Raw genomic sequence first — 144179 nt, 5'->3', positions numbered from 1 at the left:
GGCTCTGTGGGCATGGGAGCTGCCGAGCCAGGCATGGGAGAGAATCACCTTGTCTGCCGGTTGCTAAGACCTTGGGAAAAGCACAGTATTTGGGTGGGAGTGTCCTGTTTTTCCAGGTAGTCTGTCATGGCTTCCCTTGGCTAGGAAAGGGAAATCCCCTGATCCCTTGCGCTTCCCAGGTGAGGTGATGTCTTGCCCTCCTTTGGCTCACTCTCCATGGGCTGCACCCACTGTTCCACCAGTCCCAATGGGATGAACCACGTACCTCAGTTGGAAATGCAGAAATCACCCGTCTTCTGCGTTGATCACGTTGGGAGCTGCAGACCAGAGCTGTTCCTATTCGGCCATCTTGGAATGCCCCTCCCTTCCTCTTCTTCCTGTACTTTAAATATGTCATCTCATTCTCTCCTGGCATGCAAAGTTTCTGCTGAGAAATATACTCATGGTCTTAAAATCGTTCCCTTGTATGTGACTAGTCATTTGCTGCTTTCAAAATTCTCTCCTTGTCTTTGACATTTGAGAATTTGATTAAAATGTGTCTTGTGTGTCTTGGTAAAGATCTCTTTATTATTAATCTATTTCAGGTTCTTTGGGCTTCATGGATTTGGATGTTCATTTTTTTCTTCCAGATTTGGGATGGTTTTCATCATTATTTCTTTAAATAAACTTTATGCCCCTTTCTCTTTCTCTTTTATTTCTGTAATACATATATTGGTTCTTTTGATACTCCATAAGTGCCATAGACTATCTTCGCTCTTTGTAACTCCCTTTGCTTTTTGTTCCTCTGACTGGGTAATTTTAAATGGACCATCTTACAGCTTGCTGGTTCTTCTTTCTGCTTGATCAAGTGTGCTGTTGAAAGCTCTCTATGGAATTTTTCAGTTCATTCATTGTATTCTTCAGTTCCAGAATTTCTGTTTGTTTCTTTTTTGTGGTTTCTATTTCTTTTTTGATTTTTTTTATTTTGTTCATGCATTGTTTTCCTGACTTCATTTAATTTTCTATCTGGATTCTCTTGTAGCTCACTGAGCTTCATTAAGATGTTTGTTTTGAATTCCTTGTCAGGTAATTTGTAGATCTGTATTTCTTTAGGGTCATTTAGTGGTGCTTCATTTTGTGCCTTTGTGGTGTCATATTTCCCTGATGATTCATGATCTTTGTTGCCTTGCATTAGTATCTGCCCATTTGAAGAAGTAGGCACCTCTTCCAGTCTGCATTCCAGTTGCAGGGAATGCCCTGCAACAGTCAACTATTTACAGATTCTGGTTAGGCCATTTTGCAGGGCCCATAGGGAGGGCTTGCCTAGTGCCTGGGTCTGTGGGGGCTGACCTGGTACTGGGGGGAGTTCTACAGTTAAGGGCTCTCTGGCCGAGTGCCTGGGTCCACAGGGGCAGGCTAGGAGCCTGGGGCCATGAGAGCTGGTGTGGCAGTGGAATGGCCCTGGAATCTGGGTCCACAGGGGTTGACCTGGATGTTAGCTCTGTAGGAGTGGACCTGGAGCCTGGGGCTATAGGCATTGACCTGGTGCTAAGGTCTGTGGTGAAGTCATGTGCTCACGTTACTCTCCTTGCCCCATACAAAGGGTATTTCTCTTTACACTGTGCTATGCAGGGTAGGAATGAATGATACAGGTAATGTGAAACTGTCCTTCTTACCGTCTTCAGTGTGCCTTCTTATTTCCATGCTTCACTGAGGTGCTATACTTTCTCACCTGGATTCCTCAGGTCTTGTGAAAGTTTTTTTTTGTGCATGGATTGTTGTTCAAATTGATGTTTCTATGAGGGGACAAGGGCTGGAAACTCCTATTCTGCCATCTTACTGATGGCACTCTAGTGTGACTTTTGAATCCGCCAGCAGGAAACCTTTTATCATCCTAAGAAGCACAGATGTGTTTTAGCTATTTTATTTGAATTTGGAAGGATAGTCAGAAGGACCTGGTCCACAAAAGCCAGAAGAAGGGACTTGATTCTCAATATACTACTATTTAATAAAGTCAGAATTGGAAAGCCTACAGATTCCTGTTTCATATTATCACTACCTCCATATTACTTATACTATGCATCTCTCTTCTTTCCTTTTCTAGAAGCATTCTTTTTAAAGGCTTGCTTGCTTTTTGTTTTGTTCCTAATTTTCCTAGTTTTCTTCAAAAATTTTCTGCCATTTAGTAATGCATATTGCTTTTCTAGAATTACGCATCTCAGGAAAGATTACATGAGGATTCAGAAATACTTTCTAGCATGACTTGTATTTCTTTTATACCCCAAATCTTAGAAACCTAGTTAGGTCCGCCTTTGTAGTTCACTGTCTAAATCTATTTTCTTATATTTTGATTGTTCAGGTAAAGGTTTTATTCTAAAATAATGAACACTATACATTGACAGAAACAAATGGATGAATTTCACCAGAGTTACTACATTCAATTATGTTAGCTATCTAATTCACTATATATATAAAGCTTGTAGCTTTGTACTAATTAGGGTTGTAGATTTTTACCTTTGTTTTTTTTTTCCTTTTTGAAAAAGAGAAGCAAGCTTCTGTCTTGATTTTTAATTCTTTAATTTAGTGCAACTGTAACTGGTGGCATGAATTTGTTATTACTATTGGCAAATTTCTAAATCTTGTAACCCAAATTGCTCATTCTATTTTTTTCAGATCAAAGCCAGTGTTTACCATGCAATCCCATAAACAACTGCATAATAAACTTAATTCTATTTTTGTATTTGTTTTTAGTTGATGCTGTAACAAATCACCACACATTCAGTGACTTGAACAACACAAATTTCTTAAATTATGGTTCTGCACGTCAGAAGTCCAACATGGATCTCATGGGGCCAAAGTCAAGATGTCACAGGACTATATTCCTTTCTGGAGATATTAGGGGAAAACTCATTTCCCTGCTCAAGGTTTAGACAAGCTCTTTCTCATTTCTCTTTCATTCTCTCTTTTTTTTTTCATCTCTTTCAATATGATTGTAATCCCATGAAACATAGTTCAGCATTCAGGAAGAAACAAACTTAAACTATGTAATAGTCATTAATTTATGTAATAAACTTAATATAAAATTAAATTTAAATATTTAAGATTATAACTATAAGATAAAAACTGTGAGTTTTATCTAACTCACAGTATTCCAATTTTCTAATTATTTCTTTAATTGTGATACTCAGAAGACAGGAGAGAGAGACTTTACTGTTGATGGTGATGGTGATGGCTGTTATGATGTTGAACCTTTGAGGGTCTTAGTTTCCCTTTTATACACATGAAAGTCATCTGGTAGTCTTTTGATAGTTGTCTTAGTTATTAAGATATTTGAGAGTTTCCTATTTAATTCAGTTTGTTCAGCCTATTTTTTTTTTTCATTGAGACAGGGTCTCACTCTATAACTCAGGCTGCCACAGCCTCAATCTGCCAGGCTCAAGTGATCCTTGATCCACCTCAGTCTCCTAAGTAGCTGGGACTACAGGTATGCATCACCACACCTGGCTAATTTTTTTATTTTTCATAGAGGCGAGGTCTCACTATGTTGCCCAGGCTGGTGTTGAACTCCTAAGCTCAAGCAATCCTCTTGCCTCAGCCTTCCAAAGTGCTGGGCTTGAAAGTGTGAGCCACTGCACCAGACCTCAACCTACTTTTTTTTTTTTTTAAACAACTGGAGATCTTATTTTCTGACTAAATCTAATAATTTTTTATGGAAAATGTAAGTATATTTGTGAATTGACAGTAGGGTTAAAGGCATGATGCCCTTTGGAATTGCTTTGTTAACATCAGAAGCAATATCTAAGATCCCCCCTTTTTTTTTTGAGACAGGATCTCTCTCTGTTGCCCAGGTTGAAGTGCAGTGGCATGATCTTGGCTCACTGCAGCCTCAACCTCCTGGGCTAAAGCCATCCTCCCACCTCAGCCTCCTGAGTAGCTGGGACCACAGGCATGCACTACCATGCCCAACTAGTTTTTTGTGTATTTTGTAGAGATAGGGTTTTACCATATTACCACTTTCTGTTTTCGAACTTCTGAGCTCAAGAGATCCACCCACTTTGGCCTCCCAAAATACTGGGATTACACATGTGAGCCAATGTACCCATGCAGATCCTTTTCTTACCTTTTAAAAGATTACTGGAAAATTTGAACATGCCTCAACATTTTAACATATGTGAATGCCATTTTGATATGAATGCAAACTGGTGCTGATATTTACATATGGGATCTATCCGTAGTAACTGACTTTTGATGCTCTTTCTTTTTAGAGGTTGCTGTGGACTGAATGTTTGTGTCTCCCCACAATCCCTATGTTGAAACATAATCCCCAATATGATGATATCTGGGGATTGAGGCTTTGGGAGGTAATCAGGTAATGAGGGTAAAGCCCTCATGATGGGCTTAGTGCCATTATAAAGAGAGACCCAAGAGAGTTTGATTTCTCTCTCTGTCCTCTGGCTTGTGAGGGCACAGCAGGAAGACAGCAAACCAGCAAGAGTCATCACCAAATGTGACCATGCTGGTACTGATTTTAAAGTTTCCATCCCCCGTAATTGTGAAAAATAAGTTTCTGTTTAAGCAACCCAACCTGTGGTATTCTGTTATAGTAGCCCAGACTAAGACAGAGATGTTTAAATTTTATTGTGCTATTAAATAAAAGTACCGGAGCCTCAAAGCTCTGTTGTTTAGATCTAAAAGATCTAAAGGTATGAAATAAATATTGTTGAGGCAGGATGAGGTGGTTTGGTTTTGTTTATTTTTCTCCAACTATTATTGTGAAAAATTTCACACGTCGGAAGGGTTGCAATAATAGAACAATACAGTACAATAGTACCAGTGTGTCTTAATTATTATTTTGCTGCAAAAGCACACTTGCACTTTTTCTCTCTAATGTGATTGTATGTGTGTGTGTGTGTGTGTGTGTGTATGTGTTTATCTGTTTTCTTCCCTGACCCATTTGAGAGTGAGTTGCAGATATTTTACCTCCAAATATTTTAGCATGTATCCCATTTAGGAAGTTTAACATTGATACAATATTATGTATCATATTGTTCATATGCAAGTTTCTCCAGTTTTCAGATTTAGAAATAGCAAATGATTCTAAAAGGGCATAATTACTTTGAAAAATTGAAAATCACTTTGAAAAATCTGGAGTTTTAAAGATGATTTACCATATGGGAAACTGTGGCAAATTTTAAATGAATATCCTGAAGTATGATTCTAATCCAGATTGAATTCAAGCTGTGAATTTTTGTTTTATTTTCTAAATTTTTTTATTTCAGTAGATTTTGGGGGGAATAGGTGGTGTTTGATTACATGAATAAGTTCTTTAGTGGTGATTTCTGAGATTTTAGTGCACCCATCACCCAAGCAGTGTACACTGTACCCAGTGTGTAGTCATTTATCCCTTGCCACCCCTCACCCTTTACCTCCAGTCCCCAAAGTTCAATATATCATTCTTATGCCTTTGTATCCTCATAGCTTAGCTCCCACATATGAGTGAGAACATACGATGTTTCGTTTTCCATTCCTGGGTTACTTCACTTAGAATAATAGTCTCCAGTTCCATCCAGGTTGTTGCAAATACCATTGTTTCATTATTTTTTATGGCTGAGCAGTGTTCTATGAGATATATCTATCTATCTATCTATCTATCTATCTATCTACCTTTCTACCTTTCTGCCTTCCCTTCCCTCCCCTCCCCTCCCCTCCCTTCCCATCCCATCCCCTCCCCTCCCGTCCCCTCTCCTCCCCTCCCTTCCCTTCCCTTCCACAGAGCCTCGCTCTCTCACCAGGCTGGAGTGCACCAGCGTGATCTTGTCTCCCTGCAACCTCTGTGTCCCGGGTTCAAGCAATTCTTTGGCCTCAGCCTCCCAGGTAGCTGGGACTACAGGTGTGCGCCACCATGCCCAGCTAATTTTTTTTGGTTTTGTATTTTTAGTAGAGATGGGGTTTCACCATGTTGGCCAGGATGGTCTTGATCTCTTGACCTTGTGATCTGCCGGCTTTGGCCTGCCAAAGTGCTGGGATTACAGGTGTGAACCACCATGCCTAACCCATATATACCATATTTTCTTTATCCACTCATTGTGATGGGCATTTGGGCTGGTTCCATATTTCTGCAACTGCAAATCGTGCTGCTATAAACATGCATGTGCAAGTATCTTTTTCTTATAATGACTTCTTTTCCTCTGGATAGATACCTAGTAGTGGGATTGCTGGATCAAATGGTAGATCTACTTTTAGTTCTTTAAGGAATCTTCACACTCGTTTCCATAGTGATTGTTTGCATTCCCACCAACAATGTAAAAGTGCTCCTTTTTCACTGTATCCATGCCAACATCTATTATTTTTTGATTTTTTTGATTATGGCCATTCTTTCAGGAATGAAGTGATGTCACGTTGTGGTTTTGATTTGCATTTCCCTGATGCTTAGTGATGTTGAACATTTTTCCATATGCTTGTTGGCTGTTTGTATATCTTCTTTTGAGAGTTATCTATTCATGTCCTTAGCCCACTTTTTTTGATGGAATTGTTTGCTTGGTTTTTTTTCTTGCTAATTTGTTTATTTGTAGATTCTGTATATTAGTCCTTTACCAGATGTATAGACTGTGAAGACTTTCTCTCACTCTGTGGGTTGTCAATTAACTCTGCTGATTATTTCTTTTGCTTCTCAGAAGCTTTATAGTTTGATTAAGTTTCATCTACTTATCTTTGTTTTTGTTGCATTTGCTTTTGGGTTCTTAGTCATGAAGTCCTTGCTTAAGCCAATGTCTAGAAGGGTTTTTCCAATGTTATCTTCTAGAATCTTTATGATTTCAGGTTTTAGATTTAAGTGTTTGATCCATCTTGAGTTGATTTCTGTATAAGGTGAGAGATGAGTATTCAGTTTCATTTTTCTACATCTGACTTGCCAATTACCCCAGCACTGTTTGTTGAATAGGGTGTCTTTTCCCTACTGTGTGTTTTTGTTTGCTTTGTCAAAGATCAGTTGGCTTTAAATATTTGGCTTTATTTCTGGGTTCTCTATTCTGTTCCATTGGTCTTTGTGCCTGTTTTTATACCAGTACCATGCTGTTTTAATGACTATGGCCTTATAGTGTAGTTTGAAGTCAGGTAATGTGACGCCTTCAGATTTGTTCTTTTTGCTTAGTCTTGCTTTGGCTATGCGGGCTCTTTTTTGGTTCCATATGAATTTTAGGATTGTTTTTTATGGTTCTGTGAAGAATGATGGTGGTATTTTGATACTGCATTGATATTGAGAATTGCAATTCCAGTTTGATATTGGGAATTGCGTTGAATTTGTAGATTGCTTTTCTTTTGGCCGTATGGTCATTTTCACAATATTGATTCTACTCATCCATGAGCATGGGTTGTGCTTCCATTTGTTTTTGTCATCTGTGATTTCCTTCAGCAGTGTTTTGTAGTTTTCCTTGTAGAGGTCTTTTACCTCCTTGGTTAGGTATATTCCTAAGTTTGTTTGTTTGTTTGTTTTGCAGCTATTGTGAAAGGGGTTGAGTTCTTGATTTGATTCTCCGTCAAGCTGTGAACTTTCAATATATTTTTGGGCATAAAAACTATCTTTAAATGGTGTGAGGACTTACTATGTATATTTTGATGTTTTCTTATAGTTTATATACTTTCTTGTGAAGACAAAAATAGGGGGTCTTCAAAGTCTTTTTTTTTTTTTTTTTTTGAGAAAGGGCCTTGCGATTTCACCCAATCTAGAGTGCAATGGCATGATCATAGCTCACTATAAACCTGACCTCCTGGGCTTGAGTGATCCTCCCATCCCAGCCTCCTGAGTGGCTAGGACTACAGTCATGTGCCATCACATGGCTTCATTTTTTATTTTTTTGTGGAGACAGGATCTTGCTATGTTGTGCCACCACATGGCTAATTTTTAATTTTTTGTGTGTGGCAACAGGGTCTTGCTATGTTGCCCAGGCTGGTTGCAAACTCTTGGCCTCAGGCAATCCTCCTGCCTTGACTTTCCAAAGTGCTAGGATTACAGGCATCAGCCACTGCCCCCAGCCTACAAAGTCTTGAGGTACGAATTAGGGGAAGGTTTCTTGTCAAGTTTTCTTTTAACTCTAAAATTCTATGGCTTTCAATAATTTAACAGATATTTAAACTATTAAATATGTAACATTGTATTGGGTGCTCTAGGAAATGTAGATAATCCTTGATCACCAAGAATTCAAGGGAATTAAGAAATTATATACAAATACATGCATGAAAGTAAACTGTATATGAAGAGTTGTAAGAAATATTTTAACAAAGTGCAGTGAAAATTCAGAGACAGAAGAAACTTGGCTGGGTGGTAAGAATAGAACAGATAAGCTTCATTGGATTGTAAGTACTTGTTAACAGAAATTCAGGGTCTCTACTATAATTTTCCTGTGTATACAATAATTTTAACTGGAATTAATTGTATTAACCCATTTATGCCAGAGGTTGCAAATTTTTTTTTGTGAAAAATCAGATCTTGGTGATAACCTTGAGCAGTAGGATAAAAATAACTCCCACAAGCTTAGTGTTCCAGTAATGGAACACTAGGCATAAATGTATTAATAAGCATGAGGTATGCATAATTCAATTAGATTAACCAAAAATAGGGGAATACTTGTGTTTGTGATATATTGCAAGTAAAAATTATTGAAATTTTTATTGAAAATAATACATTATAACAAATTTAAGTGTAGTAAAGTAGAAATTAAAAAGAAAAATGTCATCTATAGCCACCTCATTCATAGATAATACCTATTGACATCTCTGTGTTTTTTTCATTTTTTCTATATTGTGTGCATGTTTATATTTGATGTTGCATTCTGCTTCAAATTAGTTGATAAAATAATTTTTTTTCACTTTAGTACCACACTTTTGCAAGCATTTTTATTGGCAGCATAATATTATATTGAGTAGTTGTGGCATGATTTACTAAAACATTTTTCTATTGTTTAACAAAATAATTCTTTGTAGGAACAAGCAACTGTAGAAATGGTAAAGTTATGATAGAGAACAAACTTGTTCCAAGATCTCTTGGAAGGATCTTCCTTAATTTTTTATCCTGACAATTTAATACACCAAATATTTTACATGATTTTTTTCTTGCTTATTTTTTTACTACTATTTTAACTTACCGTTATTAAATTATTTATGCTTTTCATTACATCTAGTTTAGAAAATTTAGTGTTTCATTGACTATTTGGAAAGATTATTCTGTATATGCTCAGAGAAGTGGTAGAAGCATCAAGCCAGCTGATGTGGAGCCCAAAGGGTTTGGTGCAGGAACATCTGTAGTGGTGCATGGCCAGGGACAGCCATCCCCATAGGCTCAACTTGCTCCTATAGGAGTCTTTAGTGCTAGGGGAACTGTCAGTCCTCAATTCTGCAGGATGGTCTTGCCCATCAGATGAGGCAGGTCCAACCTGAGCACCCCTTAGTCTGCTGACCCCTCCCAGGCCCCATTCCTGCTTGCAGGGCAGCCTCAGGTGCCCTGGGGGGCCTGCATTATAGCTTCTGTACTGGTAGACCATGGGTGATCAGCGGAGAGTTTCAGCAGGGTGGTTTCTATGGGCATGAACCAGCCTGCATACTCCCTCCCTATGTTGCAGTTTCCCCTAACCCATGGCAACTCACTCAGCTGGCGTGTATCTGTGTGGGCGAGTTTTGCTTTCCTTTGCCACACCAGTGTGAGGGAGTACAGTCCGACCCCCTCCACCCACCAACTGCCATTGCAGGCAGAGCCTTGGCAGACACAGCCAGCCTTCTCCAACCAGCAGCCTGCCCTTGCACTAACACTGCTGTGGGAGTCAAACTAGGCACAGAGAACAGCAGATCCTCCCCAGCCCTGAGTGACAACTCCTGCTTGCAGGGCACAGAGAAGGCACCCAGACCTACACCTGCCAGTACCCCGCCCCTGAGCCAACACCATTTCTAGCATGACTGTGCACACAGTCACCAGCAGGGGCCCCCTGCGCCCTGCTCCAGCTGCATTCCCTTCACTACTCTGGTGAACACCCACACGGAGACAGGCACCCTGGCACCTACTAGCACTCTGCCACAGCTGCTGCTACCACTGCTGCTGGCACGTGCAAATGAGGATGGATCCTGCTGTCATTGCACTATGAAATGCTTTCATTCACACCACCTATCAGAGTGTAGTGACCAGCAGTCTGGGAACACCTTAGGCCCCGCCCCCGACCCCAGCACAGTGGATTTCTAACCTCAAGGAGCCAGAGAACAAAGAGCCAATGCAAGTCCGCCAGAGTTAGAGCACACAGTCCTGGAGTTGAGAGCTGAGCAGTGGCCCTCTAACACCTTCCAGAAATGAAGCCAGTCTGCTGAATTCACCTATACCACAGTCAAACTCTTATGGTCATCAAATAGGATAAAAGGAAAAAACAAACACCCAAAGGTCAGCAACCTCAAAGATTGAAGGAGGATAAGCCCACAAAGATGAGAAAGAATCAGCACAAGAACCCTGACAACTCAAAAAGCCAGAGTACCTTCTTTCCTCCAAATGGTCACATCTCCGTTCCAGCAAGGATTCTGAACCAGGCTAAGATGGTTGAAATCACAGAAATAAGATTCAGAATGTGGATAGGAACAAAGCTCATTGAGATACATGAGTATGTTGAAACCCAATCCAAGGAAGCTAAAAATCAGGATAAAACAATGCAGAGCTGATAGACAAAATAGCTAGTATAGAAAAGAAGGTTACAACCCAACAGAGCTGAAAAACACACTACAAGAATTTCATAATGCAATTGCAGCCATTAGTAGCAGAATAGACCAAGCAGAGTAAGGAATCTCAGAGCTAGAAGACTGGCTTTCTGAAATAAGACAGATAAGAATAGAGGCAAAAGAATGAAAAGGAAGGAACAAAACCTCCAAGAAATATGGAATTATGTAAAGAGACCAAATTTATGACTCATTGGTGTTCCTGAAAGAGATGGGGAGAATGGAACCAACTTGGAAAACATATTTCAGGATATCATCCATGAGAACTTCCCCAACCTACCTAGAGAGGACAACATTCAAATTCAAGGATTGCAGAGAACCCAAGTAAAATACTTCACAAAGAAGATCATCCCCAAGATACATACTCATCAGATTCTCCAAGGTCAAAATGAATGAAAAAAATGTTAAAAGAAGCTAGAGAGAAAGGTCAGGTCACCTACAAAGGGAAGCCCACCAGACTAACAGACCCCTCAGCAGAAACCTTATAAGCCAGAAGAGATTGGATGCCAATGTTCAACATTCTTAAAAGAAATCCCAACCCAGAATTTCATATACAGCCAAACTAAGCTTCATAAGTGAAAGAGAAATAAGATCCTTTTCAGACAAGCAAATGCTGAGAGAATTCATTACTACCAGACCTGCCTTACAAGAGCCCCTGAAAGAATCACTAAATATGGAAAGGAAAGACTGTTACCAGCCACTACAAAACACACTGAAGTACACAGACCAGTGACATTGTAAGGCAACTACATAAGAAGTCTGAAAAATAACCAGGGTCTGTGACAGTGTCAGGTCCAAACATACTAATACTAACCTTGAATGTAATGAGCTAAATGCCCCAATTAAAAGGCAGAGAGTGGCAAGCTGGATAAAGAATCAGACCCATTGGTATGCTGTCTTCAAGAGACCAGTCTCACACGGAGTGACATACATAGGCTCAAAATAAAGGGATGGAGAAAAATCTATCAAGCAAATGGAAAACAGAAAAAAGCAGGGGTTGCAATCCTAGTTTCAGACACAACAGACTTTAAACCAACAAAGATCAGAAAGATCAGAAAAGACAAAGAAGGGCATTACATAATGATAAAGGGTTCAATTCAACAAGAAGTGCTATATCCTAAATATACGTATATACACCCAACACAGGAGCACTCAGATTCATAAAGCAAGTTCTTAGAGACCTTCAAAGACAGATTCCCACACAATAATAGTGGGAAAGTTTAATACCCCACTGACAATGTTAGATAATTGAGCCAGAAAATTAACAAAGATATTCAGGACCTGAACTCAGCACAGGATCAAATGGACCTGATCAACATCCACAGAACTCTCCACCCCCAAAAAACAGAATATACATTCTTATCATTGTCACATGGAACATACTCTAAAATTGATCACATAAGTGGAAGTAAAACCCTCCTCAGTAAATGCAAAAGAACTGAAATCATAACGAACAATATCTTGGACCACAGCACAATCAAATTAGAAATCAAGACTAAGAAATTCACTCAGAACCATACAATTACATGGCAATTGGATAACCTGCTCCTGAATAAACTCTTGGATAAATAATGAAATTAAGGCAGAAATAAAAGAAGTTCTTTGAAACTAATGAGAACAAAGAGACAACATACCAGAATCTGTGGGATACAGCCAAGGCAGTGTTAAGAGGGAGATTTATAGCACTAAATGCCCACATGAAAAAGTTAGAAAGGTCCCAGCTTGACAACCTAAATCACAACTAAGAGAACTAGTGAAATAAGAGCAAAGAAATCCCAAAGCTAGCAGGAAACAAGAAATTACCAAAATTAGAGCGAACTGAAGGATATGGAGACATGAAAAACCATTCAAAAGATCAGTGAATCCAGGAGCTGGTTTTTTGAAGAAATTAATAAAATAGACCATTAGCTAGGCTAATAAAGAAGGAAAGAGGAAATTGAAATAAATGATCAGAAATGACAAGGGTGATATTACCAGTGACCCCATGGAAATATAAATAACCATCAGAGAATATTATGAACACCTCTGTGAACATAAACTAGAAAATCTGGAAGAAAATGGATAATTTCCTGGACCCATATACCCTCTCAAAACTGAACCAGCAAGAAATTGAATCCCTGAACAGACAAATAACAAGCTCTGAAATTGATTCAGTAATAAATAGCCTACCAACCAAAAAGAGCCCAGGACTAGACAGATTCACAGCTGAATTCTACCAGATGTACAAAGAAGAGTTGATACCGTTCCTACTGAAACTATTCCAATGAAGTTAAGGAGGAGGAACTCCTCTCTAACTCATTCTATGAGGCCAGCATCATCCTGACCAAAACCTAGCAGAGACACAACAAAAAAAGAAAACTTTAGACCAATATCCTTGATGAACACTGAAGCAGAAATCCTCAAGGAAATACTGGCAAATCAAATCCAGCATAACATCAAAAAGCTTATCCACCATGATCAAGTAGGTTTTATCCCTGAGATGCAAGGTTGGTGTAACATATGCAAATCAATAAATGTGATTTATCACATAAACACAACTAAAGACAAAATCCACATGATTATCTGAACAGATGCACAAAAGGCTCTCAATAAAATTCAATACTACTTCATGTTAAAAACTCTCAATAAACCAGGTATCAAAGGAACATACCTCAAAATAGTGAGAGCCATCTATGACAAACCCGTAGTGAACATCCTACTGAATGGGCAAAAGCTGGAAGCATTCCCCTTGAAAACTTGCACAAGAAAAGGATGCCCTCTCTTGGCATCCTTTTTCCATTCTCTTGGAAAAGAATACCACTCGTTTTCAACATAGTTTTGAAAGTTCTGGTCAGGGCAATGAGGCAAGAGAAAGACAGAGCATCCATATAGGAGGAGAGGAAGTTAAATTATCTCTTTTTGCAGATGACATAATCATATACCTAGAAAACACCCCAGTCCCAGCCCAAAAGCTCCTCCAGCTGATACACAAATTCAGCAAGGTCTCAGGATACAAAATCAATGTGTAAATATCAAACTTTCTTATATACCAACAACAGTCCAGCTGAGAACCAGATCAGGAATGTAATCCCATTCACAATTGCCACAAAAAGAATAAATACCTAGAAATACAGCTAACCAGGGAGATGAAAGATCTCTATAAGGAGAACTACAAAATATTGGTTAAAGAAATCAGAGATGACACAAACAAATGGAAAAACATTTTATGCTCATGGATAGGAAGAATATTGCTAAAATGGCCATACTGCCCAAAGCATTGTATAGATTCAATGCTATTCCTGTTATACTACCATTTACATTTTTCACAGAACTAGAAAAAACTATTTTAAAATTCATATGGAACCAAAAAAGAGCCCAAATAGCCAAGGTGATCCTAATCAAAAAGAACAAAGCTGGAGGCATTATGCTACCTGACTTAAAACCGTACTACAGGACTACAGTAACCAAAACAGCATGATACTGCTACAAAAGCAGACAGATAGACCAATGGAATGGATTAGAGAACCCAGAAATAAGGCCATACACCTACAACTATCTGATCTTCAACAAACCTGACACAAACAAGCAATGGGGAAAAGATTCCCTAGTTAATAAATGGTGCTAGATAACTGACTAGAGATATGTGGAAAATTGAAACTGGACGCCTTCCTTACACCATGTAAAAAATTAAGCTGGATTAAAGACTTTAATGTAAAATCCCAAACTATAAAAACCTTGGAAGACAACATAGGCAATACCATTCTGGGCAAATTTTCATGACAAAGATGCCAAAAGCAGCTGCAATAAAGGTAAAAATTGACAAATGGGATCTAATTAAATGAAAGAGCTTCTGCATAGTGGAGGAAACTATCAACAGAGTGAACAGACAACCTATAGAGTGGTAGAAAATATTTGCAAATGATACATCTGTCAAAGGTCAAATATCTAGCATCTGTAACGAACTTCGATTTACAAGAAAAAGCAACCCCATTAAAAAGTGGGCAAAGAGCATGAACAGACAGTTTTCAAAAGCAGACATACATGCAATCAACAATCATGAAAAAAGACTCAACATCACTAATTATTAGAGAAGTGCAAATCAAAACCACAGTGAGATACTGTCCCACACCAGTCAGAATGCTATTATTAAAAAGTCAAAAAACAACAGATGCTGGTGAGGTTGGAGAGAAAAAGGAACACTTATACGCTGTTGATGGGAATGAGTGTAAATTAGTTCAACCATTGTGGGAGACGATGTGGCAATTCCTCAGAGACCTAAAAACAGAAATGCCATTTGACTCATCAATTTCATGACTGGGTATATATCCAAAGATTTATAAATCATTCTAGCACTTATATGTTCATTGCAGCACTATTCACAATAGTTCACAAAGACATGTAATCAACCCAGATTCCCAATGATAGAATGGATAAAGGAAATATACACCATGGCATTCTAAGCGGCCATCAAGAAGAACGATCATGTCCTTTGCAGGAACATGGATGGAGCTGGAGGCCATTATCCTTAGCAAACAAACACAGGAACAGAAAACCAAATACCACATGTTCTCACGTACAAGTGGGAGCTAAATGATGAGAACACGTGGACACAGGGGAACAACACACGCTGGGGACTATCGGAGGATGAAGGGTGGGAAGAGGGAGAGAATCAGGAGAAATAACTATGTGTACTAGGCTTAATACTTGGGTTACTAAATAATCTGTACAACAAACCCCTATGCTACAAGTGTACTATATAACAAACCTGCATGTGTACCCTTGAACTTAAATTTTTTAAAAGTTTATTAAGGTGAAAATGGTTATTGAAAAATCTTAATCTGAATTAGTAACAGTTCCCACATGCTAAATGATGTATCACAATATCTCTTTATTTAAAATATAAAACTAGGCAGAAACTGAAATTATTTTCTAGTAGGAGAGTCTTTTAAAAGGTAGGATTCATAAGTGTTGTTTACATATTATGCATGGGTCACTGACAATCAATGTGTCTGTAAACAACTCTGTTGTAGTTAGGGCCCTTTTCCCTTTTGAATTTTGATTGCTCAGCCAAGGGTTCTTTGTTGATAGCTGGTTTGAGTACTTTTATATACTATACTTAATTCAGACTAATGAGCTTTGTTAATACTGATTTGAACTAGCTAGATTTTATTTGTTTACTTGTTTTTGTTATTTTTAAGAACGACCAATTCCAGATCTATGCTAATTTAAATATGTCCTCAAAAAGGGGGCATATATTTAAAAAAACAAACCAAAACATACATTTATGTTGGAAAAATCTTCTTAGTTCATTGTTAGTACCCTAATTTTTGTAGGTTTTCATAGGAATTAATTCTTTCAGAGCACCTTTTAGACTATGTTGTCGGCAGCTAGATGCTCCATTTACTTCAAGAAATGCAACAAAATTGAAACCAGTTTAACTGCTAAGTGATTCGAAGTAATGCAAAGTACATGGACTGCTAAATCATAGAGGATCTAATTTTTTTTAAAAAACCCATTTGTTAGGCTCTCATATAAATATAACACTTAAAACAATAAGCACATATACTGTTATATAATTCAAGATTTTTAGCTTGTAGACTTCCAAAGAATGTGGCATTTTGTTTTAGTTTTTGAAGTACCTTTCTCTTTTTTTTTTTTTTAATTTCAGTAGGTTTTTGGGGAATGGGTGTTGTTTGGTTACATGAATAACTTTAGTGGTGATTTCTGAGAATTTGGTGCACCCATCACCTGAGCAGTGTACACTGTACTCAGTATGTAGTCTTTTATCCCTAACTCCTCTTCCACCCTTTCCCCCAAGTCCCCAAAGTCCATTGTACGAAGATACTGTACCTTTCTTTTAATGCCAGTTTATAATGCATGTTCGAACTTTTAACTTCACTAAGTCTATGAAGGTAAGATATACATAGTAAGAACTAAACCGGCTAAAGATCATCCTGTTTATGCAACATCATTAATTTAACAAATAAGCAGAGTAATGCATTTAGGACAAAAGTTTATGTTCGTTATTAGGGATATAAGTCTGTTATCCCCAGGATCTTAGAGACTAAGAGAGTAGTATAAACAAATATTTATAGTAAACTCTGTAATTACTATAGAAAATATCACAGAAGCACAACAGCTCAGCTAACTCTGCCATATTAAAGTAGAGCAGTATTATGACTGAATAAATCAAAACAGCTGACATCATTATACCTGCTATGATTGATAAGAGGTTTTTCTCTTTGACAAGTGGTTGTGATATATGTAAGAATTCCTAGTTTTTCTTTAATATGATAGATAAACCTGACTAATGATTTTGAAGCATTTAGTGGTTGAAATCTTTTTGTGAGCTTTTTGTTTATCTTTTATTTTTAGCCCGATAGTCTGGTAAAGGAACTGTGCTTTAATTTGCTTCTTTTTTGCTTGTTGCTATTGCTTTTTATGATTTCCAAATATTTCAACTTCATTGTTGAAAAATGAACATATTTTCAGGTAGATATTATATTTTAATGGATTACAACTTAGATTTTAAATTTGCTGAAATTTTTCTTTGCCAGGGGTAAGGTTTCTGGTCAATATAAATAGAATCATCATGTGTTTTTGTCTCCAAAATTTAGCTGCATATTTTCTGAATTTGAGGTTTGAATTAAGAATTGGGAATGCCAATTGATAGATGGATGGATAAATGCTTATGATAGCTCACTGTCTATGAAATCCTATATGTGTTTGTTAAATGTGACTGTCAGCACTAAGTAAATCAGTAAATAGATTACTGTCCCACCCTAAGGATCTACAGAGTGTCTTAGAATTTCGCAAAAGGAGCAAACCTCTGACTTGATGAAATAAATTTTGATAATCAGTTTCTTGTTTGTTTCTAGCATTTTGTTTATCTGTTTATTGATCTGTTTCTTAGTATAATTATGATTGCATTTTATATTGGACTCTTTTTTTACCTTTTTAAAAAAACCACATTCAGCCAATTTTCAATTGTTTAAACTTTCAGCATGTTTAAATATTTGTGTTTATAGTTTTCAGAATTTTTGCTCAGTTTTGGAATAGTACCGATTACCAAAGGTAAACCTGACCCTTAATGAGCAAGTAAATTTGTAGGCTGCATACATTTTTTTAAAGTAATTGTTATCTAGGCCAAATTAGCCTTCAAGATACATTGTCTATTGACTGAGGCTCCTTAGATCTCTTATAAAATGCATTATATTGCCTGACTTGCATATTATATTATCTAGGTAAAGCAATGTAATTAAAGCTTAACTGAGGTCATGGGTGGTGGCTCACACCTGTAGTCCCAGCACTTTGGGAGGCGAAGGCAGGCAGATCACTTGAGGTCAGGTGTTCAAGACCAACCTGGGCAACGTGGGGAGAGCCCGTTTCTACAAAAATACAAAAATTAGCTGGGCGTGATGGCGCATGCCTGTAAGTCCCAGCTACTTGGAGGCTGAGGTGCGTGGATCACTTGAGCCCAGGAGGTGGAGGTTGCAGTGAGCTAAGATCACACCACTGCACTCCAGCCTGGGTGTCAAAGCGAGACCCTGTCTCAGGGGAAAAAAAAAAAAAAAAAAAAGCTTAATTGATTGAACCAGATTCGAGAAAACAGTGCTAAATTATAATTTTCTCAATACTGTAAATATCTTTTTCAATCTTCAGCTTCATTAACTTCTATAATTTGAAATTATCCCAATTATTACCTGACATGTACTAAAATTCCCTAAAATGGATCTTGAGTAACATTTTCACAGTACGATAATTTTTCTCTCTGTATATATTTATATAGTCACATATATGCACATACATTATGCAAGCATTGCTTGTCTATAACTGTAAGGTCAGAATTTGAAGTTGTGTTTTCTTTATCTTTTTATTTCCAATACTTGGCATCAAGTTGATATTCATTGGAAGTAAAGGAGGAAGGAAATGAATAATCTTCAGATACTAAGAACATTACACTTAAATTATTATTAAATCTAATTTGCATTCTCATATATTGGCTTAGCTTGGTTATTTGTAACAAGAATATAAAAATATATGTGACTGGGAATGACATGAATAGAAACTTCTGGAAAATGGAATGGTAAGGTCTAGAGAAGTGGTAAATATTTCATCACTGGAAATGAGCAAGCAGAGGTTAGGTTATTCTTTGACATTGATATTGAAGCAGAGAGTCTCTATAATGGATAGAAAGTTCAAAGTGACCTTTAGGATCTTTTATCTTCAAATTTCTATGAAAAGTATATTTACTTTAATAATAAGGTTAAGATGTTGGAGTGCATACAGTAAAAAACTAGAAAAGAACCAGATGTTAGAAAGGAGATTTCTTAACAAAATACGGTTAAAGAGGATTTCTCATATTTTATATGGAAAGAAGGAACTTTTATATTTAAGTAGGAACCATCTTCTAGGGGACCCTGTTGATTAAACAGGAAATCTAGAAACTAGACAAAGAAAAAAAGAATTTGGCTATATGAAAGTTAAAACTTATATTGCAAAAGAGAACATAAAATTAATAGTCCAAATAAAATTCAGAAAATAAAATATTTGTAACAGAGATGCCAGATAACAAATTTGTATCTATAATATGAAACAACTCTTATAATTTGTTTAGAAGATAACCCAATGGATAATGGGCAAAGGATATGAATAGGCAATTTTGGAAGATCAAATTTAGATGGTCAGTAATGTTTCAAAAGATGCTCAGACTTATGAACTGTTAGTGATATGCAAATTAAAATAACACCAAACTATCATTTTACATGCATAAGGTTGTCAAAGATTAAAATAGTCAAAACACTTACTACTTTGGCATGGGGATGTGGGAAGTGATTTGAATACATTGCTGTTGGAAATGTAAGAGTTATTTTATCTCTTTTTTGGAAGGCAATCTGCCAATATTTATTAAAATGGAAAATACACATACTCTATGCTCCAGTAATTCCACTTCAGGAAATATATCCCTAAGAAATAAAAGTACTGGTATGTACAAGGATGTTTATTTCAGCACTGTTTATAATATCAAAAATTACAAATAAAATAATGCTTATTAATGGGATGGGTAAATAAATTATAGTATATTGCAGCACAGATCATTATATTACTATCACAAAAAGCACTATATGAATTAGAGGGACTTTCTGTGAGGTACTATTGAATGAGGAAAGAAAGATATACAGAAGTATGTATTAATATATCCAATTCTTTTGTAGAACAGTGACCAAAATCCTATGTGTGAGTTTATGTATGAGTGTGTGAACCTACACATTTATATGTTCATATGGCAGGGCAGTATGTAGCAAAAGAGAAGAATTCATACTCAGTGGTTAACATGTTTTTAGAGAGTTATAATAATACAACAGGAGTAGGAAGGAAAAGGGAGGTAGGCCCATACCAGGTAATTAGATGTGAGAATGGAACTCAAAGAGCAAGTCAAGACTCAAGATTTAAATTTGGGAGTGAACAATAGAGGCAATATTAGATGCTAACAAAACCAAATGTAATGGCTAACCCTTTAACATCTATCTGTATTTTTTGTCCTATATTTTAATCAGTTTCTGCTTCACCTTGGTCAGCAAAAGCTCAGCAATAGGTTTTGTAATATTTTCTGTTTTAACTAGCTTAAATAAACACATATTAATTGAAAACTTCTAACAGCTTTTATTTATTCAACAAATATTTCTTGATCACCTGCTTTCTGGCAGGCATTGTTATGGCCCCTACAATGACAAATAAGACATACAGGGTCCCTACATAATAAATAAATAAATAAATAAATATATAATGTCAGATCACATAAAAGCTATGAAGAAAAAGCATTTTTTCAATGGATAAAAAGGGACAGAGCAGGGAAGGGAAAAGGAGAGGAGGTTTAACTATTTTGGATAAGGTAGTGAGGAAAAGTTTTTCTTTCAGAAGGTGAATTTGACAAAAGATCCGAATGAAATGAAGAACCAGGCCAACTGTATATCTGGGAGAAGAACCTTTCAGTCAGATAGAACAAGTAAGAAGACCTTGAGGCCTTGACTTATTCTAGAAACTTGAAGACCAGAGTGACTAAAGCATAGGGACATAGAGTGTGAAAAGATGAGTTCCAAAAGCTAGGTAGGGCCTGATCTTGTAGGGCGTCGTCACCCTTGTAAGGAGATAGGATTTTATTCTGGTTGTGATGGGAAGCTGTGGAGGATTACAAGCACTGGAAGATTATGACATTGGAGGCTGTGCTAATTTGGATTTAAGAAAGCTCACTCTGATTACTCTGTAGGAAATTGATTATAGGGTATAAGAGGAGAAGCAAGAAAGATTATTGCTCTAGAGTAGGCAAGAGATGATGGTGACCCTATTAATTAGTAGAAGTAGTGAGAAAGGTGTCAGATTTCAGACACATTTTGAAGGTTAAGGGAGGGGTGCTTGAAGATCATGAGAGAAAGGACTGATATATTTTAGTCGAGTCCACTTTGGAATCACACAAAACTATTTTTAATTTCGAATATACTTTAGTGCCCCCAGCATTAATTATGCAGAACGTTTTAGGCTGTTTAAAAGCAAAGCAGATAAATTAAAAGGAGGTTAGTGGTTAAAACTTCTCTTTCCTATAAATCTCAAAGCAATCACAAGACCCCTCCAAACCTCATATCCCTTTTTTTTTTTGCTAATGGTTGTAGATCACACCAGTGTTCTACATTTCATATTCTCTCAGAACTTGCTTTGACCCTCAATGTCATTCTGTTGTAACGATAATGAAAGTTAAGGTAACAAAAACCACTTATTGTTTATCATGTGCAAAGTATTGGTTTAAGTGCTTTTGCTATATTAAATCCTTTTATCCTCAAACAACCCTGTTGTAACAAAAACCAAGTTCAGTAGCTTGCCACTCACAGAGTCCAATTAACAAGAGCAAGGTCTGGTATAAAGACAGCTACTTTTTATTCCAAAGGTAGCTTATAGGAAGAAGTATAGGCTTCCTGCCTTAAGGGTACCACTTCCCTTTTGGAGCAGAAAGAGGGTGCTTTTAAAGGGGTTGCCTGGCACACCAGCATGAATGGCATGCAGGGGAGAAAGCAAGCAGGTGGGGAGTCAATGTACTAGCTTTGGTGCTTTATCTACTGGGTAGTCGAGCTGGTGACTGCTGGCGCCTTCTTGGGCAGGCCTAGGTTGTAAAAAGCATCCCAAAACTCTCCAGATGGGAGAGAGATTCATAGTAGGCATGCTTTGGGTTGTAGATGGACTGTTGTCTCTTGAGGCAACCTCCTGATGGGTGAGAGTTCTGCTCTGGAGCTTCTAAGTACATAGTTAGATGAACTTGCCCTGTAGGAAATGTCTGGTAAAGAGGAAGTAAAATAGAGCTAAGTAAAAAGTTGGGGAAAGGAGGAAAGAGAAAAGAAGAGAGAGAGAGAAAAAATAATTAAACTGTCTCTTGGAAAATTGGGATACACTATGAGGTAGCTGCTGTAGCTGTTTTACATGTGAGGAAACTACTAGTATATATGTACTGTAAGTGGCATTAGATAAACTCAGCACCTAAGCCTACTCAGCATGGCATATTATATTTTATAGTATCCTCTCCACTACTTGTAAGGGGATAGCGTTTATGTTATTTCACTAATCTTTTATATTTTTCTGTTTTACATGGTATTGAAAAACTGTAAGCAGAAGGTTTGAGGGAATAGATAATGCTTTAAAATTTTGGCATCTGTAAATCTAACCTTTTCTCTTATACTTCCAAGTTTGAATATCCTGTTGATTTTTTTCTTAGACCACCCAAATATCTTGAAAATTACCTTGCTTTTGAACCTAAACAGTGTCTCTCAGATAACATTTCACCTCTAGAAGTTACACAAAAATCTTTCAATAGATAATGTCTTGATTTTTGATTGACAGAATATGGTCATTGTATTACCTTATCTTTGTATCCTCAGTGCCCACATAGCACTTGGCACACAGAAAATGCTTAGTGAATGTTTACTGAATGACTGACGGAAGAGAACAGTTTCTCTGTATAATGTGATCTCATTTTTACCTACTAAAGAAAGACAGGTTTGCTTTCTAAGATGGGGAAATATGATCACTGACTGCCCCAGATTAGACACTCCAGTGGAAAGAGAGAGGTTCTATCTTCCAGTATTCATGTCAACCTTATTGAAGAACTCTGGCCCTTTTGGGGGTCATGTGCCTGCTCTTTGGACCAATCATTACTGCCAAAAAAAAAATGAGCTATTACAACTGGCTAAGCCTAGGTCAAGTTTTCCTTTTAATGGCCATGGAGGTATATTGCATTACTGAAAGGAAAACTATGTGGAGCTTGAGCAAACAAAGAATGGCAGCTGTAATTATCCACAACAAAAATTATATAGAATTAAAATTTCCAAACAAGTCTCAACTGTTGTTTGCAATTTTATGAAAATTATAAATTTATGAAAAAGCGCAAGTTAAAAAGAAAAGAAACATGGCATGTAAACATGGGAAATGTACATTTTAGTATTTTTGTTAAGGGGGAAGAGAAGCAGAGGTGAACTCTGTGAAGTGATTGAAAATAGAAATCTTAAGGGTAGACACCTCTCTTTTCAAGTTTCCATACAGAGATTTTAATTCCTTTGGTCAAAAGGCTGCAATTCAAGTTGTTTTTGCAGGCCTGGCTCATTTTTCCACTGTTTTCCTCATGGGCTCAAAGGTCCATTGAAGTGGTAAATAAACGTGCTTTGAAGCTATCACAACTCACCTTGTGTAGTTGAACTTGCTTAGGGGCCGTTATCACAGTTCCTAGTAAGCCAAGCTTGTTTCTGACAGCTATGGAGGATGTGAGAAAGAACAGAATTGGATAGAGAACCATTTGGGAAATGGGAGAGATGTGAGTGCTGATATGCTTTCCCCTTCATCACTAATAATAAACTTCTAGTGCTATTCCTTGTTCTTTTACATGTACCTATAGCACATTTTGCTCTATGCAGGAAGTATTCCCTAATGAAAGAATGGGGTCAGAGCAAAAGGAAACATCTAAGCTTTATTGATCTGTGCTTATCTTACATTGCTGCTCTCTGCTGAGAAATTGATTGATTTTTTTTAAAAAAAAAACTTCAGGAGCCTTTGTTGGATGTTGCCATTGCTGTTACAAAATAGGAAAACAGTTATGCATAAATTATCTGGAGAAAATATTTTCCTTGATTTTTTTTTCTTTCTAAAAATGTGTGGGAAGAAATTATACAAAGTGAATAAATGGTGATATTATTTAGAAACCATTCTATTTTCACTTAGGCAACCCTAACATTAAGCAAGAGGATCTTTGTGGGGAATTTACTGTTAATATTGTTTGCATATTTACCCAAACAGCTTGATACAAGGGTTTTTTTTTGTTGTTGTTCTTAAATTACCATTTTGAGATCTAGAAATTTTTCCCAGCCCAAATAACAACAAAATCGTTTACTCATTTTAAAACTTGATTATTTAAAAAAACTTCACTAACAACCCTAAAATGAATGACTCCGTAGTTATTTTACCTTCTTTTTATGAATTCCCTCAGCTGAAATTAGGATAATGTTTTGTTTTTTTCATCACTATTGAATACTATTCAATTATCTTTTCATAGAAATGATGTCATTGTTATACACATGCAGTTTCTGTGGCATTGGAATGAGCGTGACACCATAAAAATAATTCTTAAAGATTGTCAATGTAGTGTTTTCTATATCATTGTTTACGAGAGTTATGGTTTCTGTTGTTTTTAGTGCATAAAAAATGCAATTTTAAAGTATTTTTAAAAATCAAACATTTGTAAACCATAATCTCCTGCATATTGTTGGTACTGTAAGTGCTACTTAGGTAACAGAAATGTAATAAGTATTTGATAAGATGCTTCTAAACATTATACATAAGAACAGTAGGCATTTAAGATAAACAGAAGTGTAAAATACATTTAATCCTAGGCCTTGACTTTTTTTTTTTTTTACATTCTGGATAATATTATCTACTCCCATGACATTTCAAGTGGATTTACTTGTGTAAATGTGCACATGATTCAAAGCACCAGATATCTGTTTGGTCTTTTCAATAATTCTTCTTGGGTAGCTATCCCTTCTGCTAATAACTTCATCTTTCATCAAGACTAAAAATAAACTTTTGAGATATCGCCCTTAAGTTTTTCTCTACTTAGGCTGTTTCTCTTTCACGCTGTTGCCAGATTATCTTTCTAAAGGCAAACTCTCGGTCATATGACATTCCTGCTGAAATATCTCCAACATCTTATGTTGTATGGAGGAGAAATTCTAAACTCTAGCATGAACTTAGAGGCCATCAGCAATCTGTCCTTAGCCTAATTTTACTAGTTTCGTAGTTTGCCCAGTGATCCTCCTCTAACCACCATATTATTAAGCCACATTTAACTGCATGCTGTTTCCACACCTGCCTTTATGAATCCATCTTCACACGCACTGTTTGCCCTGAGTATCCTTATTTTGCTGCTCAAATGTCCCTTGATTTCTCTAGGATTCTGCATCCTTATAACACTGTGCCTAGATCACTATAACATTAATACATTACATTATAGTTAATTGTTGAAGTCTTTCTCACTAGACTAGGGACCCTTTAAAAGCATGAACTAGCCAATATTTTTGTAAATCCCTTATCCTGTGCCCATTGTGGGGACTTGACATGTGGTAGGTGACATGCCTTTATATATTGTATTGGGTGCAGTTGCAGGGTTTAAACGTTTTTTCCCTCTGAAAGAACTTGTTTGAACTGTAAAAGTGTCTAAGGAATGTAGTACCTTTTTCCCCTATCACATTCTTCCAAAGTAGGACCTGTTAAGGATATTCTGGTAATTTAGTTGTGGGTAGGGGGAGGTAACCTTAAAGTATGAAATATAAAATCTTGTTATAATTCACTTGACAGTAAATATTTAAAACTAAGTTAAATAGCCCAAGAGAGTTATCTATACTAACACAAGTTAGGAAAGAATGAAAAGATGGTTGTTAGAAACAAATGCTTCATGCTGCAAAGAAGAATCAGCACTCTGGCAAAAAGCTTTCGCAGCAAGGCCATTCACTTCTGCAGAAGGGTGCCACTCATACCTGGTGTGGTCACAAGAGCACACCGAGCAGGGTATGGCAGGGGTTTTTAACCCTAACAAAGTTCCTAGCACTTCTGTGTCCTTTCCCCATTGGCTGGGTTTGGACCTCACAATCTAAGCTAACTTGATTGGCTAAGGTTTAAAATTGAATACAGTTAATTTCCATGTATTAACTTTCTAGACAACCTTGAACAGGTCCTTGTACAATTAAAAGATTGGGTCAGATCATCTGGCAGATTTCTTATTGGGTAGTTACAAATGACTAGATAAATAGTAGTTCCATAAAATTTAATTTCTAAGATAGGACATTTAATGAATTTACTGAAGCTGATATTGGGCTATAACTTAAATGGTTTTGACTCAGTGAAAGTTGAGTTAATGAAGGAAAAAGTCACCTTTCAGGAGCATTTGCTCCCAGGGGTGGCAAATTAAACAGCATTATTGTGATTATGATCTTTACCTCTTCCCCCAAACTCCCTTACATAAAGAAGACTTCCTCTTAAGTCTTCTTTATTTCTCTTTAAATGTAGAGGTCATTTAGTTCTTTAAGGGGGAAAAGACAGTAATTTGAAAACGTTCAAATGCCAACATTTTTTTCACATTTAAAATCAGTAAAATAATTATTCTTAGGGCAAGACAAAATGGGTAAAAATGACTCATATATATTTGCAGGACTACGGGAGTCATAATAAAGCAAAACATTTTTTTCTGTATGTCCAGTGTTAGATTTATAAAATCAAAGTCATACAAAGACAGATGTTTAAGCACATTAATCTTCTATTATAATGTTTAGACCTCTCTTAGCTTGGCTTTAATTGTAAAATCGCAGGCCTTGAAGAGAGAATAATTAACTCTATTACTGCAGCAACCACTTAAAGATCTAAATATTTTGGAGTGTTCTATTTGAAAATTAGAGGGAGAACTAGTCACTACAAAACCATCTGCAGATCTTTGTGTTCTTTTTATTCTTTCTCCTCAACATGTAGTTTGTTGCATTTGTAAGGGAGAGAAATAAAAATATGTTTTTGGGCATAAATTTTAAGATTTTTAAAGCCTGTTCTTTTCATTCTGTCTTCTTCAGAGTGGTCTGCTGACTGATGAGGCAAAACATTTGTACCCTTGGACATATCTCAAAATAATAAGAGCTGTCTATGACAAACCCACAGCCAATATCATACTGAATGGGCAAAAACTGGAAGCATTCCCTTTGAAAACTGGCACAAGACAGGGATGCCCTCTCTCACCACTCCTATTCAACATAGTGTTGGAAGTTCTGGCCAGGGCAATTAGGCAGGAGAAGGAAATAAAGGGTATTCAATTAGGAAAAGAGGAAGTCAAATTGTCCCTGTTTGCAGATGACATGATTGTATATCTAGAAAACCCCATTGTCTCAGCCCAAAATCTCCTTAAGCTGATAAGCAACTTCAGCAAAGTCTCAGGATACAAAATGAATGTACAAAAATCACAAGCATTCTTATACACCAATAACAGACAAACAGAGAGCCAAATCATGAGTGAACTCCCATTCACAATTACTTCAAAGAGAATAAAATACCTAGGAATCCACCTTACAAGGGACGTGAAGGACCTCTTCAAGGAGAACTACAAACCACTGCTCAATGAAATAAAGGAGGATACAAAGAAATGGAAGAACATTCCATGCTCATGGGTAGGAAGAATCAATATCATGAAAATGGCCATACTGTCCAAGGTAATTTATAGATTCAATGCCATCCCCATCAAGCTACCAATGACTTTCTTCACAGAATTGGAAAAAACTACTTTAAAGTTCATATGGAATCAAAAAAAAGACCGCGTCGCCAAGTCAATCCTAAGCGAAAAGAACAAAGCTGGAGGCATCACGCTACCTGACTTCAAACTATACTACAAGGCTACAGTAACCAAAACAGCATGGTACTGGTACCAAAACAAAGATATAGATCAATGGAACAGAACAGAGCCCTCAGAAATAACGCCACCTATCTACAACTATCTGATCTTTGACAAACCTGAGAAAAACAAGCAATGGGGAAAGGATTCTCTATTTAATAAATGGTGCTGGGAAAACTGGCTAGCCATATGTAGAAAGCTGAAACTGGATCCCTTCCTTACACCTTATACAAAAATCAATTCAAGATGGATTAAAGACTTAAATGTTAGACCTAAAACCATAAAAACCCTAGAAGAAAACCTAGGCAGTACCATTCAGGACATAGGCATGGGCAAGGACTTCATGTCTAAAACACCAAAAGCAATGGCAACAAAAGCCAAAATTGACAAATGGGATCTAATTAAAGAGCTTCTGCACAGCAAAAGAAACTACCATCAGAGTGAACAGGCAACCTACAAAATGGGAGAAAATTTTCACAACCTACTCATCTGACAAAGGGCTAATATCCAGAATCTACAATGAACTCAAACAAATTTACAAGAAAAAAACAACCCCATCAAAAAGTGGGTGAAGGACATGAACAGACACTTCTCAAAAGAAGACATTTATGCAGCCAAAAAACACATGAAAAAATGCTCACCATCACTGGCCATCAGAGAAATGCAAATCAAAACCACAATGAGATACCATCTCACACCAGTTAGAATGGCAATCATTAAAAAGTCAGGAAACAACAGGTGCTGGAGAGGATGTGGAGAAATAGGACCACTTTTACACCGTTGGTGGGACTGTAAACTAGTTCAACCCTTGTGGAAGTCAGTGTGGCGATTCCTCAGGGATCTAGAACTAGAAATACCATTTGACCCAGCCATCCCATTACTGGGTATATACCCAAAGGACTATAAATCATGCTGCTATAAAGACACATGCACACATATATTTATTGCAGCACTATTCACAATAGCAAAGACTTGGAACCAACCCAAATGTCCAACAATGATAGACTGGATTAAGAAAATGTGGCACATATACACCACGGAATACTATGCAGCCATAAAAAATGATGAGTTCATGTCCTTTGTAGGGACATGGATGAAATTGGAAATCATCATTCTCAGTAAACTATCGCAAGAACAAAAAACCAAACACCGCATATTCTCACTCATAGGTGGGAATTGAACAATGAGAACACATGGACACAGGAAGGGGAACATCACACTCTGGGGACTGTTGTGGGGTGGGGGGAGGGGGAGGGATAGCTTTAGGAGATACACCTAATGCTAAATGATGAGTTAATGGGTGCAGCACACCAGCATGGCACATGTATACATATGTAACTAACCTGCACATTGTGCACATGTACCCTAAAACTTAAAGTATAATAATAAAAAAGAAAAACAACATTTGTACCCTTGTAGTTTTCTTAAACCACAAATCCAAATTCCAAACCTAGAATGTAACTCCAGGATATGAAAGATGGCAAAGAATAATATTACAGTGTAAAATTTGAAGAACAACTAAGAGAGGAATTTTCATACTTCACTAAATTCTCTCATCTAGTAGTTCTGGGTCAGTGCCTTTATTGCCCTTACCTGACATTTAAGGCATATATTGTGCATCTTTGTAAGTAAATCTGTGTGGATACAATATAGTTTTTTGAATAGATGTTGATTTTGGTTTCTGAATAAAAGTTTCTCTCCTGATGAACCTCACAGTGGCAAACTGAAGATATGAGAAGGAGAAAACCATTTCTTGAGTGAAAATGGTAAAAAAAAAAATTTTTTTTTGATCTCACGGCAGCAAACTTCCAAAGGCCTTTGATGTTTGCCATTTTGTTGTGATAGTTGACTAATCTATAATGTTTGGGACTATTGAGTTTTTGTGATTTGACATTTGTTGGAATCTGATCTGTAAACTAGTAGCATGGCTTGATGTAGAGCTTTGACTAAAGAGAATGAGAGAATGAAGACTAGGAAATAAATTTTTACTATCTCTTCTCAAATGTTTGTCTAAAATTAGTCAAGAACTTCATTTCATTAAAAAAGTTAAAGTTTTTTTATTTATGTGTGACCTCCAAAAATGATCGAATATTTTTTGAATACAAATTCTGTGCCAGTCAGCACACCAGCTTTTTACATGATTATCTCATTTAATCCTTAAAACAACCTTATGGAATAGATGTTATCTTCATTTACAGATAAGGAACATTGGGTTCAGAGAGAGAAGTATTTTGTTCAAGACCATTTTTTCAGCTGTTAAATATATGACAGAGGTAGGACTCAAAATTCAGGTTTTGTCTGATTCCAAAGCCTGTGTGCTTAGTCACTATTACAAAAACAAACTCATAGTTCTTGAGTGAGGGAATTATTTAAGGCTTAAGTTACATTTACCTTTTAGTTTAAAAGACAGTATATGTAGTGACTGTGTATCATGATGATCCGTGGTACTGATCATTGAAATCATTCCATAGAGGTAGGCATGTGCAGGTTGTTGAATTGTACTATTATAGATCAATTGTGCCTGGCACTGTTAACATTTTGAACTGGGTAATTAATTTGTTGTGGAGGACTGTCCTGTGTACCATAGGATGTTTAGCAGCATCTCTGGCTACACTCACTAGATGCGTATACCACTCCCTTGTGACAATCAAAAATTGTCACGACTTTCAGAAAAATCATCATCCTTCTGTCTCCAACAGAAGAATGAACTCATGTTTAACTTCATGTAGGTACAGATGGGATATTTATCAATATGTATATAGTACATAGATTAATAGACACACATATTTCCTTGTTCTGTCAGCTGACAAGGTCTAGAAGCAGTGACTGCTCAGTAGCAGTAAGCAGACCTTACATTCAAATCTTGGTTTCTAATATTCTCCAACACAAGGAACCAGGACTCCTTTTAGAAATGGCAGATTCTAGGACTGGGTTGGAAAAAACTACAAGATGAGCCTGGAGCATTTTGTAGTGCCAGAAACTAAGGAAGTTCTCACAAAAAAAAAAAAAAAAAAGACAAAAATCCCCCACAATTATAAGAGTATGCCAAAGGGACACAGAAACTAACAGGAGAGCTCTCAACTGCCAAATCTGGAATAATTTATGCAAAAAAAATAAATAGAATAGTATTGGATTATAACCCAAAGTATAAAACAAATATCCATGAGCCCATATTGATATAAATAAATGATCTCATAAATTAATAAATTGAAGTGAAGTAGACAAATCTCCTGTGAGGAATTCCAAATAATTTATGTAACTACCTGCCCCCAAGGTGTGGGACATAACTCCCCACTCCTTAGGTATGAGCTACCCATAGTGACTTCCTTCCAAAGAGCACAATCAGTATAGGAGAGGGAAAAATAATGCTCCAGTGGAGAAATCTGATGAATACTACCTTAGCCAGGTATTTAAAGTTAACTTCAGCAGTGATAAATCATATTGATAGTGTATGTATCCTTAACATGAAGTAATAAGAATGGCACTTTACCTTACTCGTCTTCCTCTCAAAAACACATAACCCCAGTCTCATCGTGAGAAAAACATGAGACAAACTACAATTGAAGGATATTCTACAGAATACCTGTTTGCTACTCCTCAAAATTTTCAAGGTCATCAAAAACAAGGGAAGTCTAAGAAACTGTCACAGATAAGGGAAGCCTAAGGAAATATGACAAGTAAATGTAATGTGGTGTTCTGGATGCGATCCTGGAAAAGGGGAAAAAAAACTTTAGGTAAAAAATTAGGAAATTTGCATAAAATATAAACTTTAGTCAATAATGTATCAATATTGGTTCATTAATTGTGACAAATATACCATAGTAATATAATATATTGATAATAGGGGGAATTGGTGTAGTATATGGGAACTCTATACTATCTTTACGATTTTTCTGTAAATCTAAAACTGTTCTAAAATAAAAGTTTTATTTATTTATTTTTTAAAAAGGCCTCAAAACATTGCCATATGTCTCTAGGGAGCAAAATTTCACCTAGTTGAGAAAATCACCATTATAGTTAATACCATAGAGAAAAAAAGTATATTTCATTTTTGTTTCTGTTGAGTCCCTAGTGGAGAACTAACATTAATGGAAATGCCTAGGATACCTAGTAGGCACAAAGGTGCAAAGTACATATTTACTTACCTTTTCTAATCTCTCTCCCCTTCCCCCTTAAAATTTTAGTGTCCTTGAGGGTTTTATATTTTTGCTTTTCTTCTCATTCTGGTAGCTGTCTTGGATTACCTCATTTGTGCCTGTAGCTTCACATATCATCCATATGTTGATACTACCAATTCAAAATCTTTAGGCTGATCTTAGCTTCTAAGTCTAGCTTCAGAGTAAGCATCTATCTATACTTTTATGTCCCATAACATGTCAAATTCACTAGATTTGAGTCACAAAACCTGATATCTCCTGCATTCTCTGTCTTGTTCCACCAACTGAATATGTGGGAATCATCCTAGATTCCCTCTACCTTAAGGCCTGAATTATTGTACCCTCTTTCTCTCACTATGTCTTCCACATCTATGGGTTTAAAACAGAAATTTGATCCTCCTAATACCCTTTCTCTTAATCTTATAATGGTTCCTCATTGCATGTAAGAAACTTTTTTCTCCACTGTCATGTACTTCAGTATCTCTAAAATTGACCCCTTCCTGTTTTGAGCCCCTGAATCTATTTTACTGGTTTCTGTGGTAATACAAATAACACACCACTGACATTGCTGACCTGTCTCCCCTTCTACTCCACCTAAGCTCCTAGAGTGCAAAGAGTCTATCTTTCTGTTCCCATAGTGGTTCATTTATGATGACTGAATGAGTGAATGTGGTTTCAGATTTATGGTTATAAATTTTATTCAGTATGTTCAACTTGACTGGTTTCCTGTGTTTTGATATTTCTCTGAGCATGGCTTATAAATTCAATAGTAGTAATGAGATGTTTTTTATTTATATTAGCAGTGGCTTTCCATTGAATATTATGATTTACCTCATACTTAGTTCCTTATATACATTTTAGGAGTTGGGAAAAGCAAGGTAGTTAAAATCATATCAGAAAGGAACCTTACTGTTTTTTTGTGTCTACATATAGTACAATAAAAGCATAATTTTAGTATCTTTAATGTAGATGTTTGATTAGATATTGAAACCTTTCAACTATAATTAGATTAACAGATCTCCTGCTCCATCCTCATTCCCATTTATTAGTTGCTTCCTTTCAGACTGTGATTTAAAGTTTGAGTGATGCGCCTATTCTTTCTATACCTAACAGAATTGTTCCAAAGTGCAGTGCAGCTGCTACTGAAGCTCCTTAGGTCAACACATTTTTCTGTAATAGAAAAACATGTGTATTGTGTTTTGTCTCCATAGGGATCTTAAATCTAATCCATTTAATTTAAAATAATTTTATTTATCTAGAATGTTACTTAATATTTTGTATAAAATATGCTTATTCTAAGAAAATGTTTAAGAGTTCTTGTCAGTGATTATTTTAAAATGGAAACAGGTAATGCAAGAGGCAGCTGGACAATTTTTGGATATATATTGTCTCCAAGTTATATTTCTTCAGAGGAATGAATAACAAGTTTGTTTCCCCCGTTACTACGAACTACACATTATTTTTGGAGGGAAATAAAAGGGGGCACTGATGCTTTCTGACATCACCCTAATTCTCTCTATGAAAACAGAAACCAAAGCCTCAAGAATTTGGGCTATTAAAATGTAATATTTGAGCTCCAGAAACCTGTTCTTAGAAGTATGCCGATTGGGATTTATGTGAACTTGGGGGTGGGGGAAGGGGGTGGAAATGAGATTTCTTAAGAATAATTCCATTACTTTTGAGGCTGAGACCTAGTTCATAGCTTCAAAGTATGATTGGGTTTCTCATAATTAATTATCTTTTTGCTTTCTTGCCCCATGAGGGAAGTCTATAGTAACTACTGGATAGAAGTAATTGTTGTAAAACATAGTTCAAAGTCAAAATCTTAATGACTCCTATTAAATTTCTTTTTGATATGACTTTTTATGGAAATCTGTTAAATGTTTGATAATTTTCATTATCCCAAAATAATGAGACTATTATCTGATATGGCATACTGTGTCAGAGGTCTCCAAGACCACTTCCAAGTGTGGTGATTTGTTAGGATAACTCAGAGGGCTCAGTGCATAGTCCTACTAATAGCTTTGATTTATAGCAACAAAAGGAAAAGGCAAATGGTGCAAAGACCAAGGAATCCAGGCTCAAGCTCCCAGTGGAGTCACACAGGATGCCCTTAACTCCTCCAGTATTGAGTTGTGACAACACATATGAAATGTCATATGCCAGGGAAGCTCATTAGTGACTCAGTGGCCAGGATTTTTATGGAGGCTTGTCACATGGGCAGCCTTAGCCTAGCACATACCAGATTTCCAGACTCCCAGAAGAAAAGTAAACCACATTGTTTGCACAATTTAGGCAAAATGAGATATTCTTATCAGGGAATAGTAGGAACTCTCCCAAAATCCAGAATCCCAGGGGCTAGCCAAGGGCTAATCTTGCAAGGAAGCTTTTCTAAGGATAGCATCTCAGCCCTGTTTTATTGTCTTTTCACTGCATGTGCAATGTAACTTGAATGCTTATAGGTAAAGTTTGTCTATCATAATTACTGCAGTTTTGGAAGGTGGTCATACATCCATGCCTGTGATGGCTAATATCCATAGTTTGAAATAAATATAAACATGGTCAGTTCAGACTTCAACACATCAAGCATGTTAACTTTTGGAACAGATGCTATTTTTTTAAATGGAAATAAAAAACTGCATGTTACAAAATGATCACAATAGGAATGAATATATTGAGACTTTTTTTTTTTTTAGTTCTTCCTGTGTAAGTTCCATAAATGTGTTTAAATTCAGCAAACATTTGAGTGCCACTGTATGCCTATTTCTGTTCTAGATACTAGGGACATAGAAATGAATCAGGCATGATTCCTGCCATGAAGAAGCCCATATTCTAAGAAAGATGACAGGAATGTAGATAAATATATGTTTATAGGTTAGTATAAGGAACATTATTTTGTCAAATTGTATTTTTTAAGAGATTTTAAAATAAGCTTACTTATACTGCTATTTATGTGTCGGTGTATATTCCACGGACACTGCTATGTAATCTTAGGGCTTTTAAAAAAAAAATTTTAGTCTCCTGTTTTCTTACTTTCTTTCTTCTTCTTTTTTTTTATGAGATGGAGTCTCACTCTGTCGCCTAGGCTGGAGTACAATGGTGCAATCAGCTCACCACAACTTCGGTCTCCTCGGTTCAAGTGATTCTCCTGACTCAGCCTCCCAAGTAGCTGGGATTACAGGCGTAAGCCACCACACGTGGCTAATTTTTATCTTTTTAATAGAGATGGGGTTTCACCATGTTGGCCAGCTGGTCTCGAACTCCTGACCTCAGGTGATCCACCCGCCACAGCCTCCCAAAGTGCTGAGATTACAGACGTGAGCCATCGCACCTGGCATAGTGTCCTGTTTTCTTCAACTCTCTTGATTTTTGTGCTAGAGAAAGTGAGAGAGGGCATGCTTAATTATAAAGTGGTTTATCACAGTAAGTCACTGTGCTGGAACCTATTTAGGCTCTCCCTACATCAGCCATCACAAACATTTTAGTAACTGCCTTTAATAAAAATTTTGCCATAGTGCTATTCTTTTTTTTTTTTTTTTGAGACAAAGTCTCGCTCTATCACCCAGGCTGGAGTGCAGTGGCTCAATCTCGGCTCACTGCAACCTCCGCCTCCTGGGTTCAAGCGATTCTCCTGCCTCAGCCTCTGAGTAGCTGGGATTACAGGTGCCCACCACCACACTCAGCTAATTTTTATATTTTTAGTAGAGACGGGGTTTCACCATGTTGGCCAGGCTGGTCTTGAACTTCTGACCTCAAGTGATCCACCTGGCTAGGCTTCCCAGGGAGCTGGGATTACAGGTGTGAGCCACCACGCCTGGCTAGTTAGTGCTGTTTTTTTGTTTTGTTTTGTTTTTTTTAAGATGGGGACTTGCTCTGTCGCCCAGGCTGGAGTGCAGTGGCGCGATCTCAGCTCACTCAGCTCTGCCTTCCGGGTTCATGCTATTCTCCTGCCTCAGCCTCCTGAGTAACTGGGACTACAGGTGCCCGCCACCACACCCAGCTAATTTTTTTGTGTTTTTAGTAGAGACGGGGTTTCACCATGTTAGCCAGGATGGTCTCGATCTCCTGACCTCGTGATCCACCTGCCTCGGCCTCCCAAAGTGCTGGGATTATAGGTGTGAGCCACTGCACCCAGCCACAGTTAGTGCTATTCTTAATGTCCAGTACTTGTAGTAGTCATATTTTGAATTTTATATAAAGCTTTATACAAAAAGAAATCAATTATCATAATTTCCTGTTTCCTCCATGCAATCTGCCTTTTTATTCCTGCCTCTTCTTCTGAAATAACTGAATTATTACTCAGTTTTGCTTTCTTTCATTTCTCCTTTTGATATGACTTCCTTAATATAATGAGCTTGGAATTTGCTTTAGGTGGTTGTTCAGTTTATCTTCTAATCATGTATCAGAGCCTTCTATCATGCCCACAGCTCCACAAAATAACTCAAGAACCTGAGCTCTGGGTGTGGAGCTTTACTAACTCTTCTTCCCCTTTGCTTTAAATTTTTACACTAACACGTGTATTTTTTGGTCTGTCGTATATTTATTTATTTCTTTTTTGAGACAAGGTCTCACTCTGTCACCCAGGCAAGTGCAGTGGCACGATCTCTATTCACTGCAACCTCTGACTCCCAGTTTCAAGTGAGTCTTATGCCTCAGGCTCCCAAGTAGCTGGGATTACAGGCCTGCGCCACATGCCCAGCTAATTTTTGTATTTTCAGTGGAGATGGGATTTCACCATGTTGGCCAGGCTGGCCTTGAACTCCTGGCCTCAAGTGACCTGCCTGCCTCAATCTCCCAAAGTGCTATGATTACAGGCATGAGCCATTGCGCCTGGCCTGTCATATACTTTTGTATAATTATTCATGTGCTTATCTTTGCCTTCTGTCCTCTCAGACGCTGTGCTTTTTTACCACAATTTATACAACCAGCTGTGTGACTTTGGGTAAGTTACTTAACCTCTTAATACCTCTGGCTACTCACCTATAAAACAGAGATAATACTACTTAACCTCACAGGGACCTTGTAAGGATTGCATTAATATATGTAAATATCTTAGAATGATGTCTCCAGCCCACTTGATAAATGTTATCTTCCCCAACTTTTTATAAAAATTCAAACCTTCAAAAATGGTAAGAGTGAATAAGTATCCACATACCCTTTGCTTGAACTAATTTTTTACTTTATGCCAAATTTTCCTTATTTCTGTAAGTGTGTGTGTAATTTTTTTAAACGAAACTACTTGAAGGTAAACTGCATATATTATGATACTTCAGCACATATCTACTAAGAGTAAGGACATTTTCCTATACAAGCACACCCAGGAAATGTAAGAAAGAGACAATAAAAGTATTTACTATGCAGTCTGATATGGTTTGGCTGTGTCCCCAACAAAATCTCATCTTGAAATGTAACTACTACAATTCCCATGTGTTGTGGGAGGAAATTGAATCATGGGAGTGGTTCTTTCCCATGTTCTTCTCATGATAGTGAATAAGTCTCACGAGATCTGATGGTTTTATAAAGGGAAGTTTCCCTGCACAAGCTCTCTTTTCTTTTCTGCCACCATGTGAGACGTGCCTTTCACCTTCCGCCATGACTGTGAGGCCTCCCCAGCCACGTGGAACTGTAAGTTCATTAAATCTCTTTCTTTTGTAAATTGCCCAGTCTCTGGTATGTCTTTATCAGGAGCATCAAAATGGACTAATACAGTAAATTGATACTGGTAGATTGGGGCACTGCTGCAAAGATAACCAAAAATGTGGAAGCGATGTTGGAACTTGGTAGAGGCTGGAACAGTTTGGAGAGCTCAGAAGAAGACAGGAAAATCTGGGAAAGTTTGGAACTCCCTAGAGACTTGTTGAATGGCTTTGACCAAAATGCTGGTAATGATATGGACACTGAAATATAGGCTGAGGTGGTCTCAGATGGAAATGAGGAACTTGTTGGGAACTGGAGCAAAGGTGACTCTTGTTATGTTTTAGCAAAGAGACTGGCAGCATTTTGCCCCTGCCCTAGAGATTTGTGGTACTTTGAACTTAAGAGAGATGATTTAGTGTATCTGGTGGAAGAAATCTCTAAGTAGTAAAGCATTCAAGGGGTGACTTGGGTGCTATTAAAGGCAATCAGTTTTAAAAGGGAAACAGAACATAAAAGTTTGGAAAATTTGCAGCCTGACAATGTGATAGAAAAGAAAATCCCATTTTCTGAGGAGAAATTCAAGCCAGCAGCAGAAATTTGCATAAGTAACGAGGAGCCAAATGTTAATCCCCAAGTCAGTGGGGAAAATGTCTCTAGGGCATGTCAGAGACCATTGCGGCAGCCCCTTCCATCACAGGCCTGGAGACCTAAGAGGAAAAAATTGTTCAGTGGGCTGGGCCTGGGATCCCTCTGCTGTGTGCAGTCTAGGGACTTGGTGCCCTGTGTCCCAGCCACTCCAGCTGTGACTAAAAGGGGCCAAGGTACAGCTCAGGCCATGGCTTCAGAGGTTGCAGGCCCTAAGCTCTGGCAGTTTCCATGTGGTGTTGAGCCTGCAGGTGCATAGAAGTCAAGAATTGAGATTTGGAAACCTCTGCCTAGATTTCAGAGGATTTATGGAAATGCTTGGATGTCCAGGCAGAAGTTTGCTGCGGGGATGGGGCACTCACGGAGAACCTTTGCTAAGGCAGTGCCAAAGCAAAATGTGGGGTGGGTATGCCCACACAGAGTCCCCACTCGGGTGCTGCCTCGTGGAGATGTGAGAAGAGGGCCACCATCCTCCAGACCCCAGAATGGTAGATCCACAGACAGCTTGCACCAGAAAAGCCGCAGACACTCAACACCAGCCCATGAAAACAGCCAGGAAGGAGGCTGTACCCTGCAAAGCCACAGGGACAGAGCTGCCCAAGACCATGGGAACCCACCTCTGGCATCAGCATGACCTGGATGTGAGACATGGAGTCTAAGGGGATAATTTTGGAGCTTTAAGATTTGACTGCCCTACTAGATTTCGGACTTGCATGGGGTCTTTAGCCCCTTTGTTTAGCCAATTTCTCCCATTTGGAATGGGTGTATTTATCCAATGCCTGTATCCCCATTGTGTCTAGGAAGTTACTAACTTGCTTTTGATTTTGCAGGCTCATAGGCAGAAGGGACTTGCCTTGTCTCAGTTGAGACATCTGACTGAACTTTTGAGTTAATGCTGAAATGAGTTAAGACTTTGGGGGACTGTTGGAAGACATGATTGGTTTTGAAATGTGAAGAGATGAGATTTGGGAGGGACCAGGGGCAGAATGATATGGTTTGGCTGTGTTCCCACCCAAATCTCATCTTGAATTGTAACTGCCACAATTCCCACATGTTGTGGGAGAGACCCCGTGGGAGGAAATTGAATCATGGGGGTGGGTCTTTCCCATGCTATTTTCATGATAGTGAGTAAGTCTTATGAGATCCGATGGTTTTATAAAGGGGAGTTTTCTTGCACAAGCTCTCTTCTCTTGTCTGCCACTGTGTGAGACATGCCTTTCACCTTCCACCATGATTGTGAGGCCTTCCCAGCCATGTGGAACTGTGAGTCCATTAAACCTCTTTCTTTTGTTAAATTGTCCAGTCTCAGGTTATGTCTTTATCAGCAACATGAAAACGGACTAATACACAGGCTATGTTCACAATTTCCCAATTGTTCCTAAAATTTCCTTTATAGCTTTTTCCTTTTTTTTTTTTTTTCTTTCTCTCTCTGTTTAAAAACGTCTAGGAACTAAGCAAGAATCACATTTGCTTTAGTTGTCCTGACCCTTCGGTCTGTTAATTTAGACCAGTCTTCCTTCCTTTTTTCCTGTCTTCTTGTGACTTTGACATTTTAGAAGACTATAGGGCAGTAGCTTGCTTTGTAACATGTTCTTTTGAAAACTGCACATACTGATTGAAAGATAACAGACTTTGTTAAATTATATTTCCTCTCTGTGGTCTTCATTGAACTAAATAATTAAATGATAGTAAAAGTAGCCTTCATTTAATAGTTAAATTATTTAATTATTATATGAAATAATTTAACTATTAAATAAAGGCTACATTTTATTATTTAATTATTTAATAACTAATGTGGTTTAATTAATTAAACTTTAAAGTTTTGAGAAGATAAATAAATAATGGAGATAATTTGGGTTATGTGAAAGATCATTAAAAATAAAATACATATTGGCCAGGTGTGTAATCCCAGAACTTCGGGAGGCTGAGGCAGGCAGATCACGAGGTCAGGAAATTGAGACCATCCTGGCCAACATGGTGAAACCCCGTCTCTAGTAAAAGTACAAAAATTAGCTGGATGTGGTGGCGCATGCCTGTAATCCAAGTTACTCAGGAGGCTGAGGCAGGAGAATCGCTTGAACTTGGGAGGCGGAGATTGCAGTGAGCCAAGATTGCACCACTGCACTCTAGCCTGGTGACAGAGTGAGACTCCATCTCAAAAAAACAAAACAAAACAAAACAAACATATTTTGAGTAGAATATTCCAAAAGATTAGGTTTATAAAGAAAAAAATTAGACCAAAAAAGTTGTTTTATTTGAAAAAGGCTTTAAAAATATTTCAGTCTCATTTTATTAATTCTTTAATATTTATTGAGCTCTTGCTAAGTTGTTCCTGTTCTCCTAATGTTTGAAATCCAGGGAGTGAGGCAAGCTGTTAGGAAAGTGTAGTACAGTGTGATAAGGCATGTGGGTATATGTGATGAGGAGCTTACAGAGTCCTAGGGGAGCAAATAAGAAGGGCAGCTAACTTAGAACTGGGAGATTAGAGAGACCTCTCCAAAGATATAGTATCTGTGTATAGACATATTAATGTAGGTATAAAGGTATTATGAGACAACCAGACAAGGGGTTAGGGGAAGAGTGTTCCAGAGAAAAGGAACATCACATCCCAAGCTCTACGTATGAGAGAGAGAGAACCTAATATTTGAGGAATGTCAGAATGACGGTGGGTATGCAGTATGGAGAAGGAACTACAGGGTGGCAGGAGAAGAGGCTGAAAGGGAATGCTGGAGGTCTTATAAACCACATTAAGGGATTTGAAGGCTATTCTTAGCTCAATTGGAAGGTTACGTACAAAAGTAGAAGTATGATATAAGCAGATTTGTACTTTAGGAAAATTGGAAAACAAAGCTGGTGGCAGGGAATCCAGTTAGGAAGCTGTTGGCTCAATCAGGCTAAAGATGTTGGTGACCTGGATTAAGGTAGTAGTCATTGAAATGGAGAGAACTGAATGCATTTGAGAAATATTTGGGAGATGGTATCAACAGTATTTGGTGATTGAAGAAGAGGTATAACATATTAATTAAGAAAAAGATTGTAGAGCCCAGACATCTGGGTTCAAGTCCTAAGTCTGTCACTTAGTAGCTTTGTAAATTTGGGGCAGTTATTAAACCTCCCTATGCCTCATTCTCCCCATCTGTAAAATGGGAAGAAAAACAGTACTCATTTTATAGGATTGTTGTGAGAACTAAAAGAATTAATATATGTACAGAATTTAGAACAGGTGCCAGGTACATAGTAAGTATCATATAAGTGTTCTATAATAGTTATTGTTGCAATTGTTAATATTATTATTACTGATTTGATATGTCAGCGAGGGGGAGAAAAAGAGCCAAGGCTAAGTCCTAGATTTTTTAAATGGCAGTTGAGGTGAATTGTGGCAGATTTTATGTGTGTGGGTGGGGGGGGGGCGGGCAGGGAGGAGGTATGATGAATTCACATTTGGATTTGCTGAGTTTGAGAGGCTTTTCCAGTTGGCATTGCTCAATAGGCACATGAATTTGGAAGTAGGGAGAAAGAGTTGAGGATATCAGTTTGAAAATTACTAGAATATAGGTGATAATTAAGCTGTGGAAATAGAATGAATTCACCCAAATGAAGAACTAGTTAAATAGGGAGAAAGGCATATAAAAGATTGTGTTATCTTTAAGAATTTATTATTTAGACCAGAAGCCAAAGTATAAAACTTGGTGCCAAATGGAAAGCTTAGAAAACTTTCAGCATTCAATACAACTTCATTTAAATTAGGTTGGTCTTCAGAGGATATTGAGCTGAGTAAAATGGGCAGCTAGATGAAAGAAAATCATTCATCTATTGAGGAAACTGCAGAGAAGTCACTTTGCTAACACAGGGAAGATGTTGCTGATTATTTTCTGTTTTGGATCTGACTTAAGGAAAAAAGATAAAAGATTCATTCTTAATTGGCAGAATAGCAAAGAATGAGTTAAGTCTTTCTATAAATTATTTGTCTTAAGTACCATTGCTAGAATTAGTTAATATTGTATTTACTAAGGAATTCTATATTTTTTCAACTATTATGAAAATTTTCGAGCATACGGAAAATTAGAAAGAACAGGACAATGAATACCCATGTAACCACCACTTAGATTCCATACCCACCTATCTATAAGTATGTGTGTGTATGTGTACATGTCTGTGTTTAGTGAAACCATTTCAAAGTAAATTGCAAATTTTATGACACTTTAATCCTAAAATATTTAGCATGTATTCCATATTATACCTCACAACAGCACTATCACATCTAAGAAAATTGACAGTAATATCTTAATATTAGCTACTATCCAGTTTATAGTCAAATTTTCCCAGTTATCACAAAAATGTTTTTTATGGCTTTTTTTTCCCTTCCTAAACAGGATCCAACTGAAGTTCACATATTGCCTTTAGGTGTTATACCTCTTTAGTCTCTTTTGTTTGAAAATCTTCACCTCCCCCAACCTTTTTTTTTTTTTTTTTTGAAAGGAGGAGAGACTTTTTAAGAGAGCAGAATGTTCTAAATTCTAAATTTGTCTGATTGCTTCTTCATGGTATCATTTGTCTTGTTCATCTATCCTTTGTAATTCCTATAAACTGGAATGTAAACCAAGTTGATTCTATTCAGATTAAATGTTTTGGCAAAAATACTTCATAGATGACACTGTAAACTTCATATTGTATTGCATCAAATGGCTATCAGATTAGCAATAATAAGTTTGATCTTTTCTGTGTTATAAAATACTTTTCTCCTTTGAGATTAGCAGGAAATCGGTGGGAATAATTTCATACTAAATGGCTTAGCATTTATTGATGACTGAATCAGTTATTTCATCGGGAGTTGCTAATTCTATCGTTCCTTGTACATTGTTAGCTGGCATTCTTAGGTAAATAAGAATTTTGCACCTGGAAATGAACAACATGATTACTTATTTGCTTTATCCTACAGTACACAAAAATAGGTTTAAAATGACAAAACCCAGTGTTAATACTATAAGCATAATGTGAGGTTCAATATTTTTAATAGTTTTTATTGTCCTTAGAATATATGCCAATAAGAATGTAAGTCAGAATACTATGTTCAAAAGTGACTTGAAATATTTTTTGTTCTCATGTGGTTATGTTACTGATTTGACAAGCAATTCAGTTCATTTGTTTCTACTTGTTTTCAGTCAAAGTTTGCTTATTTAGATCTTATATTTAGTTTTATTCTCTTGAATTTATAAAACTTTTGTTGGTTCAGAAGTCACACTATATTATAAAGTATAGTTGGAGAAGTTTGGCTTTTATTTTGTACATCTACCCTCTACCTCTGTCCTTTTACCACCCTGTCATAGGTAAACATTTTTATTCATTTCTAGTTTAGCCTCCTAGTGTGTTTCTATGTGTTGTGATATAACTGTGTAACTGTCCTTGTTAATTAGCGTTGCTATAATGAAAATTCCATAAACTGAGTGGTTCAAACAACAAACATTTATTTCTCACAGTTCTGGAGGCTGGGAAGTACTAGGTTGAAGGTGCCAGCAGATTTGATGCCTGATGAGGGCTCAATTCCTAGTTCAAAGATGTCCATCTTTTTGCTGTGTCCTTATGAGGCAGAAGGTTAAGGAGCTCTCTGGGTTCTCTTTTATTGGACGCTGTTCCCATTGATGCAGGCTCTGTCCTCATGATCTAATCACCTATCAAAGGCCCCACCTCCTCATATCATTACACTGAGGATTAGGTGTCAGCATATGATTTTGGGGGAACATAAATATTTAGTCTGTGGCAGTACTACAACTCTAACTATCCTTATTTTTTCTTCTATACGGGATGTATCATCTTGTACTCCATAGTGGCATGCCTAGTATATTTGATGTCTAAAGCAGATAACTTTTTAATATATACCTCTCCTATATGACAAAATTATTTTCAAAAATAACCATGAAATCAAACAAAATATAATAATGGGTAGAAATGAGATATAAACATTATATTTTATTTTATTGAATGTTGAATATATAATCATGCCAATAAAAATAAATTTAAAATAAAATAAATATTACAGTACAGAAAATGTTTATTAAAATATTTTCACCAGAAAATTCATCTTAAGTTTTTCTATTTGTTTTTTTTAAAAACTTCTGAAAGTTTTTCTTTTTCTGGAAAATGCAGAGAAAATGACTGTGTGATAGTGGGCATTGATGCTATTTGACCCACTAGTTTATAAGTGTGCATTCAAATAAACAGTGCCATTTGGTTTCTTCTAGTAATGTAAAAGCAGCATCTTTTGTTGTTTCCCTTAGCATTCTTCACATTTTTGTTCTTTTCTCAATATACATGTCCATTTCCTCACATTTTATTTTTGCGTAATGACCATAGCCAGTTTCCATGTACTGTTCTTTAAATAACAGTTTTAAAGCTTTATGTTTTATTGTCCATTGTTGAAAGTTGATTCCGGCTGTCTGCAAACATTTTTGTGTCTGATTAGCTCATCTAAAACTTCCTACCAGACAGGAAAAAAAAAAAAAAAAAGACAACTTAACGCAGGAACAGAAAACCGAATGTTGTATGTTCTCCTAAGTGGGAGCTAAACAAGAATACATGGACACAAACGGGAACAACAGACACCAGGGCCTATTTGAGGGTAGAGGGTGGGAGGAGGGAGAGGATTAAAAAAAATACCTGTTGGGCACTATGCTTATTACCTGGGTGACCAAATAATTTGTACACCAAGCCCCCATGACACGCACTTATATAACAATACTGCACATGTACCCAGAAACCTAAAATAAAAGTTAAAAAAAAAAAAGACAACTTAGAAAAGAGAAACAAGGCCAGGTGCAGCGGCCTTATGCCTGTAATCCCAGCACTTTCGGAGGCTGAGGCAGGAGGATTGCTTGAGCCCAGGAGTTCAAGACCAGCCTGGGCAACATAGTGAAACCCTATCTCTAAAAAAATACAAAAATAAGCCCTGGTGGTGTGCACCTATAGTCCCAGCTACTCGCGAAGCTGAGGTGGGAGGATTGCTTGAGCCTAGGGGGTCGAGGCTGCCGTAAGCTGTGATTGTACTACTGCACTCCAGCCTGGGCAGCAGAGCAAGCCCCTGTCTCAAAAAAAGAAAAGGAAAGAAAAGAGAAAAAGAGAAACAGCATACGCTGATCATTATTTATTTGGAATATATTATTTCAATGCAGAAATATATGGTGTCATAGGGGCTAGAGACAAACTGTACTCAAAGGAAACTTGAATAATTTTGAAACATTACAAAATTAACTTCTGAAATAAATGTAACTGAGTCCATGTGCATCAGAGGCTAAACTGTGAGTTCTCCACTTTCTTTTTTTTTTAAGTTAATTTTCATATATAAATCAGTGTTTATTGAGAAATAAGTAATAAAAATCTGCTAATTTAAAGCTTACATACAGGTTATTAAAACTTAACAGTCACTGGAACAATTATTTAGAATTTAGAACACAAATTCTTTTTCAGGGAGTATTTTTATCACTGACATTGTTTAGAATTGCTGGCACTTGATGATAAAAAGCAGAATAATTTTTAGTTAGGTTTAATTTTTAAGTTCTCTATGTAGAATGCACCCCCTTGTTGTGGGCCTCAAGGGTGATCTGCTTCTACCACCCTACCTTTGGTATGCCACTGTATCCACTAGCAAAGTATGAGACTATCTGTTTCTTCCCAACCTCACCAACAGAGTGTTGTTGAATGTTTCATCAGTCTGATGGTGAGAAATCATATTGTTTTAATTAGCATTCATCTTATGAGTGAAGGCTTTTATAAGTTTAAAGGTCGTGCATTTCTTTTTCTATAAAATGCCTAGTCATTTATTTTGCCATTTGTTTTGGTGGTAGTTTTTCCCCGACTCTATGTTTGAACATAAGTGGTATTGCGGGGGGTGAGGGGCAGGGGTGGGGGGCTGGGGCGGGGACAGGGTACCTTTCTCGAAACCTTAGTACTCAACATGATACACAACAGAAATCACCATGTCTCCCTTTAAGGTGGCTTATGCATACTGCAGCCACACTAAGGAACTAAAACAACTTCATATGTATGAGCCTAGGAAACTGTTGAAGTAGAGCTTTTCAAATTGGACTCACAGTTTCATCTGTTTTTATACATTGGAATTTCTTACACAGTTTCCTTTAAGATATAATTCAGTTCTTAAGTCTCTGAATCACTGCTATAAAGTGAGAACAAACATCAGTGGTTCTTTTAAATTTTATAATATACCATAATACAATAAGAGCTGCATAATTAGAAATTAGTAATTTAACCAATAAAATCAGTTAAATTGGTTTCTTCACTGAATTGAGTTAGGCAATTTAATTAAAATAATTATCACATAAATATAGCCCTACTGCTTAAAGACTATACTTTGCTAAGAAAGAAAAATTGTATATTCATTTTATAGAGTCAAATATGAATGTTTGTATTGCAGTTATTAAACTTTTATATTATATATAAACAGCTTCCCAGAAACAGAATTGAACATGAAATTTTATCTCCATGTCTGCAAATTCCCTTTGTCAGTATTTATATATATATTATCTTTGTCTTTATAGTATTACCTGCATGTTTGTATTGGACCTTTTCTACTTTTTTTTTAAGTTGTAAAAATGGTAACAACATTTAAGACAAAAGTGTAAAGACAGAGCATAGCCACTCATAATCTTATCACTAACAGCTTTTTAATTGTCAGTTGTCTTATGTTTTAAGGTCTCTTCTAAATTGTCACATCTGTTTCTTTAAAAATCCTGATCTCTAAGAATAATTTCTCCTCAGTGGCACTTTTTGCCTACTGGTCCCTCTTTTAAATACAATAGTATTCTTCAATAGCAACAAAAGTGTACTTCGTTTTAATTTTGAATTTAAAATTTAACAAAGTATCTCGTGTTTACTGAGGTTAAGGTACTTGTGAATTATTTATTAGAGAGTTTGGAAATGTTAATTTTAAGTGTGTGTATTGTAAATCTGTCTCATCATGTCAAAAACAAGGTAATAGAATCATGTAATATATGAAGATGCATGTTATTGAAGAGCTACAAAGAATTGATGTTAGTGCTTACTTGAACTTACAACAGACTTTTTCCAACTGAATTGAGATTAATTTACATCTCTCTAGAAAGCAGTAACTTCTGACATCCATTCATTTTGACCATGAAAAATAAGGTGGTGTGTGGATTGTACCTCTCCCCTGTATCTATTGGTCTCGTTACCTGTGTGCCTTGTTTTTTCTCATGTGACACCTGTTTATTTTTTCATCACAGTAGCTAAATAACGTAGTATTAATATTTGCCTACAGCAGCTCTAAGTTATATGGTTTTCTTTTAGCTTTAGTCATAGACCTCCGGATTACTTGTTTCATGTCTCTCTGAAGAAAAAAATAAAAGAAAATGTGGTACATATACACCATGGACTACTATGCAGCCATAAAATGAACAAAATCATGTCCTTTGCAGCAACTTCAGTGCAGCTGTAGGCCATTACATTAAATCAATTAACACAACAACAGATAACCAAATCCACATGTTTTCATTTATAAATGGTAGCTAAACATTGAGTACACATGGATAGAAAGAGGAGAGCAGTAGACCCTGGGGTCTCCTTCAGGGTGGAGGGTGGGAGGAGAGTGAGAGTCAAAAAACTACTTATTGGGTAGTATGCTCACTGTCTGGGTGACAAGATCATTTGTATACCATACTCCAGCATCACTCAATTTACCCATGTAACAAACCTGCACGTGTATCCCCCGAACCTAAAGTAAAAGTTGAAAAATAAAGATAAAAAGATAGATGAAATTTAGCTATATATCTATTAATTTAAAACCACCATTACCACCACAACTCAGAAAGACCTTGTTGCCAAGCGAACGGAATACAGATAACACACCGTGTCTTTCATCACAGAGTTTTCATCTTAATCTCCCTTGATTTGGACTGTTTAAATATCTTTTCTTTTTTTTTTTTTTTTTTGGAATCAGATTCCCCGTCCCCATAGCTAAAGAATTTAAATTTGTCTTTATGATGCTGTTGTTTTTTCCTTTTTCTTGGGACACGGTGAATATTAATATTCTCATTTCAATGTAATTTCTTTTTAATTTTTGAGTTTTCTTCAACTGTGCTTCTTGTTTATTAAACATTAGTTCATTCTCTTTTCTCCTGCAGGGACACCTATAATTTGAAGTTTGAATCACAGCACTTCCCCTGCACATCTCTGAGCATTCATTCACTTCACGTCTCAGCTAATTTCTTATGTTTAGTATGTTTCTTGACTCTGCCTCCTATTTCACCAATACAATTTTCTGCTGCGTTGATTCTTCTAATGCTGCTTCTACTGCCAGTATTAATTGGTTTGTGGCTAAATTTATCCCGTGCTGCTGTTAGTGCCCTCCAACTGTTCTGCTTTTCCCATAGTCCACATTGTTGCCAGAATGATCCATCTAAAACACAAGTCTGGCTGTGTCATGAATCCTGGTAAAATATTTAGTGACTTCACCACAGAGTAATGCTCTAATCCTTTAAGGTCATGAGTTAGATCCTTCTTTCATCTGAGCCTCCCGCCTATCACTCTAGTCATATAATCCCTTGCGGCCTTGCCTTTCCTTCCATGCCATTCAGCATGCCCTTTCTCCTGCCTGGAATGCCCACTGTGCTCCCTCTATCTATCCTCTCCATTCATTCTTCCAGTCTATGTTGCCTGGCTTCCCCTACCAGTCACAATTATTTTCTCTTGGGTACATACTCCTATGTACCTTGTACATGCTTCTTAACTGGCTTTTGTAGTTATTTGTTTAGACTGGTTTATGATATACTATAACACTGGGGTGACCATTATGACACCAAAGACAGGTATTACTTTGTGATTTTTATATCCCCCATGCCTAGCATAGTGCTTGGTATTTTGTTTTATTACCCTTCTGTCCTCTTCATTTTATTTATTTTAAGGGAGAAAGTAATGATCACCTCTATCATGTGTTTTTTTTTCTTTTTTATGGGAAGTATTTTTATTGGAATCAGACTGTTTAATTGTTTTTCTCCTGTCCATGTTTTCTTGTACATAATTTACTAATCCCTAAGATGTGGTCTTAACAGTAAATTGCCTTAAATCACCATATGGTATTCAGTCACTGGGTCAGGGTAGAGGAACCAGTTCTGTAAGTGGCCTGCAAAAGGCCCGGTTAGTATTCATTTCAGTAACCAAATTACAGGCTTAAGTCAACCAGGACTGACTTCTCTAGCTTAATTGTTTGGTCTGAAGCCTGGGATGGTGCTCAGCTTTGACATGTGTTCCTAGTTATGCAGCTCTGAAATTTGAAAGCAAGCTGTACTCGGCCAGGGTGGTCTTATTCTCTTGTTTTTATTGTTTGCCTCAAAGATTATATTTGCTCTAATTCTTAAGCACTTAAAAGAATAGGGGAGAAAACAGAAGCTTTATAGATTTCTAAAAAATGGTATACTTTTGTTGTTCACTTAAAAAAAAAAACCTCTCAATAGAAAGTTATGAAGAGGAGGATAAAAATTCTTCATTGTCTTGCCACTGAGAAATAAGCACATTTTAGAATATGTTTTGCATACCCATATAAGAAACGTGTACCAATTTTGTAAATACTGTATACTAAATGCTATTCTGCACCTTCCTCTTTTTTTTAACTCAATATATTTAAACATTATAAATCAGTAGTTGAAGACACGTTTCATTATTAATGATGTACTCATCAGTTCCCTATAGTTGGACACATTTTTTTACATTTGTATTTGAATATTACCTTAGTAGATCTTTTTCTAAGAGGATATGCAAGTATATGTTAATAGATATTGCCATAATGCCTTTCAGAAACGTTGTGCAACTGTATGCCCTCATTAATAGTGCATGAAAATACTTATTACCGCACATCTCTTTCAAAGCTAGATTATTGTCAGTTAGTCTCTGTGAGGTAAAGTCTTCCAATTTCCAGCCCTAAATTCAGAGCTCTTCTCTGAATTCCACATAGTTATATCCAACAACCTACTTGATATTTCTACAAGGTGTCCGTCTCACCAACATATCAAAACAACATGCCCCAAACCAACCTGATTTCCTGCCTCAATTCTGAAACCTGTTCTTCTCCTATTTTTCTTTAAATAGAACTTAAATTTACCTGGTTTCTCAAATGAGAAACCTGGAGTCATTATTATTTTTGTCTCTCCCTCTCTCCCTGAATCTTCCTGTCAAATGTACCACCAAGTATTATGGCTTCTACCCACAATCCCATGTATAGCCAAATACAAGAAGAGCCTGTTCTTAAGCTGTCCACAATTACTAGAAGACTTAAACATTAGGGTGGCCATAATAGACAGAGAAGAAGGAGAAATCAGCAATCCAGACTAAGACTTCACTGGGTTTTGAGTTAGACAGAGGGAGTCATAGAAGCCAAGGTAAAATGATTAAAACGGTGCATGGAGTGGTTAGCAATTCTCCCTATAGGAGAGAGAATTTCCTTATGAAGTTTCAGATGAGACCACTGAACTTGACTAGAGGAAAGTCATTGTTTTTAGAAAACAGTTTCTAAGCAATAATTAGAATTAAAGTTTTGTTACAGAGGGATAAGTAAGAAGTAGATGGAAAAGAAAGAGAAATATCTGAAATTAGGCTACAGTCATAGAAGGTTAGCTGTGAAACAATAATTTGGAAAGGGAAATGGGACCTCATGAAAATGTGGGTTAAAAGAGACTTGTATATCTTCTAAGGTAAAAGTAAAGAACTAAGCTGATGTCCAGCCCTCTAAAACATTTTAAATAGAAATCAAACTTTATTAATACAGTAGGTCTAGTTTCACATAAAGCAAATATGTGGTTCTGTACACGGGCTTTAGGAGAGTAAGTCTGTTGTACCTCATATGTAAGTATTGTCCCATTTAGAGGAAAACCCTAAGTCTTTCTTTACAGTGGCTTAAAGGCCCCAATTGATCCACATCCCAGTTACAGCTCTCATCTATTTTCTGCTGCTCCAGATATTCTTGCTGTTTCTCAAACACGCTAGGGCTGCTCTCTGTGTTATGGCCTTTGCATCTGCTGTTCCCTTTCTCATGAATGTGTTTCCCTAAGATACCTGCATGATTACTCTCACCTTATTTAGGTCTCAACTCAAGTATTGTCAGTGAAGGTCTTCTCTGATTTTCCTATTCTAAACTGAGATACTTCTCTTTGCTCACCCCACACCCTCATCCCCAGCTCCATTCCTTCCTGTTTAATTTTTTTTCACAGCACTTAACTCCATCTATTGTGCATCTTTTACTTAGTAATTTTGTTTTCGTCTTCCGCTGTTAGAATGTAAACTCCAAGAGTGTAAGAATTTTTCTAGCACTGGAAAAATGCCTGGCACATAATAGGCATTTACTAATTGTTGTGTGAATGAATGATTATAAGTTTAATATTCTTTGTGGAAACTAATAAGGTTGATTTCCTATCAGAAACCGATCATTATTAATAAGCATATTGGATGGTATTTATAGAATTAGCCTCATATGTTCTCTACTCAGAAGTTGGCAAACTTTTTCTGTAAAGTGCCAGAGAGTAATTATTTTTGCAGGCTTTGTGGTCTCATTACAGCTACTTGACTCTGTTGTTGTAGTGGAAAATCAGCCATAGACAATCTATAAATGAATGAGCATGGCTGTGTTCCAGTAAGACTATTTATGGACACTGAAATTTGAATTGTATATAATTTTGAAATGTCAGAAAATATCCTTCTTTTGTTCTTTTTTTCTAATCATTTAAAAATGTAAAAAACTATTCACAGGCCAAACAAAAACAGGCAGTGGTCCAAATTAGACTTGCAAACTGTACTTTGTCAATCTCTGGTTTTACTGATTTCTTAAATATATCTTAGGTTAAAACTTATTTTTCCATACTTGATAGGGAGCAACAATGTGAATTAAACTGTAGAAACAAATAATTCAGAAATACATCTGTTTAGCTTTAGAAACTTCCATTTTGCTTCATTTTTGTTTTCCTGGGAATCTTATGTTTCCATTATATGTTTATGATGCTACCATTTAAATGACTTTGCATTCTCTTAGCATATGCCACATGATAGTGTTAGGGTGGTGTAATAGTTCAGGAGCAAAGCTGAGCAAAGCCCACCCACGTTTAAAAATTTGCCATTATTTAGAAGGTGCATAATTCCCATATGGGAGAATGAAGAGTCATCTAATAATGCCCAGAGGGCTGCACTGTGAGTGAGAATTGTGTTGCAGTTTTTAACATTCATAAAACATTTCTTGAATAAGCTGCAAATGCTTTTAATAATATATCTCAGAGTTAATTTTAGCTATGCTACATTGGCACTTTTTGCTCCTCCACTTCAAAAAACCAACACAAGAAACTATTCTCAAATCAAGCTGTGATTTGGATGGGGCATTGTATTTTCCTCAATAAGCACAAAGAAGAGAGAAAAGATGTTTTCACTTGGCAAAACTTTTTTTTTTTTGAGATGGAATCTCACTCTGTTGCCCAGGCTGGAGTGTAGTGGCACAATCTCGTCGGCTCACTGCAACCTCCGCCTCCCGGGTTCAAGCAATTCTCATGCCTCAGCCTCCCGAGTAGCTGGGATTACAAGCGTGCACCACCACCCTGGCTAATTTTTGTATTCTTAGTAGAGCCAGGGTTTCACCACGTTGGCCGGGCTATTCTCAAACTCCTGACCTCAGATGGTCCTCACACCTCAGCCTCCCAAAGTGCTGGAATTACAGGTGTGAGCCACTGTGCCCAGCCCACTTGCAAAACTTTTTAACATTTATAAGATTTTTTACATACTTGATTTTGTTCAGTTGTTAGAATAATCTCATGATGTAGGTGACCTTATTAACTATTTACAATGTGAGAAAATGGATAGTCAGTGAAGATAAGTAACTTGTCCAAGGTCACAGCACCAGAACTCCAAACCAGACCTTCTGACCTTCTTGATACAGACTCCTCACAGTCACCTGCATGCCATCTTTGGTTTCAGTGCTATGAACTTTCTTCACTGCCTGTTGGTCTGTAGCTACACCTACTCATGAAGATGCCCAGAGCCTTAGCCGCTCCTTGCTCCGCCATGCTCATCTTATGCAGCTCTGGGAGGGGTGAAGAGGCTGTGGCCAGTTACCTCACTACCACTATAGCTATTCACCACCCTGTTTTCTCCTTTAGCCATTTTAGCTACTACACAATTCTTCCGGGCATTTTCTGTCTTAGTTCCCTAGTATCTGGCCTTCCTTCTTTTCTCAGTAACTGTGACCCCTGCTAGCTAGCCTTGCCAACCAATGGTTAATGAAAGGTCTTGGATATGACTGTCAAAGACAAAAGCACTCATGACCCCAATGTTTCAGGTCACAATGATTAGGAAAATCAGGACAACAAGGCTTGGGCACAGAAGAGCTGGTTTTTGAGAGGGGGATTTAGAGTTTGGTTTAAATGTGTAATCTTTGAGGTAATGGTGGAACAGCCTACTAGATTCAGTTTTCTAGTCCCTGAAAACTAAAACGAGGAATAAGTTGAATCATATATTTGGGGCACCAGCCAAATATATAGCAGCATTTGTAGTTAGAATCAAAGTGTTTGTGTTTCTTAATTTAAATGCTTCTCAGAGATTCCATTTAAACAACTTAATTATGAAAATGGAGACTTACCATGCCTTTTTGATATTGTTCAGAGAAAACTGTCATAAATAATACACACAGTTTGAAATGGTTGTACATCTTATGAATCAAGGGGTGGCGTGTAAAAAGGTTCCTCGGTGCCTCAATGTGGAAAATATCATAGAATGTTATTCTTCAATTGATTCCTTCCTTCACTTTGGTGTTTATATGGTATCTTAGATATTTTATGTTATTTTAATTATATTTTGTGCCTTTTTATTTGGTTAAAAATGCCTACTACTTAAATATTAACAGATTTTTAAATATCCCTTTGAACTCTTCCCCATTCCTGTACCTCCTTTCCCTTTTTCCGTTGTAATGTCAGCCACCTGAACATAACCCAGAAAACTAGGTATCAGCCAATTGATGTTTCAGTGGAAATAAGAGAAAGAAGCACTTACTATTTCTCAATGCTTAATTGAGGAAAAGCACATGATATCTTACATATTTTAAATTGGAGGGGATAATAGGGTCAAGTTCATGCATTATATTGTGGACATCTTAATCCTATCAAATGGCTTAGTCAAAATGAGAAAGTTAATGAATTTAAGCAGACAAGTATGAACAGTGCTCTAAAAAAGGTGCTGTTACACCATCCCAACCTGTACACACATGAAAAAAAGCTGGGGTGCATTTTGCGTTTGAATAAGGGTCATGTTGACTGGCCATGGCAGACCCTGCTAGACCATACACCTGATACTCTGTCACCTGCCAGGACTCAAAAGGACATGGGAGTATGTGGTTAAGTTCTCTAAGGACTCTTCCTTCTAAAGGGAAGCAGTTTTATAGGTGGTACTTGTAGGTCTGTTGATTCACAATCTCGTGCTTTCTTGATTGGACTGTATTGTTTTACTGTAATTTTTTGGACTTACAAGAAGTCAGGTGTTTTCATGGACTCTTCTCTTTTCCATACAGATGTCCAGAAGGCTTCTTGGGGGAATATTGTCAACATCGAGACCCCTGTGAGAAGAACCGCTGCCAGAATGGTGGGACTTGTGTGGCCCAGGCCATGCTGGGGAAAGCCACGTGCCGATGTGCCTCAGGGTTTACAGGAGAGGACTGCCAGTACTCGACATCTCATCCATGCTTTGTGTCTCGACCCTGCCTGAATGGCGGCACATGCCATATGCTCAGCCGGGATACCTATGAGTGCACCTGTCAAGTCGGGTTTACAGGTAACTAATGAGACCAAAGCCAGTGCTTTCCTACCTTCAGCAGATACCTTTATTTAGCATCTTTTAGATCATGGTGTCTGGCTCTTAAATGTCCCCCAGCTCTGGTGCACATTTAACATTATGATAAGGAACTGGGATGTTCCAGACGACTATCCCTAACTTCCTTTTAAGAGTTTCAGGGGGCAGAGAAAGAGAAAGAAAAAGGACCAAATACTTTGACTGCTTAAAGTATATATGTCAGGGCCAGGTGCGGTGGTGCACGCTTGCAATCCCAGCACTTTGGCAGGCCAAGGCAGGAGGATCACTTGAGGCTAGAGGTTTGAGACCAGCCTGGGAAACATAGCAAGACCCCATCTCTACAAAAAAACAAGAATAAAAATAAAACAAAATTAGTCATGTGTGGTGGTGTGCACCTGTAGTCCTAACTACTTGGGAGGCTGAAGTGGAAGAATTGCTTGAGCCCAGGAGTTTGAGGCTGCAGTGAGCTATGATCGCACCACTGCACTCTAGCCTGGGTGACAGAGTGAGACCCTGTCTCAAAAAAAAAAATATGTACACCAGGATGGGGAATCAGAGTTTACTTCACTAAAAGAAATAAGTACACTGTCACCAGAGGAAAAGTTGCTGATGTTATTGACTATTTGCTTTTAGAAATCTCCCTCCCTAGACATTCAGGACACTGGCTTTTCTGGTTTTCTGAACCCTGTTCCTTTTGCTTCTTCATTACCTTGTTCTTATCCATTAAATGTCTGTGCTCCCTGGAGCACTGTTTTGCTCCCTCTTTTGAGCCACATCACAGCTCTCCCTAGGGAATTTCACTGTGTGTATTCACCTCCACTGCCACTGTCTTCATTAGCTTGCTGATGAATCTCACCATCATTCCCTTAGCTCCACCCAACCCTGACATTCAGGCTCATGTTTCTAGCTATCCTTTGTATGTTCTCCTTGGAGATATTCTACAGGTACTTTCAGCTCACCTTGTTGACAGAAATACGTAGCAACCATGTACATCCCAAATACCCACGCTAGAAACTCCCTGTCCCTTGTTCTGACCTCATTTCAACTCAGTCACCCAAGCCAACCTCTGAGTTGCCTTTCACCTGTCTATTCCTCCCATTTCCTCTGCTACCCTGTAGTTGAGGGCCATGTTATCTCTCACCTGGACTTCTAAAGTAGTTTCTGAATACGTTTTCTTGCCTTTCTTCTCTCCCCATCTCATTCACCCATGATATTACTACATCTTTGATTATAAATGCAAATATTCTAACAATCTCACCTGCTTACAATGTCTAATATTTTTTCATCATCCGCAGAATAAACTGCAAACTCTTTTACATGACTTCCATAGCTCTCTACAGCCTAGACTTTACATCTTTTTGTAGCCTGGCCTCCCCACAAGCATCTAGGCCTAGTCACACCAAATTCTCCTTATTTCCTGACAATGTTGTACTTATTATTGCTTCCATACACTTACACACCCTTTTGCCTGGAATGCCCTTTTCTACAACTGGTGATTGTCCAATGTTATTTAAAACTGTGTCTTAGTGACCCTTTCATGATTCCTTTAGGCAAATGGTCTCTAAGTTTTATTATTTTTATGTATCACATTTTATTGTAATTTTGTTTTACACATATCTCACCTGAATAGATTATGGGTTTTTCTAGGTGGGTCTGAGCTTTATTCAGAAGTGTTTATTAAATTAGATGAGAAAAGGAGGAACATTCTTCATTTTTTCTCCTGCTTTAAGCACTAAACCAAGAGTTCTATAAATGCAATAAGCAAAAAAGTGAAAAAATGTACTCAGAAAACTATACTGGATCAGTTAGTGTAGAATACTGTTATATTAATTTTTCATTGTATTAGGGTTCTCTAGAGGGATGGAACTAATGGAATATATATGTATGTATATATATTCCAACCCAAAGTGTCTTGGTGGCAATCTTAATATATATATATTGGCAATCTTTATATATATATAAAGGAGAGTTTGTTAAGTATTAATTCACATGATCACAAGGTCCCACAATAGGCTGTCTGCAGGCTGAGGAGCAAGGAGAGCCAGTCTGAGTTCCAAAACCGAAGAACTTGGGGTTCGATATTTGAGGGCAGGAAACATCCAGCACGGGAAAAAGATGTAGGCTGGGAGGCTAGGCCAGTCTCCCTTTTTCATGTTTTTCTGCCTGCTTTATATTTGCTGACAGATGATCAAATGGTGTCCATCCAGATTAAGGGTGGGTCTGCCTTCCCCAGCCCACTGACTCAAATGTTAATCTCCTTTGGCAACACCTTCACAGACACACCCAAGATCAATACTTTGTATCCTTCAATTCAATCAAGTTGACACACTCAGTTTTAACCACCACAAATCTACCCCTTGTCAACTTGAACCCATACACATCTCCTGAGATCACACATAATCTTCAAATAAAGACAATAATTAGGTCATAATCACACCTAATGTAGTACAACTATTCTTCGTACATCCGGAAACACACCAGTCCCCAACTGAAACACTCTTACATAAAGTTAACGATACTTAAATGCTGATGTGAAGTCAGTAAATCTTATGTCACATGATAAAGGAGAAAGGAAATAAAATGAAGATATTTTCTTAGTACAAGTGTGTGCAAGCACAGACATGTTTTTAATAAAAGAAGGAGGAAATACTGAGGACAATTACAGTCCTCATTTCTGCAGCTGGTCACATGGTAGTAGCTGGTATTGATGACTACCTTCTTCTACCCATTTTGTATTCCTTTTGCCTTCAGCAAACACCTCAGCAGGTTGTGTTTTTTATTTTTCCTGATGGAGAGGCCCAAACCTTCATTCATCCAGGCGGGACCATTTGTAGTCCCGCCTGGATTGGGCTGTTGTAGTTGCCCATTGACCTTAATCACAGGGCATGGTAATACTAAGAGACGCCCTAATGGATCTCCTGTATTCCATGAATACTCTTTCTTACCTCCATTCTGGAGTAGTAGACTGATTTCATCTTGATAGCCTGGGTCTTGATAGCCTTGATGTCCCAGCCAACACTGTAACGCCTTTCTTAGCCTGTTTACTTAAAGGTCGGAACCCAAAGTGTCCTGGTGGCAATCTTAACTACCAGTTGAATGGAATTGTTGTTGTGTCTTCTGGTGGCAGCGTTCCTCCCTCTGGAACTAAGACCTCTAGGCCAGCAGAACTTAATGTTGCGGGAACAGGAAGCAAACATTTTGCTAGTGGATCACTAGGGGTGATGGTGAGTGGTACCACTTCCATTTCCACCCCTTGATTCCTGGACCTGTGAATCCTGGCTATGGGAGAAACAGTACCACATATTGGACGCTGATTCAGAGCATACACAGCCTTCTTGAGAACTTTGCCCCAACCCTGCAAAGTATTCTCACCTAGTTGGCATTGTAATTGTGACTGCAAAAGGCCATTCCACCGTTCTGCTTCAGGATGTTGGGGAACATGGTAAGACCAGTGAATTCCATGAGCATGAGCCCACTGCTGCACTTCTTTAGCCATAAAGTGAATGCCTTGGTCAGAGGCAATGCTGTGTGGAATACCATGACAGTGGATAAGGCATTCCATGAGTCCGCGGATGGTAGTCTTGGCAGAACCATTGCATGCAGGATAGGCAAACCCATATCCAGAGTAAGTGTCTATTCCAGTAAGGACAAACATCTGCCCTTTTCACAATGGAAGAAGTCCAACATAATCAACCTGCCACCAAGTAGCTGGCTGATCACCCTGAGGAATAGTGCCATATCAAAGGCGCAGTGTTGGTTTCTGCTGCTGGCAAATTGGGCACTCTGCAGTGGCAGTAGCCAGGTCAGCTTTCCACCGGCCCATGTTGTTTTCTGCACTGGGAAGGTGGGGCATGAGCACAAATGTTAGGACCTGAAAGGTGGTGAACTCTGCCTGGGCAGGGCTAAGCCAGAGGAAACTCTGGTGGAGGTCCGTAGCAGTCCTGATGTGCAAATCGGTCATCCAACCTGGGTGTAGGGCAAAAGACTAATTGAACCATCTAGTAGCTGGTTCCCTCCAAAGTTTCCCTTGGGATAGCTGGCACTCTCACAAAAACCCCACTCTTGGTACCAATTTACTGTATTAGTCCATTTTCACGCTGCTGATAAAGATATCCCCGAGACCAGGAAGAAAAGAGGTTTAATTGGACTTACAGTTCCATATGGCTGGGGAGGCCTCAGAATTATGGTGGGAGGCAAAAGGCACTTCTTTCGTGGTGGTGGCAAGAGAAAATTAGGAAGAAGCAAAAGCAGAACCCCTGAGAAACCCATCAGATCTCATGAGACTTATTCACTATCATGAGAATAGCACAGGAAAGACTGGCCCCCATGATACAGTTACCCCACTGGGTCCCTCCCACAACACATGGGAATTCTGGGAGATACAATTCAAGTTGAGATTTGGGTGGGGACACTACCAAACCATATCATTCATCAAAAGGTGTTGGTGGGGTAGAGGGTAGTTAGGATGATCCATTATCTCCATCATGATGATGATGCTATTGATGATGTAAGTCACTGAAAATATTTGGTGTTATAAGAATAATTTCTTCCTGATTGTCAGTTTTGAGTTGTTTTGCTATTAGGAGGCAAAGTAGGGGGGCATATACCCACTTAAAATATTTTAATTCTGGCTAGTGGAAATGACAGTAATGCCTTCTTCATAATTAAAATGTCACTCTGAAATGGTCCCAAATTAAAACTTCTTCCTTTGTTGTTAAGAAGGCTCTCTTCTTGGTGTGTTCTGCAAGATTCTGATCACCTTTTTTTTTTTTTTTCTTTTTGAGATGGAGCATTGCTTTGTCGTCCAGGCTGGAGTGCAGGGCGCAATCTCGGTTCACTGCAAGCTCCACCTCCCGGGTTCACGCCATTCTTCTGCCTCAGCCTCCTGAGTAGCTGGGACTACAGGCACCTACCGCCATGCCTGGCTAATTTTTGTATTTTTAGTAGAGATGGGCTTTCACCTTGTTAGCCAGAATGGTCTGGATCGCCTGACCTCATGATCCACCTGCCTCGGCCTCCCAAAGTGCTGGGATTACAGGTGTGAGCCACCACACCCGGCCGATTCTGATCATCTTTTATACATATGCTATTTTTGTCTATCACTTTAGGAATCATCACAGATCAAGGTCATCCTTTTGGTTTTTGTGATAGCGCTATACCTCAGTCAGCTTACTAGCTCATCTCCACTCAGAGATGAAGAAGCAGAGGCAGCAAGTTAGTGCCTATACATAATATATATGGAAACCAAATTCAGGGTTGAGTCTTTCTTTCTCCCTTCCTTCCTTCCTTCCTTCCTTCCTTCCTTCCTTCCTTCCTTCCTTTCTTTCTTTCTTTCTTTCTTTCTTTCTCTCTCTTTCTCTCTTTCTCTCTCTTTCCCTCTCTCTTTCTGTCTTTCTTTCTTCTCACTCTGTTGCTTAGTACAGTGGCGCAGTCTCGGCTCACTGCAACCTCCACCTCTTGGGTTCGAGTGATTCTTGTGCCTCAGCCTCCCAGGTAGCTGGGATTACAGGCATGCACCATGAAGCCCGGCTAATTTTTGTATTTTTAGAAAAGATGGCGTTTCACCATGTTGGCCAGGCTGGTCTCACTCCTAACCACAAGTGATCTGCCCACCTCAGCCTCCCAAAGTGCTGGGATTACAGGCATCAGCCACCACTTCCGGCCCAGGAATCTTTCTGTTTCAGTTGTGGGCATCACTCTGAAAATCACACTTGCTAGAAGTGAGCATTTATATCTCTTCTCCACTGTAAATAAGTGCCTCTTAGTGACATGAGTGGAAAGACAAGAAGAATTGCAGTTCCTTCATTTTTGTCTTAGATCCCTGAGATGTATATGCTTTGCCTAAATTTGTGTTATAGTTTTCTCCTTTGATTTGACATTCCTTCATAGGCAGAGAGCACTTTTCTGTGCTCATAGGTCACATCTCGCATCTTTTTCCCTTACAGAAAAACTCTTGTGTCTCCCATGTACCTTTCTATGAGGTCAGAGATTTAGATACTTTCCTAGACAATCAACTGGAGTATTAACAAATTCAAGGAGTTCTCGCCATCCCATTACTGGGTATATACCCAAAGAATTATAAATTGTGCTGCTATAAAGACACATGCACACGTATGTTTATTGTGGCACTATTCACAATAGCAAAGACTTGGAACCAACCCAAATGTCCATCAGTGATAGACTGGATTAAGAAAATGTGGCACATATACACCATGGAATACTATTCAGCCATAAAAAAGGATGAGTTCATGTCCTTTGTAGGGACATGGATGAAGCTGGAAACCATCATTCTCAGCAAACTATTGCAAGGACAAAAAACCAAACACCGCATGTTCTCACTCATAGGTGGGAATTGAACAATGAGAACACTTGGACACAGGAAGGGGAACATCACAAACCGGGGCCTGTCGTGGGGTGGTGGGACAGGGGAGGGATAGCATTAGGAGATGTACCTAATGTAAATGACGAGTTAATGGGTGCAGCACACCAACATGGCACATATATACATATGTAACAAACCTGCATGTTGTGCACGTATACCCTAGAACTTAAAGTATAATAATAATAATAATAATAATAATAATAATTCAAGGAGTTCTCATCTCTGTAGTTTAAATAATAAGCGACTTAGACTAATGACAACAAAAAGCCAGCCATGTGAATACCAAATTTACTAGTTCTGTGAGGATATTTTTTTCTCTTTCTCTTTCTGCCTCAAAGAATCTGCTTTGCTTCCCCTGGCATCATGATTTAGTTTTCAACCCGTCAGAGTCTTCCTGCTAGTGCTGGTACTTTCCTACTTGAGAAAGTCCACGGAATACCTTCTAGACCTCTGTCCTCCTGATGGCTTCTATTTCATTTGTTATATAGGGACCCAGAGGTCCTTCATCATTTTCAAACACATCAACAGATATTTATAGCAAGGCCACAATTAATAAAATGTTTCCCAGAATATATGTGTGTGTTACATTTAGAGGAAACAGAAGTAGTATTGACTTGTTTCTATCACCAGAGGTCTATTTAGTAACTATATTTTGTGGAAAATATCGATATATTTTATCCATTCAACAGACATGATTTGAGAGCATACCATGGAGACCCAACCCTGCCAGTGTGGCAGGTGGTATAATAGAAGAAAATAGCAAACTTGGTGTATCTGTGTTTGCGCACATGTATGTATGTGAGGGGCACTAAGGATGACTTTACAGAGGTTGGAACTTTTGAGTAGAGTTGCCAAGATAGGTGAGAGTTCACTAGGAAAACAGAAGGGAAGTTGATTTTTTTTTTTTTGAAATGGAGTCTTGCTGTGACGCCCAGGCTGGAGTGCAGTGGTACAATCTCGGCTCACTGCAACCTCCGCCTCCTGGGTTCAAGTGATTCTTCTGCCTCAGCCTTCCAAGTAGCTGGGATTACAGGTGCGTGCCACCATGCCCAGCTAATTTTTGTATTTTTAGTAGAGACAGGGTTTCACCATATTGGCCGGGCTGGTCTTGAACTCCTTACCTCATGATCTGCCTGCCTCGGCCTCCCAAAGTGCTGGAATTACAGGTGTGAGCCACTGCTCCTGGCCCGGAAGTTGATATTCAAACAGGAGCACCATATGCAAAGACAGTGAGCTCTGAGAGAGTAGATGGATCCAGACTCCTATTGCTGATAGCGTCCTGCAGGATTGGGCTTCAATGTGACTAACCTACAATTGCCTCCAGGTGCTCCACCCCACTGAGTCCTTGTGTCTCTGCTGAGGTCCTTGGAGAGTTACTGGAGAGGGCTCTGTGTCAGATGACCTTGAGGAGGCTCTGATTTAGCCTTTTGTAAAATGCAAAGAGTTGAGGTCTTCTCCACGCAAGAGCTCGCTGATGTCAATGAGGTATTGAGGATGGGGCCATCTCCTATTTCTGTGGCCAGTACTGAGTTTTGTTATCCTTCCTTTAGGTAAGGAGTGCCAATGGACCGATGCCTGCCTGTCTCATCCCTGTGCAAATGGAAGTACCTGTACCACTGTGGCCAACCAGTTCTCCTGCAAATGCCTCACAGGCTTCACAGGGCAGAAGTGTGAGACTGATGTCAATTAGTGTGACATTCCAGGACACTGCCAGCATGGTGGCAACTGCCTCAACCTGCCTGGTTCCTACCAGTGCCAGTGCCCTCAGGGCTTCACAGGCCAGTAATGTGACAGCCTGTATGTGCCCTGTGCACCCTCGCCTTGTGTCAATGGAGGCACCTGTCGGCAGACTGATGACTTCACTTTTGAGTGCAACTGCCTTCCAGGTAAGGAGCTCCCTAGTGTCCCAGGATTAGGGGACAAACCCCTAGCACAGGAGGTAGTGGGTGTGGCTCAATTGCTTTTTTTAGGAAGCGCAAGGAAAAAGGGAAGTGAGAATTTTGTGTGGGGTGGGTTGCTAGTGAGGGAGGAGTTTTATGGGCCCACTGTGGTCCATAAACTGAGCAGGGGATAATTTAGCATGTCAGGTTTTGTGATGATGAGTGGCTAGAAAATTGTTTATTGTCCCTTTTGTAGAAACAGTGAGAAATAAGAGGAACAGAGCTCTGGGAAAGAGACAGGCAAGTCTGGAATGGAAAAGAACACGAGAATTAGACACTGGAAAATATGTATGTGTGGTTAATAAAGTGCTTTAAACTGAATTGACATTAACAGTAGGCGATCAACTTTCCTATGTGCTTGTGCTTTTGCTTTTGATGGAGTAATTCATTGTTTTCTTATCCACCTAAATGCACCCAGCTGCCCTTGATTTTCTCTGGGCTACTGGCCTTCACAACCCTCTCCCATGTACCCTCTCTGACTTTGGGGTAACCCTCCCCTAACTTAAAGCTAGAGAATTCTGAAACTGAGGAGGATCCTCTGTTAATCAGTGAGCACTTTTTGATGAGCTGATAGATGATATATGAGAGACTATGCGTGGCACAATACTTTGTTACACTCTTCACTGATACAAGTGTTCTAGAGTGCACACACAACCCAAAGATAGAAACAAAAAGAGGAGCAGTGTCGGGGAGCTTGGAGCCTGGTGTTCCATGGAGAGGGAGAAAGGAACAAGCCTGGCCAATTCATTCAACTCCTTATAAAAATGATGAGGAGGCTGAAAACCAAGAATTTTGATTGGGAACAGAATACAAGCAGCTGGAGCAGATGAATTACTAAGCAACAAAGATCCTGTTTTTATACAAATATCCTTAGTACAAAAACAAAAGAAGGAAAACTGTAGGGGGGAGTAATGTGCTAAGTAAGCAGAATTGCCTCAAAAAGAAGTTGTTCTAGTTACTCTTTCAGAGTGGGAATCTTAGATTCTGGTATTGTGGATATGGTTCACATATAATGGGATTGTGTGTTTTATTTTGGAGGGATTAAAGGTCATAGGTTGGTCCTCAGTATAAAATCAACTGGTAATTTATTCATTTCATTTGGTAAAAATGTATTGACTGCCTGCTATGTTCTAGGCACCATGCTATGTATTTGGAATACAGCTATACAAAGCATTGTCACATAATTGAAATGAAAACTTTATATTATTTAAGTCACAAGAACAAGCTATTTAATTATATTACTTTTAGTTTCTGTTTTAATAAAGAATAGATAATGCTATCATTCTAGATACTAAATAAGTGTTTTCTTAACATAATATTACTATCCACTTTATCTTGTAGAAGAAATAACTAAAATACATCTGTCTTCACTCCTGTATTTGTTTGCATTTTAAGGGTTAAAGACAGAAATAGAAATGTAAACAACTTTATTTTGAAAATATTTCAACATTGCAAGTATCTCTGGGTCTGATATTCTAGTAATGTAATTGGCTAGTAATTGATGTTAGTGTGATTTATTGTTGAAGGCCAAATGTGTTTTTCAGTTTCAAGAAAATTGCTTTTAATAATTGCCTAGAACAAGAGGTTGATTTGGCAGCAAGATGTTGACAGGAAGTTAGAGAAGTCAATAAAGGAAGTTTTTAGCTGAGAGAGAGTGATTATTCACTCCCATAGCCTCTGCATTGTTATCCATTAGCCACGATAAGAACCTTAGGGAATTCTGAGAGTGTGTCCAGGAAAGGATCTGTCAAACTAGAATCGTATCTCCTCCTTGAGAAAGGAAATAACCAAGGATTCCGCAGCTGAGAGGCTGCCAGGGCTAGTGAAATAGAGTAAGGAAATCTTGGCTGTCTCTTATTCTCTGGTTGTAGTTTAACACAAGACACTTATTTACTCACTGATGGTGTGTGTGTGTGTGGGAGGGGAGATTAGCATGAGGGGTGGGAATGGGGAGATTTGATGAAGAGAAAACTAACATTTTTTTGGTGACTCAGGAACTGTGCCAGGTACTTCCATGCTTATTAGCTCAATTACACAAAAATCTTGGGACCAGGTATTATTTTTCAAGTCTTCCCACATGAAGTAACTGAAGTTTGGAGATGTTAAGTGATTCACCCAAAGTTGTACAGCTAATATGTGGTTAGGCTGGGTCCTGAAACCGAGGCAGTTTATTTTCAAAGCCTTTGCTTTGCGCATCTTACTGCACCACATTGCACTGCACATCTGCTTCCTGAAAGCACTTTGTAGGTGTGTAAAACTTTTCATTAACAGCTTTAAGCTGTTTGGGTTAAAAATATATGTTCATGTTATAAGAAAACCAAGACACTCCTAATTATAGTCAAATAGTACTTGTTACATATCAATATGTGTGTGTGTGTGTGTGTGTGTATATATATATATATATATATATAGCGTTGTGCAGATGTTTAAAAGTAGTTACATAGACTAGTTCTTGCTTTTCAGGGTCCCATAATCTAAACCAGATGACTTCAGCTTTGGATAAATATATAGAAGGAAATTTAAAGAGAATTCAAAACAATAGATGATGCAGTGACACTGTGAATAAATGTTATTTATACAGTTTGTAAGATTTCATGCTCATTGTTCGTATGTCCCAGGTGGAGTTCAGAAAATATTCACTTCATTTCCACAAAGGGAAATAGTGCCTAGAGATGGTTTTCTTTTAAAAAGTCCTTTTCATAATGCAGTGCCCTTCCTTCCATTGCCCTTCATTCCATTGCTTCCCATGCTTGTCAAGAGACTAAAATGTTACTTATAGTAATAGTCACTATCTCAATGTAAATAGCACCCTTATTTGATGAGAATTATTATTTCAGTTCTAAAAATGGGGAAACAAAGTCAGCAGGAGGCAAAGTAGCTTGTTAAAGTATTCTGCAACTTTCAAATGGTTGCTTCCACTGCATTTCACGTCTTGGCACTTCTAATTGAGGGTTACTCTAACCACCCTATTTAAAATTGTAACTGTCCCCCACCCCCTTAATTACTAACCCTGGTCTACTTTTTGTTTTCTTTTTCTGTAACTCTTATCTTCTTACTATATAATTTATACTATATAATTTACTTCATTATGTCTATTGTTTATTGTCTGTCTTTTCCAAATTCTACTGCCTCTTACCCTCTCCAGAATGAAAACTAGTATCTTTGTTTTTGTTTACTGATGTAACCCAAACACCTACAAACAGTGCCCAGTATATACTAGGCCCGCAAATATATATTGGCTGACTGACTGTATGGTTTAGTATCATGTCATAGTATTGAGACTGTAACTTTGGTCTTCTCATTTTCTTCTTTGTATTGTGCGTCCTAGACTTAGTTTGGCCTCTCCTTTTGTCCTTGTATACTCTTAATACTGGATAAGAATTTTGGAGTCTTTTTCAACTCTGAGTCAGTGAATGCCACATAACTTAGTGACTATATTTAAATGGTTAATTTACAATTCTTTCCCTGCAAAGGATACTGTAGTCACTGTGAGTATTTTAGTATTATTGTAGGACTCAAGAGGGAATTAAAACTACAAAAATGACTCGTCTTGTATGACACAGAAAGAAATGTTTCTTCACAGAGGGAGGAGAAAAATATCTTCAAGAGAGAACTAATAGAATCAAATCAATGAACCATGTCTCATCTTTTTGGATAAGTAACTGTTAGTAATCCAGACACTTCATGAGCTTTCATTATGTAAAGTCTTTAGCAGAAGCTAAAGGAGGGGCACCAACCACAGTAATTTTAATTTAAGAACAAAATGGAACATGAAAATAAATTATTAAATCATTTACTCCCACTATTTTTTGGGTTAGGGCCAATAATGGGGAGAGAAAGAGGTAGACTAGTTTTGTGTTTGTGGCTATTTTAATAGAGTAGCACAAGTAATCAAAAAACAGTAGGCTGTTTTGAATTTACTGGCTGTCCCTTATGAGTTCACAGTTAGATTGGACTGTCCTCAATGTACTCTTTTTTTTCTTTCTTTCCCACGTCTCTTTATTTCTCTGATTTTGTTTAAACTTCATAAAGAGCTCTCTGATCTTTCCTTTCCAAACAATGAAGGTTTATCCTTTGTAAACTACCTCTGTACTCCACAGGCTGATGATATGTGATATCCCTATATCATTAAAGTAAAGCCTAAGCACATTCTGTGGCTTTTGTGTCTACTCTGTTGTTGCTGAGCTTATGAACTATTAGAAATAATTCCCTCTTGCATTTTCACACATGGGGAATGTGATGTTCTCTTGGGTATTATGCTAATCATATTTTGGCAGGTTTCTCCGGAGCAGATGCAGAAATGATCATACCACTTTCCAGGGTGTATTATTTTAGCTCCTTTGACTTGGGCCCTAAGTCTGTTTTACCTGATGTTCCTGAAAGATGTTCCTGATGTCCCTCACTGTTCTTTCATGCTGGATGTTCTTGCCTATGCTGCCTCCTCAGCTATCACCCTCTCTTCCCCTTTTTAATGTAGAACTCATTCTTAATGATTTGTCAAAGGCACCCTATTTCACTGAAATGCTTTCTATATTCCCTACCCTCCAAGTGGATTGTAGACCTTCTAAGGTCTTTTGACATCTGCATATCTCTAGCACAGCACTTATCACGGTGATTATTTATCTGTTCATCTTTCCAAGTAGACACTCTCATTTTAACTCCCTACCCTAGTCGCCAGCATCCCCAGCATAGTGCCTGTCATAAAATGGTGCCACAATGAAAATTTGAAAAATGAACGAATTGAACGTGATAAACATAGATGAGAATCCTATATTCTACAATTTTTTTAATGTACTGAAATTATTCTTTTTGAATCCCCTTATTTATTTCTGTGACTTCTTTGGTGACAAAGTTAGAAAAAAGTGGAGGTCAGTAGGGAGATATGAAGGGACGCCGGTGGGAGCAGTGAGCCTGGGCGGGTGATGGAGTGGGAGATACGTGGCACAGGGGTCAGTGAGTTAATCTGGGCTCATTCAGAGAATGGAAGGTGTGTGCCAAGAAAACTGGTTGGATAGGGATAGGTCAGGGATTCCCTCTTGCATTCTCACACTTGGGGGCATGCGTGATTTTTTCTTTTCTTTTCTTTTTTCTTTTTTTTTTTTTTTTTGAGACGGAGCATCGCTCTTTCTCCCAGGCTGGAGTGCAATGGTGCTATCTCGGCTCACTGCAACCTCCACCTCCCGGGTTCAAGCTATTCTCATGTCTCAGCCTTCCAAGTAGCTGGGACTACAGGTGCCTGCCACCATGCTCAGCTAATTTTTGTATTTTTAGTAGAGATGGGGTTTCACCATGTTGGTCAGGTTGTCCTCGAACTCCTGATCTCAGGTGATCCACCTGCCTCGGCTTCTCAAAGTGCTGGGATTCCAGGCATGAGCCACCATGCCTGGCCGCATGTGTCATTTTCTTGGGTGTTATACTGATCGTATATTTGCAGGTTTGCTTTTGTGACAGACTTCTTCTGGGGGAAAAAAAGTATCCTTCTATCTTTTTACTTTTGTCCAGTTCCAGGTATCCCTGTTTTTTTTCTTCACTCTTCTTTCCTTGTTCATGGGAGTTTTTCTTGAGGACTTCAAGCCCAGGTTCGGAGAATCCTGGTTGTGTCATCTCATCTCCTTTCTGCTCTCTTCTCTACCTAGCCTTTCCACCCTCACACCTCCCGGGGTCTGAAAATGGAAAGATAAGGGTGTTTCCCTGAAAGTTGCTCTTCTGTGTGGGGATGACAGGTTCTAAAGACTCTTTTCTGGTCCCTGCCCTCATTGCCATGATTAATCAGTTAAGTAGCCCGAGGTTTTGTAACAGCACAGTCTTAAAATGCTTCTCCCAAGTTTAATTTCTCTCCATTTGACCTTTTAAGGATGTGAATTGGCTTTAAGCAGTAGACTCCCTTTAGTACAGCACTGTGAGCCTCTCAGTGAATCTGCTGCATCCATTCCACCCACGGGTCTGGAAACTTGTCTGTTTACATTTCCCTAAAAACCTAAGATATATTTTTAAGAAGTGCCTTGTAACTTTTCATATAGCCTTTCCCCTACTTTGGGTAGACTGTTTCTTACAGGAATTTGGTAGATCTTTCCAAAGAGAATTCTGTATCTCTATTTTTAAAGCATAAATCCTGTCAACTTTGGAGGAGAACTGATTTGGCTTGAGTTTTCTCAGACATGGGAACTTTTGACCTAAGCTTGTATTTTACATTGTTGAAAGGGAACTCCGGGATCCCAGAAAACAGATGGACTGCAATTGGGTAAAGTTTCTGTTTCAGTACTTATTCCTACTTACTAGCCGTTTAATCTTGGTCAAGTCAGCCATGTGGCTCTCAACTTCCTCATCTGTAACATAAAAGGATTAGAGTAGACAATCTCTAACAAATGCTATAATACCACTGACAAATAATAATATTAGCTAATATGTGTAAGGCACTGTGTTTAGTGCTTTTTCCCTTAATACAATAGCTTTGAGATATAATTTATATACCATACAATTTACTTCTTAAAAAAGTACACAATTCAGTAATTTTAGTAGATAGGAGTAACCATCACCACAGTCAATTCTAGAATATTTTTATACATCAGAAGAAACCCTTTACCCATTATCAATTACTCTCCATTCGTCCTAACTCCCTCCCAGCCCTAGTCAACTACTAGTCTACTTTCTGTCTTTATTTGCCTCTTCTGGACATTTCATACAAATGGAAACATGCAGCATGTAGTAATTTATGACAGCTTCTTTCACTTAGCATGAGGTTTTCAAAGTTCATTGATGTGGTAGCATTTATCAGTACTCTGTGCCTTTTTATGGCTGAATAATATTTTATCATATGGATTTACCACATTTTATCATTTTATTTATCAATCATCAGTTGATTGACATTTGAGTTGCTTCTACTTTTTGAGTATTATCAATAATTCTGTTATGAACATTCTTGTACAATTTTTTGGTAGACATTTATCTTCATATTTCTTGGATATATACCTAGGAGCAGAATTGCTGCGTCAGATGGTAATGCTGTTTAACCTTTTCAGGAACTGTCAGACTGTTCTGAAGTGAGTACATTATTTTACATTCCAACCAGCAGTGTATGAGAATTCCAGTTTCTCCACATCCTCATCAACAGTTGTTATTGTCTGTCTTTTTTATTATATTCATCTGTAATGTGAAGTGTTTATCTCATTGTGGTTTTGATTTACATTTCCCTGATGGTTGATGATTTTCAACGTCTTTTCGTATACTTATTAGTCATTATGTATCTTCCTTGGAGAATGTCTGTTCAGATCCTTTACCTACTTTATAATTGGTTTATCTTTTTAATATTGAACTGTAATAGTTTTTTAAAAATATATCCTAAATACAAGTCTCTTATCAGATAATATGATTTGCAGATATTTTCTGTCATTCTATGTACTGTCTTTTCACATTCTTGATGATATACTTTTCAGCCCAAATGTTTTTAACTTGATGGAATACAATTTATTTTTTCTTTTGTTGCTTGTGCTTTCAGTCATATTTGTGAAAACTTTGCTTATCCCACATTACAAAGATTTACTATTTCTAAGTGATTTATAATTTTACCACCTACCTTTAGGTCTCTGATCCATTTTGAGTTAATTTTTATGTGCGAGGAGGGAGTCTAACTTGATTCTTTTACATGTGGATATTTAGTTGTCCCAGGACCATTTGTTGAATTAAGTGCCCAGAACAAGTACATCTATATATAGAGAAAGTAGATTAGTGGTTGTCAGAGACTGCAAGAAGGGGGGAATTGGAGAGTGACTGCCCATAGGTACAGGCAAGCTTTTTGGCATTATGAAAATATTCTGGAATTAGGTAGTGGTGATGGTTGCAGAACTTTTGGAATATGGTAAAAGATACTGAAATATATGCTTAAAATGGTGATTTTTGTGATATATGAATTATACTATAGAAATAATAATAACAGTAATAAAGAAAGGTGTCTTTCCACATCTCCATGCCTTGTATTTTCATTAAAAAAAAAAAAAAAAAAAATTTCAGGGCCAGGCTCAGTGGTTTACTCCTGTAATCCCAGCACTTTTGGAGGCCTAGGTGGGAGGATCGCTTGAGGCCAGAAGTTCAAAACCAGCCTGAGCAACATAGCAAGACGTTGTCTCCATAAAAAATAAAAAATTAGCCAGAAATGGTGATGTGTGCCTAGAGTTCCAACTACTTGGAAAGCTGAGGCAGGAGGATCGCTTGAGCCTAGGATTTCAAGGTTGCAGTGATCTATCATCACCACTGCACTCCAGCCTGGGTGACAGAACAAGACCCTGTCTCAAAAAAAAAAAAAAAAAAAAAGGCATCTCACTTTAATAGTAAGAGGCCAGCATATGATGCTGGCAGCATGTTGTGAGGAAATGTATTAGATGAAAGAAGTTAAATTCCAGTTCTCCTTTTTTCAGAAATGAGGTATAGGGGAGAGAAACACGTACTTGGAAAGAATTGACCCAGCTGAATTGGAAAATGTGGGAAGGGGATGGGGAAGAGGCTGCTCCACCTGAGATCTGGCTCCAGGACTTACAGCAAGGGGAACTTGGGCAAGTTACAGACTGTCTATGCCTCAGTTTCTTTATCAGCAAAACAGAATCATCCCATAAACTATAAGGTCGATGGTATCAGCGGGTTCCCAAACTGACTGCACATCTGAGTCATGTTAACAAACACATTCCAGGCCCCACCTGAGCCCTCTGAATCAGAATCCCTGTAAGGAGGACGATGAACTTGAATTTGCACTGACTTTCCCAGCTGTTTCTTACTCTGATCAACTTGGGGGTAGGACCCATTGAGCTGCAGCACATCATTCCAAAGCCAAAACACAATAGCAGGACAAGAATATTTTCAAGGCAGTCTCTAAAGCAGAGGAGAAACTGTTGAGGGAACCTAGAAGTAAAGGAGATCTGGCTTGCTGGGCTCCATTAGAACTTTGAGTACAACAGAGACATGAGCCCTTCGGGACACATGCCTGAGGTAGTGACAGTCCAACTTTGGAAGAGTGGAAGCCCTAGTTTCAAATTCAAGCATGCTTTGAGTAGAAATTAAGTTTACCTCTTTTTGCACAGCAACATGGCCAATCTTTCCTAAGCTGCTCAGCTTACAAGAAAAGGAATCATACTGCTAAGAATTCAAACTTCAGCAGTCATAGGTAAGTAAGGAAGTCTTATAAACCCATTCTAGCCACCTAACCAGAAACTCGAAATTTAGCAGGTTCTTTCACTTTCAGGACAGTTGTGTTCACTAGATCAGAGGCATTGAGACATGAAGAACAGACCCTTAAAAAGGGAAAGTGTTCCCTTCAGTTTGAGGACATCACTGGAACATTAGGGAAGTGGGAACACAGCTGCTCACTCTACAGTGTGGGTTGCCTTTGTGTCTGGAATGTGTCTGACGTCCTGATCCCTGTGCACATTTCAGGGAGCCTTGGGAGGACCCCGAATCACTGATGGAATTGGGCAGTGCATGGAGATGGCTCAGCAGGACGAGGGTAAATACAGGGGCAAGTCCAGGTCATACTGAGAGACAATGAGTGGCGCTGATGAGGACAAAGATAAAATCAAAAGTTTGTGCTTCATCTTCAAAAACTCAAGCTGATAACAAACTTGGCCTGATGAGAAATAATAAGTATTTTTCTATTTACATGAGAATTTAATCTCAAAACAGAAATCAGAAAAATATGAAGTCCAGGGCATAAAACCTAAAACTATTGCTCATATTTATTGTTTCTAAATAGAGCAAAGTGTAAAATCTTCTCCATAAGACATACATTGTGGTTATAAAAAGGCAAAAGTCTTAGTGAGAATCATTGGTATTCCATAGAAGAGTGAATTAAACACAGCCAAGGGAAGACCCACGTCTCATACTTCTCTTGTATATTCCAAAGTTCCAGGGAAATTCCAGGTGATAGAGGTTATTTCCCATACTGTTTAAAGCAAGGTTTCAGACACTTCTGAATTTTGGTCCCAGTACTCTAGAAGGGCACACCTCTGTCCTGGAAAATAATACAGGACTCATTCTGGTCATTCTTCCAGCATCACAAAAACCAAAAACTGGAAATATGGCCAAATACGTGATTAGCTGTCCCTCATCTTCAGGTTTCTTATCTGTTACTTATAGATAATAGCATTACCTTAAGGATTATGATGAAGATACAATGTCCAAATATAAACACAGTTTTGAGCAAAATGCCTTGTACGAATTGGTCAATGAATAATTACTAAATATGTGAATATTTACTGGATGGTATGGATCTTATGAATAATTACTGAATAATTATTGTGATTGCTTTTATTGGCAGTGCTGAAAACTCATCCCTTTGTGACCTCAAGTAACCCATGACACTTTGTGAAGCTGCAGTTTTTTCATTTAGAAACTTGACAGATTTTCATTCTGACACAGAATGTCAGGTCTCCCAGACCCTAGAAAATACATTGACTTAAAGCCTTTGATACATCTCAAAGCAGTATCCTTACAGTGTCACTGGAAGATGGTGCGGGCTGCAGAGAGGGATGCTTTCAAATGGGATTAACCAGTCCTCCTTCCTTCACTTCCACATGAATGCTGGGCAGCCCAGGGTCAACCCACTGCACCCTCAACTCAGGCAAGTCCAGCAGCCAATCTTAGGAGACCTGGGCTACAGAACAGTCTCTCAAGTTCCAGGCTCACAAAACCTAGGTGGGGATGAAAGCTGAGAAAGCGAAGAGGTGGTTCAGGGGATCACTCTTTCCTACTTGTTCCTCTCACCTCAAACTCACCTTCTACTGCACTGCAACACTGAGGATCGCCAACCAACCCTGACCATAACCTTGATCTTGCCATGTTCTGTTAGTGGAATGCAACCCAAAATCAATGGTGTTAGGTCATCTCAACAAAATATATATCAAACCATATTCCGTAAGAACTGCTCGTGGCCCTGTTCTTTTCAGTATATGGGAAAACAAAATGGAAACAACAAAATAGCATCAGGTTTACAAAACTTCCCAAGATAGATGGTCACACATGTTTTCAGGAGACCTCTATATAAATGACTTTGATCACTTGATACCTTGAAAAGAGGTCTTGTGGCTCTAGAATGACATCTATAAGTGACAAGTATAAAATGTAGTGCTCAGTGACATTAAAAAACAAATCAACCCACATAGAGGAAGAGCTTTGGACGTAGGGATGTCAAACTGGTCTAGAATGTAATGAAAACCCAAGAAGGTTCCCCAGTAAGAAAGAAGAAATCAGTCTAACAATGGGATGCAGCAGCAAGAATACTGAGACAGGAAAGAAAACATTTTAAAAAAATGAATTATTCATTGACTTTCTACTGGATACAGAAAAAACTGCAGAAGACCCGGAGGATATCAGGGCAGGCTAAAAGTTTGATATCTTACACCTGTGGAAAAGCCTTAAGCTCTATTTTAACTGAGAGCAGGTGGGGTGACTTCATGACTACCATTAAGAAAATATAACCTGTTGGGAAACTGTTTCTGCCTTGATGATGTTGTACAGACAAGAGATAAACAGTGAGGAATATGCTTAGATGTATTGGGAAAGACACGGGTCTGTGGCATTGTCACAAGGGTACACGAATACTGAGAGTGAATGCTGAAGGAATGATCCCCATTGGTGGTGACCCTCAGGTGAGACTAGGATGCCTGTGTTTCAGCAAAGCCTGGGCAATTGGAATGCAGGGCACCTAAGATTCCATGACACCCCCACCTTCTAATTCTGTTATGGCAACTGCAGACGGTTACCTGGCACACTGGCCACGTTCTACCTCACTCTTATCAGAGTCTGAGCTACTGGCAGTGCTTTCAGCTGTGTGTTCAGGCACCTCGAACCTTGTTTTTGCGGTGAAGGATCCTAAAGTGCTGTGGGGAGTGATCACATTTTTCACAAGAGTAAGTTAGGAATTTCAGTTACTGACATCCCTCAGTCCTGATTAAACCTATTTGATTTCACCAGTTTTTAACCCATCATGTGTTTGCCTTTCTTCTCCCCAGTCCCCGGCCCCACCTCTTCTGCCACAAACGTCTGCATGGTGGTATCAGCCGGCCCTTTGTCCAGCGAGAAGGCAGAGATGAACATTCTAGAAATCAACGAGAAATTGCGCCCCCACCTGGCAGAGAAGAAACAGCAGTTCAGAAGCCTCCAAGAGAAATGTTTTGTAATTCACCTGGCTGGCTTCCTGGCCAACGGACAGAAGAAATACGGTAAGATCTATAGGCTCACCATCACGAAAGTGATGAATGATGTCCTGTCTTCTCTCTGAGACACTAAATGCTCTCTCCATCAAAAATAATTTCATCCTTCCTGTACTTCTAGGAAAACAGAAATGGGTATTTTAACATTTTGTTAAAGTTGGAAGACAGAGGTACCAAAGTATTTAGCAACTTCCCATGTTTGCAATCAGGTGGGGGTGGGACTAGAGTTAAACTGCCATTTATTGATTTCTGACGCAGGCACAGAATGACCTGTTTTCTCCAAGAGGCTCAATCGTGTTTTCAAGAATCCTCTCTGTACCATATAAGATCCTGCAGACAAATAACATCTAGTCTGTTGTTCTAAATGTCTGAGACTAGTGAACTTTTATTCAGTTCAAGTTTCTGTTGAGGCCCAACAGGCAAAGCTCTGTTCTAGTGACTCTGAGGGAAATTTGGTGATAGTAGCCAGTACCTGCTCTGAGGGGCTTCAAGAGGAGTCTACTCCTAATAGAACCTGTGCTGTCTATAAGTGACAGCATCAAGAGCAGGGAGTAGGGGCCGTGCATGGTGGCTCACTCCTGTAATCCCAGCACTTTGGGAGGCTGAGGCGGGCAGATCATGAGGTCAGGAGTTTGAGACCAGCCTGGGCAACATGGAGAAACCCCATCTCCACTAAAAATGCAAAAAGTAGATGGGCGTGGTGGCAGGTGACTGTAATCACCCCTGCTCAGGAGGCTGAGGCAGGAGAATCCTTTGAACCCAGGAGGCTGAGGTTGCAGTGAGCCAAGATTTTGCCATTGCACTCCAGCCTGGGCGACAGGGCAAGACTGGTAAAAAAATAATAATAATAATGATAAATAGAAATAAGAATAAAAAGCAGAGCGTAGCTTGGTGAGAGTGAAGTCCTGCTTCCTGGGACACAGAGTCTTGTTGCTAAAGAGGAAGAAAGATCGCACCCGAGAATGTGTGGAGATAGCAGTGCAGTGTACAGAGCAGGGACCGTGGGCCTGTCTCCTGGGCTCCATCCAAGTTGCTTGTCTTGTCTGTCCCTCAGTTTCCTCACCTGTTCAGAGGGTACCACAATAATACCTACCTCTGTAAATTGCTGCAGTGAATTACATGAGCTATTTCTTGTCAATCTCCCAGAACATTTATTGGCACACAGTAAACACTATCTATTAGTTCTTCATTCTGCTGTTTCTAAATTAACACAAATTTTATTAGCATTTGGGCATATTTCCTTCATGGCCTTATGGTGTTATGTGTCACTCTTTATGCTTCAGATATGATTCTTAAAATCACAACTGAAGATATGATTTAAAAATCAAAGATTTTAAAAATCTTTCGCATACTTGTCCTTGAAATTCCCAGTAAAAGGGAAACCATCAGTCCCATAGTCCTAGGGGCCTTCCCGACTGTACAAGAAATCACTACTTCATGCCCCAGTGCAGTGTTTTAGAGGAGAGGCTGCAAGGCTTGGGAAAGTGGCCCCGCATTCAGAGTCAGACCTCAGGGACTGTGAATTCTGACTCCACTTTGTTGTGGTTGAATCATCTTGTCAACTTCCTTGATGTGCCCTTGAGGTTCTCTTTCTTCATCTCTAAATTTTGGAGGATCAGATGCCAGGAAGTCAGGAGACTGAAGAGTAAAGATGTGGAAATCCCTGTCTAGACCCTGGTACTGGGGAGAGTTTTGTCCTTGGGATGGACCTGGCTCCTGCCCTGTAGGCAATGACCACAGCAGCATGTCCAGCCTTCCACTGAGGCAGGCCTGTCTGTCTTTTCTCAGAATATGAAGAGTGCGAAGACCTCATAAAATCTATGCTGAGGAATGAGCGACGACAGTTCAAGGAGGAGAAGCTTGCGGAGCAGCTCAAGCAAGCTGAGGAGCTCAGGTGAGGGGACCCCATGGGGGCAGGCAGGGGGGCAGGTGTGTAAATCTCTGAAGTACAACAGCTCGGTGGGGAGAAGTAAGAACGAAGCTGGGCCAGGGGAAGGGCAGGAATTGCCATGGCAGGCTCGCAACACACAAGTATTTATCAAGCAGAGAAGAAGTATAATAAAAATGTATGGGTTGCAGTTGTTTCTCAGAGCCTTGTTTTCTCTTTTTCAAACAAGTAATTGTTGATGTGAAATTTACATAACACAAAATTCACCAAAGGAGTGTGAACCACACAGCAGCATTCAGTATACTCAAAATGGTGTGCCGTCACCACCCCACTTACCCTTAGTGAGAATCACCTCCTGACTGACTGTGGCTTCTCATTCTTTCACTCAATCAATGTTGCCTTCTCGACCCTGTCATTCTTTTCTTCTTTCGTCTTTTCGATTCGCCCCATCTGCATCTGGCCTCATTTCTGTACATGGCTTTGTATCTAGTGGCCGCAAGATGCACTGTGTGTATTTTCACATGGAAATGTCCATGGCCAGAGTGAGGAACTGAAAGGATGTCTTTTTGAAACGGAATTAGGAAGACATCTACTTTTGTTTACAGAAGGGAAAGATGAATGGAACATCATCGAGGATCTTGCAGGAGCCCTCTCTGATACAGAGGAAGCCTGTAAACCATTTTCTATTCTTTCTCTTGGCCACAGACATTCCTTTCAACATGTGCTGACCTTCTGCTTGAAGGTCTCCTTGAGGACATTGTCTCAGAAGTCTCTGTTGCAATATTTGAACGGATCACTCAACCCTTTCTACTCTTAAATGTTCTCTACCGTCTCACCTTAGGCAATATAAAGTCCTGGTTCACTCTCAGGAACGAGAGCTGACCCAGTTAAAGGAGAAGTTACGGGAAGGGAGAGATGCCGCCCGCTCATTGAATGAGCATCTCCAGGCCCTCCTCACTCCGGATGAGCCGGACAAGTCCCAGGGGCAGGACCTCCAAGAACAGCTGGCTGAGGGGTGTAGACTGGCACAGCAACTTGTCCAAAAGCTCAGCCCAGGTAAGGTGGCCATAGGCCCTGATGACCCAAAACCCCAGGCTTATGAGAGGCTCCAGACCTCCATACTTTCACAATGACAGTTGTATCAATGGTGTTTTTTTCCACTAAGCTTATGTGGCCATGACATGACCATGACTTCTTGGGTAAGAACGGAGATGGGAAACCCATGGGGTTGGAGGTCACAGTATTGCAAGTGTCCCTCCTCCCTTGATGGAAGGTGGTCTTTGGAGTAAGAGGCAGCATCTGTCTAGTTTTAAAGGACAGGAAGGAGGCTGCGATGGGAGCAGGCTTGTTAGAGTGAAAAGAGCTCTGGACTAAGAATGAAGGTTCCCAGGCTGTCTTTTCGGCAATGTTCTTAGTAACTGTCAGAGAGTGAATGACTTGTCCTTCCTGAGTTTCTCTCTCTCCATGGCAGACAAATTGTCTCTTGCAAGGGTCTGAAGCATTCAAATGTGGGAACACTTACAACTGCTTTCCAAAATGAGATGAAGCCCCTCGCCGTGTGATGTTGGAGAAGGCACTTGATGTGGGGGCGTTTTGTGGTAGGAAGTGCTTCAGACTGGAGCACTCCCCATGGATAGAATGTCCCTGAATAACACAGCAGAAGCCACTTGGAGGCTTGAAATCTTCTGATGCATAGAGGACTGTGGGACAAGTTTGTCTGCTTCTAAGAGAAAGAATTAGGTTTGAAATGCGAACTCTGACAGGACACCAAGCCCGTGCCTGGGAATCAGATCTGGCAGGATTGGGGAGACAGCTGCCAACGTCCAGAGAGAGGCTGCACAAGCCTCCAGTGATATGGGAAGCAAAAGGTCTTTTCAATATTTGACCACATCTTGATGGTGGCCCTCCACATCAGAAATGCATTGCCTGATGGATCAGGAAACCATGCCAGGGCATTCTGTTAAAGATGAAACATGAGAGTTTTCAGTTGAACGGTGACCCATGCCTAGATGTTCATGTCTCTGTTGCACATTGGGCTGACTGTGCTTGCAGACTGTGAAGTGGGAAGTATCTGAATGAACACTTCTGTATTTACAGAAAATGACAACGATGACGATGAAGATGTTCAAGTTGAGGTGGCTGAGAAAGTGCAGAAATCGTCTGCCCCCAGGTGACACTGAATACTCAGGAACAATTAATGGATGGTAACATATGAGGAATATTTAGGAGGCACACCCTCTCTGGCATCTATGATGCGCCAAAAACCCGCATTCGCTTGGCCACAGTATGTGAAATATAACCCAGCTTAGACACAGGGTGCGGCAGCTGTCATGTTTCTCTATGTGTGCCGAGTGTCATGTCTGCACCGTACAGGGATAGCTGAGTCCTCATCCTCCTCAGCTCCTATCTGTCCAGTGCAATGAACAGCAGCTGCTCTCTTCCTCTCTGTTTCCCATGGCAGCCATGCTGTGTTGCAGAGAGAACAGGATTGCATGTTCCCTCTTTAAGGGAACCTCCATTTTGCTTTCTGGGACCACTCTCTTAATGCCGCCTGTCAAAACCAGCTAGGACTCCCTGGGGTCCAATCCCTCTGTGTTTAATCTTCTGTCATCTCTGTCCCACCTGGCTCATCAGGGAGATGCAGAAGGCTGAAGAAAAGGAAGTCCCTGAGGACTCACTGGAGGAATGTGCCATGACTTGTTCAAATAGCCATGGCCCTTATGACTCCAACCAGCCACATAGGAAAACCAAATTCACATTTGAGGAAGACAAAGTCGACTCAACTCTCATTGGCTCATCCTCTCATGTTGAATGGGAGGATGCTGTACACATTATTCCAGGTAGCCTCTGTTTTCCTTGTGTCTCATACCTCTCTCTAGGCTGAGGAAGATAAACTCTGAAGACAGGCTCTATAAACACAAATTCATTTGAATAAAAAACTATGATGGGTTTCTAAACAGATATCAGGGAGTTTTTTTGTCCTTCTCAGCTAATATCATGCCTTTGTCTGCCGGTCCCCAGTATCAAGTTACTCAACCCCAGGCAAGTGTGACAATCTCATAGTCACCTGAGTGCAGGAGGTGCACAGGCAGTATCTGTCAGGCCTCCTAGCTTCGATTCAGTATCTCTTGTCATCTGTGATTAAGTCATCTGTCCCTGAACAATGTCCATGGAGTTTCTATGCCTGTTTAAGGAAGCTGGCAGCCTTGCCTTTGTATTTGGAAATATTGTTCCCCAGGCTTCACTGCTCTCAGCTTTCATCTGGATCTCCTTTAAGTCAGCTTGCTTAGCTGCACAGTCACCCTGAAATCAGGACGGAAACTTCTTCTTTACTTTGCTGATATATTTCCATAAAGCAAGGCTGGACCCTGGTTTTCCACCCTGTCAATGCAATGGCTGATCCAATGTTTCTTTGTAGCATTGTGGATTTTTGTTTTTGTTTTTTTTTTTTTGCGATGGAGTCTTGCTCTGTCACCCAGGCTGGAGTGCAGTGGCACCATCTTGGCTTGGTGCAACCTCTGCCTCCCAGATTCAAGTGATTCTCCTGCCTCAGCCTCCTGAGTTGCTGGGACCACAGGTGCACAACATCACATCTGGCTAATTTTTGTATTTTTAGTAGAGACAGGGTTTCCCCATATTGGCCAGGGTAGTCCTGAACTCATGACCTCAAATGATTCACCTGTCTTGGCCTCCCAAATCACAGATTCTTTTTAAAGCAAGAGTTGTTCAAATTTATCTATCAGTCGTGTTTCATGTATAGATGCCTCTAAACATTTAATGTCCATGTTACCTGGTGATATAAGTCCGTATTGCAGCAACACTCTTAGAAAATTGTTTGACCAATTTTTGGAGATTTTTTTGGGGAAAAATTTTTGTTTAACTTTGACTCAGGCAGAGAATATGGCATTATGGTCTACACGTAGAGGGAGATTTTGGCCTGTGGGTCTGGAAAGCAGGGTCATCTAATTCTCACCAAAGTTAATCTAGGACACCCTAGAATATTCCTGTCAGAATCCTTATTCTTGCACTGAGAATAGTTATGTCCTTGTGCTATGACTGGACAGTGATTTGTTCATATGTGAAGTATGAATTGCTTAATGTGACCTGCTTCTCTGAATTTATTTACAGAAAATGAAAGTGATGATGAGGAAGAGGAAGAAAAAGGGCCAGTGTCTCCCAGGTAATGTTGTGGAATTGTTGGCTGTTAATTCAGTAGTGACATCTGGAGATTGTAGATTTAGGGAAAATGAGGAAGTGATGAATAGAACTATTGCTTCCATTCACCCAGCTACAAATTGTGCTGATTTACAATGTTGTATGTTATTTGTGGCACTTGTATTGGTTTTAATTTCATAGTCCTCTCAAGATAGGAACTTGCCATCAGATGAGCCAGGTGAACTAGCCAAACAGGGTTTTCTTGTTGATCTTTTCAAAAAACCAGCCCTGGATTCATTGATTTTTTGAAGGGTTTTTTGTGTCTCTATCTCCTTTAGTTCTGCTCTGATCTTAGTTACTTCTTGTCTTCTGCTAGCTTTTGAATTTGTTTGCTTTGCTTCTCTAGTTATTTTAATTGTGATGTTAGGGTGTCAATTTTAGATCTTTTCTGCTTTCTCTTGTGGGCATTTAGTGCTATAATTTTCCCTCTACACATTGCTTTAAATGTGTCCCAGAGATTCTGGTATGTTGTGTCTTTGTTCTCATTGGTTTCAAAGAACATCTTTATCTCTGCCTTCATTTTGTTATTTTCCCAGTAGTCATTCAGGAGCAGGTTGTTCAGTTTCCATGTAGTTGTGCGGTTTTGAGTGAGTTTCTTAATCCTGAGTTCTAATTTGATTGCACTGTGGTCTGACAGTTTGTTGTGATTTCCATTCTTTTACATTTGCTGACGAGTGCTTTACCTCCAACTATGTGGTCAATTTTGGAATAAGTGTGATGTGGTGCTGAGAAGAATGTATATTCTGTTGATTTGGAGTGGAGAGTTCTGTAGACGTCTTTTAGGTCTGCTTGGTGGAGAGCTGAGTTCAAGTCCTGGATATCCTTGTTAAGCTTCTGTCTCATTGATCTGTCTAATATTGACAGTGGGGTGTTAAAGTCTCCCATGATGATTGTGTGGAGTCTAAATCTCTTTGTAGGTCTCTCAGGACTTGCTTTATGAATCTGGGTGCTCCTGTATAGGGTGCATATATATTTAGGATAGTTAGCTTTTCTTGTTGAATTGATCCCTTTACCATTATGTAGTGGCCTTCTTTGTCTCTTTTGATCTTTGTTGGTTTAAAGTCTGTTTTATCAGAGACTAGGATTGCAACCCCTGCCTCTTTTTGTTTTCCATTTGCTTGGTAGATCTTCTCCATCCCTTTATTTTGAGCCTATGTGTGTCTCTGCATGTGAGATGGGTTTCCTGAGTACAGCACACTGATGGGTCTTGACTCTTTATCCAATTTGCCATTCTGTGTTTTTTTAACTGGGGCATTTAGCCCATTTACATTTAAGGTTAATATTATTATGTGTGAATTTGATCCTGTCGTTATGATGTTAGCTGGTTATTTCGCCCGTTAGTTGCAGTTTCTTCCTAGCGTCAATGGTCTTTACAGTTTGGCATGTTTTTGCAGTGGCTGGTACCGGTTGTTCCTTTCCATGTTTAGTGCTTCCTTTAGGAGCTCTTTTAAGGCAGGCCTGGTGGTGACAAAATCTCTCAGCATTTGCTTCTCTGTAAAGGATTTATTTCTCCTTCACTTATGAAGCTTTGTTTGGCTGGATATGAAATTCTGGGTTGAAAATTCTTTTCTTTAAGAATGTCGAAGATGCTGGAGAGGATGTGGAGAAATAGGAACACTTTTACACTGTTGGTGGGACTGTAAACTAGTTCAACGATTGTGGAAGGCAGTGTGGCAATTCCTCAGGGATCTAGAACTAGAAATACCATTTGACCCAGCCATCCCATTACTGGGTGTATACCCAAAGGATTATAAATCATGCTGCTGTAAAGACACATGCACACATATGTTTATTGTGGCACTATTCACAATAGCAAAGACTTGGAACCAAGCCAAATATCCAGCAATGAGAGACTGGATTAAGAAAATGTGGCATATATACACCATGGAATACTATGCAGCTATAAAAAATGATGAGTTCATGTCCTTTGTAGGGGCATGGATGAAGCTGGAAACCATCATTCTCAGCAAACTATTGCAAGGACAAAAAACCAAATACCGCATGTTCTTACTCACAGGTGGGAATTGAACAATGAGAACACATGGACACAGAAAGGGGAACATCACACACTGGGGCCTGTTGTAGGGTGGGGGGAGGGAGGAGGGGTAGCATTAGGAGATATACCTAATGTTAAATGATGAGTTAATGGGTGAAGCACACCAATGTGGACATGTATACATATGTAACTAACCTGCACGTTGTGCACATGTACCCTAAGACTTAAAGTATTAAAAAATATATATATATATACATACACACAAAAAATAATAAAGGAAAACTATACATGTGGGAAAAAAAAGAATGTTGAATATTGCTCCCACTCTCTTCTGGCTTGTAGGCTTTGTGCCAAGAGATCTGCTGCTAGTCTGATGGGCTTCCCTTTGTGGGTAATCCGACCTTTCTCTCTGGCTGCCCTTAGCATTTTTTCCTTCATTTCAACCTTGGTCAATCTGACAATTACGTGTTTTGGGGTTGCTCTTCTCGAGGAGTATCTTTATGGTGTTCTCTGTGTTTCCTGAATTTGAATGTTGGCCTTCCTTGCTAGGTTGGGGAAGTCCTTCTGGATAATATCCTGAAGAATGTTTCCCAGCTTGGTTCCATTCTCCCCGTCACTTTCAGTACACCAATCAAACGTAGATTTGGTCTTTCCACATAGTCCCATATTTATTGGAGGCTTGTTCATTTCTTTTTACTCTTTTTTCTCTAAACTTCTCTTCTCGCTTCATTTCACTAATTTGATCTTGAATCACTGATACCGTTTCTTGCACTTGATCGAATTGGCTACTGAAGCTTGTGCATGCATCACGTAGTTCTCGCGCCATGGTTTTCCGCTCCATCAGGTCATTTAAGGTCTTCTCTACACTGTTCATTCTGGTTAGCCATTCGTCTAATCTTTTTTCAAGGTTTTTAGCTTCCTTGAGATGAGTTCGCACATCCTCCTTTAGCTCAGAGAAGTTTGTTATTACCGACTTTCTGAAGCCTACTTCTGTCAGCTCATCAAAGTCATTCTCCATCCTGCTTTGTTCCATTGCTGGCGAGGAGCTGCGATCCTTTGGAGGAGAAGGGATGTCAGGTTTTTGGAATTTTCAGCTTTTGTGCTCTGGTTTCTCCCCACCTTTGTGGTTTTATCTACCCTTGGTCTTTGATGATGGCGACCTACAGATGGGGTTTTGGGGTGGATGTCTTTTTTGTTGATGTTGATGCTATTCCTTTCTGTGTGTTAGTTTTCCTTCTAACAGTCAGGTCCCTCAGCTTCAGGTCTGTTGGAGTTTGCTGGAAGTCCACTCCAGACCCTCAAACAGGGATTTCTTGGTGTTGCCTATTCTCTCCCATGTGTTTAAATCCAGGGAGAGGTGTATATATGCTTTCTTCCTATTTGTTGGTAGTATGTTGGCTAGTATTTTTGCAAGAAAAGAAATTGAAAAAGTAAATATATTATATCAAAATACTGGGAAAATGGGGCCCTTAATACACAAGATCTGTGTCTGCACTGTGTCAAGAACTCTCTTCACTTGAATGCTGCATGTAAAATTCAACCCAATTTATGCAAAGTAGTTGAAGCCCTGTGTCAGTTCTCTGTGCTGCAAGTCATGATGGTAGTTTACAGGGAGAGTCTGGGTGCCCTGAGTTGGCTCATCTGTGGCAAATGTACTGAGCACATGCTGCCCATTTTTGCTCTGTCCCCAGAGCAGTCACCCTCCACCCTGTATTTAGAAGGATAGTTTTATTTCTCTTGAAGGAAAAATGCCTTTGGTTTCTGTGACCACTCCATTCTGTCTCCCATCAGATCATCTGGGAGGTTTTGTTGTCTAATGTCTGTTGGTTAAATCTTCTATCATCCCTGTCCTGCCTGGCTCATCAGGAATCTGCAGGAGTCTGAAGAGGAGGAAGTCCCCCAAGAGTCCTGGGATGAAGGTTATTCGACTCTCTCAATTCCTCCCGAAATGTTGGCCTCGTACCAGTCTTACAGCAGCACATTTCACTCATTAGAGGAACAGCAAGTCTGCATGGCTGTTGACATAGGCAGTGAGTACTCCATTGTGAAGGTGATAAAGCTCCAGTTCATGGCCCAGGTAGACCCCATAATCTTTGGGCCTTGTGCCCCTTGTTGGGCTGAGATTTGCCATCACCGTGGGCTGAACCTATATATCAATGTAGATTTCAATCACTCTGGAGTCGAGTCTGAAGCACAGGCATGGGGTGGGTCAGTGAGCTTTGCTCTCTTCCTAGTCTCAGGCCATGCCCGTGCCAACCTGGACTGACTGTCACGACATTGAACTCAAGGCAGGTGTGGCAAACTCACACCAAACTATGCAGCACATGCCCAGGAGTTGTCTGTCAGATCAGCTCATCTGAATTAAATGTCTCTTGCCAGCTACAAAATTCCTTATGAGTTTTGTTCCCAAAGCATGTCTGTGTGGTTCTTTACCTGCCCAAGGCCAGTGTCACCCTTGTCTACCTCTCAGTGAAAGATGTGACCCAGGTTTCACTGAATTTATTCCCATTTTCTGTGTCTTCTAAGTTCGCTTGTTTTAGCTCATCTGTCCGTCATGTTCCTGGTATGTTTTCTAGATAAATGGCTGACTTTTCACCCACAAAAGCCATAATAGCTGATGCTTCTGTGTAGAACCAAGTTTCATTTTGACTCAAGAGCTGGTACATTGCACCCCTTCATCAAATCTCTGTGTCCACAATCTCATAAACTATCACATTCTGGGTATTTAATGAGAGAAAGCTTAATATTGAAGTATCTCTCCTATGAGGTGTTAGAACTACTTGCCTACAATTTATTGGGGAAAAAATTGCTCATTTGTGTACATAAACCTAGGACAGAGCACATTGGGAAGATAACATTCCAAAACAGGGGAACTTTGCCCAAGGCTCATGAAAGAACCCAAGCCAGTTTTCTCAAGACTTGACCTCAGGACTACTGGAATATTTTTCTCAAAGTCTCCTGTTCTCACACTGACAAGACTGATGTCCCTGTGTTAGGATTGGACAGAGGAATGTTTCTGTGTGCAAGGAAGAACTGCTTAATGTAAGAGGGCCCATCTGAATTTATTTGCAGGACATCGGTGGGATCAAGTGAAAAAGGAGGACCAAGAGGCAACAGGTCCCAGGTGAGTCTGAGAAATTGTGGACAGTTAATTTGATGTTGACACCTGGAGATGCCAAGTCCAGGGAAAACAGTACATGCTGAAAATAATGATTTTGTCTCGTCAGACAAGTCTGAATTATGCCTACTACATTGCTTTTTGGTTCTCATTAGAGTAAATGTTTAGGTTTCCATTTCTTCCTACTCTTATCATTTACTAACCTAGTGAAGGTTGACCATACCTCAAAAGCTGTATTCTCATGGTAACTGCAGGGAAACTTGAGCACATTTTATGCAAAATTATTGAGGGCATGCTTTTCATGATCACTGTTCACTGTGTGTCCTGAGAGCACAAATACAGAGTGTCCTTTGACTCCCTCATCAGTGTGTCACCTGACGAATTCACTGAGCTCACTCTGTGTGTGTGTGTGTGTGTGTGTGTGTGTGTGTCTTTCTTTCTTTCTTTCTCTTTCATCCTTTTCTACCTGGCCCTAGTCTATCCCAACATAAAGGCAATAATTTGTTACCTCATTAATGGATCTGTCCTTTTTCTTTTCAAACTCTTCCTTACGTTAGCCATGAAATCTAGCTGGGGCTGTGTGGTTTCTGATTCCCCCTGGCTTATTCTTTACTTTTTCCCACTTTTCCAGGCTCAGCAGGGAGCTGCTGGATGACAAAGGGCCTGAAGTCTTGCAGGACTCACTGGATAGATGTTATTCGACTCCTTCAGGTTATCTTGAACTGCCTGACTTAGGCCAGCCCTACAGCAGTGCTGTTTACTCATTGGAGGAACAGTACCTTGGCTTGGCTCTTGACGTGGACAGTGAGTACCTTACTATGAAGGTGATAAGCCTCCACCTGGTCTTCCAGATAGGGGTGATATTCCTGTTCCAAGTGGCCCTTACTGACCCGAGAGATGTCATTGCCGCAGGCAGGACCTATGGGCGCATACAGGTTGTAATGAAACTGTAGTCTCAGTTGGAAGCCTAGACATGAAATGGGTCAGTGAGCAAGGCTCTATTCCTAGTCTCCAGCCATGCCTGTGGCAACCTGAGCCCGCTCTCAGCACATTGGACCCAGGCAGATGTAAAAAATTCACAGAACTATGATTTGGACTCAAGGGTTTGTAGATTTCCTCCTTCATTCTAATTTCAGTGTCTAAAATTCTTGCATCCATGAACGAGCTGGGCATTTGATGAGACAGGGCTGAATACTGCAGTTTTCCTCCTAGAAATCATCTGGGGCATTTTCTTTGAACTGATGGGAACAATAAGGCATAACTGTTTGCACAAACTTGGGATAAATGATTTTGGGATAACGATCTACCAGAATGGGGATATTTCACCCTTGGTTCTGAGATGCAAACCAAAGAATATGACCAGCTTTCAGGCCTCCTGAAGTATATCTCTCACATTGTCCTGTTCTCATGCTGAGGAGCCTGAGATCCCTGTGTGGGGATTAGACAGTGGACTGTTATGGGTGTAGGTGAATTGGCTTATTTAGTCTGTCCCTGTCTGAATGTATTGCAGGAATTAAAAAGGACCAAGAAGAGGAAGAAGACCAAGGCCCACCATGCCCCAGGTAACTGAGCAATTGTGAACAGCTACTTCTGTGTTGACATCTGGAGACTCCTGGTTCAGGGAAAACAGAGCGGGCTGACATTATCGATTACATCTTTTCAACCAAGCCTGAATTATTCCTAGTAACATTGCTGTTGGTTTTCATTGCAGTAGATATTTAGGTTTCCATTTCTTCCTCCCCTTATCATTTACTAACCTACTGTAGGTGGACCAGACTTCAAAAACTGTATTCTCATGGCGACTGCATGGAAACTTGAGCACATTTTATGGAAAATTATTGAGCGCAGTCTTTTCATGATCACTGTATGCTGTGTGTCCTGAGGGCACTAACTCAGAGTGTCCTGTTACTCCCTCATCAGTGTGTCACCTGGACAATTCACTGAGCTCGTTCTCTCTCTCTGTGTGTGTGTGTGTCTTTGTGTGTGTGTGTGTCTATCTGTCTTTCTCTTTCATTCTATTCCATTTGGCCCTGTTCTGTCCCAACATGAAGGCAATAATTTGTTACCTCATTAATGGATCTATCCTTTTACTTTTTTAACCACTTCCTTATGCTACCCATGAAACCTAGTTGGGGCTCTGTTGTGTCTGATTCCCCCTGGCTTATTCTTTACTTTTTCCTCCTTTTCCAGGCTCAGCAGGGAGCTGCTGGAGGTAGTAGAGCCTGAAGTCTTGCAGGACTCACTGGATAGATGTTATTCAACTCCTTCCAGTTGTCTTGAACAGCCTGACTCCTGCCAGGCCTATGGAAGTTCATTTTATGCATTGGAGGAAAAGCATGTTGGCTTTTCTCTTGACGTGGGAGGTGAGTACCTTTCTATGAAGGTGATAAGGATCCACTGAGTCTTCCATATAAAGATCATATTCCTGCTCCAAGTGGCCATTACTGAGCTGAGAGATGTCATTGCTGCAGTGAGGACCTATAGGCACATGTAGGTTGAATGAAACTCTAGTTCTACCTGGAAGCCCAGACAAGGGATGGGTCAGTGAGCAAGACTCTCTTCCTAGTCTCAGGCCATACCTGTGGCACTCTGATTCTACTCTCATGACATTGGACCTGGGCAGATGTGACAAATTCAGAGAACTATGATTTTGACTCAAGGGTTTGTAGATTTCCTTTTTCACTCTAATTTCAGTGTCTAAAGTCCTCACAACCATGAACAATCTGAGTATTTGATGAGACAGGGCTAAATATTGCAGTTTTTCTCCTAGAAATCATTTGAGGGTATTTGCTTTAAAATGATTGGAAAAATATGGCATAACTGTTTGCACAAACTTGGGACAAATGATATTGGGATAACGATCTACTAGAATAGGGACATTTTACCCACAGTTTCTGGGAGAAAAACCGAGGAATTTCTATCATGACCAGCCTTCAGGCCTCCTGAAATATATCTCTCACAGTGTCCTATTCTTATGCTGAGGAGCCTGAGGTCCCTGTGTGAGGATTAGACAGTGGATTGTTATGTGTGTAGGGGAATCAGCTTAATGTGCCTGTCCATGTCTGAATTTATTGCAGAAATTGAAAAGAAGGGGAAGGGGAAGAAAAGAAGGGGAAGAAGATCCAAGAAGAAAAGAAGAAGGGGAAGAAAAGAAGGGGAAGAAGATCAAAACCCACCATGCCCCAGGTAACTTTCAGCAATTGTGGATGCTTAATTCTGTGTTAACACCTGGAGGCAACAGATTCAGGGAAACCAGAGTGTGTTTGATGTCACGTTTTCAACGAAGGCTGAATTACTCCTACTGTCATTGCTGTTGGTTTTCATTGCAGTAGATGTTCAGGTTTCCATTTCTTCCTCCCCTTATCATTTACTAACGTACCATAGGTTGACCATACTTCAAAAGCTGTACTCTCATGGCCACTGCATCGAATTTTGAGCATATTTTATGGAAAACTATTGAGCTCACTCTTTTCATGATCACAGTTTGCTGTGTGTCATGAGGGCACTAACTCAGAGTGTCCTTTTACTCCCTTACCAGTATGTCACCTGGCCAATTCACTAGCTCACTTTCTCTCTGTCTCTGTCTCTGTCTCTGTCTCTCTGTCTTTCTCTTTCATTGTTTTCTACCTGGCCCTGTTCTATCCCAACATAAAGGCAATAATTTTTTTTTTTTTACCTCATTAATGGATCTATCCTTTTTCTTTTCTAACCACTTCCTTATGTTACTTCTGAAATCTAGTGAGGCTCTGTGGTGTTTGATTTTCCCTGGCTGCTTCTTTAGTTTTGTCTCCTTTTCCAGGCTCAATGGCGTGCTGATGGAAGTGGAAGAGCCTGAAGTCTTACAGGACTCACTGGATAGATGTTATTTGACTCCGTCAATGTACTTTGAACTACCTGACTCATTCCAGCACTACAGAAGTGTGTTTTACTCATTTGACGAAGAGCACATCAGCTTCGCCCTTTACGTGGACAATAGGTTTTTTACTTTGACGGTGACAAGTCTCCACCTGGTGTTCCAGATGGAAGTCATATTCCCACAATAAGCAGCCCTTACTAAGCCCAGAGATGTCATTCCTGCAGGCAGGACCTATAGGCACGTGAAGATTTGAATGAAAGTACAGTTCCATTTGGAAGCCCAGACATAGGATGGGTCAGTGGGCATGGCTCTATTCCTATTCTCAGAGCATGCCAGTGGCAACCTGTGCTCAGTCTGAAGACAGTGGACCCACGTTAGGTGTGACACGTTCACATAACTCTGCAGCACATGCCGGGAGTGATCAGTCAGACATTTTAATTTGAACCACGTATCTCTGGGTAGCTACAAAATTTCTCAGGGATTTCATTTTGCAGGCATGTCTCTGAGCTTCTATACCTGCTCAATGTCAGTGTCATCTTTGTGTTTAGCTCATCCAAAGGTGTTACCCTGGTTTCAATGAACCTAACCTCATTCTTTGTGTCTTCAGTGTTGGCTTGTTTTAGCTGATCCATCTGTAACACAGGAGGGATCCTTGGCTGAGGATTGTATTTCAGAACCACCAACTGCTCTTGACAATTGTTAACCCGCTAGGCTCCTTTGGTTAGAGAAGCCACAGTCCTTCAGCCTCCAATTGGTGTCAGTACTTAGGAAGACCACAGCTAGATGGACAAACAGCATTGGGAGGCCTTAGCCCTGCTCCTCTCAATTCCATCCTGTAGAGAACAGGAGTCAGGAGCCGCTGGCAGGAGACAGCATGTCACCCAGGACTCTGCCGGTGCAGAATATGAACAATGCCATGTTCTTGCAGAAAACGCTTAGCCTGAGTTTCATAGGAGGTAATCACCAGACCACTGCAGAATGTAGAACACTCAGCAGGACAACTGACCTGTCTCCTTCACATAGTCCATATCACCACAAATCACACAACAAAAAGGAGAAGAGATATTTTGAGTTCAAAAAAAGTAAAAAGATAATGTAGCTGCATTTCTTTAGTTATTTTGAACCCCAAATATTTCCTCATCTTTTTGTTGTTGTCATGGATGGTGGTGACATGGACTTGTTTATAGAGGACAGGTCAGCTGTCTGGCTCAATGATCTACATTCTGAAGTTGTCTGAAAATGTCTTCATGATTAAATTCAGCCTAAACGTTTTGCCGGGAACACTGCAGAGACAATGCTGTGAGTTCCCAACCTCAGCCCATCTGCGGGCAGAGAAGGTCTAGTTTGTCCATCACCATTATGATATCAGGACTGGTTACTTGGTTAAGGAGGGGTCTAGGAGATCTGTCCCTTTTAGAGACACCTTACTTATAATGAAGTACTTGGGAAAGCGGTTTTCAAGAGTATAAATATCCTGTATTCTAATGATCATCCTCTAAACATTTTATCATTTATTAATCCTCCCTGTGTCTATTATGATATTCATATCTCTACACTGCAAATTTTGGGTCTCAATTTTTACTGTGCCTTTGTTTTTACTAGTGTCTGCTGTTGCAAAAAGAAGAAAACATTCTCTGAGTTTTAATTTTTGTCCAAAGCTAATTTTAATCTATACAATTAAAACCTTTTGCCTATCACTCTGGACTTTTGGATTGTTTTTTACATTCAGTGTTATAATATTTGATTATGCTGATTGGTTTTGGTGGGTACTGATGCGAATTAATAAAAACATTTCATTTCCATGTTTATTTTCTAATCTCTTCCACATTGTAGGCTATGTTTACCACACGTAGCAGAATGTATTTACATTTCTTGGTTCTAGTCATTTGTATTCTTCGTGAGTGTGAGTGTGTGTGTGTGTGTGTGTCTGTGTGTGTGTCTGTGTGTGCCTTTGGCATTTAGGAAGGGTTGTATAGCTCATGTTAAATATTGCACTAAAAATGTTTTCGATGGTTTTCCTCCCTTTGAACTAGACACACTTCTAATATTTGGTTTATAGTTTTAAATTATAACTTTCAGCATCAAATATTTCCATACAACAGTCAATTACATGATGTGTTTTCTTTTTCCTACCTCCTTTACCTGCCACTTCTCATAATAGTATTTGAACCTAAACATATACCGGTGACATTCTGTGATTATCATCTTGCCCCTACCTTGGTTTTTGGTTTAGATCCACAATGAAATATATTAACGCTCATGAGCTATTCAAAAGTGAATGTCACAGTCATCACTTGCTGAGTGGTACTCATTCTTAACAGAGTCCTCATGAGGGAATCAGGTCTCGCTGAGTTTAGCAGGTTTAATAATCTTTTCTCACGGTCTCGTTACATGGATCGCATTACTAGATATAAGGTGCTTGCCCAAAATGATTTTTCTGGAGTTTTTAGGAGATATTGTCTTCCTTGGGGGACATACATGGTGTATGTTCTCATTGTGGGATTCTATTTTGTTCTACCAGGACCTCTAATTTCTGCCAGTTACTTCATTCATTTGTTCTCTTCACCATGAGTCTCCAGAGGATACTTCCATGGTCCGTGCCTCCCCACCTCCCAGCAATTCTGCATTTCCAAGATTGGCACCTCTGGTCCTCTGCATGGTGAAGCCCCTTCCTTTCAATTCCCCAGTAGCCAGTGCTCTAATCCACCAGGTCTCAGGCATGATCTATGTTTCTCCACACTCGCTTTCTGAAGATAGTTTTACCTGGGTTCTATCATGAACAGGCCCTCCCTGCTGTCCTGGCCTCTATTTGCATAGTGTTTCCTGCTCCCTCTGCCGTCGTGTGGCTCCCAGACCTGGCTAAAGAAAATCAACTGAGGGCCACAGTGTTCCCTAGCCCTGGTGTTTAGGGGCAGGATTATGGGTGAGATTTTTGAGTCTCTAAGTTGACCCCTACGGCTCTGAAGTGTATGTTGAGAAATTCAGCTGTTATCATCCTAGGTGGACTTGCTCCCTCCTATCCTCCTACTTCAAATGCAGAACTTCAATCGTTTACAAAAGAAGACTGAATCGTATAATAGAACACACCCTTATTCATTGGCTGGCTTCACCAATCTCATGGCTGAACTTGTAAAAATACAATCTTAGCCACATACCTATGAAATGTATATGTGTGTGTATATATATACATGAATTTGCTTCTGAGATTATGGAGGCTGAAATTCCCAAGATGGAAGGAAAGCTGGATACCCAGGAAAGCATTTGTTTCCCATTAGGCCTCTTAATTCTCTCCTGGCCCTTGATTGATTGCATGAGGCCCACCCCTATTAAGGAGGGCAATCTGCTTCACTTAGTCTGCCCATCCCAATGTTAATCGTATCTGAAAGACTCTCTGGAACACAACCAGAATCATGTTTGGCCAAATGTCCTGGCACCCTGGTGCTCAGTCACAGTGACAAGTACAAGTAACTATCACACATGCCCTTTGTCATATTGGTGATTTCCACTGTTTTTCTCCCAAACTGCAGCTTATATTTGTTTTCTTAATACTGTTGAGCAAAAATTTTTAATTTTTATAAAGTCGAATTTATCAATGTTTTCTTTAATGGTTTGTGTTTATTGATAATAAAGAACACTTTGCCTAACTCTGTGTCATGAAGATTTTGTCTTATATTTTCTGCTATACTTTTTCTAGTTTTATAGTTTATATTTAGTTGCATAATCCATTTTGAGTTAGTTTTTGAGTTAGTATTGAGGTTCCGGTGAATTTTTTTCCTTTGGGGATAAAAAAAAACAAATTGTGTAAAAAAAAGTTGTTTCTAAACAATTTGTTGACAAGAGAATGCCTTCTCCACTGAATCATATTTGCACCTTTGTCAATCCATTGGGTGGTTGAGACTGGTGAGAGGACTGTCCTGGTGTTTGGACAGAGACAGGGCATGAAGTAGGGTGGTTCTTATGGGAAAAATTAAGGAAGACACATTTTTCCATGAGGAATAGGAAATCCCCAAGCACAATTGGGGGTACCCTCTACCAGCATGTTGTAGCACACTCATCTCTGCTCTACCTGTCCTGCTGCAAAAGCTTGGGTGTGCATAGACACTGAGGTTGAGTGGTGTCTTTGGGCATTTTGAGCATTGACACCAAAGTTCCAGCATCAAATCTTAGAATATCAAGCAGCCAGATGGATCACCTGAGGTCAGGAGTTCACAACCAGCCTGACTAACATGGTGAAACCCCATCTCTACTAAATACAAAAAAATTAGCCAGGCATGATGGTGCATGCCTGTAATCTGAGCTACTTGGGAGGCTGAGACAGGAGAATCGCTTGTGTACCTGGGAGGTGGAGGTTGCAGTGAGCTGAGATCACACCATTGCACTCCAGCCTGGGCAACGAGAGCAAAACTCTATCCCCCCGCAAAAAATAAAATAAAAATAAGAGAATATCAAGCAGCCAAAGAAGCAGGAAAACATGACACATAATGAAGAATCTAATAATCTAGTTGAAATTGACAGACATGTTGGAAATGGAAGAAAAGGACATTAGAGCAGTTAGTATAATTGTATTTTAATTAAATGGGGAGGTTGAAAATTTTTTAAATATCAAATTCTGTAGATAAAAAGTATGATTTACAGTCTGAAATGGAAGAAGGCAGTGGATTAAACATTGCAGAAGAGAAGATTATTGAACTAGAAGGAATAGAAGTTGAAACTAACATAAATGAAACACACAGTAACAAATGACTTGAAAACATAAAAAGACCATCGGCATCAAAACTTTAAACCCCCCAGTATAGGGCTAAATGGAATCCCTGAAGGGCAGGTAGTGGAGAAGAGAGACAAAGATATTTAAAACATACTGGATGAAAGATTTAGAAGCTCCATGGAAACCATAAACTTCAAATATTACAGAAATATGATTATTCTAAGAACAAGAAACATGAAGAAAACTTCACCAAGGAACATCTTAATCAAATCCATCAAAACCAGTGATAAAAAGGAAATCCTAAAAGGAATAAAAAGGGAAAGAACATGTTACATACAGAGCACTAAATATAAGGATGGCATAAGATTTCTCATACAAACAAGAAGTTTGCAATAAAGAACTTAAAAAAAGAAAAACTGTCACCTACAATTCTACACCTGGCCAAATTATCTTTTAAAAATAAACATGAGAAAAAGTATTTTTGAACAGAAAACAAAATGATCTCAATTTGCAGATGGTGTGATCCTATGCATAGAAAATCCCAAATAATACCTACAGATGCAAATACACATACATGCACACAGAGGCCAGACACACACACACACACACTCACATACACACACTACTACAGTTAATAAGTGAATTCAGCAAACTTTCAGCAAACAATCAGTTGTGTTAGCAATGAACAATCTGAGAAGAAAATTGACACAATGATTTCATTTATAATAGCACTTGTAAGAATAATATGCCTGGGAATAAATTTGTTCAAGAAGGTGCAGTACTTGTACACAGACAACTACAGAACATTGCTCGAGGAGATTCAGGAAGACCTAAATCAATGGACAGACATCTTGTGTCCATGGGTTGGAAGTTGTAACATGGTTAAGATAAAAATACAACTCAAAGCAACCCACAGATTCAATACAATCCTATCAAAAAGTGGCCTTTTTTACAGGAATGCCTGAGAAGAACTTCATATTCCTAAAAAATAGTGTGTCCCCCCAAAACAAAAGCAATCTTGAAATGCAAGAAGAAACATTTTCTATTCCAAAGGTCTTTAACTGCTCTAAGCAGTACTTGGTAGTCTTCAATATATAGGCTTTCATATCTCTTTTTTTCTTCTTTTGTTTCTGCACAGGATCTCACTCTTTCACCCAGGCTGGAGTACAGTGGCACAATCACAGCTCACTGCAGCATGGAATTCTCAGGCCTATGACATCCTAGGGCCTCATCCACTGATTCCTGGGACTACAGGCTCACACCATCAAACCCGGATAATTTTTCTGATTTTCAGTAGAGATGAGGGCTCACTAGGTTGCCTAGGCTAGTTTCAAGCTTCTGAGATCAAGCAACCCTCCTGCCACAGCCTTCCAAAGTGCTGGGATTTGAAGCCAAGCCTGGCTGGCTTTCATGTCTTTTCTATGTAGTTTATATTTCTGGATGCCATTGAGAGCCTGGCTGGCTTTCACATATTTGCTAGGTCGTTTATATTTCTTGATGTTATTGTAAATGTTTATTAAAGGAATCTTTCAAAAACTTTGTTTTGGCCAGGCGCGGTGGTCCACGCCTGTAATCCTAGCACTTTGAGAGGCCGAGGTGGGTGGATCATGAGGTCAGAAGATCAAGACCATCCTGGCTAACATGGTGAAACCCCATCTCTACTAAAAATACAAAAAAAAAAAAATTAGCCTGGCGTGGTGGCGGGCGCCTGTAGTCCCAGGTACTTGGGATGCTGAGGCAGGAGAATGGCATGAACCTGGGAGGTGGAGCTTGCAGTGAGCCAAGATGGTGCCACTGCACTCCAGTCTGGGAGACAGAGTGAGACTCTGTCTCAAAAAAAAAATTGTATTAAAATTATATATTTAAGGAATTACATATATATTTATATATATATATAATACATATCCTTAAACTATATATATTTAAGGAATACAACCTGAGGACTACATATACATATACATAATGAACTAATGCCTACTAGGTGAGGGGCTGCCTTGTGAGCAAACCCAAGGTCCCTGGCTTATGAAGCCTTTGTCTAGAAGGAGGGAGGGATCAGCAAGGTGGGCACGCAGCAGGTTCTGTCTTTGGTGTGGGCATCTGCCCACTCGGGTCTCTGGCAATACTAACCAGGCTTCACGATGGGTGAGGTGAGCTAGGAATGGGAAAGTGGATGACTTCAGATCCAGAGACTGCAGTTGTCACCTGGGGACCTGGCGTAGGCGTGGAGGAGTCTCCCACTGACTTGGCCCTGGGTCAATGCCCAAACTTGCACAAGGACGGGACTCTCGGCCTCAATGCTTTAGGAGCCCCCAGTCTTCTAAAGAGGGTTTGTGGTGGGGAAGAATGTTCAACAAAACAGAAGAGTTATGGGTACTCTAGCTTGGCAACGGAGAATACTTCCTTGTGCTACTAAATGGCAATATTTGACAATTATGGATGACACAATTGAGCAACAGCTTTCACTGTTTAACAAGCAGTGTCTCTGGAACACTGGGTTAGTGCTGTCGGATGTTGACTGAAAAGTCAGTGGTTTGAGCCCATCCAGTCATATTAATGTTTCTAGCTGATGTGACCTTCCATCTGAAGAGTCTCCTCCTTGGACCAAATATCTCTTAAAGCTTCTCTTCCTCTTGTCTCTTGTCTATTTTCTAAGGTGCCTCTTTGTTGCTTGGGGCAAAAAAAGTCCATTTTTAATCCACACCCAACAAACATCTACCCTTACGTATCCTGGTTTTTAGGGTTTTGAGTTTGTTGTTTGTTTTCTCAGCTTCTCATATTTGGAATACTGGAAATTCCTAAAGTGGAGAATGACAGAACGTGAATCACACCTATGGTGAAGCCACAGGCTCTGGATGAAAAACCTAATCTGCCAGGGTTTGAAGTTAAACACATTAATCTTCTGTGCCTCCATTTCTATCTGTCCAATGGGCTAAATCAGAACACTTAGGTTGTCCAGTGTTTAAATGAGCAGTGCAGGAAAAGCGTGGAGACAATGCCTGTCATGTAGTAATTGGTCAACACGCATGAGTTCCTATCAGCGCCATGGTCTCCAGCATTTCCATCAGGTTTTGATCTTTGAAATGTCCTTCTTGATATGAATGGATCATTCCTCAAACATTCTCTAACCGATGGCCATGAAATTGCTCCAATGTGTATTATTACAAATACAACTGCAGGGACCAGACTGACACATGTATCTGTCGTGCATCGCTTGTCTATTTCTCTGTAGACACCTGGAGATGGAATTGTCAGACCAAAGTATTTATACATGTTTGATTTTGCTAATTTCTGTCTAAATTACTGTGAAAAGAAAATATAACATGTCATACCTTTAACATTTTTTGAGAATTCTTTTTTTCTCCATCTTCTGGTCAAAACTGGGAAGTACTTGCCTACCATTTCCTCTGAACTTACTTTTGCCAACATTTGTGTAGTCATACAGTGGGATCACATTATATGCATGACATCAAACTCAAATCCTTAAATGAAAGCGATTAACATGACTGTGTAAAAATTTATCTTCAAAATACAGTGAATACATATATACACATACTTATATGGGAAAGGAATTATTTTATTTGGATACTTTATCAAAGTTATATATACTTGAAAATTTGTTTAGTAAAATAGCAGTCCCCTTGTGTACTCCCAGAGTTTCATCACATAGAAGCAATTATTTCGTTATTTATCTCCTTATGTCTAAATAGATATTATTACTCTTTGATTTTCAAGTTTAGGCACTACCTCTCCTTCACATACTTGCTCATCACCACCACCCCCAAACATGCCTCTCACCACCTTACCCTCCAACACGTTTGTGTCCTCGTTTGCTGGGTCAATTGCTACATTGTTATAACTTATATATTTTATTCAGAGTTCAGTCACATTGGATATACATAGCAGGAATGAGAGGCCAGTATCTTCAGGGACTCTCTCTCAAGTAGATAAGCTTCAGAGATTTTTGTAATCTTTGGTCACCCTCCCCATCTTTTTCCTATTCCAGGTAAGTACTGGATCTGATGGGCCCAGCTCAGGTCAGGCACTCTCTCCTTGAGCAGTGGAGAGTGGGACATCTTCATGTGTAGTACCAGGAAGACACTGTCCAAAGAGGGACAGGTAGTTCTGAGACAGAAAAGTCTGTCTGGGGTACAGGTAGGCAAAACAAGGACACACACACAAAAATTAGTCTGTTCTGTGAGGGGAGCATGCAGTAGAGGGTGGATTCAGAGTGGGAGGTGAGAGTTTTGAGAGATATGGGCCATGGATATCACTCTGTGGGCCGGAGCCACACAAGACGGTTGGGGTCTCTCAGGGGCAGGGAGCTGAGGAGGATCTGCCCTCCCCAACCTGGGAGACTGGTGAGGGGACTGTCCTGGTCACCAGACAGAAATGGGGTCTGGGCCAGGGCAGTTCTGGTGGGAAAGAAAGAACCGGACATCTCCTTAAGGAAAGGTCCTGAGTCAGGTCTTGGCAGGGAGGGAGGTTACCTTGCCCATTGGCAGCTGAAGATCGTTGGCCAGATGAGGGCACTGAAATCCATGTCCTTTAAACTTGTAGTTCAGTAAAAGAATGACAGCAGTAAAGGGTCTTTAGGAAGAGGAGGTGGAAGACCTGATTTGGGTTGGGGGCTCCAAGAAGAATGTCTGCCTTGCTGTGCAGAAGCCTGCTACACAACCTCCCTGGTCCCCTTGCTCAGTCTCCTGTCCAGACCCCTGTGAGCCCTGGAAGTGCACAGTCAGCTTAGCCAGGGCATCTCCAGCCAGGACTCATCCCTGGGCATTTCTGTGGCCTTGGGTGCCCTGGCCTCCAGGCCCTGTCTTGCAGGCAATCATCCTGCAAGGGAAGGGGGAAAGGAGGCTACTTGACAGTTAACTCTGAGCGGCTCCACAAGGTCCTGACTTAGCTCCTAGTCACTTGCAAACCTATATACCCCCATCTCATCCCCCAAATGATGAAAAGAAACTTTGCAGGACTCATGCCAGACAAATAGGGTGGGACCATTCTGTAGAGCCAAGTTCTCAGGACATCAATAAGAGATGGAAACCACCTGCTGGAAGGTGCCACAGTGGGAACCTTGGGGTCAGGGAGCAGTCACTGAACTGTCAGGGTGAATCCTGGCTCCTGGCCCTCACACACCCTTTCTCCCCCTCCCTTCTTCTCTCCTCCCTCCTGTCTGCTCTTTCCCCTCTCTCTCCTGAATCCCTCAGGTACCTTCCATGGGCCCTGACCCCTCCTTTTCAGAGGCTCCAAAGTGAGCCCTCAAAACACTTGGTAACCTTGGACATTTCCAAAACTGGAGAGACTTGACCACAGCATTTTTATGAGCTAGGAAGGTCCTCCAGAGCTCTTGCCTAAATTTTTCTGCTGATGAGAAGAGAACAAGAGTTTCCATCTGATCTGGTCCTAAGGCAACTTCTCCTTGGAGCAGAGTCTGGGCAGGAAGAAGGGGGTTGCCCAGGGCCCTGGACTTGCCCCTCCCAGCTGCTCTGCTCCTCTCCCCTTCACTGCAGGAGGCTGGCCAGGGATCAGGAACCTCTGTTCTCCACAGATGCTGGGATTCCAGGCTCAAATCTAAATATTGGCTGATTTAGGAGGCTAAGGGAGGCAATTCCCTGGAGGGAGGTGTCAGGATTTGGGACAAGAGCAGCATCTAGTTGTCATCCACAGAGACCCCAAGGACAGGAATCCACTGGTAGCCAGTTGGAGGGGATCCCATGAAAACAAGATGAAATGCACGCATTAGTACTGGACCCAAGATCAGGAGATGAAAAACTGCACTGTCCTAGGGGATGAAGGAATTAGGGAATCCTGGAAGTAAAGTGTTTCATATAGGTCATTTCTTCCAAAGAGACATAGGGCAATGGCCCAATGACGTGAACAAAAGAAAACTCGGGGTCTAGGATTGAGGGGAGGCAGCCTTTTTAGTGGAGACCTGTGACCTGGAGGCCCAGGGTCACCCTGAGAGGGGAGGGGTCTTGCTGGTCGCTGGATCTGGGACTCCAATTGCACACAGCCAGTGGCATGGAGGGTCTGTGACCACGATTGGGCAATTTCCCCCATTCTGCTTATGGAGCAATAGAGAGGAACCTCACTGGAATTATACAGAAAGGTTCCAGTGAGACTTGAACTCTGATCACTGTATTCAGAGTCCAAAGTGCTCACCATTACACCATGGAACCTCACACTAGCTTATAACTGGAGGTAACTGAGTTCATACTTAGCAGCCATAGTTCCCACACACCTATGTTAAGGCATTTCTTCTGATCCCTCAAGCAACACCAAAGAAGGTGGACCTGCGAGAGAGGAGTCATCCTCTTTCTTTCTTTCTCTCTGCCCTCTCCTTTGATCAACTTTTATCATTTCATTTGCACCTCAGAAAATGAGGCAAAATCCAGTTTGGGCTTAGGGCCAGAGAAGAGCCCTTGAGGCCTCCCTCTGGAAAACATACTCTCTCAGTTTACCAGAGTTTCCTGTACCAAGGGGAAATTTCCGCAAACAGTAGTGCTATATTCTTTTTGCCTTCCCTCTTTTCCCTTTGCCCAGGGAGGCCAGATGATTGTGAGAACAGGACTTGGGACTTCCTGGGTGCCTTGCCCCCTTCCTCCATGTGATAAATAATGACTGACACCAAGCAAGTGGGATTGGGAGGCAGGGAATCTTTCATTTTCTTCTTCACATACTTCTACGCATTTGTTTGGTTGGTTTTGGCAAGATTTTCTCACCAGAAATGGAGATTTGTTGGATTTAAAATAAAAAGTAATCAGCCATGTTTTACATTTCTATAAAACACTCAAACCAGGCCATACTCCCCTGCTGTGCCTCAAAATCAACCATAAACTGTCGAGGTCAGGAGGCAGGGCCCTGACACTTAAGCACAGTGTGTTTCCTCAGAATTGGCCAAGTTGATGCCACTCCAATTTCTCAATATACCACAACCCATTAATTGCGGTTTTTAAAAGTGTACATGTATTTTTACCAAAACCCCAGGGCTTCAGTGTTCTCAGCACACAGAAAGACAATCATTGAGACATTGAGTATTGCTGAGGAAGAAGGCTTTAATCAGGTGCTGCAGCTGAGTAGACAGGAGATGAGTCTCAAATCTGTCTCCCTGATTGACTAAAGTTAGGGGTTTATATAGCGCAGAAGAAAAGTTAACTGTGTGTGGGAAAAGAGGAACTAGGGAGGGGTGAGGAAGCACTCGTGATGAGTGAGGGGACTGGCATCTCATTGTCTGGATGCTGTGATTGGCTGAGTTTCAGGTCTCTGATGCTTTTTGAGAGGCCTGAGAGTCCTTTCCTGAGGAAGGAACTCAGATAAAACAAATATAAGTTTGTTTTATAGAATGGCTTGACCTCAGGAGTTTGAAACCAGCCTGGGCAATATGGTGAAACCCTGTCTCTACCAAAATACAAAAAGAAAAAGAGGGTTGCTTCCAAGATGGCTGAATAGGAACAGCTCCGGTCTACAGCTTCAAGTGAGATAGACGCAGAAGACAGGTGATTTCTGCATTTCCAACTGAGGTACCTGGTTCATCTCACTGGGACTCGTTGGACAGTGGATGCAGCCCATGGAGGATGAGCCAAAGCAGGGTGGGGTGTCGCCTCACCCGGAAAGTGCAAGGGGTTGGGGGATTTCTTTTTCCTAGCCAAGGGAAGCTGTGAGTGACTGTACCTCGAGGAGCAGTACACTCCTGCCCAAATACTGTGCTTTTTTCCACTGTCTTTGCAACCGACAGACCAGGAGATTCCCTCTTGTGCCTGGCTCAGCAGGTCCCATGCCCATGGAGCCTTGCCTGCTGCTAGCACAGCAGTCTGAGATCAACCTGTGACACTGGAGCATGGCAGGGGGAGGGGGTTCTGCCACTGCTGAGGCTTGAGTATGTGGTTCTATGGTCACAGTGTAAATAAAGTGGTAGGGAAGCTCGAACTGGGTAGAGCCCACTGCAGCTCAGCAAGGCCTACTGCCTCTAGATTCCACCTCTGGGGGCAGGGCATATCTGAATAAAAGGCAGCAGACAGCTTCTGCAGACTTAAACGTCCCTGCCTGACAGCAGGGACTGCTGTCATAATCATTATGATTATGAATCATAATCATGAAGACAATCTGTATTCCAGAATAGTAAGGGAACCTATTCCATCAGGGAGCCAACTGAAAACATCAAATCCCAGTTCACACCCCAGGGTGTGGTGTCATGCACCTGTAGTCCCAGCTACTTGGGAGGATTAGTAAGGAGGTTTGCTTGAATTCGTGAGGTCAAGGCAGAAGTAAACCCTGATCATGCCACTGTACTCCAACCTGGGCGGCAGTGAGACCTTGTCTCAGAAACAAACAAACAAACAAAAAACCCCACAAAACCAAACAACAACAAATTGTCACCTCATTCTGAAATGACAGTGGCAAACATCACTTTGCTATTTGAAAATTAAAAGAAGCCGGGTGTGGTGGCTCACACCTGTAATCCCAGCACTTTGGGAGGCCGAGGTGGGCGGATCACAAGGTCAGGAGATCGAGACCATCCTGGCTAACAGAGTGAAACCCCATCTCTACTAAAAATACAAAAAATTAGCCGGACGTGGTGGCAGGTGCCTGTAATCCCAGCTACTGGGGAGGCTGAGGCAGGAGAATGGCGTGAACCCGGGAGGCGGAGCTTGCAGTGAGCCGAGATAGCCCCACTGCACTCCAGCCTGAGCGAAAAGCGCGAGACTCCGTCTCAAAAAAAAAAAAGAAAATTAAAAGAAAAACACTCCCTCTTGCTATCAACCTGCCCTCTTGCTCTAACTTGTCTGACCCATGGTTTAAAATGCCCAAAAGCTGATGTACTCAAATTATAGTACACTTACCTGTTCTGCACCAGCATTTACTTTTGTCTGGAGGAGATCACCATGCATGGTCCTATAAATGTCTAACGGCATGGAATGATGAAGGGCAGTGTCTTTTAGGATAGTTGGATATATATATATATATATATGCGGAATGCTACATCACAAGAATAAGGATGTGAAAATAACCAGTTTCTTTTGTAATCCTAAACGTTCTAGTCTGAGAACTAAAAGCCATTGTTCGAAGAAGGGTGCCCAGGGTCCAGCTGGTCGCCGAAAGCTTGCTCCGCAATACAGGCTAAGGACTAGCTTCTTTGGAAGAGAACAGATGAGGGAAGCAGGAGAGAAAAAAGGGAGAGGCAGACATCACTTCCCCTTGCCGGCTCCGGCAGCGGGTTGGTCGGCTGAGCGGCAGAAAGGCAGACGGGGACTGGGAAAGGCACTGTCGGTGACATCACGGATAGGGCGACTTCTATGTAGATGAGCCAGCGCAGGGGCTGCTGCTTCGCCACATGCTGCTTCACCACGAAGGAGTTCCCGTGCCGTGGGAGCGGGTTCAGGACCGCTGGTCGGACCTGAGAGTCCCAGCTGTGTGTCAGGGCTAGGAGGGCTGGGGGGGGGGGGGGGGGGGGGCGGGGCAAGTGACCGTGCGTGTAAAGGGTGAGGCGTGTGAGGCTGTGGCGGGGCGGAGGTGCAATAGCTCATACTTACCTGGCAGGAGAGATACCATGGTCACGAAGGTGGTTTTTTCCAGAGCGAGGCTTATCCATTGCACTCCGGATGTGCTGACCCCTGCAGTTTCTGCAAATGTGGGGAACTCGACTGTATGATTTGTGGTAGTGGTGGACTGCGTTCATGCTTTCCCCTGCATTTTTGTCGTTTTAAAAGTACGTTTTGTTTGCTGCAGAAACGCATACTAGGCGTCAGCATATGCTGAGAATCAGGTCTTTGTTCCCATCTGTAACTTCACTGAAACTAAAAATTTGGGACATAGTGGTTCTCACGTTTGTAATCCCAGCAATCTATGAGGTACGTCGATAGGTTATGTTTATGTTAATATCGCTCGACCTCAGGCGTGTGTGGGCAAATATGGTGAACCCGTCTCTACTAATCTCTTAGCTTTTTTTGTTGTTGTTCTATAGAAATAAAACTAAGCTTTTCTTTTCCCTATGGGATTAACAGCAAACAGTCCGCTGGAGTGTATGGCGCGATCTCGCCTTACTGCAACCTCTGCCTCCTGCGTTCAAGCTATTCTCCTTCCTCAACCAGAGAATACTCAGCCTCCCGAGTAACTGGCATTACAGGCTCAGGCAACCAAAAAATTAGGTCCGGCTAATTTTTTGAATTTTTAGTAGAGACATGGTTTCACCGGGCCGGGCGCACTGGCTCGCGCCTGTAATCCCAGCACTTTGGGAGGCGGAGGCGGGTGGATCATGAGGTCAGGAGGTCAAGACCATCCTGGCTAACACAGTGAAACCCCATCTCTAATAAAAATACAAAAAAAAAAAAAAAAAAAAATTAGCCGGGCGTGGTGGCACGTGCCTGTAGTCCCAGCTACTCAGGAGGCTGAGGCAAGAGAATCGCTTGAACCCGGGAGGCAGAGGTTGCAGTGAGCTGAGATCGCACCACTGCACTCCAGCCTGGGCGACAGAGCGAGACTCCGTCTCGAAAAAAAAAAAAAAAGAGTGACGGGGTTTCACCATGTTGGCCACGCTGGTCCTGAACTCCTGACCTCAAGTTTTCCGCCTGCCTCGCGGCCTCCCAAAGTGTTGGGATTACAGGCCTGAGCCACCGCACCTGGCCTGTTTACAGACTTTACAGACACATTTTGTTTACAAGCTTTACAGGTACAGTTCAATTGCGATTAGTGTATATTATGTTTGGCCCAAGTGTCTTTTTTTTTTTTTTCCAGTGTGGCCCAAGGAAGCCAAAATTTAGACAACCCTGCTCCAGAGGGTTTGATTCATGGTTCCACTGGGTTATGCTTATTGCCTATAATTCCATTTGATATTTTCCAAATTTGATTTTTTAAAAAGCGTTTTCCTGAAGCACCCTAAAGCTTTCCTAATAATATGAGAACTTAAACCAGATTGGATGTAGCAAAACCCAGCTGGAATCCTGCAACTTCTAACCTTAATGTTAGATCAAGAAGCAAAACACCCACCAGTCCAAGGGTCAGGGAAGATGAAGATCATGCCTGAGCTGTAACAACGCCCTTCCCAGTATACAAAAGCGTGTAACAGCCACTTGAATTCTATCTTCCAAGTGTCTCCTGTTGCCCAGGCTAACCTAGAGCTATCTAAAGATGGCAAATCTGGGAAATGTGCATTCAGCTTGGCAAAACTGATACATTACAAATCCACCACAGTCCACTTCTTCTCAAAGTGGCATCAATGTGCACCTTCCTCCTCTTCTTTTTTCCTCCTCTTCTTCTTCTTTCGCTTCTTCCTCCTCCTTTTTCCTCCTTGTAAAATCATACTTAAGGTTCAAATAAAGACAATATGAAAATCATACTTTTTCTCATTCAGTGAAAATATGCCAACCCTTTCCCCAACAGGATAAAGTCTTTGTCTTTGAATGATGTTCACTCCTTTTTTAGCTAGATAGATCACATTCCATATTTGCTTTCCCGTAACCTAAATATTGAGATTTCTAAAAGTTAATTATTAATGAATGTGCTAGCTAGGGTGATGGAAGAGGAGAATTCTCAAGAAAAGTTTTGGTTAGTAGACAGCCAAATGTATTCATCTCAAAATAATGAAGAAATACTCATAACTATTACAAGTCCTGATTTCTGCAACTGGCACTGGCACTAGCTGGTATTTGTAACTATCTTCACATCTTGTACTCACAGCCAGTTCCTTTGGGCCTGGGCCAGTGGACGTGAGCGTGGGAAGGACAAGAACCCGCGGTGCCCCCCACCGCACTATCCTCGGGTCTCCAGAGGTGGGATCCACCGGGCAGGGGCCTTTGCTGGATTCTAAACCGGCTCTGGGGATACAAGAACAGCTGCCTTTGAGAAACAGTTCACGTCTCTATATTCCAGACTTCCTAGTAGGACTAAACGCTTAACGTTCACACAGGAATTCATGGTTCTCCTAAAACCCTGCGGTGGAATTTCTTCCTTCACCGAGCATTTATTGGGCACCTACTAGGTGCTAGGCTGGCTCTGGGCGAAGGGCTGCAGCCTGTGCAAACTCCAGGTCCCTGTCCGGTGGATCCCACCTCTGAGGGCCCGAGGGCGACGCGGTGAGGACACCACGGGTTCTGGTCCTTCCCACGCGCGCGTCCGCTAGCCCAGGCCCGGCGGAAATGACTGTGAGCTCAAGGTGTGAAGCGGGGCTAAGAATGGGAAAGCGAGTGACTTCCGCCTGAGAAGCTGCAGTTGTCGCCTGTAGAGGGGCCGGCGACTTTTGAGACGGTGAAGAGCAGGCGGGGGAAGCAGTGAAGAGCAGACGGTGAGGAGCAGGCGGCCGTTTGGCCGTTGGAGTCCCCCAGCTGACTTCTGCCCGGGTAGAATGTCCAAACGTGCCCAAAGACTCGCCTCTTGGCTTCAATGTCTCCCGTGTTCTGGGTTTCTGGAGTGCGCGGGATTGGACAGGCTACAAACATATGAGATTATCTACGGCCAGAGGTTAAAATGCCATTTCTGGTATCAGCAAATCTAAACCATTAGAGTCTCTGTGGCGCAATCGGTTAGTGCGTTCGGCTGTTTGAACCGAAAGGCTGGTGGTTCAAGCCCACCCAGAGATGGTACCTTTTACTTAGGCAAGATTCACGCTTTCTGTTTAAAGACTTTAATCCTGGGAATCTTCCGGACCTCTACTAGCTTTAAATTCGATGCCAAAATACGCTGTGCGAAGGCTCAAGTTCCATGGAAGTTCCTAAAAACAAGAATATTTCAGCAAAAGTAATTTTTCAATAGAGCCTGAGCCTGGGGCTTCAGAGCTTACGCCATAGCCACTGCACTTATTTCAACACTTCCTGAAGCTGGATTTTTACAACTGCACATTCCTGGAAATCCAAAACTCCCAATAATTGAAAACAAGAAAATCCCAGTCTTCACTTGTGGTGAAGCCTCAATTTCCAGGTTGAAATCTTGGTTGGTTCATGATGTGACTTTTAAAACGTTACTGAATTTTCTGTATCTCTATTTCTTCATCTATAAAAACAGAAAAAAAAAAAAAGTGCTTCCCTTGGCTGGGTGTGGTGGCTCATGCCTGTAATTGCAGCAGTTTGGGAGGATGAGGCGGGCAGATCACCTAAGGTTAGGAGTTCGAGACCTGCCTGGTCAACTTGGTGAAACCCCATCTCTACTAAAAATACAAAAATGAGCTGGGCGTGGTGGCAGGTGCCTGTAATCCCAGCTACCTGAGAGGCTGAGGCAGGAGAATAGTTTGAACCCAGGAGGCAGAGGTTGCAGTGAGCCAAGATTGCGCCACTGCACTCCAGCCTGGTAACAGAGCCGACTCCATCTCAAAAAATAATAATAATAATAAATAAATAAACAATGCTTCTCTCATGGATTAATCTAACATTTGTGAATCCAAAAGTATGTGAGACAGGTCTCAATAAATTTAGAAAGTTTACCTTGCAAGGTTAAGGTGGCACCCATGACACAGTTTCAGGAGGTCCTGGCAACATGTGCCCAAGGTGGTCGGGTACAGCTTGCTTTTATTCATTTTAGGGAGACAGAATACATCGATCAATACATGTAAGATTTACACTGCTTCAATCTGGAAGGGCGGGACAACTCAAAGGGTGGGGGGCTTCCAGGTCATAGATTTAAAATTTTTCTGATTAGCTATTGGTTGAAAGAGTTCTTATTCCAGAAGGGAATTTCTGGGTTAGATAGGGGGTTGTGGAGACCAAGGTTTTACCATGCAGATGAAGCCTCCAGGTAGCAGGCTTCAGAGAAAATAGATTGTAAATGTTTCTTATCAGACTTAAGGTCTGTGTTGATGTTAATGCTGGTTGGCTTTTCCTGAGTTCCAAAAGGAAGGAGGGTATAATGAGGCATGTCCAACTTCTTCCCATCATGGCCTGAACTAGTTTTTCAGGTTAACTGTGGAATGACCTTGACCTAGAGCAGGGGTCCATTCACATGGTTGGGGGGCCTTAGAATTTTATTTTTGGTTTACACATTTGATGAGAAATACACATAAAGCATTTGAGCACCTAATAAATGTTCATTAAACATTAGCTGCTATAATTATTTTCAGTGGCATCATCATCACCACTTTCATATTTTACCTCAGGCTTTTAAACAACTGCTCATCTTTTTATGGTATGGATGAACCAGTATATATTTAAATGGCCCTCAGCTAATGGACACAAAATTGTGTCTAATGCTTATTCTTATAAAAAATTATTCAGAGAACATCCTTATACAAATATCTTTCATCATTTGTGCAGGGATTTCTTTTTTTTTTTTTTTTTTTTTTTGAGACGGTGTCTTGGTCTGCTGCCCAGGCTGGAGTGCAGTGGTACGATCTCGGCTCACTGCAAGCTCCGCCTCCCAGGTTCACACCATTCTCCTGCCTCAGCCTCCAGAGTAGCTGGGACTACAGGCGCCCGCCACCAGGCCCAGCTAATTTTTGTATTTTTAGTAGAGACTGGGTTTCACTGTGTTAGCCAGGATGGTCTCGATCTCCTGATCTCGTGATCTGCCTGCCTTGGCCTCCCAAAGGCCTGGGATTACAGGTGTGAGCTGTGCAAGGATTTCTTAAAACAGACTTCTAGAAATAGACTTCCCTGGTCAAAGTATTTGTGCCTTTCCAGTTTTTCTAATTGATGCTTAATTGACCTCTAAAGAAGTTGGGCCTAGTCATATTCCCACATCCTAAGAGAATGCTCCTTCCTTGGCCACACTATCTGACATTTAATAGCAGCACAAACTCTTCACTTTTGTTTGGGGAATATTATTGCTTGCAGGTCTCACACATAGCACTGAATCTTACAGGTAAGGAGCTGGTGCTACCCTGTTCTCCTTTGTTCTCCTGACCCCTGAGAATTCTGGGAAAGTGGTTCGCAAGAGAGACTTGAGGTTGGATTCACCTGACTGTAAAAGTGCTGACAATGGGTGTTCCCACTGTTCCTGTGACAGAGAGCCCAGGCTTCAGCTGCTGAAGAAGAACTCAGACCTAACCCTCCAGGGCGGGACCTTTAATTTGGCACAGAGTTGGTCCTTAGCCAAATAAAAATTGAAAAGGGGAGATTTTAAATTTTCATCTAATTAAGACTTTATATAATGGATCTTTTTCTTATTGTGGCAACAAGAGGAGAGATTGCATTCTTGGGCTTTTATTGTTGGAACTTAATAATACTGGCTATTCTACTGCTCTTGTGGAATTGTTTGGTCTATGCTGGTACATGGTACTTGCTATGAAACACTGTCTGGTGAGCTGGATAGGCAAGTAGCTAAAGAAAACGTCATAAGAAACAGAAATAGGAGTTGAGTCCAATCTGTCTCCTGCACTGCAAGATTCTGTTGCAGTGGTACCTACACCTATTGCCATAGCACCCCCCAAATTTTCTTTAAAACTAAGAAAATAGAAATAGAGGATGGATTCTCAAATAGATATACCTAGAGTTAGTTAAGTAAAGTCTGATTTTGATTCTTTCAGAGGTTTGGATGTCTTAGTTATCTCAGGCTGCTGTAACAAAATACCATCTACTGGGTGGCTTAAACATTTATTTCTCACAGTTCTGGAGGCTGAGATGTCCAAGATCAAGGTGCCAGCAGGTTTGGTTCTTGGTGTGAGTCCTCTTCCTAGCTTCTAGATAGTGATTTTTTTTTTTGTACAGTATTTACCCTGGCAATAATAATCTTATTTTTCCATTTGGTTAGTTTGTCATGTATTTATTACTTAATACTAGCCAATTTCTCCCCAGCTCTGTAAATCTCCCCTCGACACATAGAAACATAAAATCATTTTGATTGGTTTGCCTGCTTGTATGTTTGTTCAAGAAATTTTTCCTGGCCCAGCGTGGTGGCTCATGTCTGTAATCCCAGCACTTTGGGAGGCCCAGGCAGGTGGATCACCTGAGGTCAGGAGTTCAAGAACAGCCTGGCCAGCGTGGTGAAACCCCGTCTTTACTAAAAATACAAAAATTAGTCGGGCATGGTGGGGGGCGCCTGTAATCCCAGCTACTCGGGAAGCTGAGGGCGGGAGAATCGCTTGAACTGGGCAGGCGGAGGTTGCAGTGAGCCAAGATTGCACCACTGCATTCCAGCCTGGGCAAAAGAGCGAGACTCCTTCTCAAAAAAAAAAAAAAAGAAAGAAAGAAAGAAACAAAGAAAAATTTTTCCTGGCACATTTCTATCTGTTCCATTCTGGATGACTTGCTCTTCAGGCTTATCCCACAGCTGTTATCATAATATCTCTCTTTACTGCACCATCTTGGGATTTCCATCGCCTCTCTCTTTTGTTAGATCCCCTGCTTCATGGATCTCAAGGGGGTTCATTCCTCACTCACTTCTTCCTTTTGATGATGCATATCCTCCAAAACCTCCTATAAAGTGGTTACCTTAGAAATAAACTTTTTGAGACACTGCATGTCTGAAAATGTCTATTATACCCATACACTTAATTGATATTTTACTAGAGATACATAGAGATAGGTTGAAATAATTTCTCTCAGATTTTTAAAAGCGCTGCTTTTTTTTTTTTTTTTTTTTTTTTTTTTTTTTTTTTTGAAACAGAGTCTCGCCTCCCTCCGTCGCCCAGGCTGGAGTGCGGCGGCGGGATCTCAGCTCACTGCAACCTCCACCTGCTGGGTTCAAGCGATTCTCCTGCCTCAGCCTCCCCAGTAGCTGGGATTACAGGCACCCGCCACCACGCCCGGCTAATTTTTTTATTTTTAGTAGAGATGGGGTTTCGCCATGTTAGCCAAGCTGGTTTTGAGAGGATAGCACTCCTCATATTGTCTTATACTTAATTTCTTGTTTGCTGAAAAAGTGGAGGTTGAAAGAATGGGCAGAAGTGAAAATCGTGGTCAGACAACCGGGCGCCACATTTCGGGCCTGGTTGTTAAAATTCAACCCCTGACCTCACCACTTGCGCTGTCTATAAATTCCAGACATTGTATAAAAACGCATTATGAAACTCCCTTTTCTGTTCTGTTTCGTTCTGATTACCGGTGCATGCAGCCCCCAGTCACGTACCCCTCGCTTGCTCAATGGATCATGACCTCTCCCCCCACCCACAGCCCCTATAGAGTTGTGAGCCCTTAAAAGGGACAGGAATTACTTATTCGGGGAGCTCGGTTTCTAGGACGTGAGTCGGCCGACGCTCCCAACTGAATAAAGCTCTTACCTTCCACAATCCGGTGTCTGAGGGATTTTGTCTACGACCTCTCCTGCTACAGTTTCAAACTCCTGACCTCAAGTGATCCGCCTCCCTCGGCTTTGCAAAGTGCTGGGATTACAGGCGTGAACCACCGCGCCCGGCCCTTGTTGTTTACTGTTTTCCTATAGTCTTTTTTTTTTTTTTTTGAGACGGAGTCTCGCTCTGTTGCCCAGGCTGGAGTGCAGTGGCACAATCTCGGTTCACTGCAACCTCTGCCTCCTAGGTTCAAGCGATTCTTCTGCCTTAGCCTCCCAAGTAGCTGGGAATACAGGCATACACCACTATGGCCAGCTAATTTTTGTATTTTTAGTAGAGACGGGGTTTCACCATATTGGCCAGGCTGGTCTCGAACTCCTGACCTCGTGATCCGCCCGCCTCGGGCTCCGAAAGTGCAGGGATTACAGGAGTGAGCCACTGCGCCCGGCCTACTGTTTTCCATAGTCGTTTCTGAGAAAGAAGAAGTAACCCTTTTCTGCTCTCAGCTAGAGCTGGTCTGATAAACACCTAGGCCATGATGTTCTCCGGTTCAAACTAAAAATTTCACAACACCAATATCAGACAAAGCTACCCTCTCACCAAGATGAAAGAAAGACTATTTCACAATCATATTTGAGCACAAACAGAACACTGTTCAAACCATAATATGATCAAACATTCCCCTTTCCCAGCTACTAATAGTGACTGTTAATTCTTTTATTTTTTATTTTTTTGAGACGGAGTCTTGCTCTGTCGCCAGGCTGGAGTGCAGTGGCGTGATCTCGGCTCACTGCAACCTCTGCCTCCCGGGTTCAAGCGATTCTCCTGTCTCAACCTCCGGAGTAGCTGGGACTACAGGCGCCCACCACCACACTCAGCTAATTTTTGTATTTTTAGTAGAGACAGGGTTTCACCATATTGGCCAGGCTGGTCTCGAACTCCTGACCTTGTGGTCCGCCCGCCTTGGCCTCTCAAAGTGTTGGGATTACAGGCGTGAGCCACTGCACCTGGCCTTATTTTTTATTTTATTTTATTTTTTTGAGACAGTCTCTGTCACCCAGGCTGGAGTGCAGGGGCGTCATCTCAGCTCACTGCAACCTCTGCCTCCTGCGTTCAAGCGATTCTCCTCCCTCAGCCTCTCAAGTAGCTGGGATTACAGGCATGCCCAACCATGCTCGGCTAATTTTTGTATTGACTGTTGATTCTTTACCAATTATGTGTTTAGTTCTGCAACCATTCCTCCCACTTTCTAGATAAAAATATCGAGATTCCCAGGGGAAGAATTGTCCCACAATTTCCCCATAGTGTTTGCTGTCTCCTCTGTTGCAATGAGCCAATATACTCAGATTTGACTATAGGTTTGTTCCTGATGGTTATAGACTGGAGCGCCTCAACACCGTAGAGAAGATGGATGCCGTTCTGATTCTTTGTTATTTGCCTTAAACTGTTCTCCCAGCTCCCCTCCCAAAAGCTTATAGAATCTTCTACCTGTTCCTACTATTCTGAAACTTCATGATCTATTTTCATCCACCATGCTGGGTACACAGTGTGCTCTTTCAATATAGAAATGTATATTTTGGAGGTATCATTCCAAAGATGTTTATGCATATACAGTTAAAGGTATATATTTATTTCCTGCAACTACCATCACCCTTTTGATATACTTTTGCTGCATAATAAACCATCCCAAGCTTATTGACTTAAAATAACAATAAGTTATTATTTTTAGTGATTCTGTGAGTTGGCTTGGAAATTCTTCTGGTTCAGGCTGATTCATTTGGGGCTGGATGGTCTAGGATGGCCTCACTCACACATCTGGGGTATAGCTGGATTGGTTGGGAAAAGTGAGATGCATGGATCTTTTTCTTCATGTGATCTCTCTAGCAGGCTATCTTGGGGGGATCTTCAGATCATGGTCTCAGAATTTCAAGTGAAGCAAAAAGCAGGTAATCCCCCCATGTGCAAGCCTCTCTTCTGTCAGTTTTGTGAAGGCACCAACATTTGCCCAAAGCAAGTCACATAGCCAATCCCAGATTCAAACAGAGGAGAAATAGACTCTCTTGATGAGAGAAGCTGGAAAATATAACCAACATTTTTTTCTTTTTCTTTTGAGACGGAGTTTCGCTCTTATTGCCCAGGCTGGAGTGCAATGGTGCAATCTCAGCTCACCGCAACCTCCGCCTCCCAGGTTCAAGCTATTCTCCTGCCTGAGCCTCCCTAGTAGCTAGGATTACAGGCATGTGCCACCACGCCTGGCTAATTTTGTATTTTTAGTAGAGACAGGGTTTCTACATATTGGTCAGGCTGGTCTCGAACTCCTGACCTCAGTGATCCGCCTGCCTCGGCCTCACAAAGTGCTGGGATTACAGGCGTGAGCCACCGCGCCCGGCCATGACACAAAGTTTAAAAGAAAAATTTTTTTTAATTTTTTTTGGTCAGGCGTGATGGCTCACACCTGTAATCCCAGGACTTTGGGAGGCCAAAGTGGGTGGATCACCTGAGGTCAGGAGTTTGAGAACAGCCTGGCCAATATGGTAAAACCCCATCTCTACGAAAAATACAAAAAAATTAGTCGGGGGTGGTGGTGCGCACATGTGGTCCCAACTACTGGAGAGACTGAGGTGGGAGAATCACTTGAATCTGGGAGGCGAAGGTTGTAGGGAGCCAAGATTGTGCCACTGCACTCCAGCCTGGGCGACAGAGATTCAGTCTCCAAGAAAAAAATTTTTTTTACTTTTATAGATATTGTCATAAGGCACCCTGTAGAACTTGTACCAACTTATCCTCTCATTCACAAGGTATAATAACCTTCCCGCCGGGCGCGGTGGCTCAAGCCTGTAATCCCAGCACTTTGGGAGGCCAAGGCGAGCGGATCACAAGGTCAGAGATCGAGACCATCCTGACTAACACAGTGAAACCCCGTCTCTACTGACAATACAAAAATTAGCGGGGCGTGGTGGCGGGCGCCTGTAGTCCCAGCTACTCGGGAGGCTGAGGAAGGAAAATGGCGTGAACCCTGGAGGCGGAGCTTGCAGTGAGCCGAGATCTGCCACTACACTCCAGCCTGGGCGAAAATGCGAGACTCTGTCTCAAAAAAAAAAAAAAAAAAAAAAAAAACCCTCTCCAACATAAACTTTAGGAAAATTTACCATTAGTTTGGGCACAGTGGCTCAGGCCTGTAATCCCAACACTTTGGGAGGCTGAGGTGGGCATATCGCTTGAGTCCAGGAGTTTGGGACCACCCTAGGCAATACAGTGAGCCCTCATCTCTACAAAAAGTTAAAAAATCAGCCAAGCATGATGGCAAGCGCCTGTAGACCCAGCTACTTGGGAGGCTAAGGTAGGAGGATCAGCTGAGCCTGAGGGAGGTGGAGGTTGCAGTGAGCCAAGATCATGATACTGCCCTCCATCTTGGGTGACAGCAAGATACTGTCTCTAAAAAAAAAAAGAAAGAATTCCTTGGATATTTCTCCTTGGTATTTTCCTCTTGAACTTTATAATCATATTGTCTAGTTTGAATAAAAAAGAAAAAATTCTTTGGACAGTTTTATGAAAATCATGTTAAATTCAGACACCAAGTAAAGGAGAGGTGCTGTCTTTATGATGTTGAGTCTCCTATCCAAGAATATGATACACCCTCGGTTAATAGGGAAGGAGGCTGCCCTAATACAGTGGTTCCCAAACTTGAACATTCCAAACTACCTAGAGAGCTTGTTAAGTAACAGATGTTGGGGCCACCCTGGGGGTTTCTGATTCAATAGGTCTAAGGTGGCACTCAATAGTTTGCGTTTATCTCAAGTTTCCAGGTGATACTGAAGATGCTTGTCCTGGGACCACACTTTGAGAATAACTGGTCATTTTGGAGATGGTTGGTGGACTATATGTAAGTGAGACTAAAGCATATTTACACTCTTAAAAAATAAAAAGTACTGGTAAATGATCCTTAGGGAAAGGAGGTGGAAGATCTGTAGGAGGAGTTGAAAAGGAATGTTCAGGCCGGGAGCGGTGGCTCATGCCTGTAATCCCAGCACTTTAGGAGGCCAAGGCGGGCAGATCACCTGAGTTCAGGGGTTCGAGACCAGCCTGGCCAACATGGTGAAACCCTGTCTCTACTAAAAATACAAAAATTAGCTGGGCTTGATGGCGGGCGCCTGTAATCCCCAGCTACTCGGGAGGCTGAGGAGGGAGAATCGCTTGAACCCGGGAGGCGGAGGTTGCAGTGAGCCGAGATCGGGCCACTGCACTCCAGCCTGGGTGACAGAGCGAGACTCTGTCTCAAAAAAAAAAAAAAAAAAAAAAAAAAAGAATGTCTCTTGAATGGTGCCAATCTTGGCTTCCACCCACCTGGCAAACCAACTTAACCTACGCCAGCAAAAGCAACAGTTAAAGGTAATTTAGCAGGAGCAAATGTAAGGCAAACAACTCCAGGCTTTCGGGAACAGAAAAAAGTTCTCCGGTGGATCAATAACTAATTCAAAGTAGTGGGCCCAGCACTCTGGAGTGGCAGCCTATATTCATCAAATAAGACTGCAACTGTTAACTCCCTACTCGCTGCCCTACCCGTTCGTCTTTGCTCCTCCTTTTCTTTGCTCTTCCGCTTCTCTCCTCCGCCTCCTCAACTTCTTTTCTAGAGCCCTCTCCTCTTTTCCCTAACCTTCCTAAACTGGTTGTATTTTACAGCCCTTTGCGGCTGATGAAGGCTTCAAAACCTAAAAAGCAAACAGATGCTCCCTAACACCTAGCTGAGAATATTTTAACTCACTACAAAGGCCTTTCAAAACCCCATTCAAAATTTCCCACCAACAAGAAGAGAACCAGTATTTCCCTCTGGAGCCGTCCTAAGGCTGTTCTCCCTGGAGCAGTGTCGGAGCGATTTCGGACTCTTCTCAGAGCTGCTCAGCTTGTCTGCCTTCGCCCAGTTGAGAAGCCCATCGTGGATTCGAAGTATGTGGTCACTACAGCCACTAGAATCCCCAGATTCCTCTTTTCTTTTTTTTTTTTTTTTCTTTTTTTTGAGACCGAGTGCAATGGCGTGATCTCGGCTCACCGCAACCTCCGCCTTCCAGGTTCAAGCAATTCTCCTGCCTCAGCCTCCCGAGTAGCTGGGATTACAGGCATGCACCTCCACGCCCGGCTAATTTTGTATTTTTAGTAGAGAAGGGGTTTCTCCATGTTGAGGCTGGTCTCGAACTCCTGACCTCAGGTGATCCGCCCACCTCGGCCTCCCAAAGTACTGGGATTACAGGCGTGAGCCACTGCGCCCGGCCCAGATTCCTCTTTTCTTGATGAATTTGGGGTGAATGGAGACGATTTCTGGAATCAGTTACCATAAAAGGACAGTAGCCGCTGTGGCGATTTAGAAGTTCATGTTTCCATGGTAGCTAAGCGAGAGGGTTAAATAAAAACACAGCGCCCAACGTGGGGCTCGAACCCACGACCCTGAGATTAAGAGTCTCATGCTCTACCGACTGAGCTAGCCGGGCACTGATTAATGATGTCTTCTTATATGGAATCATTTTCCACTGACGGAGTGGTTGTATGATCTAATTGCATATTATTGTGTGTGAAAGAAGTTTCAGGACCTAGGACTGGTGGACACGGCAGTAGCCTTTTCATAATAGCTTTTTGCCATGAAGGAATTCGGGGTTTAGAGAGCGATGGGGGCTGCAGAGAGCCAGGAAGTCTCGCGGAGGACTCGGGAATCACGAGTCCTGCCTGAAACCTTAGTGTTTTCCGCACATTCCTTCCACTGAGGGAACCTCTTCACCCACTTCAGAGGAGGGTGCGAAAGAGCCCGAGGAAACTCAGATGAGAGGCGCAAAGACCTCTCTGCAAAGCATTTTAATTCTCCATCCTGGAAGAGGCACTGAGTTCCAGAGTCACGAGGGAAGGGTTCTCTCCTCTGCTCAAGTGAAGGCCAAAAGAACAACCGTGGTCCCAGCTCCGTGGGCCTCTATATGGCTCTAACGCTTCCCGCCTGGGCTGCTTAGCGCCTTGGTGGGCGAGCCGCAGTGTGAGCCAACTGGAACTATTGTTGTTTGAGACAGGGTCGCGCTCTGTCGCCCAGGCTGGAGTGCAGTGGCGCGATCATAGTTCATTGCAGCCTCTACTTCCCGGGCTCAAGCGATGCTCCCACCTCACCCTCCCTAAGTAGCTGGGACCAAAAGCGCCCGCCACCATCTTAAAAATTCTTTTTCTGGCCGGGGGCGGTGGCTCAAGCCTGTAATCCCAGCACTTTGGGAGGCCGAGGCGGGTGGATCACGAGGTCAGGAGTTCGAGACCAGCCTGACCAACATGGTGAAACCTCGTCTCTACTAAAGATACAAAAATTAGCTGGGCGTGGTGGCGGGCGCCTGTAATCCCAGCTACTCAGGAGGCTGAGGCAGGAGAATTGCTTGAACCCGGGAGGCGGGGGTTGCAGTGAGCCGAGATCGCGCCACTGCACTCCAGCCTGGGCGACAGAGCAAGACTCTGTCTCAAAAAAAAAAAAAAAAAAAAAAAAAAAAAAATTCTGACAGTGTGGGGAGGCGTCTCAAGCTGGTCGCGAACTCCTGGACTCCAGGGATTCTCCCGCCTCCGAGACTTCCCAAAGCTGCTGGGATTACGTAATGGCGCGAGCCACCACGTCGGCCTGGAGCTATTGTTATTCACCGAATCTGTGGACTGCACTTCCGCGGGGATGCCTTAAGCGAAGGCAGAATTACAAGCATGTGTCACTCTTTTAAAAGTGTTAATTAAAAAAAAAAACTGCCACCTCAGCAAGTTAGAACCACCTGCCGTGACTCGGATTCGAACCGAGGTTGCTGCGGCCACAACGCAGAGTACTAACCACTATACGATCACGGCGAGCCACTAACGAAGCGGCGCGCTACAGCTGGATTTAATGCCTCTTGAAATAGGAATGGCTGTTTCGTGCTACTTTTATTTGGCCGGTCCGTGACGTCCGCATCAATCAATTCCAAACTTTTTCACTCTGCAACCTTGAAGCTCCGACACCTGAATCAGTTTCTTAGACTCTAAATCCCTCGATGCCAGCGATAGCACCACCCGCTCCGCTGGGCGGCGGCGGGCCAAGGTCCTGACTAGAGGGCAGAAAGCGTCAGCTGCAACCCGGGACCACGCCGCCTCTCGCCTCTCTCCTCTCCGCCTCCATTTCCCTCTTCCCCCTCCAAAGAATCAAGCTGCTTCGCCCAGGGATGAGAGGGGCAGCCTCGAAGGATTTTTCAAATTACATCTGCAGCCTGTACCACGGAATTGAGGTTTCTCTTCCCAGAATGGTGGAACCGGAAGAAAAACGGAGCTAGTGAGCTGGGGAGGGGATGAGAGCCCCGTCTTAATTTCTTGCTTCCGTCGCAGGTACAAGAAGCGCTGAGTACTCTCTGTCTGGCATTGTGGGAGCTTGTGCTGACTTCCTCATCTTGACTCATAAATATATCAGAGCCACCTCTGCCGATTCAGAAAAACAAATCCAACCAGCCTCTATTTCAGACACTTCCTTAGACCCCTAGGAGAGTTATTGTTAACTTCCCTAGACCCCTAGGAGAGTTATTGTTTGGACGCCAGCGGCCGAACCCATCAGACGGGCTAGGCGCGCACGTGCAGTTACCAAAATACAGATGTTTGCTGTGGGAGGGACAGACCATACTGGTGCAGACCTAGGACACAAAAGTGGTCAAAACTCTTTTCCTGCGTTCCCTACTTTGCTCGGTTTCCAGGCCTACTCAGTCTAAAAAGAAAAACCGACACTGCGTTGGCCGGGAATCGAACCCGGGTCAACTGCTTGGAAGGCAGCTATGCTCACCACTATACCACCAACGCATCTGAAATACGCTTGATTCCTTTAGAGTATCAGAACTAAATAATCAGGTTTGTCTTCCCGTTTATTTCTAGGCTAAGCAATTTAGACTGCAGGAAAAACCTACAAGAGGAAAATTAAAAGGAAGCTCTCTGGAATTTCTCCTATTAAAAATTCTGTAGTAGTATCTTGTTTCACACCTTTAAGAAAAGTCAATTCTAGTTTCCTGGACATTTATTCCACACATGCGCAAAATTACATATGTACAAGACCGTATATGACAGCATTTTTTTTTTCCAAAGAGCAAAGGGCTAGAAATAACCTAAGTGTCTATAATAGGAAGCTGGCTAAACTAATTATGGAAAATCCATACAACGGAATGCTATGTGCCAGAAGAAAGAATGAGGAAGTTCTTCATGTCTAATCTGTAAGTACTTCCAAAATATACTGTTAAATGGAAAAGGCAAAGTGCAGAAAGTGTGTATAGATTACTTCCATTTGTACAAGGGGGAGAGAATGTTTAAATATATATACGTATGTATATATGCATGTACTTGCATTTGCATAAAACATCTCTAACATAATGAAGAAACTTAACAGCGGTTACTTCATTAGAGAGAAAATAAATGGTAGAGGTGAAAGTCAGGTTTATCAGTTCTGCCCTTTTGTATATTTGAATCCTAAACCATGTAAATATATTACCTTTTCGAAAATCCAGTAATTAAATTGAAAGAAAATACGTTACTGAAGGATATTTATTTCCACTGCAAAGTGTTAGAAATACATTGTTAACCTTAAAAATAGCTGGTGTTGGCCGAGCATGGTAGCTCACGCCTATAATCCCGTCCCTTTGGTAAGGCAGAGGCGGGTGGATCACCTGAGGTCAGGAGTTCGAGACCGGCCTCACCAATATGGTGAACCCCGTCTCTACTACAAATACAAAATTAGCCGGGCGTGGTAGCGCAGGCCTGTAATCCCAGCTACTTGGGAGGCTGAGGCAGGAGAATCGCTTGAACCCGGGAGGCGGAGGTTGCAGTGAGCCGAGATCGCGCCACTGCACTCCAGCCTGGGGCAACGACAGCGAAACTCCGTCTCAACAGCAACAAAAACAGCTGGTGATAAAATAGTATTATAGCATACTTCCACTTTGTTTCAAAACCTAGATATTGAGTGGTCTTCGGGTGATAGAATGGTGAGCGATTTCTTTATTTGTGTTTTTCTACATTTTCTGTATTTCAGTTTTCAGTGGGATGGGGAAGATTGACTAGCAGATAACGTTTATTTAAAAGATCCTAAGAGAAAGCAGTAAAGGAAGATATTACTCTTTCCCTGACCGGGAATCGAACCCGGGCCGCGGCGGTGAGAGCGCCGAATCCTAACCACTAGACCACCAGGGAAGCTGCTAAATCTTCCCGGTTGCAGATATATGATTCTACTAAGTGCTGCGGTTCGTGCCTGTAACTGCTAAACACTGAAGCCAAAGTGGCCAGATTGCTTGAGCTCACTAGTTGGAGACCAGCCTGGGCAAAGTGGCAAACCCGGGCTCTATCAAAAGCACAATTAGCCGGGCGTGGTGGCGCTTGCCTGTAGTCCCATCTACCCGAGAGGCCGGATCGCTTGAGCCTGGTAGGCGGAGGTTGCAGCGAGCCGTGATCGTGCCACTGCACTCCAACTTGATGACAGGGCCAGAGCCTTCCTCAAAAAAAAAAAAAAAAATTACATGATTCTAACTAAAAGTTTATTTCCACTTATTCTTTTTCATATTATTTTTCACTGCCTAGATTCTGAGATTCTTGCATACTGGGCCTTTCCTATGTTGGGGCTTCTTCCCGGTACTTCTTTCCTGCAGTAGAAAACATTGTGAAAGAATTCTCCAGCCCGGCTCTCAGAGCCTAGGGAGCATCGTGTACACGTGATTACAGTCCCCAAGACCAGAGACCAATGTCCGGAGAGAAGAGGGTGAGACAGAGAGGAAGCTCACCTCCTTGTAGTTGCAGTGATTTCCGGAATTGTGAACATTAGAAAAGTAGAGACCCAGCTACGTCTTTGCCAAAAACAACCAGGAACTTTTCCTTAAGGAACATAAAAGACGTCATGCGAGTAACACTAGGAGATCCTGGGCCCACTGCACCTTTTTTCATGTCGTGTGAATTGTAGGCCAAACTGTTAAAACAAATATTACAGACGAGTGAAAATCACTCAGCCTAGAGGTACTTGGTGCTCAGCAGGATCTGAGCTCAACTCACTAGTGGGAGACTAAGAGAAACTCAGGGCCTTTAACCTTTAAAAATTACGAGGTCCCGGGCGCGGTGGCTAATGCCTGTAATTCCAGCACTTTGCGAGGCCGAGGCGGGTGGATCACGAGGTCAAGAGATCGAGATCATTCTGGCCAACATAGTGAAACCCCGTCTCTACTAAAAATACAAAAAGTAGTCGGCGTGGTGGCGGGCGCCTGTAGTCCCAGCTACTCGGGAGGCTGAGGCAGGAGAATCGTTTGAACCCGGGAGGCGGAGGTTGCAGTGAGCGGAGATTGCGCCATTGCACTCCAGCCTGGGCATCAAGAGTGAAACTTTGTCTCAAAAAAAAAAAAAAAAAAAATATGAGGAAGCCGGGCGCGGTGGCTCAGACGCCTGTAATCCCAGGACTTTGGGAGGCTGAGGCGGGTGGATTACCTGAGGTCAGAAGTTCGAGACCAACCTGGCCAACATGGTGAAATCCTGTCTCTACTAAAAATACAAAATTAGTCAGGCGTGCTGGCGCTTGCCTGTAATCCCAGCTACTCGGGAGGCTAAGGCAGGAGACTCGCTTTAACCCAGGAGACGGAGGTTGCAGTGAGCCGAGATCACGCCATTGCACCCCAGCCTGGGCAACAAGAGCAACACAAAATAAAAATTGCGAGGAAGGAAAAGAGGGAGTGAAGAGAAAGAAAACTGGGGTGCATGCATTAATGTGTTGCAAGCTAACTTTATGAGCGAGAAAAGAAAGCAAATGCGGGCTGGATACAGTGGCTCAAGCTTGTAATCCCAGCACTTTGGGAGGCTGAGGCAGGTGGATTGCTTTGAGCTTAGGAGTTTGAAACCAGTCCGGGCAGCAGGGTGAAATCCTGTCTGTACCAAAAATTACAAAAAAAAAAAAAAAAAAAGAAAAAAGAAAGAAAGAAATCTTAGTGAATTGTGTTTGCCATATTGTACTTTCAGCTTTTCTGTAAGCTTGAAGTTTTAAAAAATAAAAGGTTAAGAAAAAAATGAAACAATCAAAAGCCTCCCCTTCTGGTCTTTTTTGGTCAGATGACCCCAAGTGATGAATTCTGTGCCCATGAGTTCAAGCAGAAATTTTTAAAAGCAACCCCACTCCCCAAACACACTCTTACATCAGAAAATATTTTTGATAATGAATTTAAAACCTGAAAGATTGAATCATCAATGGTGTGTGTATATCAGCAAGGCCTGACAGAAAAAAAAAAAAAAATGGATGGTGAGATACAGAGTTTGGGGGGATTATCATAGTTGTTGTTTTGAGACACGGTCCTACTTTGTTGCCCAGACTGTAGTGCAGTGCTGAGCTCCTACCTCAGCCTCCTGAGTAGCTGGGACTACAGGTTCCGGCCACCACACTCAGCTAATTTTGTGTCTGTGGTAGCGGAGATACTAGGCCTCACCATATTGCCCAGGTTGGTCTTAAACTCTTGGGCTCAAGCCATCCTCCCACCTCGGCCTCCCGAAGTGCTGGGATTACAGGCATAAGCCACGAAGCCTGGTCTTGTTTTGCTTTCAAAGTATCAATGTTATAACGTTGTTCAAGAAACGTTGTTTAAATCTTCCACTCATCCAGTCTCCACTTTTCTATGGGTTTAAATGCCATAAAATAGGAAGACGAGTAACTAAATGCTAGACATTTATTTTCACAAAGACAACAAGAATCCTGTTGTCATGTCACCAAGGAGCCTAACAGAGCCCACTTCCTTTTACTCCAGCTGTTTTCACTGGACCAAGGCTGAAAAACAAAAAGCATCTAACCTTCAGAACAACATCTCGGGATCTTACCCAGAATGGGGACAAGGCAGCAGAATTTATTTTTCTATGTTGCAGAGGAAATCAGCCTCCTGTTTTGGTCAACAGTACTTTTTCATTAATTATTCTGCCACCTGCTGGTAATTTTTTGTTAAGAAAGGACCGAGGAAGGACAGACAGTATGAGCTATGGGAGCTAGCCACTTGTCTCAACATCAAAGTACCAGAAGGAATCTGGTCAAAGCACCAAGACAGGATTACGCCTCCTCTTCTTGCCGGTAATGCATACCTAAAGTGGATGAGGAAGGAGTGTGGCTCATTTGCTTCACTCTGAGTTCTATTTTCCTTTTTTTTTTTTTTTTGAGACAGAGTCTTGCTCTGTCGCCCAGGCTGGACTGCAGTGGCGTGATCTCAGCTCACTGCAACCTCCACCCCTGGGTTAAAGCGATTCTCCTGCCTCAGCCCCCTGAGTAGCTGGGACTACAGATGCCCATCACCATGCCCAGCTAATTTTTGTATTTTTAGTAGAGACGGGATTTCACCATATTGGCCAGGCTGGTCTTGCACTCCTGACCTCAGATGATCTGCCAGCCTCAGCCTCCCAAAGTGCTGGGATTACAGGCATGAGCCACTGCACCTGGCCTATTTTCCTTTTTAAAAACATTTACAGATCATGTGCCAGACGAGGTATTGAAAATCTAAAAATACACCTAAGCTGGGTGTTGTGGCTCATGCCTGTAATCCCAGCTACTTGGGAGGCTGAGGCACAAGAATCGCTTGAACCCCGGAGGTGGAGGATAGGGTGAGCTGAGATCATGCCACTGCACTCTAGGCTAGTGATAGTGCGAGACTCTGTCTCCAAACAACAGCAAAACACTTAAAGAGCTGAAAATCTAGTGTAAAACCAAATAAACAAGTGAATAAAAGAGAATGGATCAGGGAGGATTGAGTAGATGTGATCTTCCCTCGTCCTCCTCCCTGGACATTATATATAAGACAACCCTAAGAAGACTGAAATGTGGACAGAAGGAGGTAGACCAGCTAGGAGCCCCAGAAACAAAGGCAGGACACAATGCTGATTTCTGTGGACTTTCTTTTTGCCTCATATACGCCATACTTGGAGCTAAAGAAACCAGCAACCTGGAAATCCCAATAGGAGCAGCCTAAAAATTCCCTAACAAAAGCCTGTTCTCTCTAGCCAAAGGATCAGGAATGAGGCAGTCTAGCAAAACAGAAAACTTTTAGACAATAATTGCACTATTCCAGCCAAATGCCACAGAAACAAACTGTGGCTTGTCCTCTCCTATTCTGGCAAAGACTGAATGGGGTGCCTAGACTTCCACCACCAGCAAGTCTATTAGGAATCATCCCTCTCTCTCCTGTTGGGGTGGTAGCAGAAGAAACTTAATAGAGAGTCAGGACTTTCACCCAAACTCAGTGAGTGGTAATGAGGCTACCCCCTAAGGAAAGAATCAGTGAACTGAAAGAACAGTAGAAATTACTCAATCTGGGTCAGGCGCAATGGCTCACGCCTGTAATCCCAGCACTTTGGGACACCAAAGCAGGCAGATCACTTGAGGCCAGGAGTTCAAGACCAGGCTAGCCAACATGGCAAAACCCTATCTCTACTAAAAATGCAAAAACAATTAGCCGGGTGTAGTGGCACACACCTATAATCCCAGCTACTTGGGAGGCTGAGGCTTGAACCTGGGAGGCAGAGGTTGTAGAGAGCGAAGATCGTGCCAGTGCACTCCAGCCTGTGCAACACAGTGAGACCCTGTTTCAAAAAAAAAAAAAAAACTCAATCTGAAAAACAAACAAAATAGACTGGGGGAAAAATGAGCGGAGAGCCTCAGGGACTTGTGAGATTATAACAAAAGATTTAGGCCAGGCACGGTAGCTCACGCCTGTAATCCTAGCACTTTGGGAGGCCAAGGCGGGCAGATCACCAGGTCAAGAGATCAAGACAATCCTGGCCAACACGGTGAAACCCCATCTCTACTAAAAATACAAAAAATTAGCTGGGCGTGTGCCTGTAGCCCCAGTTTCTGGGGAGGCTGAGGCAGGAGAATCGCTTTGAACCCGGGAGGCGGATGTTGCAGTGAGCCAAGATCGTGCCACTGCACTCCAGCCTGGCAACAGAGCGAGACTCTCTCTCAAAAAAAAAAAAAAAAAAAAAAAAAAAAAAAAAAAGATTTAACATTTGCGACAGCAAATTTCCTGGAAGGAGAAGAGGAAGAGAACACGATAAAAAAAGTACCAAAGGATTTGGTACAGGGATAAACCTACAGATTCAAGAAGCTGAATGAACTCCTAACAGGATAAACCCAAACTACTTCAGGCCAAGACACATTGCAATAGTTTGGATGTTTGTCCCCTCCAAAACTTATGTTGAAATTTGATCCCCAATATTGGAGGTGGGGCCAAATGGGAGGTGTTTGGGTCATCAGGGTGGATCCCTCATGAATAGATTAATGTCCTCCCTCACCAGCAAATATGTTCTCACTCTTAGTTCCCGCAAGGGCTGGTTGTTAAAAAGAGCATGTCACCTAACCTCTTTTCTTTCCTCTTCTCTTGCCATTGATCTCTGCCCAAACCAACTTCTCTTCACCTTCCACTATGGTTGGGAGCAATCTGAGGCCCTCGCCAAATATAGATGCCCAATTTTGAACTTTCCAGCCATCAGAATCGTGACCCAAATAAACCATTTTTCTTTATAATTACCCAGCCCTCAGGTATTCCTTTATAGCAACACTAAATGAACTAAGACACACATCATAGTCAAACTGCTGAAGGCTAAAGACAAACAAAAAATATTGAATGCAGTGAGGGGAAAGCAATTTGAATAAAAGCAGATTTCTCTCTCTTTTTCTTTTTACTTATTTTGTTTTGTTGGGTTTTCTCCCATGTTCAACCAAGTTAGAAAGCCATTTTCTCATCAGAAGCCATGGAGGCCAGAGGGAAGTGGCACAAAATTGTTCAAGTGCTGCGGAAAAAGACTGTCAACTCAGATTGCTATATCCAGTGAAAACATCCTTTAAAAATGAAGGGGGTATGATTCAACAACAAAAAGACAAATAACCCACTGAAAAAATAAATATGTGAAAAAATGCTCAATGTCAACTGGGTGTGGTGGCTCACGCCTGTAATCCCAGCACTTTGGGAGGCCAAGGTGGGCAGATCACCTGAGGTCAGGAGTTCAAGACCAGCCTAGCCAACATGGTGAAACTATACTAAAAATACAAAAATTAGCTGGGTGTAGTGGCACACACCTGTAGTCCCAGCTACTCAGGACGCTGAGGTAGGAGAATTGTTTGAACCCGGGAGGCGGAGGCTGCAATGAGCCAAGATTGTGCCACTGCACTCCAGCTTGGGGGACAGAGTGAGACTCAGTCTCAAAAAAAAAAAAAAAATGTTCAATGTCATTAGTCATTAGGGAAATGCAAATAAAATCACAATAAGATACCACTTCACCACCAGAATGGCTATAATTTTTTAAAATGGAAAATAACAAGTGTTAGGATAGGGAGAAATTTGAATCCTCTTGTATTGCTGGTGGGAATGTAAAATGGCACACCTGCTGTGAAAAACAGTTTGGCAGTTCCTCAATAAGCTAAACATACAACTAAATATAGAATATGATTCAGTAATTTCACTCCTAGGTATATACCCCAAAGAACTGAAAACAAGCACTTAAAAAAATACTTGTACATGCATGTGGATAGCAGCACTATTTATAACAGTCAAAAAGTGGAAACAATCCAAATTCCATTAATAGATGAATGGCTAAATAAACTGTGGTATATAAATACAATGGCATATTATTCAGGCATAAGAAGGAATGAAGTATTGATACATACTACAACTTGTATAAGCCTCAAAACATTATGCTCAAGAAGCCAGACACGCCGGGCATGGTGGTTCACACCTGTAATCCCAGCACTTTGGGAGGCTGATACAGGTGGATCACGAGGTCAGGAGATCAAGCCCATCCTGGCCAACATGGTGAAACCCCATCTCTACTAAAAATACCAAAAAAAAAAAAAAAAAAAAAAATTAGCTGGGCATGGTGGTGTGTGCCTGTAGTCCCAGCTACTCGAGAGGCTGAGGCAGGAGAATCGCTTGAACCTGGGAAGTGGAGGTTGCAGTGAGCAGAGATTGCGCCACTGCACTCCAGCCTGGCCACAGAGCAAGACTCTGTCTCAAAAAAAAAAAAAAAAAAAAAAAAAAAGCCAGACACAAAAGGTCACATAGTGTATTATTCCATTTATATGAAAGTCCAGAACAGGTATTAATAAATCTAGAGAGACAGAAAGCAGACTGGTGATGGCCAGAGGCTGAGGACTGACTGGCTAATGGGTACAGGATTTCCTTTCAGGGTGATGAAAATGTTATGGAACTAGATAGTGGTGATGTTTTGATGGTTGCACAACATTTTCTTTTCTTTTTTCTTTTTCTTTTTTTTTTTTTTTTTGAGATGGAGTCTCGCTCTTGTCACCCAGCCTGGAGTGCAGTGGCACGATCTCAGCTCACTGCAACCTCCGCCTCCTGGGTTCAAGTGATTCTCCTGCCTCAGCCTCCCGAATAGCTGGGATTACAGGCACATGCCACCACACCCGACTAATTTTTCTTATTTTCAGTAGAGATGAGGTTTTGTCATGTTGGCCAGGCTGGTCTTGAACTCCTGACCTCAGGTGATCCGCCTGCCTCAGCCTCCCAATATGCTGGGATTACAGTCATGAGCCACCGCGCCCGGCCGACAAAATTTTCAATGTACTAAGCGCCACTGCATTGTATACATTAAAATAGTTAAAATTGTGAACTTTATGTTGTGTGTATTTTACTACAACAAAAAAATAATGAAGGGGGCCAGGTGCAGTGGCTCATATCTGTAATCTTAGCACTTTGGGAGGCCGAGGCAGGCGGCTGGGAGGTGGAGTTTGCAGTGAGCTGAGATCATGCTACTGCACTCTAGCCTGGGCAACATTGAGCATTGAGTGAGTGAGACTCCGTCTAAAAAAAAAAAAAGAAGGAAGGAAAATCCTAGCAGGATTTTCTACAGATACAGACAAGATTATTACTATTACTATTATTATTATTATTTCCTTCGAGATGAGGTTTCACTCTGTCACCCAGGTGGAGTGCAGTGGCGGGATCTCAGCTCACCACAATCTCCACCTCCCAGGCTCAAGCGATCCTCCCACCTCAGTCTCCAGAGTAGCTGGGACCCCAGGCGCATGCCACCACATCCAGCTAATTTTTTTGTATTTTTGGTAGAGACAAGGTTTCACCATGTTGGCCAGGCTGGTCTTGAACTCCGGAGCTCAGGCGATCCACCCACCTCGGCCTCCCAAAGTGCTGGAATTACAGCATGAGCCACCACCTTGTTTTAAAAATCTGTAACTTTAAGACAAGAGACCGGGCGCGGTGGCTCACGCCTGTAATCCCAGCACTTTGGGAGGCCGAGGCGGGCGGATCACGAGGTCAGGAGATCGAGGCCATCCTGGCTAACACAGTGAAACCCTGTCTCTACTAAAAATACAAAAAATCAGCCGGGCGTGGTGGCGGGCGCCTGTAGTCCCAGGTACTCGGAAGGCTGAGGCAGGAGAATGGCGTGAACCTGGGAGGCGGAGATTGCAGTGAGCCGAGATCACGCCACTGCACTCCAGCCTGGGCGACAGAGCGAGACTCCGTCTCAAAAAAAAAAAGACAAGATTATTCTAAAAGTTATATCAAAGGCAAAGAAGCGGACATAGCTAAAACAATTTTTAAAAATAATTAAATGAGGTCGGGCGCGGTGGCTGACACCTGTAATCCCAGCACTTTGGGAGGCCGAGGCGGGCAGATCACTTGAGGTCAGGAGTTGGAGACCAGCCTGGCCAACATGGCGAAACCCCGTCTCTACTAAAAATACAAAAATTAGCCAGGCGTGGTGGTGTGTGCCTGTAATCCCAGCTATTCGGCAGGGTGAGGCAGGAGAATCACTTGAGCCCAAGGCAGGGAGGTTGCAGTGAGCTGAGATCATGCCACTACACTCCAGCCTGGGCAACAGAGGGAGACTGTCTCAAAAAAAAAAGAAAGAAAGAAAGAAGGAAAGAAGGAAGGAAGGAAGGAAGGAAGGAAGGAAGGAAGGAAGGAAGGAAGGAAAGAAAGAAAAGAAAAGAAAAAAGAGAAAAAGAATTACATGAATTAAAGACTGTGTGGTATTGGCAGAGGGATAAATATACAGATCAGTGAAACAATATAGAAAACCCAGTAGTAGACCCACACAAATATACCCAACTGATTTTTTTTTCTTTTTTTTTTCCAATGAGAAAATGCTAAAACAAGCAAAACTTCATGAAGGGACATCTCATCAAAGACGATATACAGATGGCAAATAAGCTCATAAAAATATTTTCTACATCATTAGCCATAAGGGAAATACAAATTAAAACCAAAATTAGATATCATTACACACCTATCAGAATGGCTAAAAAATAGTTGACGACATCAGCCAAGTGCAGTGGCTCACACCTATAATCCCAACACTTTGGAAGTCTGAGGGGGCAGATCACTTGAGGTCAGGAGTTTGAGACCAGCCTGGCCAACATGGTAAAACCCCACCACTACTAAAAATACAAACAATAGCCTGGCATGGTGGTGCACACCTGTGGTTCCAACTACTTGGGAGGCTGAGGTGGGAGGATCCTTGAGCCCAGGAGGTGGAGGTTGCAGTGAGCTGAGATCACACCACTGCACTCCAGCCTGGGTGACAGAGTAAGATTCTGTCTCAAAAAAAAAGAATCTTTGTTGGTAAATTCCTTCAGGTTTTGGTGTGTTTGAAAATGTTTTACTTATTTTTAATTCTGGAATAATATTTTAGCTGAGTATGGAAGTCTAGGTTGGCAGTTACTATCTCTTGGCTTATCAGAGCCACACCACAACTGTATTCTCAACAAAAGAGAGATGACACACCACTCTGCTACCACAAAAATGACCAGATAATCCCCTCTTCAGACTAACATGAGTAACTAATGCTTTTTTCTCTTTACCAATTTGGGTTATAATCCTCTTGCTTCCTAGGTAAGAATTATTTAGACACCCAATCACTGAAACGCCCCCACTTCTTAACAGTATTCAATCCCAAATTAGTCCTCATTCAGAGTTTTAGAGACTAGGAAAAAACAAACAAACAACAAAATCAGCCCTCACCATTCTAAACTGTAGTTCAGAAATATCCAACAGAAGCTGAAACTCTATAAGAGGTTCCTTTTAACCTCTCCTTAGGGAAATGGTCCCATAATTCCTTTGGGGCATTCTCTCCCTTGCTACAGCAAGCCAGTAGATTTAACTTTTTTGACTACAGATTTGTTTCCAGTGGTGTTTAGTTAATGAGCTTCGACAAAGATAATGGTCAAATTTCTCCAATATCAATTGACTATGTGAAGAATATATATATATATATACACACACACACACATATTTGTGTGTGTGTATGTAATATATACATATTTATATAAGAACATATTGGCAGGGAGCAGTGGCTTATGCCTGTAATCCCAGCACTTTGGAAGGCCAAGGTGGGCGGATCACTTAAGCCCAGGAGTTCGAGACCAGCCTGGCCAACATGGCAAAACCCCATCTCTACTAAAAATACAAAATTAGCTGAGTGTGGTGACACACGCCTGTAATCCTAGCTACTCAGGTGGCTGAGGCATGAGAATCACTTGAACCCAGGTGGCAGAGGCTGCAGTAAGCCGAGATCGCTGGGTGACAGAGGGAGACCCTGTCTCAAAAGAAAAAGAAAAGAAAGAACGAACCCAGGTCATTTGTCCTGTAGAGTATTCACAAAGTCTGAATTTGCACCTTTGAGTTACCACTTAATGTCTCCTGTATTTCCTGTAAATTAGTAGTTAGCTCTAATCAGATTCAGACTGGTTTGTTTGTTTGTTTGTTTGTTTTTGGTATGGCTACTTCATGCAAGGTGGAGTTATGTACTCTATGATCAGGAAAACATGTTTATCTCTGTTTTCATGATGAATAACAGCCACTGTTTTTTTGTTTACGTAGAGATGGGCTCTTACTATGTTGTCCAGGCTGGTTTTGAACTCCTGGGCTTAAGCAATCCTCCCACCTCAGCCTCCCAAAATGCTGGGATTACAGGTGTGAGCCACTGTGCCCTGCCACAGTCATTGTTGACCATTGCCTAGATATATTAATTCATTTGGATTTACAAAATGTTGATATTCTAATTATATTATCCCTTCTTCAATTATTTACTGGAATGCTTCTATAAAGAGAAATTTCCCCCTCATCTTGAGATACAGTTCCCAAAAGAAAACCAGGATAAATACTTGATTCTTTCCAATTACCAGCAGTTTTTAAAATAATGAGTTGATCTGCCAGCATTCTCCAACAATGACCAATGGGTTTGTATTTTTAAGTATCATTGTGAATTCATGGATTTAAACATATTTTATGAATTTCAATCCATTGCAGATAGTATCCATTTTGATACTTAAATTGCCCCATCTTTGGCCAATGGGAACTATTCTAGTTGGCTCCTAAGTTCTTTTGTTACAATCCTAACACTCTTTGAAAGCTTCCTTGCCTATCTTGGACAATACCTGCCCCAAACCTGAAATCAGCCACTTATCCAAGGAGTTGTTGGTTGGTCCCTTTTAACAGAAAATGGTATTTACATAGCACAATTTGAGTACTAGAGGTGTTTATTTTTACTGGATCATTGTTTCCAGGCCTTTTTAGGGTAAAGCTAGGAAAATTTTAAGGATAAAATAAACCATGAGTTCAGAGTTATATTTGCAATTTAAATTCAGAATTACGGAGTTTTCTCTTAACTTCATCAATCGTAAATATGTATCTCTTTATTCCACCCTAAAAATTCTGGTTCTCAGAGACACCAACATTATTAATCATTTGTTTTATCTCATAACTAAAATAATCTCAGAATAACAATACCAACACTAACACCATAATATGGCTATTTAAAAATATTTTTGCATTTATTTTCTGGCATTATAGTATATCCCACTTAGGCTGTCATAGTCAAATTATTATGTTTTAAAGTCACTTGAATAGTTTGGTTAGAAGCATTTTACATTTCTATAATGAAACTGCTTGTGATATGGCCTCTAATGGTTGAGAAATATTTGTCATATATATATACCTGAGAAGTATATATTTGACAAAAATATTTGTCATATATATACCTGAGAAGAGTGCTATGAGGGTCTCTAGATTCTGTATTAAAATAGAGCCAACTGGTAAAGATGGCTTAGTGATTGTGTTGGTTATTACTGAGTGTCAATTTGATTGGATTGAAGGATACAAAGTATTGATCCTGGGTGTGTCTGTGAGGGTGTTGCCAAAAGAAATTAACATTTGAGTCAGTGGGCTGGGAAAGGCAGATCCACCCTTAATCTGGGTGAGCACAATCTAATTCACTGCCAGCACAGCTAGAATAAAAAGCAGGCAGAAAAATATGAAAGGAGAGACTGGCCTAGCCTCCCAGCCTACATCTTTCTCCCATGCTGGATGCTTCCTGCCCTTGAACATCAGACTCCAAGTTCTTCAATTTTGAGACTGAGACTGGCTCTCCTTGCTCCTCAAGCTTGCAGACAGCCTACTGTGGGACCCTGTGATTGTGTAAGTTAATACTTAATAAATTCCCCTTTGTTTATATATCTACCTATATAGATATCCATATCTATATAGATATTAATAAATCTAGAGAGACAGAAAGCAGACTGGTGATGGCCAGTCTAGATGGCTAGGTAGATAGACATGGATATAGATATAGATCTCTATATAGATAGAGGTAGATATAGATATAGATATATGTCCTATTAGTTCTGTTCCTCTAGAGAACCCTAATACAGTGACCGTATTTGGAATCGGTCCTTCTGTTAATTTCACTTGGCAAATACTAAAAGATGATGATCTCAGATATATCTATGGCTGCAAAAACATGACATGGCTAAATCCCTTGGTTGCAGTATCTCTTTTCTTTTTTAAGGGGGGTGGGGGGGCGGGTCTCACTGTTTCCCAGGCTGGAGTGCAATGGCGCTATCATAGCTCACTGCAGCCTCAAACTCCTGCACTCAAGTGACCCTCCTGCCTCAGCTCCCAAAGTGCTGAGATTTTGCAATATTTATGGTCACAAGATTATGTTATTCCATAAAAGTATCTTTCTGAGGCTAGGCATGTTGGTTCACACTTGTAATCCCAGCGCTCTGAGAGGCTGAGATGGAAGGATTCATTGAGGCAAGGAGTTCAAGACCAGCCTGGTCAACATAGTGAGACCTCATCTCGGAAGGAAGGAAGGAAGGAAGGAGGGAGGGAGGGAGGGAGCGAAGGAAGGAAGGAAGGAAGGAAGGAAGGAAGGAAGGAAGGAAAAGTATCTTTTTGAATCTTTTTCTATTTCTCCAACTCTTTCTTTAGAAGAATTCTATTTCCATTCTTTCTTCACCTCTTTGCCTTTGTTAGCCTTCTCTCCAAGCAAATCGGGAGCCTTTATTTTTTGTGTATTCATGAGGGGGAGGAAGACGAATTGCTGTACAAACTAAAGTAATGAAAATGGAGTAGGTAGGAGGATAGACAGCTGCAAGGATCTGAGCTGGATAGACTGAACAAACCCTCATCCTAAGCAACTCACAGCTCAGATTTCTTCTCTGGACAGCTGGCTTTTTTTGTCCTTCTGAAATACTCTGCAAAGATAGGGGAGGGGCTATGAACTACCTCTGCTATGGATCTTATTTAAAGTCAGCTACCTCCTAGATACTATCTGTAGAACCTAAATGTAATATTCAGCATAGCAGGGATGAACATGGTAAATGAAAGGTATCCAATTGCCCACTGTAATTTTTAAAGGCCAGGAGCTCAACGTTATTGAAAATGCTGGAGGGCTGCCTGGAGTAGGCAGTGACCACAGAGTCACACAAGCTGGAATTGGATATCCAACTTGTCTGTCATATTTCTCTCCTCCCTCCCTGACTTGGCACTCAATACTCCATATTCTTTCTAATCCTCTAACCCTCCCCACTCCCCCAACTCCCACACCCTACCCCCACCAACGTTCCTGGAATTTTGGACTTAGCTATTTTTAAAACCGTCAACTCAGTAGCCACCTCCCTCCCTGCTCAGCTGTCCAGTACTCTGGCCAGCCATATACTCCCCCTTCCCCCCATACCAAACCTTCTCTGGTTCCCTGACCTCAGTGAGACAGCAGCCGGCCTGGGGACCTGGGGGAGACATGGAGAAAGAGACGGAGGACCCCCTGGCTGGAGCTGACCCACAGAGTAGGGAATCATGGCTGGAGAATTGGATAGCAGAGTAATATTTGACCTCTGGAAACAGTAAGTCAAAATGAAATTGCAATTCCTTTAATAAGCTTTTATATTGAAGTTAGACTTTTATAAAATTACAAACACCTACTTGGATGTCTCTCGTCCAAATGCTGGGATCTCTCCCTACCAAGGTGCCCCAATCTCCATTTCTCTTTCTGTCTTCTTTCTGGCCTCTGGCCTCTAGCTTTTTGAAGTTTAATTCTCTGTCTCTCCTCTGGCAGTCTTAGCCCTTTCTTTACCTTATTACCTCAAGACTTCTGATGAAGTTTTAGAAGGAGTTCCCTACGTCCTCTATTCTGTAGTTTTCTTACCAAGGCCAAATATGACCTCAGATGATGAGTCACTGATACCCTTCTATCCTGCCCCCACTTAGCAATGCCCTTCACATTGAGATTCCAAGGGTGGGGGCTGCTCCCTGTAAATGATTTCTCCCCACAACTCTAGTCCCTCCATTCTATTCTCCCTCTTGCAGGACTCTTCCCCCAATCATATCCTTACCCATAAGATAGGGGAGTTAGGCAGGAGGGATTTAGCCCTTCTCCAACTCCTGTCATCATAAAAGACTGAGAACTTCAGAATTTGAAAAGAAGAGATTAATGGAAGGAGTGAAATTTGGGAAAATACAAGAACTGTTGACTTAGAAAAAACAAATATTGATTTGCATGTTTGGTTTGCGTCCCATTATTCCATGAGAGAGGGAGATCAAAATTGCAGCTCTCTACAGCTGATGAAAAGAGATTGGTTTCCTTTTCATTTGAATACTGATATTCTAGAGCGGATGGGTATACCACCCTTAATCCTTCTTGTGTTCTGACACAAAGGAGGAAAAGAAATGTATGACTCCTAGAGGGCATCTCCTCCTAATGGAGAGGGACAAATAAGAAGTATGTTTCTGAAATATTTTCAGGTCCTAATTTTACTAGGGTACCCACTAGGATTACTGGTATCTGATCTAGCCCCATGATTCCTCCATCTTTGACATACCTGCTGTTTGGTAGCTCAGAATGGAGCAATACAGTGGACTCTGCCCCCTTGAGTTCACTCAACCTTCCCTCCACCCCCACCTAGGGGTATTGCACAAGGGCCCTAAAAGTGGCCACAGGAACAGGGCAAAGAGGCTTAACTGCCACACTTATAGTTTGAGGAACTCCAATCTCCCCATATTACAGCCTGTTCATCCTTTTCTTGATCTCCCCAGATTCACTCCACATTATCCTTACCAATCTTCAACTCTTCTCTCTCTCCATGTCCAGCCAAATTTCTTTTTTCAGTCACTTACAGGGCTTCCGGTCAAAATTCACTAGGTAGGAGGGTCATCAGCTGGGAAGAACCGGCGCCTGGGAAACCTGGCTGGATAGGTATGGGGGAGCCAGGCCAGTCCCCTAGTCCCAGGTCCTCCCATGGCAGTCCCCCAACTCTAAGCACTCTCACTCTCCTGCTGCTCCTCTGTGGACATGGTAAGGAAGGGCCAGGGAAGGGTTTGGGGAAATCTAGAGGGTAGGCTGCTATGTAGGGGTTGGCGTGTGAGCCTGAATGAGTGAGGAGAGATAGGCGCTGAGAGTCCCGATCACTCGCCCTGCTCTCAAATACTAATATTTTATTTCCCGTTCAGTCTGGGGAAGGCCACTGGGGAAGCCCTTGGTCGACAGGCAGAAGAGATGTGGCAGGCTTACACACTTTTAGTAAGACAGCCGAGAGAACTAGGGACTAGGGGGTTGGGGGCTGGAGAAGGCCCTTAGTTAGGTTTTAGGAAGGCTGGAAACCCCTGATGAGATTTGGAAGAGTTATGAGCAAACTACACTCCGATAGAGCAGAGGTCTGAGGACCGTCTCACAATCCTCTCCCTTCTGTCTTTAGCTCATTCTCAATGCAAGATCCTCCGCTGCAATGCTGAGTACGTATCGTCCACTCTGAGCCTTAGAGGTGGGGGTTCATCAGGAGCACTTCGAGGAGGAGGAGGAGGCCGGGGTGGAGGGGTGGGCTCTGGCGGCCTCTGTCGAGCCCTCCGCTCCTATGCGCTCTGCACTCGGCGCACCGCCCGCACCTGCCGCGGGGACCTCGCCTTCCATTCGGCGGTACATGGCATCGAAGACCTGATGATCCAGCACAACTGCTCCCGCCAGGGCCCTACAGCCCCTCCCCCACCCCGGGGCCCCGCCCTTCCAGGCGCGGGCTCCGGCCTCCCTGCCCCGGACCCTTGTGACTATGAAGGCCGGTTTTCCCGGCTGCATGGTCGTCCCCCGGGGTTCTTGCATTGCGCTTCCTTCGGGGACCCGCATGTGCGCAGCTTCCACCATCACTTTCACACATGCCGTGTCCAAGGAGCTTGGCCTCTACTGGATAATGACTTCCTCTTTGTCCAAGCCACCAGCTCCCCCATGGCGTTGGGGGCCAACGCTACCGCCACCCGGAAGGTCAGGCACTCAATCTTCCTTCCGATCCACCTCATGAGATTCTTCCACGGGCACCATTCCTCCCCATCCCCACTATTCAACAGCAATGCTCCCTAATTCCCTTTTCTTCCTCAACCTCTCCCCCATCTCGAATCACTCCCTTCTACCAAACACCTGGAGCTGTAAATCACTTCCCCTTGATGGGAATTTGACTCAAATGCAGAAAACCTTGAAGAGACAGTCGGAGAGGGCGGACCTGAGGAGTTTCAGAAGGGAAACTTTTCCCTCTCCTAGGAAGTTGCCAAGATTAAGTAGAGAGGGGGTTAAGTAGGGATGAGGTAATACTGGAACGTAAATAGGAGAAGGGATCAAGGATTGAGGGCCATAGTAGTCCTGCATCTCTACTTGGATCAGATCTCTAACTATGTATGAGGTCTGATTGGGGGAAGATGCACTGAACCCAAAATGAACTGTTTTCCCTCTTGTCCTCACAGCTCACCATCATATTTAAGAACATGCAGGAATGCATTGATCAGAAGGTCTATCAGGCTGAGGTGGATAATCTTCCTGTAGCCTTTGAAGATGGTTCTATGAATGGAGGTGACCGACCTGGGGGATCCAGTTTGTCGATTCAAACTGCTAACCCTGGGAACCATGTGGAGATCCAAGCTGCCTACATTGGCACAACTATAATCATTCGGCAGACAGCTGGGCAGCTCTCCTTCTCCATCAAGGTAGCAGAGGATGTGGCCATGGCCTTCTCAGCTGAACAGGACCTGCAGCTCTGTGTTGGGGGGTGCCCTCCAAGTCAGCGACTCTCTCGATCAGAGCGCAATCGTCGGGGAGCTATAACCATTGATACTGCCAGACGGCTGTGCAAGGAAGGGCTTCCAGTGGAAGATGCTTACTTCCATTCCTGTGTCTTTGATGTTTTAATTTCTGGTGATCCCAACTTTACCGTGGCAGCTCAGGCAGCACTGGAGGATGCCCGAGCCTTCCTGCCAGACTTAGAGAAGCTGCATCTCTTCCCCTCAGATGCTGGGGTTCCTCTTTCTTCAGCAACCCTCTTAGCTCCACTCCTTTCTGGGCTCTTTGTTCTGTGGCTTTGCATTCAGTAAGGGGACCATCAGTCCCATTACTAGTTTGGAAATGATTTGGAGATACAGATTGGCATAGAAGAATGTAAAGAATCATTAAAGGAAGCAGGGCCTAGGAGACACGTGAAACAATGACATTATCCAGAGTCAGATGAGGCTGCAGTCCAGGGTTGAAATTATCACAGAATAAGGATTCTGGGCAAGGTTACTGCATTCCGGATCTCTGTGGGGCTCTTCACCAATTTTTCCAGCCTCATTTATAGTAAACAAATTGTTCTAATCCATTTACTGCAGATTTCACCCTTATAAGTTTAGAGGTCATGAAGGTTTTAATGATCAGTAAAGATTTAAGGGTTGAGATTTTTAAGAGGCAAGAGCTGAAAGCAGAAGACATGATCATTAGCCATAAGAAACTCAAAGGAGGAAGACATAATTAGGGAAAGAAGTCTATTTGATGAATATGTGTGTGTAAGGTATGTTCTGCTTTCTTGATTCAAAAATGAAGCAGGCATTGTCTAGCTCTTAGGTGAAGGGAGTCTCTGCTTTTGAAGAATGGCACAGGTAGGACAGAAGTATCATCCCTACCCCCTAACTAATCTGTTATTAAAGCTACAAATTCTTCACACCATCCTCTGTTGCCTATGTTGAATCTCTTTACAGATGCTTGAAATGGAGTAAATGCAATGTGTTCACTCCACTGAAAGAGGGCTCGGAAGTATCAGATACTGTTTCTATCTCAGGGAGTTTACAGGCTATTGGAGAGACAAAACCAATTCACATGAAAGAGTGATGAGTGTGTAATTATTCACTAAATCCTACAGTACGGTACGTTCAGATGGGAAGATGGTAGATTTGAACTAAAGTAATAAGAATAATAAAAGGTAACAGAGAAGATGGGATTTGAAGTGAGCTTTGAAGACTGGGTAAGATTCAAATTGTTAACGATCTTCCAGGCAATGAAAACCATCTGGAGTTATGCACGGATTCATGATTCAGCAAGGAAATGAGCAAAACTCAAATGCAGTAGACAAGGAGTAATGGGACAGAAGGTTAGATGGGCAGAGGCCAGATTATGAAGCACCTTAAAAAGGGGGTAAGGGGTTTAAATTTGATTAATATCTAACACTTATTGAAGCTTAAAATCTGCCAGGCAATGTTTTAAACACTTTTAAAACATTGACTTAATTCTCATAGCTCTCTAAGGAAGGTGGTATTCTTATCTCTATTTTTATATAAGGAAACTTGCCTCCAGTCACACAGCTAACAAATTATGGAACTTGCCTCCAGTCACACAGTTAACAAATGGCAGAGCCAGAAACTGAACCTATGCCATTTGGATCCCGAAACTTAATTTTTAATCACTATACTATATTGTCAAGGAAGCAGAGAGCCACTAAAGATTCTGGTTGTGGAGCTGGTAAAGATTCTAAAAGGGGAGTTGTGGTGGTCAATGTCACCACAAACGCTACCCTGAGGCTGGGCGCGGTGGCTGACACCTGTAATCCAGCACTTTGGGAGGCCAAGGTGGGTGGATCACTTGAGGCCAGGAGTTCGAGACCAGCCTGGGCAACATGGTAAAACCCCATCTCTACTAAAAATACAAGAAATTTGCCAGGCATGATAGTCCATGCCTGTAATCCTGTAATCCAAGCTACTCAGGAAGCAGAGGCATGAGAATCGAGAATTGCTTGAACATGGGCCAGGAGGCAGAGGTTGCAGTGAGCTGAGACCACGCCACTGCACTCCAGCCTGGGCAACAGAGTGAGACTGTCAAAAAAAAAACAACTACTCTCTTCTCATATTCTCATATAAAGCCAAAAAGAGAGAGTTGGAAAAGGAGGGAAAGCCCAAAGTTGAAGGAATCTAGTTTGTAGAAGAAAGACTGAGAAGAAATGCTGTTCTAGATGAGGGTGCTCTAAAGTAACAATGCTGCTCTGAACAAAATTATGAAGGAGGTAACGTTTACATTTAATATCTTCCCTGTTTCTGGTCTCATCCTCCCCTCTCAGGTACTCCATAACCGAGGACCTGTCCTCCCTGCCCTAATCAAGTACTCACCATTATCTTCCACCTCTCCTCTCAGTCCCTGACACCTGACAATACTCCCCTGAACAAATATTACAGTAGGGCCCTTTGTATCTACTAATTCTGCATCCACAGGTTCAACCAACCACGCACTGAAAATATTTGGGAAGTAGCCGGGCGCAGTGGCTCACACCTGTAATCCCAGCACTTTGGGAGGCTGAGGCGGGTGGATCACAAGGTCAGGAGTTTGAGACCAGCCTGACCAACATGGTGAAACCCCATCTCCACTAAAAATACAAAAAATTAGCCAGGTGTGCTGGTGGGAGCCTGTAGTCCCAGCTATTCGGGAAGCTGAGGCAGGAGAATGGCGTGAACCCCGGAGGCGGAGCTTGCCGTGAGCGGAGATCGCGCCACTGCACTCCAGACTGGGTGACAGAGCGAGACTCCGTCTCAAAAAAAAAAAAAAAGTAATAAGGCTAGCTCTAAGCCCGCGCGAAGGAAGAGTATTACATGACAGGTGTCATCAAAGAATTTCACTTACCACTTGGCTGTGAAATTCTTCTTTTTTTTTTTTTTTTGAGACGGAGTCTCGCTGTGTCGCCCAGGCTGGAATGCAGTGGCGCAATCTCGGCTCACTGCAAGCTCCGCCTCCTGGGTTCACGCCATTCTCCTGCCTCAGCTTCCCGAGTAGCTGGGACTACAGGCGCCCGCCACCACGCCCGGCTAATTTTTTTGTATTTTTAGTAGAGACGGGGTTTCACCGTGTTGGCCAGGATGGTCTCGATCTCCTGACCTCGTGATTCGCCCGCCTCGGCCTCCCAAAGTGCTGGGATTACAGGCGTGCGCCACCGCGCCCAGCCGAAATTCTTCTCAATTCACTTGAAATTCCCACACCTGAGGGATAAAGTTACTCTTTTAAGAGAACCAATACAAAGAGTATTTCTTCAAAAGGATGTTTTGAGTTAAAATACCTATATTTTCTGTGAAGTGAAGAGATAGCCCTGGATATGTCTCTTCCCCCAATTTTTTTTTTTCATTACAACACATTATTTAATCCATTAGCTAAAGGTTACTTTGGAAAGCATAGAGACAGTGCTTTGAGGGAATGGCAGAATGGCTGTGGTCCTTAAAAGAGGTGGAGAGGAGGGAATAGAGGATAAAGAATTGCAGGAGAAATTTGAAATGGCAGACCAGATACGTCTCGAACTCCTGGCCTCAAGTGATCTGCTCGCCTCAGCCTCCCAAAATGCTGGGATTATAGGCATGAGCCACCACGCCCAGCCCAACTAGCCCTATTATTAATGGAGCATTTTTAAATAGGTAGCTCAAAATAAGCATATGAAAATATGCTCAACATCATTAGTCATTGGGGAAATACAAATCAAATGAAAACAACAATGAAAAAATACTACATACCCACTAGAATGGTTAAAATGGAAAAGACTGTTAAATAAAATACAAAATATTAGGAAAATATGGAGCTTTCATGTGCTGTTGGTGGGAATGTAAAATGGTACAACTACTTTGTAAAACAGTTTGGCAGTTCGTTAAAAGGTAAGTGTACACTTACCATACAAACCAGACATTCCAAACTTAGGTACTGACCCAAGAGAAATGATAACATGTGCTTCACAAAAACTTATATACAAATGCTTGTAACAGTTTTATCTGTAATAACCAAAAACTGGAAACAACTCAATGTTGAAATGGTGAATGGATACACCAATTGCAGTAAATTCACATAATTGAATACACAGCAATAAAATGAAATTAATTCCTGATATACACAACATGGATAAATCTCAAAGTAATTATGCAAGTGAAAAAAGCTGTTGCCCCGCAAAAAAAAGAGTATATACCATCTGCTTCCATTCATATCAAATTATTAAAAATCTTCAGCAGATCATGGACTGTAAAAATATATAAAATGTTAGCAAACATATAGTGAGAAAAGGTGATCAATGGTTGCTTAAGGAATGGGCAGAGTGAAGGAGGGATGGCTTACAAAGGGGCATGAAGTAGGCCGGGTGCGGTGGCTCACACCAGCAATCCCAGCATTTTGGGAGGCTTAGGAGGGTGGATAACTTGAAGCCAGGGGTTTGAGACCAGCCTGGCCAACATGGCAGAACCCTGTCTCTAATAAAAAGCCCTGTCTCTACTAAAAACCCTGTCTCCACTAAAAACCCTGTCTCCACTAAAATGCCCTGTCTCTACTGGGTGTGGTAGCACGAGCCTGAAATCCCAGTTACTCAGGAGGCTGAGGCACAAGAATCGCTTGAACCCAGGAGGTGGAGGTTGCACAAAGCCGACATCACGCCACTGCACTCCAGCCTACGCGATACAGCAAGACTGTGTCTCAAAACAACCCAAAGGGGCATGACGAAACTCATGGGGGTGATAGATATGTTCATCATTTTGATTGTGACAGTGGTTTCATGGATATATATATATATTTGTGTATGTCAAAACCCATGAAATGACACACCTTAAATATGTACAATTTATCATACACCAAGTATACGTCAATAAAGCTGTAGTTTTTTTTTTTTTTTTTTTAATGAGTAGCACATCTTTCTCTCTTTTCTTGGTAGATCAGACAAAAGGCTTAGAATGACCATAGCATGACAAGGAAGATTACAACAGAGACTTTTCTTCTTCTAGGAAACATACAAAAGAAGAGGATAACAGAACAAAGGAAAGACCTTATTTAGTGATTTTATATTCTCCGCTACTCCTATGACAAGGACCATATTCCTTCCTCCAGAATGTCATTCTCAAAGTCAGAGACCACAGAAAGGAGATTTTCCGATTTAAGAACATCAACCCTGTGAATCATAATTCTGTCTTTCCACTTCACCAAGAGTCAGCAGGTGGTGCTAGTGACTAAAAAGTGACTTGGCAGACAATGAGGCAAGTTTCCAGGAAAAGAAAAATTATCGTCTAAGATTATCTGATATGTTGACCATTTGAAAGAAAATATTAATAGGCATTTGCCAGAATTGACATTTAGGAAATAAACTGAAGATAGGTACATAGTAAACAAAGTAAAATTTTAAATAAATTATAATTTAACAATAAACAAAGAGTTGTTCAAGACATGAAACAATCAATATATACTACTTGGCTCCTCAATGGATATCAT

General features: G+C 41.1%; 2 protein-coding genes, 1 long non-coding RNA gene and 5 other non-coding genes across 10 annotated transcripts; 3 read left to right on the top strand and 5 right to left on the bottom strand.

Annotated features, from left to right (window-relative positions):
• The first annotated feature begins 63057 nt into the window (after window positions 1–63057).
• LOC117974571 (neuroblastoma breakpoint family member 15-like) lies at window positions 63058–92327 on the top strand. 3 transcript variants are annotated; one of them, XM_057300335.2, is made up of 16 exons: window positions 63058–63198; window positions 72321–72403; window positions 72673–72742; window positions 75246–75455; window positions 77235–77340; window positions 78176–78390; window positions 79432–79504; window positions 79969–80174; window positions 81463–81514; window positions 85412–85575; window positions 86618–86669; window positions 87295–87467; window positions 88174–88225; window positions 88854–89026; window positions 89741–89849; window positions 90463–92327. In XM_057300335.2, the coding sequence occupies exons 3-16, from the start codon at window positions 72718–72720 to the stop codon at window positions 90704–90706; spliced, it is 1854 nt and encodes a 617-aa protein (XP_057156318.2). In that variant the 5' UTR covers window positions 63058–63198; window positions 72321–72403; window positions 72673–72717; the 3' UTR covers window positions 90707–92327. The 3 variants fall into 3 exon arrangements, with proteins under 3 accessions (XP_057156318.2, XP_063462005.1, XP_063462003.1); XM_063605935.1 differs by lacking the exon at window positions 63058–63198 and adding an exon at window positions 73553–75143 and having other exon boundaries at window positions 71553–72403; XM_063605933.1 differs by lacking the exons at window positions 63058–63198; window positions 72673–72742 and adding an exon at window positions 73553–75143 and having other exon boundaries at window positions 71553–72403.
• Window positions 92328–95066: 2739 nt separating this feature from the next.
• LOC129394585 (uncharacterized) lies at window positions 95067–104638 on the bottom strand. The gene is made up of 3 exons (XR_008621884.2): window positions 104065–104638; window positions 98554–98703; window positions 95067–98457 (listed from the first exon to the last, which is right to left on the bottom strand). It is a non-coding gene; the product is annotated as an uncharacterized LOC129394585 (long non-coding RNA).
• A 108-nt stretch (window positions 104639–104746) lies between these two features.
• LOC117978004 (U1 spliceosomal RNA) lies at window positions 104747–104911 on the top strand. Its single transcript, XR_004669065.2, has one exon. It is a non-coding gene; the product is annotated as a U1 spliceosomal RNA (small nuclear RNA).
• Window positions 104912–117780: 12869 nt separating this feature from the next.
• On the bottom strand, window positions 117781–117853 carry TRNAK-CUU (transfer RNA lysine (anticodon CUU)). The gene has a single exon. It is a non-coding gene; the product is annotated as a tRNA-Lys (tRNA).
• Window positions 117854–119144: 1291 nt separating this feature from the next.
• Window positions 119145–119216, bottom strand: TRNAH-GUG (transfer RNA histidin (anticodon GUG)). The gene has a single exon. It is a non-coding gene; the product is annotated as a tRNA-His (tRNA).
• A 900-nt stretch (window positions 119217–120116) lies between these two features.
• On the bottom strand, window positions 120117–120188 carry TRNAG-UCC (transfer RNA glycine (anticodon UCC)). The gene has a single exon. It is a non-coding gene; the product is annotated as a tRNA-Gly (tRNA).
• Window positions 120189–121490: 1302 nt separating this feature from the next.
• On the bottom strand, window positions 121491–121562 carry TRNAE-CUC (transfer RNA glutamic acid (anticodon CUC)). The gene has a single exon. It is a non-coding gene; the product is annotated as a tRNA-Glu (tRNA).
• A 15213-nt stretch (window positions 121563–136775) lies between these two features.
• On the top strand, window positions 136776–139640 carry HJV (hemojuvelin BMP co-receptor). The gene is made up of 3 exons (XM_003806185.5): window positions 136776–136979; window positions 137380–137936; window positions 138410–139640. The coding sequence occupies exons 1-3, from the start codon at window positions 136883–136885 to the stop codon at window positions 139031–139033; spliced, it is 1278 nt and encodes a 425-aa protein (XP_003806233.1). The 5' UTR covers window positions 136776–136882; the 3' UTR covers window positions 139034–139640.
• The last annotated feature ends 4539 nt before the right edge of the window (window positions 139641–144179 follow it).

The sequence above is a fragment of the Pan paniscus genome, chromosome 1 (genome assembly GCF_029289425.2).
Source record: "Pan paniscus chromosome 1, NHGRI_mPanPan1-v2.0_pri, whole genome shotgun sequence".
Taxonomy (NCBI): Eukaryota; Metazoa; Chordata; class Mammalia; order Primates; family Hominidae; genus Pan; species Pan paniscus.
The sequence above is the reverse complement of the archived record's forward strand: the minus strand, read 5'-3'. Positions and strand labels throughout refer to the sequence as shown.

Coding starts and splice junctions, on each gene's coding strand:
- HJV (XM_003806185.5), top strand. CDS start 136,883: ATGGGGGAGCCAGGCCAGTCCCCTAGTCCCAGGTCCTCCCATGGCAGT. Junction 136,980..137,379: donor GCTGCTCCTCTGTGGACATG/GTAAGGAAGGGC, acceptor TTCTGTCTTTAG/CTCATTCTCAATGCAAGATC. Junction 137,937..138,409: donor ACGCTACCGCCACCCGGAAG/GTCAGGCACTCA, acceptor TTGTCCTCACAG/CTCACCATCATATTTAAGAA.
- LOC117974571 (XM_057300335.2), top strand. CDS start 72,718: ATGGAGATGGCTCAGCAGGACGAGG. Junction 85,576..86,617: donor CATGGCTGTTGACATAGGCA/GTGAGTACTCCA, acceptor ATTTATTTGCAG/GACATCGGTGGGATCAAGTG. Junction 89,850..90,462: donor CAAAACCCACCATGCCCCAG/GTAACTTTCAGC, acceptor CTCCTTTTCCAG/GCTCAATGGCGTGCTGATGG.